Below are 144,179 nucleotides of genomic sequence, written 5' to 3'. Positions count from 1 at the left end.
ATATGACACTCTTCCTCGTTATCATCACAATAGGGGACTCCCTTATTGTTTGAACACTGAAGCCTACTTTGGAAAAGAGACGGATAATGATGAGATTGTGAAAGAATTCCCTCAGCTAAAGGATACTCCTCAACAAAGTAATCTTCTCATAAGTGACACCACTAATGTTAAGATGGATCCTTGCAATGAAGAGAAAGTTATTAAAATTGGAAAATGTTTGGATGGAGAGGAACAAAAACAATATGAAGATTTATTGCATGAATTCCCCGAGATCTTTGCTTGGACATACTCTGACATGCCTGGTATAGATCCTAAGATTGTTACTCATAACATTGTCTTAGTTCCTGATGCTAAGCCCGTGAAACAAAAGATTCAAAAAATGAATCCTAAGGTAGCTTTGCTTGTTAAGGCTGAGATTGAAAAGTTATTGGAGGCTGGATTTATCCACCCTATTGATTATTCCCCATGGATTTCAAATATTGTCACTGTGGCTAAACTAGATAACAAAATAAGAATGTGTACCGACTTTCGGGATCTAAATAAGGCTTCTTTAAAAGATGATTTTCCTCTTCCAAACATTGACATGATAGTTGATTCTACGGCAGGACATGCCTTGTTATCCTTCATGGATGGTTTTTCAGGATACAATCAAATTTTTATTAACCCTCAAGATCAATTCAAAACCGCTTTCACTACTCCTTGGGGTATGTTTTGTTGGATAATGATGCCTTTTGGACTTAAAAATGCCGGTGCAACTTATCAACGAGCGATGACCCTTATCTTTCATGATTATATGCATAAGATTTTAGAGGATTATGTTGATGACATTTTAGCCAAATCCTTTCTTCGCATGGATCATATTAAAATCCTTCGTCAAATCTTTGAAAGGATTCGTAAATATCACATGCGCTTGAATCCCCGAAAATGTGTTTTTGGTGTGGATAGTGGAAAACTATTAGGATTCATAGTTTCGCATCGTGGGATTGAGGTGGAAACTAAGAAAATAGATGCTATTGTCAACATGCCACCTCCTAGAAATGTGTCTCAACTTAAAAGCTTACAAGGAAAGATTCAAGCTATTCATAGGTTTGTATCTCAACTTGTGGATCGTACTTTTCCTTTCACTCAACTTCTCAAAAAGAATATCACTTTTCAATGGAATGAGGATTGTCAGCAAGCATTTGAAGATTTAAAAATGTATTTAACTAATCCTCCTATCCTTCGACCGGCTGAACCTTCTAAGCCTTTCCTTATTTATACGGCTGCATCCTCTCATGCTCTTGCAGCATTATTGGCACAACATGATAAAGATGGTAAAGAATGTCCAGTTTATTACATAAGTCGTACCTTACTAGATTATGAGACCCGATATTCTGCGATAGAAAGACAATGCTTGGCCTTGGTGTTTGTGACTCAGAAATTGAGACATTATCTCTTAAATTCAGAAGTCCACGTCATGGTAAAGTTTGATCCGTTGAAGCATCTTTTCTCTAAAACTGATTTATCAGGACGCCTAGCTAAGTGGGTTATGATGTTAACTGAGTTTGACCTTAAATTTGTTGCACAAAGAGCAATTAAAGGGCAAGCGCTGACCGATCACCTAGCTGAGGCCCCTTCGCCTTTCTCCTTCCCTAACCCTGAGTCTTTTCCTGATGACTTCATTCTTTCTATAGAGAAAGATAAAACTTGGGAGTTATACTTTGATGGCTCTAAGTGTCATACGGGATCGGGGGCAGGTGTTGTTCTGATTTCTCCTACAAAGAAACCCATTCCCTTATCCTATCGTCTAAATTTCCTGTGTACCAATAACATTGCTGAGTATGAGGCTCTTATAGCGGGAATAAAAGCAGCCTTAGCTCTGAACATAAAACACATACATATCTATGGAGATTCGCAATTGATTATAAGACAAGTAACAGGAATATATCAAGCAAAACAAGACAAATTATCACAATATAAAGACCTTGCCATCTCTTTATTACAAAAATTTGATTCTTATACCATGGAACCTGTTCCTCGAAAAGATAATCGACATGCGGATGCAATGGCATGTGTGGCTTCTCTTGTATCTTTAGAGGACCCTGTGATTGATCTTAAATTTGTTATTCACAACCTTATTTCTCCAGCTATTGTAGACGATCCTAGTTTGGTAACATGTTGTGACTTTATAGACTCAGATGAATGGTACTCGCATATCGTAAGATATTTGACTGATGGTACCTTTCTTGATTCTGCTAATAGAAACACTAGGGCTAGAATCCGCAAGTTGTCTACTAGATATATCATTCTTTCTAATGTCCTTTACCGAAGGGGTTATGATGGTCTTCTCCTTCGCTGTCTTAACAAATCAGAAATCCCCATTGCTCTTGAAGAGGCGCATTCAGGTGCCTGTGGGGGACATTTTGGAGGCAAATCCTTGGTTCATAGATTTCTTCATATGGGATACTATTGGCAAACTATGCAGAAGGATTCCTTTTCATTTGTTAAGAAATGTCATCAATGTCAACAACATAATAATCTGATTCATGCTCTTGCCCAAGAACTCCGTTCTCAAGTAGCTTCTTGGCCTTTTTCCGCATGGGGTTTGGATCTTATTGGTAAAATCTCTCCTCCTTCATCTCAAGGACATACCTTCATTATAACCGCAACAGATTACTTTATGAAGTGGGTAGAAGCTATTCCCCTTCGCTCTACCACTGCTGAAGTGATTTGTCAATTTCTTCTAGAAAACATCATTTCTCGATTCGGGATACCTTCTACTATAATCTTAGATAATGGGACATCATTTAAGAACAAGGACGTGAAGAAATTCCTTGAGAAGTATCATATCAAACATCTATTTTCTACACCATACTATCCTCAGTCAAATGGTCAAGCCGAATCATCCAATAAAATAATCGAACAAATTCTTTGCAAAACCGTGAATAAGCATGGTAAGGATTGGAGTAACCAGCTAATCTATGCTCTTTGGGCCTACCAAACGAGTGTACGAATTGCCACGAGAACTACTCCTTATAATCTTGTTTATGGTGCTGATGCTATTATGCCTTTAGAGTTAGAGATTCCATCACTTAGGGTTTCTCTCAAAGGTATAGTAGATGATGACTCTTATAGAGAACAATGACTTCAACAGCTTGAGATGCTTGATGAACAGCGTATAAACTCTCTGGAGCATATTCAAGCGTATCACAAAACTCTACAATGAAGCTATAATGATAAGGTTATTCAACGTTCCTTCTCAATAGGTGACTTAGTCCTCTATGAGAATCAGCGCAATGTGAATGCCTTACCTGCAGAAAAGGGAAAATTCAGTCCTAATTGGCTTGGACCATATATCGTTATTGAGGATTATGGATCAGGTGCTTACAAAATAGTGGATGTAGACGGTACGCCTCTCAAAGAACCTATAAATGCTATGCACTTGCGTAGATATTATGCTTAATTCTTCATTCCTTATTTATCTTCTTTTCAGTTCTTCAACATTGGGTAATATGTTAGTATCTCCTAATTAGAGCAAAATAGAATTAAATGTTATGATGTTTAATCTATATTGCTTCGTTCTTGACAAGCGTGTTTCCTTACTTCATAGTTTGTCTTGAATTCATTTATGTAAGTTGTAAAAGATTTACATTTCCATTATGCTAGCATATTATACAGTGTCTTTATGTGCTAAGTAGAATTGTATCATGTTGTGTTTAAGTTCAAAATTAAATCATGTTAGTTATATGATTCTTAGACTTAATGCATATTTCTTCCCTATCATCAATGTAGTACTTGATTAAATATTTAATTAAGTCACACATGTATCAATTTAATCATGGAGCATTGAGAAATCAATCACATGGAAATTAAATTTTGAACATACATGTACATTTACCAAATGTATTAGATTTAATCAAAGCAAAATATACATTGTTTTAAGCATTAAAGATAACACATTTGAGACAAAAGAGAAGCATGTATATATACATATATATATGTGGATCGTATACAATAATAGGTCACTATACATCCAAAATGTGACCTCTCCTACATCATAAAATCATCTCCTATCCCTAGGACTAGTGGCTGGAGAGTGTCGACTGGACGCTCCCTCCTGATCTGGCCGTGAAGGTGGACCTATGGGTGTGTAGCGCGATACAGACCGTGAGTGACTCCGAGAGGAACTCCTACGATCCCTATCCATAAGGATCGCGCGATAGGTGGTAGCCTCGGCCTGAGCTGCTGCTAGATCTTGCCGCGCCCGCTGAAGGTCCTCTAATAGGACTCTCTCTCTCTCCCTCCATATGTCTACCTAAACTCGGAATGGGGAAAACAAGTCCTCATGCCGACCCGCATTCCCCTGAGGCCTATAGGCAATCTGTGAGGAACTGGGGATCTGTGCTATCGTGGAAATGTCTGTCACTGCCTGCTGAATCAGGGAACGCCACTCGTGCACATTAGCTGTGGCAGTAGAATAGATTTTTGTATTAGTACCATTCTATATCATCAAAACATTAATAATCAATTTAAACCTACTATACCTGGGTCTCCCTCGCGCCAGTAGGGATCATGATATGGTAGCATCTGTGATTGGGATCTACTAGGCTCCCCTCGCTCGACTAATCTGTGCACGATGGGTGTAGGCTGGATGGTACTAGGAATAGGTCTTTGTATCGCCTCATGTTCCCCTTGTTGAGGAATAAGAGGAGGATCCAGAGGTATGGTATCATCCCCTGAATGGTGAGGAGCTGCATCTGACTCCTCCTCATCATCTCTATCCTCATCTGCATCCTCATCTGCATCCTCGTTCTCCTCATCATCAGTTCTATCCTCCTCGTCCTCATCTCTATCTGTATCCTCCTCCTCCTCAGCGCTGGGCTAATCGCCTGTAGGTGGATCAGGATCTCCTGCCTCCTCATGACCCTCTCCCTCCTCTGGCTCCTCTAACCTGGATCCCTGGTCCTCATCTCGGTCTCCATGTCTCCATGGGCCTGGATGGCCTATCGGGTGATCTGGAGGAAAGATAGGACCTGGATATGATCTCATAAACCATGAGACATACCTGCGCTGTGCTCTAGGCTCTGTAGAATAATCAGTGACTACATCCTGATCAGATCCCTCTATATCTGTAGTCTCGATGTCATCTATTGTCGATCTCGCTACTGCTCTAGGTTTGGGAAAGACCCATGAGTGTCGAGTATAGATGGGCACATCGGCTGGGACACACTGCTCTAGCCCGAACTGCCTCCGTACTCGGTCAAAGTAGAAAGGGACTATGATGTGTGAATATCGTCCTTGCAGTAGGCGGTTCCTCTATAAGCATGCTAACTATCTCTCCATCCCATCCCATCTGTGCATCCGCAGGTAAGGTCTCCACACTGTCACCTCGGCTGTCAATCTATCAAAAATCACTCTCCAATATAACAGATCTCCAAATCTCCACTCGCTAGTAAGTGGATAAGAAAACACCCTAGGTTGCTCGCTAGCCATACTCAGCGGAAAGCCAATAGGCCTGGTGCATGTGAAGTGCTCTAAAATCCATACCTGCAGAAGTGTGCATGTCATCAAACTACAACCCTGTCCAAATACATACTCCTCAAGGTCATGATAGAGATGTGCAAGCATACTCCGACCCCAAGCAGACACTCTCCTGTGTCTCTCCATCGCTCTGATGCACCATGTGAGACCCCCATGCATGTGCGTGCCTTGCCCATTAGGGCAGACGGCTAGTGCTATGATGGCGATCATAAGGCATCTCAGAAGGGGTACCTCCCCTGTAGGATGTAAGAGCCAGCCGACCATGATGTGACCTCTCATCTCGCTCGGCATGACTCTCCCTATGCAATATACCTGCTCTCTCTGATGATCCTCCGCTGACTGATTGGTCGCATATGTAACAGTCGCTCCTCTGATAGGAAGACGAAGTATACGGTACACATCCTCGAGTGTAACCGTCAGCTCCCCTACTAGAAGATGAAATGTGCATGTGTTAGGATCCCATCGCTCCATCAATGCCATCAACATCGCAGGATGGAACCGAATGGCTGGCATGAGGATCACATACCATAATCCTACTATTGACAATGTGTCTCTCTCTGCCTGAGTAAGCCGCGGAATCTGATCTCGCAAACTGCGAAGAATATGTCCCGCTGTATGATCTCTCATGTATGGAAGGCCCTGCAACACAAAAACATAACCGTAATCAGTACTCGATCATCAAAATCGCTCATGCAAACTGTCGAACATCGTATGCCAAGCCCTGATTGGGACCATGGCGCCCTGTCAGGGACCATGGTGCCCTGAGGGGACCATGGCGCCCTGTCAGGGACCATGGCACCCTGGGGGGACCAGGGCGCCCCACAGGGACCATGGCACCTTGGGTGGGGCCCAGGTCAGCCTTCAGGGCCTGCAAACGATCACAGAAAAGTCAAAATGCAAAAAATCAAAAGTCAAATGTTCAGTCAACTCACCTCGTCCAGTGGCTCGTCGTCAATCACGGCCTGGCCTAGGTTCTCAACCCTCGTGGGATGCTTCGGTCGTCGTGAAGGCATGATGATGGCTATGTGGGCTCCGCTGCAATGAACAGTACTCAGAATCAACAAAGTGACAAATGCATATGTCTCTTTCAAGGTATATACGTTCATTCCTTTACCTTTACTTTCAAAACCCTAATTTTCCTCTTTCACTGATTTCATCATAACTTGAGTTTGGGAGATGCGATTTTCGAACCGTTTGTTGCGTAGGAATCGTATTTTCATTCCCCTACTCTCAAGATGTTCCAAAAAGTGCTCTGATGAAGCCTTTTCAGTGAACATCCCTCATCAATACTCTCTTACACAATTTGTCGTAAGTAAACATGCTACCCTGTTTCACCTCCCTAATAAGCAAGTCGAAACAGGGGGGGGCATATAGCTACTCAAAAATTTCATCACCTTCCTTAGTAAGCATTAGGTGATTTTGTGATCTAACGTGTGTTTTTTAGGGTGCGGTTCCTAACTGTGTACTGCAGATACCGCTGGGGGCTTCATCCGACAACTTATGGATATATCCTTTTTCAAATAATGTTTACTTTCTGTACTTTAGCTTGCATATGCACGTAGTACTCATATGACCACTAAAGTGGGGGCTAAATGTAACGTCATAAATTGTACGCACTTGCTAAAGTAGTACAATTTAACACCTAGTTTAGCACCCACCTTGGCGCAGTTACATTTTGCATTGCATTTCCCCTTTAGCACTTAATTAATCAAATTAATTAGGTCTAAAGGTTCTATTTCATCATCTTCCACATCACAAAGTCGGGCCCTTTCATTAAAGTGTGCCCCTTTCATTTTATTCCTCCAATACATCACTTAATCAAAAACCCTAATTAGGCCCTATTCTGAGCTTGGGGGCTTGATTTCGGGGGTCAAAACATCTCGAAATCACCTGTAACTTCGGGATTCTCTCTAAAATCATCATATCTGACGGCCCTGAAAATTTGGTGAAAAGTTGTCAGGACCGTGGCGCCCGGAGTGCACACGGTCCCGGACATTTTTCCCGAAATTTTAGGAGCGCGATCTAATCATAAAATAAAGCTTAACCCCAAGAAATTGGCAGGATATTCAATCTCTAGGTCGGCCAAAAGACGAAATTGCGACCTAGGGTTTCATACATAAGAGCTCTCTTTCTTCATTTGAAAGGATTAGATTTTTGTTTCCAGGAACCTCATATGCAGTGAAAGAGCAGATCTTTGAAGACTTCAACATCTTACAACATCCCTCTACCAAGCATTTATCAATTCCATTCATCCATTTAGGGCTTGGAAGACATTGAAGAACAATAGGAGATTACCGACTGAAGATTGGCTTGTACCTCTCCCTTGAGGGTTGGGTATGATTTCATGTTGTTTTCATGTCTTTGCATAAAGCCTCAATATATCCTTCATTCATGCTTTAGATCACTTTGCATCTTGATTTAGAGCATTTACATTATCATTTACAAGCAATTAGGGTTTACTTTCTAGGTTGCTCTAGTTTGCTTTCTTGCATTTTAGGACCTTGCACACACACTAGGTCTGCACACACAATACATTTTACAAAACAACTTGCCTATTCGTGGAGGTGGAAATCACCGAAGCAGGGGTTTGACTAAGGCAAAACCCTATATAGCCGCCCATACACCCTTTTTTAGATATAAGTGTAGGTTTCAGGACTCGGACGACGCCGTAGGATACAGATCGGGAGAGAACAGGTCGAGACATCACTCTGTATCAAATTGCAGAGCAGAAGACTAGGACAGGGGTGCTGGGTGCCCTGGTCCTACCAAGACAGGGGTGCTGGGCGCCCTGGTCCCTAGGACAGAGGCGCTGGGTGCCCTGGTCCTCCGGACAGACAGCTTTCAGACAACTTTCCGACAGTGTTTCAGAGTGCAGAACGACAGTTTCTGGTGCAGTTTTCAGGACAGTGGCGCCTGCGCCCTCGTCCCGCACATTTTTAGTCCGATTTTGACTCTGGGTACACATCTGCATTCTTATTCCATCCTTGTATTTACAGCTATTCATTGATTAATCTCAATTCTGCAATCTTGTTATTAGTTTATACTTGCATTTTGGGATTAGGGTTTGAACTTGTATTACTTGATCTTACAATTTCAACAAGGGAATAGAAACCCTAATAGGTAGCCCGTGGCTCTCTCTTTCACAAAAAGAAGTAGCCAATTGTGTGATACCTCTAGGCTCTTTCATATTCCGTAATGTGTGACAAAAGGTAGGGTTAGGGCATGATAACCTAGTCTCGCTTTTTCCCCCACACAACTATGTGGAAGGTCTGAAACATAATGTGTTGAGTGTGAGTGAAATGTGTGACAAGGGATATAGATTTACTTTTGATTTGAAGGGATGTGAGATTAGAAAGGAAAGAAATGGACAACTTATTGATGAAGACAAAATGATAGATGACAATGTATATAATATTAAGGAATGTTTCAAGTCCCAATGTATGATGGGACAAGTTGATGAGAGTTGGCTATGGCATAGAACACTAGGTCACATCAATTTGATAATATTGTTAAGGTAAGCAAGATAAGGTATGTGAGGCACATACCTCAGATTATCAAACCTGCAGACACCATTTGTGATGAGTGTCAAAGAGGAAAGCTAACTAAAGTAATCTTCAAGAGTAAAGAATACTCAACTACAAGGCCACTTGATCTTGTGCATACTGATTTGTGTGGGCCTACAAGAACAAGAGCCCTAAATGGATAAAGATAGTTTATGTTTCTCATAGATGATTTCTATAGGATGACATTGATCACTTTCCTGGAAGACAAGTCTCAAGCCTATGGAAGATCCAAAATCTTTAGGAAGATGGTTGAGAAGGAAAGTGGATACAAGCTAAAATGTCTGAGATCAGACCATGGAGGTGAGTTTACATCAAATGAATTTGAAGACAATATCCAGCCCCTAGGACACCACAACAAAATGGTGTTGTGGAAAGGATGAACAAAACAATCAAGGAGATGGAAAGGACAATGTTAAATGAAGCTAATATGCCTAATGTTTATTGGAAAGAGGTAGTTCAGACTACTGATATACACTAAATGGAGTACAATTAAGAGTGAATAGAAGAATGACACCTTATGAGTTGTGGTATGATAGCAAAGCATCAGTCAAGTATTTAAAGGTGTTTGGTAGCAAGTGCTTCATCAAAAGAGATGAAGATGGATTAAGAAGTTTTAATTCAAGAAGTGATGGATGAATTTTTTTGGGATACTCTACTCATAGCAAGGCCAACAAGTGTTTCAACAAAAGACTAAATAAGGTAATTGAGACTGTACATGTGAAAGTAGATAAAGATATACATAAAGGAAGACAAAACTAAATTACTCAGACTGAAGATCCATATGTTGAAGATGAAAATCAATATGAGAGTGAACATGAAGAAGAAGCACTTAGAAAATGCCCAAACAGATATGTTCAAAAGAATCACCCTGAGGATCAAACTATTGGAAACAAAAATGATGGTGTACAAACTAGAAGGAAAGATAGGATCATTGAGAAGGTAAATTTCTACCTTATGATAGAGATGGAACCCGAGACATTTGATGAAGCTAGCAAGAGTCAAGATTGGATGAAGGCAATGGAAGAAGAGTTGTAGTAGATAGAAAAAAACAAAACATGGGAATTGGTTCACAAACCTGCTGACAAAAATGTCATTGGGACTAAATGGGTCTATAGGAACAAGATGAATGAAGAAGGCAAAGTAATAAGGAACAAGGCAAGGCTAGTATGCAAGGGATATGCTTAGGTAGAGGGTATAGATTTTGAAGAAACATTTGCACCAGTTGCAAGACTTGAAGTTATAAGGATGTTCTTGGCATTCTCGGCATATAAAGGCTAAAAAGTATATCAAATAGATGTCAAATATGCATTCTTGAATAGAAATCTAGAAGAAGAGTTGTACATAGAGTAACCTGAAGGTTTTCAGCTACATGAAGATTTGAACTATTTGTGCAGATTGAAGAAAGCATTATATGGTCTAAAGAAGGCACCTAGAGCATGGTATTATAGGTTGGATAAGTATCTCTATCAGCAAGGTTTCAGAAAAGGAAATGCTGACAACAATTTATATATCAAGGTAGATGGAGACTACATGATAATAGTAGTGGTATATGTAGATGGCATCATATTTGGAGGCAACAAAGATGTTCTATGAAAAGAATTTCCTGATCTGATGTAGTTAGAGTTTGAAATGCCCATGCTTGAAGAGCTGTCATATTTTCTTGGTCTGTAGATTTCTTAGTCAGATAAAGGAACATTTATATCACATACCAAGTATGCAAAGGACATGTTAAAAAGGTATCAAATGGAGGATAGAAAACCAGTTAGTACCCCCATGGTGACTCTTGGAACTCATTAAATTTGAGTCAAGTTTTGAGGCCCAATTCAAATTTTTGCTTTGCATTTCCAAATGAGTCAGTTTGAATGGCCTAGTTAGAGAGAGGGCAAAATGGAGCTGGTTGATTTTCAAAGGGTAAGGCTTTGGAAACTTGTTGTACACCTTTCATTCAGCCTATACAGTGATGTGAAACTTTCATAATTCAATTTGGATAAGTTTATTAGGTACCAATTTCGAGGGGTGAGCTGAAAGTGCATTTTAGGCACAAATGCAGATTTTATTGAATAGCCTTCTTTGGGTGTTTATATCTTTTTCCCTATTGATCATCATGAATAATTTTAAAATGGATTGGATTTTATGCATAAATGTGAGTGATTTTGCAAATTTTCAAGTCTTAACGAATCCATTTTCTCAATTTTTTAAGATCAATCTGTTTGCAGTTTGTCTGGTTTGACTAGTCCCTATTTCAGCTGGCTAGTCGGAGCCCTATTTTGCACAAGTGTAAAAGTTGCTTCAGTAAGTGTCATGCCAGAATGTTTCTTCCAGGTTAATTCTGGTATAAATGACAAGATATTTTTCAATTTTCAAGCTCCTACTAATCCGTTTAGTCAGTTTTCAAAAGGCTTCATTGAGTCATCGTTTTCAGTGATTTGTACTTTCAGTGTTATCAGTTAAGGTAGCCATTTTCACGAGCATATTATTTGCACCCAGTCAATCTTTTGGTTGAATTGAGAATTCTAAGTTTTAATATGTAATTCAAGGTACCTATGTTTCAAATTTGAGGATCTACGGAGGTCGTTTGGTATTTTTGAGAAAGGCATCATGTGTTGCCAGAACATTGACTTCATCAGGTCCGCAGTGTCGACAAAACTAGATGCTCATTTTCACCAATTAATATCTCTTCACTCAGGACTTGTCTTGAGAAACCGTTTGGTAGAATTCATCCTTGTATATCAAAGTACACACTTGTCAGATGGTGAAGTCCAGAAAGGTTGTTTTGACCACTTTGAAAATTACATCTTCGTGATTAAATGCGAAAATGTGGCTTAATTGCCTGAAGGTTGCAAAATTTAGTCTGATGATCCAAAAATGATGCCGATCATTTCCAGAGGTGTGTTTGAGGTTCTTGAAGCATTCCAAAGATCAGTTGCATGAAAACAAAAATTATTTTAGTCGGACCCACTTTGGGGCCCAACCTGGTTTATGCTCGCGGATTAATTTTATTGGCGACTTGGCTCACTACGAGAATTTCAGAATATCTAAATTTGGGTTTTGATTATGAGACAAGTTATTGAAAGATGATGTGTAGTGACTGTCATGGGAATCATTTGAGGCAAAGATTGGAACTTGAATCCAATGTTTGCAAATTGTAGTTAAGATATTATATACAGCCGAATGGAGAATGTGCAATCAAATGCTTTATGGGCTCGATCCTCATATAGAATGTTGTTTTGTAGAAGTTATTGAGCCAAGCATGAAACAACTTTTGAACTTCGGGGAAGTTATGCTTAAAAATCAGAAGACATCAAAGAATTTATTTGTAATTCTTGACATGTATGATGCAATGTATGATCTTCTGCCAGAGGTTCAATATATATTTCAAGCAAAAGCATCTATGGAATCATTGCCTAGTTTTGAAGACTTAATGTAGAAGATGGGACAAACAACATGCTGCATGGTGTTTGAAGTATAACAGAAAGATGCTATGGTAGATCACGTGGTAATGAAGAAGGCTACCAAGATCACATGGCATGTAAAAAAGAGCAGTGAAAACACAAGTCAAATGCTAGTGGCTAGTATAAAGCCATAACCCTCCCTTTGTACAGTGGATGACAGAAATGGTAGAATCTTCCCCTTTACATGGCTTTGGTAGCAGTAAAAACATTCAAGCAAATGCATATTGGTAGGTTGAATGCCCATCTCCAATGGCACGTGATGATAGGTAAAGGGCATTGATGTTCTCAGCAAATGCAAATCAATGCCATGTCCTCCTTCCCCTGCATAGTGTTCAGCAAGGCATTGAACCCTAGCAACCTTACCTTCTCTTTTGGTTATGTGGGTTTTTTTTTAAAACAACAAAGTGCAATTGCAATGGTGGCATAATGCCAGCCAACTCCTCCCTACTGTGTTTGAGGTGGAGTTTGAAGAAGGGAGCATGTAGAAGCCTCCATGCATAAGGAAACCAACAGGCATAAAGCCTTGGCAGCATTTACCCTCCCCTACGTGGTATGGAAAGGGGCTGAAGAGGACCTCCAAGGCTTCTACGTGGAGATTGGAGAGGGAGCTATAGAATAATTCCAAGGTGGACGTGGTGAGTGAAGAGTCAAACAAAAAAAATTCCAAGCAAATGCAGAAAATCACCATTAAAGCTTAGGCAAAACCTCCAAAATGCAGTCCCAAGCTTAATGTATTATCCCACATTCGCTAGGAAGTTAACTTTTCTAATGTTTATAACCAAAACCTTACACATCTATAATGTCAAAGCTTTAAGGCTTTTGATGGACAGTGCCCATTGGGTGCCCAAGCGGACCCCATGTGCGTGGGTGCAGATCCCAAGGTGACCAAAGGAGGCTGACAGATGGCGACATGTGGACGCCATGTAGGAACGGTTCCCGAGGCAGGTGAAATTTTGTAGAGAAGGAGTGACTTAACGAGCGAGTAGGTTGCAGGAGATTGACGGTCAGCACGATTTCGTTGGGTGGAGATGATCGAGAGTTAAGCTTCACGAAATGGCGAAAGGCGAAATGGTGAAAAGCTTAGTGAGTTAAAGACCCTATAGGTTCGAAAGATCGGATGGATCACGTGACTTCATGAAGGAAAGAAGCTCGCCGATTAAGGTCTGTGAAATGGCAAAAAGCCCAGGCCAAAAATGGAGTGAAAGTGAGGAGTTAAAGATCGAGCAAGTCCACAGAGATCCAATGGCTCGTGTGATTTTGGAGCTCGAAGATGCACGAAACTTACCCATCATGAAATGGTAAAAGCCAGGTGGCAGTGTGACTTGATTGTCCAACAAGCAGGTCCCGTCCCAGTGGCATGTAGGTGGTAGACACATGGCGATGATGTGGTGACGAGCAAGCAGCTTGGTGGCAGACACATGGTGGAGTGATGAGGTGTCATTCCAGATGGCACCCAGTGGACCCCATTGACCAATCAGAGACTGCCATGTGGCAGGGCATCACGGCATAAAAAGAGCCAAAAATCAAAGTTAAATTCAGTTTAATATATAGTTGAAACTATATAAGAAATTTGAAAAATTTAAATGACAGAGCCACATAATGATTAATTCGCCCAGAGGCTTATTTTTGGCCAAAATGGCAAGTATTATATATTGCTGGAAAGCTCTAAAGATGAGAAATGCAATTATGAAGTTGGGTTTAGCAGAAATCAGATATTTCAAGAGTAGTTTCCATGGGAAAGAAGAGGAAACTAAATTCAGTTGGAAAAGAGACACTTGGCAATTTCAGTTGCAAACCTAATTTGTTCCCTCTTCCTTCTTATTCTAATTTTCTTCTCATTGTAAGGGTTCGAGAATTTTGGGGGAAGTGCTCCACTTTTCATGGCTTCCATTTCTGAACTTCTTGACCCAAGTTTGTAAAATTCTTTGGTTTGCTTCAGGGTACAAAGTTTACATTGCAAGATAGCAGATGTTTTCTAATTGCAGATCTTACTTGTGTCAGGCATGAGTAAATTTCCCATAGTATTGTCTCTATGTAGGTATCTCCATTATTATGAAATGAATCCTTAAGGAGGATGAAGTTTGTCAATTTCAAGGAGACTGTGTGATTGTCTATAGGTATCCTTGAATGAAGGTTTTAAACTCTGTAATCAGTCATGAATAATGGAATGTGTCCCAGATCTGATAATTTTGTGAATGGAATTGAGTAATGCATTAATATAAGGTGTTAATGTAGGAATATTGTTTAAGGAAAACCAATTTGTGACTAGGATACACATTTGCAATTCTTTGTGTGACTTTGTTGCCCAATGAATAAGGCACTGGTCTTTGACAGATTTGAGGATGGTTTCAGACATATATTTTAAAAAGAAAATCTATTTCCCTTTATGGTTAGGGGTTGTGTTCTTTCATTCCAAGCTCTATTCATCTTATTGTTTGTATAGGTTTAGCCAATCACTAGTGTTCCCTAACCTGTTGAGCGTTGAAATGATCTATCAGCTTCATTGATACTGTCATGGTGAGTAAATGAGTTTTGATTCAGAGCATCAAAAGAGTGTCCTCCCCTAGGTCTAGAAGAACCTAAAGTGTAGGAGGATCATTAGGATCCTATGTTATGTTGTCCAAGCCCTGAAGTGTTTGATTGATTGAGATTGGCTTTCTCATAGATAGATTTGCAGCTGTTCTTGGGTTAACCAAATTTGGTGAACAACAAAAATGGCAACTCTGCTGTGGAATTGCTGAATAAGAATTGCCTAATTTCATATCCAGCCATTCTGTCCATTGTGTATGCATAGAGTTTTGAAATTGATTTTATGTTAGAAAATATTCCTTATTCTGGATCTACAAAATGATATGTTTTCTCATGTCATATTTTATGAAGGAGTAACAGTAAATTAATGTTCCTGAGTTGTGAGCAAGTTCTTGTAGCTGTATGCAAACTTTTCCCCAATTCCTTATTTGGGTGGCGACTCTGTGGTTCATACTAGTGTTAAATATCTTGGAAGAGTGTTTATTGCAGCGAGATTGAAAGAGTAAATAAAGAATTAAATATGTGTTGAATGGCATTCTGCTGTTCAAAATGTCCTCTATGCAAGAGGTGGCGACTCTGTGATAAAAGACCGTGCTGAAAGTTGAAATTAATCTTCAGATCTACAAGAGTTTACAGCTGCAAAAACCCAGGTATTTTCAGAGGTTTCAAATGCAAAAGATATTTGTTCTGAAAATTTGACCCATTTAGTGAACAACACTAGTCTAGAGGGAAAGAGGAATCACAAAATTAATTTACATATCTATGCTGCTAAAATATCCAGTGTATATATTTTGTTGTAGTATGCAAATTTGAAGAAAGCTTTGTGTCAAGCAGTGTTATTAATAGATTTGAATAATGATAAGTGCTTGAAGTGTTTCATTATTCATCCAAGGTTATATAATCATTTGTGGAAGTAAGGAAGAAATGTGTAGTGAACTTTTTCACCCTCAATCTTATCCACATATGACCATGCCTAGTAAACCAGAACAACCATGTAATAGGAAAAGTTTCAGTATGAAGTATTATGATGCTCTAAACTTTAAAGATATTCCAGGTTACCCAAATCCCATACCCACAAAAATTAGAAAGTATTTGCCAATATTCAGTGGGAAGAAATCAGAATCAACATGTCAACATTTGAAGAGATTTTCAGATTTGATGGGAGAGTTTGAAATTTGTCAAGAAGATGTATGTATGAAGTTGTTTGTTCAGTCACTGAAAGAGAATGCAAGGGATTGGTTCTCTTTTTTGCCGGCAGATTGTATTTCTTCATGGGAAGAATTAGTTTCATATTTCTTAGACCAATTTGAAGAAAAGATGAGTGATTGTGATTTGCTAAAAGAGTTCACTTATATACAAATCAAGGAAGATGAATTGGTACCAACATTTAATATCAGATTTTCACAAGCATTGACTAAAATTTCTAGAAAGTATAAGTTTGATGATAAAGTATTTCTGGATATCTATATGAGTGCATTTGACGAGAAGATGGGTTTCTTATTGAGAAACAAAGAACCCAAAACCTTGTATGAAGCTTTTAACATAGCTAGGGACATTGAAAATAATTTGAAATTTAGGATAGCCAAGAGATTTATGTCTGATGTTGTTTTTTGTCAAAGCTCTTCCAATGGTGAAATACCATTTGAAACTGATCAAAACATTCTGTGTCAAAATATGTCAAGCCCTGTTGTTCCAAGTAGCTATGCTGATATATGTGAATCAATTTTAGATGAGAGTCAGGAACCTTTGTTGTCAATGTCGGTTGTCTCTCACAGTAATGATGGAATGATCAGTAGGAAAGTTTGTGATAATGCTGATAAAGAGATAGATATATGTAAGGGGTATGTACCATTTGATTTGTATGTTGGGTATGCTGATTATGTGACTACAAATTTTCAAGTAAATCATGCATCTCCTAAGGTTAACAATAATGAAAATAATGATGGTGATGACCATCAATCTTTACATGCTGCTGATGTATTTGATGTTGAAATGCCAAGTACTGATGGCTCACCAAATGTAGTTGATTATGCAAGTGAAAATGTGCAATATGATGTAAATCAGATTTTGTTTAAGTCTGATAAATCTGAAAATGAAATTGTGAATGATGCTGATGATATGTTTAGTGCAAGTATACCCAATGATGAATGTGTTTCAGAATGGAGTGGTGCTGCTGATTATGAGGACACTAAGTTCTATTCCTAGCACCTTGAAGGTATATGAATGAACAATGAAGATCAATTTCAGAATGAGAATGATCTTGGCACGAATTCTTCACTTTCTTATGATCAACAAATGAATGCCAGTCATGCAGCTGATGATGGTTATGAGAATTCTTATTTTTCATCTTGTGAAGATGATATAAGAGGAGACCAAGTTATGTACCTCAGTTATGAATCTGAAAATGAAGGTGTTTTCAAAGATAAAAATATATGTGACAATGTTGATAATGTTCAATTTTCAGATTTAAGTGAACTTGTATTTGAATGTTTTCAGAATTTGAAGTACCATGAAGAGGATGTGAATGTTGATAATATGCTTGAACCGGATATGGAGTTCTTTGCCTTTGATACAAATGTCCATGGTGCTGATTTCATTGATGAAAATGATGAAGTTTCCCCTTGTGCGGAAAAAATTTGTAATCTTGATGTAGTTCCAAATAGCAGTAGCATGTGTTGCAAAATATTACTTCATGATGAAGATAAGAGGCATGGGTTGTATGATGACTACTCTAGACCTCAACTGGAAGTGTTTCAGGTGGATGTAAGCTTGAAAGAGAAAGATTTAGTTGAGGATTTGCTTTAGCCAAAGGTATGCATTCTTTTTTCGTGAATTGGATATTGAGAATGCGGAGGTTTTGAGTTTGACAAACAAGGATGGTATGGAGTGTGATCAGCATAGTGAAGTATCACATCCAGTTTGTAACATTTATGTTCCTTGTTTGCATAAATTGGTTAGTAATGTCCCTCATCTTATGAATTTAAATGGTAATAAGACATGTGCTGATGGGAATTATAATGTTGAGATTGAATGCTTTATTTTTGAAGTTTAGCATGATGGTACTCTTACAAATGATAGAATTGATTGGGATAGTGAAGTGTATTGTAGCTTGTGGGAAGGCCTCTATAGTGAGTTGTCTCATGATTTTACTTTTGTGAAGTAATGTGTGACTATAAAGTTCAAAATTAGACAAAAGGCATGTACACTAGCTATTTCAGCAGTATGATGGTAAGGTTTGATTATAATAATTATGCTCAGTTGCTACTGGAAGGTGCCTTTGTTTGGATCATGATATCAAGAGATGAAAATTAGATTTTTGACAGAGGTAAATGTTGAGGAAAGTGGAGCAGTTATAATCAATTGTAAGTATGTTTGTATCTCTTGTACAGTCGCTTTGCTTTTAGTTGTGTGGTTTTAAATAAAGTGCCCTGCTGTTTGGGTAGAATAAGGATGCCATGTTTTTGAGAAGAGAAGAGATGAGAGAATGATCCATTTTTTGGGTGGTCTTCTTAAACATAGATATTTGGATTCTTGTGTTGATCTTGCAATCAACCATCCCCAGTCAGAGCCACTATTGGGACTCATTAAATTTGAGTCAATTTTTGAGGACCATTTCAAATTTTTGCTTTGCATTTCCAAACGAGTCAATTTGAATGGCCTAATTAGAGAGAGGGCAAAATGGAGCCGGTTGATTTTCAAAGGGTAAGGCTTTGGAAACTTGTTGTACACCTTTCATTTGGCTTATGCAGTGATGTGAAACTTTTAGAATTCAATTTGGATAAGTTTATCAGGTACCCATTTCGAGGGGTGAGTTGAAAGTGCATTTTAGGCACAAATGCAAATTTTATTGAATAGCCTACTTTAGGTGTTTATATCTTCTGCCCTGTTGATTGTCATGAAGAATTTGAAAATGGATTGGATTTTATGCATAAATGTGAGTGTGCCTACAAATTTTCAAGTCTTAATGAATCCATTTTCTTAATTTTTGAAGATCAATCTGTTTGCAGTTTGTGTGGTTTGACTAGTCTCTATTTCAACTAGCTAGTCGGAGCCCTGTTTTGCACAAGTGTAAAAGTTGCCTCAGTAAGTGTCATGCCATAATGTTTCTTCCGAGTTAATCTGGTATAAATGACAATATATGTTTTAAGCTCCTACTAATCCGTTTAGTCAATTTTCAAAAGGGTTCATTGAGTCATCGTTTTCAGTGATTCGTACTTTCAGTGCTATATCAGTTAAAGTAGCCATTTTCATGAGCATATTATTTACACGCAGTCAGGCTTTTGGTCAAACTGAGAATTATAAGTTTTAATATGTACTTCAAGGTACCTATGTTTCAAATTTGAGGGTCTACGGAGGTCGTTTGGTATTTTTGAGAAAGGCTTCATGTGTTGCCAGAACATTGACTTCATCAGTTCCGCAGTGTCGACAAAGCCTATTGGTCATTTTCGCCAATTAATATATCTTCACTCGGGACTTGTCTTGAAAAACTGTTTGGTAGAATTCATCCTTGTATATTAGAGTACATGCCTATTAGATGGCGAAGTCCAGAAAGGTGTTTTGACCACTTTGAAAATTACATCTTCGTGATTAAATGTGAAAATGTGGCATAATTGCCCGAAGGTTGCAAAATTCAGCCTGATGATCTGAAAATGACGTCGATCATTTCCAGAGGTGTGTTTGAGCTTCCTGAAGCATTTTGAAGGTTAGTCGCATGAAAACAAATTTTTTTTTAGTCAGACCCACTTTGGGCCCCGACTTGGCTTATGCTCGCGGATTAATTTTATTGGTGACTTGGCTCACTGTGAGAATTTCAGATTATCTAAATTTGGGTTTTGATTATGAGACAACTTATTGAAAGATGAGGTGCAGTAACTATCATGGGAATCATTTGAGGCAAAGATTGGAACTTGAATCCAATGTCTGCAAATTACAGTTAAGATATTATATACAGTCGAATGGAGAATGTGCAATCAAATGCTTTATGAGCTCGATCCTCATATAGAATGTTGTTTTGCAGAAGTTATTGAGCCAAGCATGAAACAACTTTTGAACTTCGGGGAAGTTATGCTTAAAAATCCAAAGACATCAGAGAAGTTATTTGTAATTCTTGACATGTATGACGCAATGTATGATCTTCTGCCAAAGGTTCAACATATATTTCAAGCAAAAGCATCTATGGAATCATTGCCTAGTTTTGAAGACTTAATGTAGAAGATGGGACAATCAACATGCTGCGTGGTGTTTGAAGTATATCAGAAAGTTGCTATGGTAGATTACGTGGTAATGAAGAAGACTACCAAGATCACGTGGCATGTAAAAAAGAGCAGTGAAAACACAAGTCAAATGCTATTGGCTAGTATAAAGCCATAACCCTCCATTTCTATAGTGGGTGACAGAAATGGCAGAATCTTCCCCTTTACATGGCTTTGGTAGTAGTAAAAACATTCAAGCAAATGCATATTGGTAGGTTAAATGCCAATCTCCAATGGCACGTGATGACTGGTAAAGGGCGTTGATGTTCTCAGCAAATGCAAATCAATGCCATGTCCTCCTTCCCCTGCATAGTGTTTACCAAGGCATTGAACACCAACAACCTTACCTTCTCCTTTGGTCACGTGGGTTTTTTTTTTAAAACAACAAAGTGCAATTGCAATGGTGGCGTAATGCCCAGCCAGCTCCTCCCTACTGCGTTTGAGGTGGAGTTTGAAGAAGGGAGCATGTAGAAGCCTCCATGCATAAGGAAACCAGAAGGCATAAAGCCTTGCCAGCATTTACCCTCCCCTACGTGGTATGCAAAGGGGCTGCAGAGGACCTCCAAGGCTTCTACGTGGATATTGGAGAGGGAGTTGTAGAATAATTCCAAGGTGGACATGGTGAGTGAAGAGGAAAACAAAAAAAATTCCAAGCAAATGCAGAAAATCACCATTAAAGCTCAGGCAAAACCTCCAAAAAGCAGTCCCAGGCTTAATGTATTATCCCACATTCACTGGGAAGTGAAATTTTATAATGTTTATAACCAAAACCTTACACATGTATAATGTCAAAGCTTTAAGGCTTTTGGTGGACGGTGCTCATTGGGTGTCCAAGCGGACCCCACGCGCAGATCCCAAGGTGACTGAAGGAGGCTGACAGATGGCGACATGTGGACCCCACATAGGCATGGTTCCTGAGGCGGGTAAAATTTTGTAGAGAAGGAGCGACTTAACGAGTGAGCAGGTTGTAGGAGATCGACGATCGGGGTAATTTCGCTGGGTGGAGATGATCGAGAGTTAAGCTTCACGAAATGGCGAAAGGCAAAACGGCGAAACAGCGAAAAGCTCAGCGAGTTAAAGACCCTACAGGTTTGAAAAGTTGGATGGCTCACATGAGTTCGCGAAGGAAAGAAGCTCACTGGTTAAGGTCTACGAAATGGCGAAAAGCCCAGGCCAAAAATGCAGCGAAAGTGAGGAGTTAAAGATCGAGCAAGTCTATAGAGATCCAATGGCTCGCATGATTTCGGAGCCCGAAGATGCACAAAAGTTACCCATCGAGAAATGGTGAAAGCAAGGTGGCAGTGTGACATGACGGTCCAGCAAGCGAGTCCTGTCCCAGTGGCGCGTAGGTGGCAGGCACATGGTGATGACATGGCGACGAGCAAGCAGTTTGGTGGCAGACACATGGTGGAGTGATGAGGTGTCATCCCAGATGGGGCCCAGTGGACCCCATCGACCAATCAGAGACCGCCACATGGCAGGGCATCAGGGCATAAAAAGAGCCAAAAATCAAAGTTAAATTCAGTTTAATATATAGTTGAAACTATATAAGAAATTTGAAAAATTTAAATGACAGAGCCACATAATGATTAATTCGCCTAGAGGCTTATTTTTGGCCAAAATGGCAAGTATTATATATTGTCGAAAATCTCTCGAGATGAGGAATGCAGTTATGAAGTTGGTTTCAACAAAAATTAGATATTTCAAGAGTAGTTTCCATGGGAAATAAGAGGAAAGTGAATTCCGTTGGAAAAGAGACACTTGGCAATTTTAGTTGCAGACCTAATTTGTTCCCTCTTACTTATTATTCTAATTGTCTTCTCATTGTAAGGGTTCGAGAATTTTGGAGAAAGTGCTCCACTTTTCATGGCTTCCATTTTTGAACTTCTTGACCCAAGTTTGTAAAATTCTTTGGTTTGCTTCGGGGTACAAAGTTTACATTGCAAGATAGTAGATGTTTTCTAATTGCAGATCCTACTTGTGTCAGGCATGAGTAAATTTCCCATAGTATTGTCTTTGTGTATGTATCTCCATTATTATGAAATGAATCCTTAAGGAGGATGAAGTTTGTCAATTTCAAGGAGATTGTGTGATTGTCTATAGGTATCCTTGAATGAATGTTTTAAACTCTGTAATCAGTCATGAATAATGGAATGTGTCCCAGATCTGATAATTCTGTGAGTGGAATTGAGTAATGCATTAATATAAGGTGTTAATGCAAGAATATTGTTTAAGGAAAACCAATTTGTGACTAGGATACACATTTGCAATTCTTTGTGTGACTCTGTTTCCCAATGAACAAGGCACTGGTCTTTGACAGATTTGGGGATGGTTTCAGACATATATTTTAAAAACAAAATCTATTTCCCTTTATGTTTAGGGGTTGTGTTATTTCATTCCAAGCTCTATTTCATCTTACTATTTGTACAGGCTTAGCCAATCTGTAGTGTTCCCTAACCTGTTGAGCTTTGAAATGATCTATCTGCTTCATTGATGTTGTCATGGTGAGTAAATGAGTTTTGATTTAGAGCATCAAAAGGGTGTCCCCCACTAGGTCTAGCAGAACCTGAAGTGTAGGAGGATCATTAGGATCCTATGTTATGATGTCCGAGCCCTGAAGTGTTTCATTGTTTGAGATTGGCTTTCTCATAGACATATTTGCAGGTGCTCTTGGGTTAACCAAATTTGGTGAACAATAGTGACATGATGCAAGTTGAGCAAAGATGATAAGTCACCTAGTGTTGATCAAACCTTGTATAGATGCATGATTGAAAGCTTGTTGTATCTCACAACTTCTAGGGATGATATTGTTCAAGCCGTATGCATGGTTAAAATATTTCAAGTAGCTCCTAAGCAATCACATGTCAATGATGTAAGGAGGATATTCAGGTATTTGTAAGGAACACTTACTTATGGCTTATGGTACCCAAAGAAAGGAGATTTCTCTTTATAAGCCTATACTGATGTTGATTGGGTAGGATGTGTAGATGATAGGAAGAGCACCAATGGTGGAGCTTTCTTCCTTGGAGATAGATTGGTGTCATGGAATAGAAAGAAGCAAGAGTCTATTTCACTATCAACTGCTGAAGTATAGTATATTGTTGCTGCTAGATGTTTCTGATAGGTTTTATGGATGAAATAGATGTTAAAGGATATTTAGGTAGAGTTTTTGGATCCTATTCTCATCATGTGTGACAACTCAAGAGAAATCAATATGTCAAAGAACCCTTTCATGCACTCAAGGACAAAGCACATTGCAATCAAATATTATTTTCTTAGAGAGAAGGTTGTAGAGAAGGAGGTAAGGGTTGAATATGTTCCCACAAGTGTGTAGGTTGCGGATATTTTTACAAAGCCCCTTCTAAAAGACACATTTGAGTATCTAAGATACAAGTTGGGTATTGTCTCATCCTCCTTCTGTACTTAAAGAATCAATTTGAGATCTATGGTTTAGGGGGAGAATATTGTTTCTACACTTACCACCTTGAACCTCATGTATAGTCTCAGGGGGAGATCTGAACTTTTGTAAGAAGTATTGGCACTACTTTTTATATTGTAATAATGGTTCATATAGCTTACAAGCACAGAGGCCAAGAAGTTGTAAAGGAAATTTTTAATGTATTGCAAATTTATCATGACAATAAGAAGGAAACTAAACCGATATGGGTTGAGAAAGAAAAGGACAAGGTAGAATCAAGTTTGACTATGCAGACTGCCTTACATGCTGCAAGAAGAAATCTATGGGTTGTAGATAGTGGTTGTTCCAACCACATGACCAATGATAAAAAGAAAGTTATCAAGCTTGAATATTGGAATGGTGGTTCAGTGATATTTGGAGACAACTCATCCATCAAAATAAAGGGAAAAGGTAATCTAAACATTGATGGAAAACTAAAAGCACATGATGTGTATTATGTGGAAGGCTTGAAGAATAATTTTCTAAGTGTAAGTCAGATGTGTGAAAAAGGTTATAAATTCAACTTTGATTCTATCGACTGTCAAATAAAGAAGGAGAGTATCAGTCAAACTGTAGCTAAAGGCAAGAGGACAGATGGTAATGTATACAATCTGAAAGAATATTTTGAGTCCCAATGCATGTTGGGACAAGTAGATGAAAGCTAGTTGTGGCACAAAAGATTAGGCCACATAAATTTTGATAATCTAGTTGCAGTAAGAAAAAAGGGATGTGTAAGAAATATTCCACCCATCATCAAACTGGTAAGAACATTTTGTGATGAATGTGTTAAAGGAAAGCTAACTAAGGTGAGCTTTAGAACAAAAGAACACAACACCTCAAGACCACTTGAAATTGTACATATAGATCTATATGGGAAGACTATGACAAGAGATCTTGCCGGTGAATGATATTTTATGCTCTTCATTAATGACTATTTCATAATTACATGGGTCACTTTCCTAAAAGATAAATCACAAGCATTTGAAAAATTCAAGATCTTTAGGAAGATAGTGGAGAAGGAAATGTTAGACACAATGTACCACTGAGAGGAGGTGAATCAATGGTTTGAAATTTTTTCTCTTTATCTTTCCTATGTATGTATATTGGTTATCAGATATAACAGAAAGAGAACTTACCGGTTAGACGGGAGACTAACACAAAGGCAATAACACATGAAAGGGACATCACATAACACCAGCATATATGAGGAAAACCCGAGATGGGAAAAACCTCAGTGAGAAATGTTGTGGGATTCTACAACACCAATCTAGCCTCACAATGAATCTTTGATTACAATGTTTAGGGAACCAACCCAAGGAGCACCAACCCCTGATTTAGGGCATCAACCCAAGGAGATACAACCCCTGCACCAAGCTCCAAATTGATGATTATAAAATCATATTTTGATACCAAATTTAACTTCTTGTTACAAAAGAACTTTGTAAATCTCAAGTATGTCTCTCCACCGGTTCACCTATCTATAGATCTATGTCACTTCTATGTTCATCTTTTCTCTTCAACAATCTTACTCTCTACTGCACCTTCACCGATTTAGTCTCTTCTTCTTCTTTGTCATTTCTCTCTCTACCAGTTCTATTCTCTGCTGGTTCGACTCTCTATTAGTTCTATTCTTTGCTGGTTCAGCTCTCTATTGGTTCTCTCTACTACACTAGTGCTCTCCACCGGTACTGCACTATGTTGGTTCTATGCCTACCTTCTCTGCAATCTTCTGCAACTCTTCTCTATCAATTTTATCTCTACTAGTTTACACCTCTTTCAGATTCAATGGCTGACTGTTGGTTGTCTCACTGATGTCAATTGAAACCTTAAAACTGATTCTCTCTCACACTCAGTCTCTCCTCTGATACTCATTAAGTACTTGACTAATTTCTTCTCACATGCAGCAACAGTCTCTCATTCAGCAACAACCTTCATCAATTTTGGCTTGCATATTTATAACCTGGTTTCCCCACCAAAAACTAATTCAAACTTCAGGCGGTTAGGGTTTCTTCATTGACCTTGAGGCAAACCAAATCCAATAATATCTCACAAGATTTGATCACCTTGATTGATGAACTATAACTCATCAATCAATCCCACCATTGTTGTGCCTTCCAGAACACCCTTTCCTCATTTCACAGTCTGTATTTAACCTATCAGTGGATTTCTTGGTCAATCACCAAGAATGGCTTCGCGATATCCTTCACCTTCCTTGAACTACTCAACCAACCTATACTAGATCTCTGTTGTCCATCTGACCTTTAGCTACAAACCTCTATATTACATCTCGTGAATCACGTAGTCGACATAAATGTTGACCTGTCACTAGCTACCTTACCAACTCATACTTCACCGATCATTGCATGCATGATACCTATGTCCTATGTGTCTTTATCATTGACATGCACCTCAGCTAGGTCACCATGTCGGTCACTGACCAACACACAATATAGGTGCTTCATCTACTGGTCTGCAATCAACCTTGCACTCTACTTCTTTTTTGCTGAAACATTCAACCGATCAACACACTTGCAAACCTACCTTATTCACATCCTCATCAGATGGGAGTGTTCTGCATCTACACTTTGTCAGTATTACTGGTGGACATACTTATCAGTAATCACCTTGATGACACCATGTCATCAACCTTCAATGGTTTCCATTAGACGCATTTGCATACCAGTTACACACTCTATCTACAGCTACTTAGCCTTGCCTTCTTCATCATCAGCCCAGACCATATCTCAACCACTTTGTCAAGGTGATAAACCCATCACACTTCAAATTTTTTAGTACCTCATTATGTCTTCTTTGTTAGTCCAGTGCATATCCCTAATTTCATGCACTCGAGGCATCTTTGTGATTCACTGGTATATCTGATGTGAGCCTTCAAACACCTTCCTTTAACTTTGTTGACTTATCTCCAAGGACTAAGATGTATTTCATGCATAATAGGAGATAAGCTCCACTTACCAGTGGTAGTGGATCCTTGTCATCTGCATCCTACCATGCACCAATGTGGCTTCCCTGTTTGAGCAGCACACCTCCAAATAGGCACATGTGATCTGATTGGTGCACATACACTGTCATTTATCTCTTAAAATGGTGAGTGTGTCTTTATCCAGTGGGAGTCCTGCTGATTTGTATCCACACAACTGGTGAGCTGTACATCCTTCTCCTCCAATGTTGATGTGATTTAGGTAAAATTTAACCTCTTAATCACAATCAACAACCCAACATCTTACCCACTCACATATGTCATTATTTACCGATTATTATATCATACTGGTCTCCTGTCCATATCTTCAACACAAGTCAAACACTAACCTGGGTACCTATGACTCCAATGGGCATTGTATTGAATGATATTCTCTCCCTTACCAGTGACCTACTAAGCTAGGTGACATCAAAGTCATCACATCCTATATGTATCAATGACAGTGTTGTACATACAACTTTTATATTCTCATACTGGTTGTCCTTCTATACTAGTTGACATCAATGACAAAACAATGCAAACAATATCCCCCTTTGGCATTAATGTCAACACATGTAGTATCTGACATACTACATATTCTCTCTCCCTCTTTATGTGATCCATGGATTCTCACACATGTAGTATGCAGTATACTACAAAATATTTCTCCCCCTTTGACAACAATGGCAAAGGGCTTTGTCAGGAGTTTCTTTCCTCCTTGTGTCTACGAGACACTGATAGAAATCTTTCTCCCCCTTGTGCTCTATCGGATGCTTCTTCCTCCTTCAACCATCATTTTTTACATCTTCTCAAGTCACAACACTTGATATGGAGGGCTCGACCACCAACTGACACCAATTGTTGAATCAACATACCTACTAGTCAAACTACATCATCACCCTTCTGATACCCTTAATCATGAAATTCTCTTGGGTATTCCTACAACATTTTTTATCATCAGCAATTGAGGCATCTAGTACCTTTACAACTTCAAGCATGTCGGTTCAATATTATGAACCCTTAAACTCCCCCTAAGTCATACATCTCAGGTCCTTAATGTCGGTCAAGTCCGATACCAGGGCTCCAATCATCTCCATATACTATTTGAGCTATACATATGTGATCAATCTAATGATCTATCAGCTCCATTATATCTACCACATCTTATGACATGAACCTGGAAATACACAATGTCATACAATATCATCATCATGTCATAATTTAAACTGGTTAGCCAACATATGTCACAAAAACTGATCGGTTTTCTTCAAAAATTAGTTCATCAATTTTCTCTTTAAAATTTACAAGGTGCACTGCCAATAATGCTTCAACTTTTAACTTTTTATCTAATTCCATTACTGACATTCTCTTAGCTTATAATCTTAGATACAAGTCATTCGGTAGATCATCTACAACTTCAATCAAAACCTTCTTATAGATGTCTAAATGCAAAATGTTACTAGCCTCTACTCTGTCCTTGTCAGAATCTTTGAATGAATGATACAATTTTTTCACATTACTGAGATTACCTTCTTGAGTTATCTCATTTACTAGTTCCTCCAGTGTAAGGGTATCTGATGTCTTAGTTTGTTCTAATTAATTAAAAAAATAGGTTTTCAGGACCTAAAACCTTTAACATAAGTTTTAAGAAAGGACACCAAAAGGATCAGAGCTTAAGAGCCGCATACAAAAAGACTGGTAAAAAAACCAGTGAACAAAAAGGATAGCAAAACTAACAATATCTAATAAACTAAGAAGGCGCTACACATAAATTTTCTTCAACAAGTCCTCCACCTTTGTCACCAGCTCATCGTAAGAAGCCTCGACCACTTTAAGGTCATCTAGATCCTTATTGGGTTTTTTATCCTTCTTTTTGCCTCTGGTGCGGGTTCTGGGGCCTTGAGCTTCCCCCGTTCCTTCCGTTTCTGGGTCAATGTCCAAGATTTCCTTTTCATCATCTAGCTTACTAATGAGAGTGTTGGTGTTGTTGGCTGAAATCCTCAGGATTCTAAGGCTCTATTCAATAATATTCTTCAGGCACTCCTCAATTTTACCAATTTTGCCAATAGTTTCCGTGAGGGTGTGGTCGTTAGTTTTAGCAAGATTCTTTCTTTCCAGCAAATCCTTCTCAATTTTTTCAAACTTGGGGTTGAAAGCATCTCTTATGTCTTTAGCTTTGGCGATGGTGCTTTTTAGGTCCTCTATGAAGTTGGCCATGGTCTTCCCTTCCCCTGTATTGATGGTTTCCAAGATCAAGATTCTGTTACATTGTTTTTTATTTTTGTCCACAACTTTCTTGTAACCATTGATGAGGCACTCCATAGTTTCCATGAAACCTTGCAAACCCTCGGGGGTGGGGGGGGTGGGGTTAGAGGGGGGGTCAACTTTTCCGAGGGTTGTCTTTTTCTCTTTAGGAGTGTGCTTGATGGTTGTGTCAACAACCTTAAGAACCTCTTCCATGGTCTCCTTTTCTAGATTCTGATCATCTTCCAAGGCCTTAAATTTCTTGTGGGCTTCCAGTTCCTTAACAGTCTCCTCTTTCTTCTTGTGCATTTTCCTTTCTTGGGTGTGAGCTTTAGTCTTCTTCTTTAGTCGCCCTTAAGGGTGTTCCTCCTCAGAGTCATCTGAAGTCTCTTCTTCTGAAGAAATGCTAATCAGGGGTCTGCCTTTAGGATTTTTGACCTTAGAGGATGAGGGTCTAGTTTTGATGTGTTTCCTCTTCTTCCCACTTTCATAGTCTGAGACATCCATGTTGTCCTTAGTATCAGTCAAAGGGTCACTTTTAGACTCCTCTTCCTCTAAGAAGGAAGGGTCAGACCCCTCATCCTCAAAATCTGTAGAGGGCTACATCCAAGAAATTTGGTTGGCCTTTAGATGGTCATAGATTAGTACCATAAGGCCTTGGTGCATGGTCGTATCACCCAGTGGGTTCTCTTTGTAGGCCTTGAGGGATGCATTCATCGAATAGAGCAGAAAATAAGGGAATTTAACCTTATCATTGCGCCTAAATTGATTCAGTAGAACAAAGTGATAACCATAAACTTTAGTGAACCTACCATCTAGAGTGATGTACCACATTAAAACAAAGAGGACTTCCCGCCAAGGTTTGGCAAAAGCCCTGGGCGGGTAGTAGGTTTTGCTCAACTTTACCAGTCATTTCTTCTCTTTCTCAATGATTGAGTATCTTTCAATAGCTTCCCTACTGACTTTCCTATCTCTGTAGAAGTTGCACCCTTCTCTTGTGAGGCTCGTAGCTTGAGCAATTAGATCTTCATCGATTTCTACAGTTTGGTCTCCCATTTTCAGCATGCCCTTTTTCTAGTTTTTGCAGAAAAAACTAGTGATAATACCATCATGACCGTGGAGTCTCTCCATGAATTTCGAGAAGCCACCCTTCTATAGAATGTCCCAAATCTCTTCCTTATGTCTCCATTCTTTACAACTACTTGGTTCATATCGCCTCCAATTACCACCCATGTTGTCGCTGCTCAACACCAAATTTTGAACCTTGCAGAGCAGAATAGCTGGTGAGTTTTTCAGAACTATCAAAGTCACCTAGAAAGCATGGGAACTTATGGCATTGGAAATATAATAAATGAGTCTCTCATTATTATAATGACTCGAAGTACTCAAGTCAGTTCTTTTCATAATTATCATGTCCATCAAGTATCTTAGGAGTACTTTTATTACGATCATAGCAAATGATTTGCCTAACATCTCCAGGGAGTCCTTGTTCTCCCATCCACATGGTAATTGCTTCCTTGTTAACCATTGTAGTGGCAGCCCAATTAGCTAAGCTATTGGCCTCCCGGTATATGTAGGATATGTAGATTTTTTTAAAGGTGCTAATTATGTCTCTAGCAGAGATGATGATATTGTTGATCAACCATGAAGGTTTTGAGATCCTCTTAAGACAATTTATAATATTGTTTGAGTCTCCTTCAATCCATAGGTGGGAAAAATTCCATTTCTTTTCTAGGAGGATACCTTGGAGAGAAGCCATTGCTTCAGCTGTATGATTAGTTTGAATTCTAATAGGGACAACAACCATTTCCTTACACATTCCTTTGTCATCTCTTCAAATAGCTCCACAACCTGAAGGACCCATGTTACCTTTGGCAGCACCGTCAAAATTGACTTTAAACCAACAATGGGGGGGGGTTTGCCATTTAACTTCAAGCCTTTTGTTATGAGTGAGATTTGGATTGTCAGTACCCTTCATATTCCACACCCTTAAAATATTTGCTTCCAGTGTATTGTTCAAAAAACAAGGACCCTCAATGATCTCTATATTTTCCTAAATCACCCATTGGATTTTTTGGAACACAATATCCTGATTGAGGGAAATATCCCTGAAGATTCGATTATTTCTTTCTTTCCATAGTCCCCATATGATGTGAGGAAGTGAGAGCTGCCACAAAGATCTCAAAAAAGAATTAGTCCATTTTATGTTCCAAGAGGAAAACAGATCTGTGATGGTGTTGGGAAACACCCAGGCAATGCTAAAACTATCAAGAAATCTTTCCCATATTGAGGCTAAGAAGGGGCAGTGAATGGCAAGGTGGTCCACAAACTCTTCTTCCTAAAGGCATAGAGCACATCTATTAAGGATAGCAAAGTTTTTGCATTTCAGGTATTCAAGGGTCAAGATTTTATTATGGAGAACTGTCAAGAAGAAGAAATTGATCTTGGGGGTTAGGCCTCTAATCCAAACTTTAGACCAGCAGGGATTACCTAAAGGATCAGGGGATAGAACATGATACATAGAGGAAACAGTAAGGACACCTTCTGGATCATGTTTCTAGATTAGGGAGTCAACCTCTTTGTTCAACCAAACCACAGACAAATGAATGTTGAGCTTAGAGAGGCTTGGGTGGATGCTTTCAATATGCTACCATTCATTACCAGTCTAGTACTTAGCTTACACATGAGGGAGAATAAGGGGCCCATTCATTGATTTCTATCAAAGGATTATGAAAAAGCTAGGGATCCTCCCAGAATTTGACTTTCCTACCACTTCCAACTTTCCAGATCACACCTTTAGTTATACTTTCTTTACATTTAGAGGCATAAGTCCATATGTGGGAGACTTTAATACTAATATCCAAATTGATAAAAGAAGAAAGGGAAGAGGACTGAATAGAGTACTTACTTCGCCAAATTTTACACCATTTAGTATCAAGATGAAACATTCTCCAGGCTTGCTTGGACAAAAGAGCTTCATTCAGGGTTCGAATCCTCCTTAGGCTTAGACCGCCATGGCTCTTCGGTTTGCAAACTTGGTCCCAAGCCACCAACGACATTCTTTTCTTGTCCTCAACCCCAAACCAAAGGAATCTTCTTTGGATTTTCTCGATAGCATCAACATACTTAACTAGAATTCTGAAAAGTCTAAGAGCATATATTGGGATACTTAGAAGAGAAGCTTTTAGAAGTTGGAGCTTTCCAACCTAACTTAGGAGGGCTCCTTTCCATCCAGCTAAATTTTTATGGAATTTGTCCACAAGAGAACTCCAGAAGGAGTCAGGAGGAGAAGTGTGCATGGGGAGACCAAGATAATTTTCAGGAAGATCAGCAATCCTACACTCCAGGATTCTATTGATTCTCTGTTGTCTTCTTTCCGGGGTATTGATGGAAAAAACTTCACTTTTATTCCAATTGATAAGCTAACCCGAAGCAGAGGCAAACTTGCAAAGAGTACTCTTTAGAGTTTTAGCTTCAGAAATACTAGATTCCCCCATGATAATAGTATCATTGACAAATTGTTGATGAGAACAAACAAGATCTGCTGAGGAGGGGTGGAGACCCTTAAAGGAGCCTTGCAAAACCAAATTTTCCATACTCCTTCCAAAACATTATGCCATAATAATGAAGAGGATGGGGGAAATAGGATCCCCTTGCCTAAGACCTCTAGAGGATTGGAAAAAAGGAGAAGGTGAACCATTGATAATAACAACATAAGAAGTAGAGGTGATAAGTTGGGTCATGAGATCCAAAACTTTGGGAGAGAAACCAAAAGACATTAGAACCTTCAAGAGGAAAGACCAATCAACCTTGTCATAGGCTTTGGAGAGATCCAGCTTAACGATGAGACCCTGCTTCTTAGCTTTAACAAGAGAGTGGATGTTCTTATGGATAGTAATAATAGAGTCAAGAATTTGATGACTAGGGACAAAACCATTTTGCTGATGGTTAATGAGAGTGGGAAGGACAGAAAGCAATCTGGAAGTAAGAACCTTAGAGATAATCTTATAAAAGGAATTGTAAAGACTAATAGGTCTAAATTTGTCCATTGAGTCAGCACCTTGAGATTTGGGAATGAGAGCCAAAAATGTGCCATTGATTTCTTTCAAAAGTTTCCTAGCCCCAAAAAATTCCTTGACTCCATTGGTAACATCTTTCCCGACAATGTCCTAGAAATCTTGAAAAAAGAACATTGGAAAACCATCCGGACCCAGTGCTTTGTTACCATCAAAGGAGAAGACAACATTTTTTATTTCCTGATTAGAGGAAATGGAAGAAAGGGAGGCATTCTTATGATTGTCAATGAGACAGGGGATGTTAAGAAGAAGAGAAGATTGACCTTCAGCATCCAATCTGTTATCCCTCGTTAGCAGTTCCAAAAAAAACCATTTAGTTTCCTTTCTAATTTCCTCCTCCTTACTAATCTCCCCTTTATCCACCATGAGTTTGGTTACTCTGTTAGATACTTTATGCTTGATAGTCGACATGTGGAAGAATATTGTGTTCCTATCTCCTTCCTTAATCCAGATGCATCTTGATATCTGCTTCCAAAAGGATTCCTCTTTGGCAATAATATCATGATATTTTTTGAGAGTCTCATTTTCACCAGCTATGGATACAGTTCTAAAACCGTCTTTCTGGATTTGAGTTTTTATTTCTTTGAGGTCTTGTTGGACTTTACTTTTGGCCTAAAAAATGTTCCCAAAGAAGGATTTATTCTAGATTCTTATGTTGTCCTTAACACTCTTAAGCTTCTTAACAACTCTATACATGGCAGTTCCCTCAACTTGAATGCTCCCCCACTTCTGGATATTACTTTTGATGTCTGGGTGGAGGGTCCACATTTTTTCAAATCTGAAGGGGAAGTTTCTCCTTCTGTTGATGGAGTCAGCAATAAACGTGATGGGAAAATGATCTGAACCAACCTGAATGTAGGCCGACAGAGAACAGTAATAATGACTAAATCAGTCATTGAAAATGAGGGTCCTATCAAGATGGACTTGGATAAGATCAGTACCAGTTCTCCTACTAGTCCAAGTATAATTACATCCCTAAATTTCCAAGTCATTAAGGGCCTAAGAGTTAATGAAATCCATAAGGGCCAACTTGCTTTCCAGTTGAGGGGGGCTTCCTCCATATTTTTCCTCCTCTCTCAAAGGAGTATTGAAGTCTCCCATAACTAGCTAGCTAAGATTCTTGAAGCTGTCCCTAGCTTGAATAAGTTTTTTCCAAAAGGAATTTTTAGCCTTCAAGGTGTTGGGAGCATAAATGTTGGTGAGGACCCATGAAGTACCATCTTTTAGGTGCTCAAATTTAATACAAGAGAAATTGTTGTCCTGAATGATAACATGCCCTTTAACAGAATTAAGATTCCAAATGGTAGCTATACCGCCTGAAGCACCTTCAGAACTGCCACCATTGACATTTCTGTTTTTGAAAAACTTCAATGAGTCAACTTTTTCTTTACTCATTTTGGTTTCCTGAATTAGAAATATATCAGATTTACTATCCCTTATCATGTTCCTGATAATGTCATGCTTATGGGTGTTATTAAGTCCCCTAATATTCCAAGATATAATCTTCATAGTTACTTACCAATACCTAACTCCTTAAGAGTCTTTTGGGTTCCATCTGCAATGTTCTTGCTGGCCTCCTTGATTGTGACTATGTGATTAGAGGGACGACCTCAAGAGGAAGAGGTATACCCAATGTCCACTTGAGCTATTCTGCTAGATTTCCTTAGAAGAGAAGTCGAGGGAGTAGTTCCTTTCTTATTCCTTTGCTTTGGTATTTTCCACTTAGCGTCTATCTTAGGAGCTGCTACCGGGTTGCTTAGGATTTTGGAAATTTCTTCTTCATTTCCCCAATTAGGGGTTATGGAACCATTTGAATCATTTAAGTCACTGTTAGTTGATTTTGACCTCCAGTCTGAGTCCGAGAGGTTCAGGCCCAAAATTGAAAAATTTTGGGCTTCTTGAATTTCAAGACTAGGCATGAGCATAGAGGAATCAGTCTTTTGTTCTTGGGAGGTAGGGATTTATCCTTCCTCTAGTTGATCATTGTCCTCTTTCATTTCATTTCCTTCACAAGTATCAACCACCACTTCAACTATATCTTTTGGGTAATCAGTCTGATCTTTCTGCGCCCTTGTTTGAGAAGAAATCATAAAGTTGGCAATGGTTGAATCATTTCTCAGAGCTTTCTGGGTTATAGAACTGGAGATAGAGACTAAGGGCACTTCCTTCTTCTCCCCCAAGGGATTAAAACAATTTGAGTTTTCTTCTTTACTTTCTGAGTTTTTAACTTGCCATACCATTTTTTCTGGTACCCTTTGGTTCTCAGAATGGGGCTTAGGCTGGCTGGATTTTGCCTTGGGTTTGATGGGACAAGACTTTTCCCAATGCCCTAATTTTTTACAATGGAACTAGGCAAAGGGAATAGATTCATATTCAATATGTTGCTTCCATGTTCCCAGATTGGAAACTAAAACTATCTGTTCTGGCATATCTGCATCATGGGCTATCCCTACGCAAAATCTAGCATGAGTGAGTCTCCTTTTTGAAGCTGTTACTTGGTCTATAGAAAGCAGTTCACCAAAAGAGTTTGCAATACCAGAGAAGATACTTTCTACCCAATATTCTAGAGGCAAGCCTGGTAGCTTTACCCAAATTGGAACTTGTGTCAAGAGAGAGTCATTCATATTCAGATTCAGTTGCCATTTACGGAGAACCAAGGTTGTCTTTCCTACCAACTAGAGACTTCCACAAAGAATCATGCATTTATCTTCTTTGCAAGAGAAAGAAAAGGATAGAAGGTGTTTGGGTAAGGCTGAAATTTCAACATTACCCTTAAGGGCCCATTTTCTTTTGACATAGGCCCTAACAACTTGAATGTTAGGACGTTGTCCCATAAATTTTCCTACCAAGGAGTTCGACATACTATTTATATTATGATCCAAAACTAGATCTGGGATAGAGATAGAGACTTACCTCCTGAAGGGTCAGATATATTCTTGACAGGAGGAAAAGAGGATTTACCAGTTGGTCTAGATCCAAAGAAGGAAGACCATTTTTTTATTCTTTTTCGCTCTCCCTAAAATTGTCATGTGGGATGGGTCCCCCACTAGTCCCTTCCCCCAAGGGCCCAGAGGAACCCACTATCTTCTTTGGCAGAGTACCACTAGTCTGTTGAATAGCAGCAGCTTTCGAATAGTCTGGAGGCTTATCCTTCTCTCCTATGGGATCAACTACAATCTGGCCGCTCCCATCATTGGAACCAGAGTTCCTGCCTTGCAAATAATTTGAATTTTGAATTCCCCCATTACCACTTACTGCTCCTTCCCCCATTGCCACTTACTTCTCCTTCCTGGTAAATGAAATTTGATGTCTTAGTTTGTTGTTTCTTCTTTGGTGTTAGCATTTTCTTAGGCTCCCTTACAGCCTCCTGCGTCTTGCTTAAATTCCTTGCCTTTTTAGGAGAAGGAGAAGGTACTGGTGAGGGTTTTCTCATCTTCCTCTCTACTTTCTTGAACTCAACTTCTTTTCCACTATCTGTATCCAAAGAAGTGGCAACCGGTGAAACATGAGCTATCGGTTCCAATCCTTCTAGTTCACTAGCAAATATACCACTCAAGTTCATTATATTTTCCTTAACCTCCTTAGCCATCTTGGATGCATCTCTGATAAATTTCTCTCTTCTTTTTCTCTTCTTCTGTATCAAAACAACACTCTCAATGGTCGCAACACTACCAAAATTTCTTTAGATGGTTCCTTAGGTGCATCAAAAAGTGTTTTAGCATATGCTTCAAGAATATTTAGGTCAACTTCATAACCCATTTGTGTTATCCAGATAGTTTTAGGAGTAGCAACTTCCATCCATGTTTCATCTTGTTTGATTACAAAATAAATTTGCTTATCATACTTGTCTATAATACTTTGTGGTATCCTTTTTCTATCTTTCATCTTATTTTGGAATCTTTTGAAGTAGTCTAGTATAATGTTATCATTGTTAGAGCCCATACCGGTGATAGCTTCCAGAATTTGTCTGCCTACTGGGATGGCATACCCAAATTCCTTATGACCAATTTCGGGTATCTCTTTGGTGAAGTAAAGAATCAAACACACAAGTAAATATCTCTTTTTTAGGTTATCTATCAATTCATCCTTAAGCCATTCACAAATATCAATTCTAGCATTGTTTTTGACCATCTCATAGGCACTATGAATACAAAAGTTGAAAACATAATTTAATCTATTTGCATGAGTTACTCTATAGCCAAGTACCATGCTCACATATCTCACATTTGCATCAGTAATGTCATTAACCTTAACAGATTTGTTGTCGAATGTAGCTCCAGTTAGGTCCATAACACCCTTGTTAGCTATCTTCTTTGTTTTGTCAGGCCTACTACCGGTTGAGGGTAAACTAGTAACTGCCTTGATTGCTTCCTTTGAGATTTTAAAAATAGAGTTTAGCCACAAAAACTCTCCATGAACTCTGCTCAGTACAAGATGAACTACCTCCTTCAGAAATTCAGGTATGTTCAGAATTTCAACAAATCCTAGGTCTCTTACAATCTTGTGCTCCAATTTAACCAAACCTTGTTCATCAGTAATAACATCATTGTACATGTTCTTTAAGTCATCAGTCCCTAGATTTTCTATGTTGCAATGAATGTAGATTCTAGGGTCTTCTACAAAAGTGACTCCCTTCAGAATTTTTGAAAAAGCTCCAATAGAATCATCTTGCTTGGAAATTTCAAGGATGATCTTAAACATGGGCCTAGGGTGCTTAATATTTTCTACCACAATAGGGTTTGCAATAAACTTAGGTGTAGAAGATGAAGATTTTCATTTCGAAAGATAAATACCTCCTTCTTGAAATCTTGAATGTCTAAATATACCTTTGCTGCTTCACCTTAGGATGCCTTTGCTCAATTTTGCACTCTCTGAATACTTGGTGGTTTGAAATGAGGGTTTTTCGATGCTTTATAACCAAAAATTTCTTCAAAAACTACATTAAATGCTTGTCGATTAAGTGAAAACTTAACATATCTGCCGGTAAAGAAGAAATGTGTCTTCTTACCATCAACTGAGGGTAGAATACATGATTTTCAACTTGCTACCATACCCCCTAAGGATTATTCCTTAGTTAGATGAAGAATATCCTACTGGTGGAGGGTTACTTTGTTCTACCGGTGCAGAGACAGATTCATCAACTCTCCGATCTCTCTTCTTAATCCTTTGTTTTGAAAATTATTGCTTTATTTCATTTACCTTTTCTTTTCCATTCTCATTAGATCCTTTATTGTTCACCAGTGTAGTCTTGCTTCTACAAAAATTTGCAATACACCCAATCTTGTTACATGCATAACAAGTTACATTATTCCTCTGAATAGATTTTCCATATCCTTGATCGGTTTGTGTTCTGCATTGATTAGATAAATGTCCAAGTCTACCACAAACATAGCATTTCACATTCATTTTGCAAATTTCTAAATTGTGACCAACTTTATTGCATTTGGAACATTGACTGGTGGGTAAGTTTGTATTCTGATTATTTCTAAATCTGCACTGATTTTCACTATGAACAAATTTGTTGCAATTAAAACATTTCCCATTAAATTTATAAGCATTAGGTTGTCTTACCGGTTTTCTATGATCTTGATTATTTTCAGTCCCGAAACATTCTCCATGTTCAAATCCAAGTCCAATTGTATCTCCATCAGGATTTTGTCTTTTTAGCATGTCATCAAGTCTTTCTGAACTTTTCTTGAATTTGTCTTTGTGTTCATTTGCAGTGATCAACTCATTTTCTAGAATGCCAATTTGTCTCCTAAGCTCCTCTTTATCATGTTGCATCTGAATCAGATCTGTCTTTAGCATATCATTCTCATGACAAAGTCTCAGATTTTTATTTGCTTCATCATTAAGTCTCCTAGTCAAGTCATCTTCATTCTTCTTTCTGTCTTCAATATCCTTACATAGCCTCATGGTTAAATTTTACATTTCATTCCTCATGTTAGTGTTCTCTTGTCTCAACTTTTCTGTAATATCATTAAGTTTCCTTTTCATCATCATGTTTTTGCATTTGCTCATGAAGTTCCTTCCTCTTGTTTTTTGCTATAATTGGGTTCTCCTGAAGTCCTTTAATGAATTCCTTAGCAATCCTCAAATCATCTTCAAGTTTGATATTCTTCAGTTTTTCTACACCAAAATATGCAAGAGCTTCTTCCAACTATTTTCTCAAACTCTCCATCAGTACCGATTTCAAAATCTTCCTCAAGTTGTTAGGCTTTTTCAAATAGAGGACTAGGCTCTGATACCAATTGTTAGATGCAATGACAGTCCCAAAGACATTGAGAGGGGGGTGAATCAACATCTAATTGGTTAATATAATATTTGAACTTATTTATAACTTTGCATCTTAAATTAATGTATCAGTAAACAAGCAATAGTGTAGCAAAGAAAAATAATACAGACAACATAAACACACACCATAACATAGGATGTTTTGGCAAGGAAACCCAATGTGGGAAAAACCTTGGTGGGATTTGTAACCCACAATATTTACTCACTGACCAATATTAATAAATATTACTTACAACATGGGCCTGCACATGCAGGAAGGCCAACTACCTAATGCTCATTGCTCAATAGAAGAGTCTCATTACCTACAAAATGGATAATTAAATGCAACACAATGTACTACTCAAAATAGCATCTCTAATGCTTGGTTCAGTATCGGTTTAAGCTCAATTAGATACCTTAACAAAAACCTTGCCGGTGAATTATATTCACTTACATAACCTAACTGCCTTAATACAAAATCCTTTCGCTATCTTCTACATAATATTATTCTATTCCATGCTATTACCTTCTATTACAAAAATAACTTATTAGATCTCATACATATATGAGTCTTTACAATACATCATTTTGGCTTACAAATAATTAATTACATTTACAATACAATTTACATAAATAAAACTTTGTCTCATGTCAGCTTGAGTGCCGGTATACTTCATTGACGGTGTAATCTGGATTCCGGTGAATGTGCCTTTGTTGTTCCTGCCAGTGCCAGTAGATGATGTCTATGTTGCTGATGAACCTATACATATTGTTACCGGTTGGTTGCCATCAATGACAACATCAAGCATTCTCATAGAGTGTGGAATACCAATAGAAACTAGAAGAAGAATTCAGATCTGCTCAAGGATTCATCAAAGCACTTCAAGAAAACCTGATCATGGCACAAAATAAGAGAAAATTATTGTGTGAGAAACTACAAAAATAAGATGATGAAGAAAAAGAAACTCTTAGAGATATTGCAGACAAACCAAGACAACAGAACAGTAACATGAAGAATGTGATGCAAGATATTGTTGGTATTATAGCATAGGAATTCGGAAATCATCACAAACAAATATAAACATAAATCAATTAGCTCAATCACGAAAGCACTCATTGCAATGATCTATCCTAAACAACACTCAATAGAGACATGAAATAAAAACATTCAAAACTAGAAATTAAGCAAACCAAAGATGTGATTTGAATGCTCCTTCATGCGGCTCCATTGTTCTTCTTTCCTCTTCAAATGGTTTGGTTGTGGATGTCACCTACAAGTGCACACACATGATTGAAAGCAAGTAGACAAGATGGTTGACCAAGAGTACTCGAAATGTGATTGATTAGAAATTCGATAGTCTGATTACCAATTAGCTTTGATTGATGAAGATCATCCAATTTATAGAAGAATTGGAGAGATGACAAGATTAGCATGATTCAATTCAAATGGAAATTGCAAATCAATTATGTCAATTATGACAAATTATGACAAATTATGCACTTTCTATGCAAAATTTGTTGATTGATAATTTATGACAAATTATGACAACTTCTATGTCAAAATTGATTGATTGTCAATTATGACAAATTTATGACAAATTGACATGTCATTTCCATGAATTTAGGAGAGAAATAGGAGGAAAATGAAATTAGGAATTAGAAAATTAGAAAATTAGAGAATTAAGAATTTAGGAGTTAAGAAATTGATGAAAATTAGAAATTAGGTAAATTAATTAATAATTTATCATTTATTAATTAATTCACAAAGAGGAATAGTTAGCCAATTAAATGAACATTTAATTGTAATGAGAAGACTTAGGATAAATAAATAATTTATTAATCCTAAAGGAAGAAATGACACACAAGGTTAAATGATTAAATCATAAAACCATAAAAGACGAATTAGCAATGCGAGAATGACAATTAGGTCTTGATTGAAGATAATTGATATCGATCATGATTTTGAATCAATAAATGACCAATGTGATAAATGATTTGATTGATAAATGCGCCAATTGACGAGGAACAATGACTAATTGATCCAAATTGACATAATTGAAAAGAACGATGATTGATGACAAAATAGATTGCAAAACGACAATATTGAAAATGACCACGATCGATGACAAATCGATCGCAAAATGACAAGATCGAACATGACAACGACCGATGACAAATCGATCGTTAAACGACAAGATTGAAAATGATAAGGATTGATGATAAATCGATCGCCAGAGGACAAGATTGACAAGAGGACAATGATCAATGACAAATCGATCGCAAGATTGACAGGAGGACGAAACCCTAATTAGGATTGACGATGTCCAAAATAAGCACACACATTGATGCGATAGGATAAGATCGATTAAAATCATGACTGGAGATTATTGTCGACAAGACCAAATTTGAGAGCGAGATAAATGGAGAATGCAGAATAAGGACTCAATGTTCACAAATGATAAAGACCAAGTGCGTGACACATGAGAAATGTTAATATGACGCAAAAACCTAAAATGAGGCAATGCGCAAATGTTAAAGTATGACTCCACAAGCGTTGACCATTTTTAGGTGTCTACATTTTGCCCCTCTTTGAGACAATGCGATTTTAAGCGTTGTTTCAAAGAACAATAATGAAAATGCCCCAGACAATAATAATGACATATGCATGCCCCCTCGAGGAATTGGCCGGAAACATGCAGAAAAGAGGCCAATTGATCGATAAAATGATAGGATCGAACGGACTGACAATCGGATATCGGATGCATGAAGGACAAGCAATTGAAGATGCAAAAGATCGTGACCAACATAAGATGGAGAGGGTTTACGTCCATCTATGCATTGACAAAGATCTATAAATGAGACCAAGAGAGGGAAAATTGCTCATTTGCACTAGCCAAAGAGGAGAATTTGTTGCTCTGGACAAGGACACTTGCAAATAGATGGTGAACATTCCAATGGCAGAGCACCTTGGAGAACGTGTATGCACATTTAGATGACCGGATGATGCAGGAGCAGCGGTATGGATCTCAAAAACCCATGTTTTCAATTTCATGAATTTTGATTGCTTGCGGGACATTGCGGGGCCCACAGGGGATGCAGAAACTGACTTTTGCACCTTTGTAGGGAAAATCCTGCGCTTGTGTGAGGTCTTCTGCACTTGTGTAGGGTACACAGGCACAGGTTACATGACACAGGCACAGGTTCCTTGACACAGGTGCAATTGTGCATTGGGAACTCAATTTTGGTTCGAAACTGCATGCAAATGATCCGAAAAGGAGGGATAAGGGTAGGATAAGTCAGAATAGATGAAAAACACCCTGATTAGACATGAAAATGAGGAAATGCAACCCGTAGGAGCAAACCCTAAAACTGACAAAATATGCCCCAATTATGATGCAGAGTCGATAGTATCTGTTGATCACACGAGAGAACCAACTTGACTACTTCATGCTACGACACAGACTTAGGAGCACAGAGAGAGATACCTTAGTAGGACTTGGGATATACTATGTCACATTCATGCCCAAGATTAGGGCAAACATAGGACTACTTACTGCATTGGCAGAATGATGGCATTCAGAGACTTCGTCCTTCCATCTGGCGACTGGAGAGGTGACGGTGACACTGGAGGATGTATGGCGTATCCTCCGCATTCCGATTCATGGAGAGATGATAGAGTATGACCCAGTGATAGGGAGAGATGCATTGTACAGATTGTTTGAGTGCGACACAGATGATCTGGATATCGTTGAGAGGGAGATTGGCTGGGAGACTATGGCATCAGAGTATGATCAACGATATGTGGTGATAGCCATGGTGATAGCATGTCTACTAGCAGGAGATAGATGAGGACATGGATTCCCTATTGGATGGGGAAGAGTGCTAGAGTAGATGGTGATAGAGGGGACAGTCTATGCATGGGGACCATGTGTGCTTTCTATGCTATATTTTCAGTTGCATCAGATAGCGTATCAGGGAGTGCAGACTTTGAGCTATGGAGTCACATTGCTGCAGGTATGGGCATTTGAGCACATAGCCATATGTCGACCGATTACAGATAGATAGGTAGTACCACACTGACCATATGTGTACTACTATGGGGGAGCACTAAGACAGGGTCCTTTTGGATACATACTATACTGGTGACATGAGCTAGACCGACTGAGAGAGTTCATATGGAGACCATATCGTGATTGCCCGAGATGGTCAGATGATAGTGATGAGCTACCATATTGTAGACAAGAGAGGTACCTGATTGGGAAACCAGTGAATCACCAGAGAGTGATTGAGTTGTACCTGCCAGAGAGAGTTAGACGACAATTTGGAGAGAGGCAGGATGTACCTAGGAGGACTACACACTTTGCCTGATCTCATAGAGAGACGAGTCAGTGGGGGAGTATGATTTAGCCACACACAGCATATGCGGAGTTCTCACAGCTACAGCAGAGACAGTGGGATTGGAGATTAGATGTGGTGGATGTTGGGATGATAGATGAGTATGATAGATGGTTTGCCCGATGGCGGCCAGTGCCATTGACAGATCCGGATATTCCAGTACCGAGGCGACAGGAGGACTTCCCACTCATAGGAGAGGAGGAGGGAGATGATGAGGATGGAGAGGAGGATGGGGGGATGATGAGGATGGAGATGAGGATGGGGATGACGAGGATGAGCTAGATTCAGGTGAGCATGAGGCATTGTAGGATATACCCATAGAGCCAGAGACAGCTAGGACAGAGGAGATGGAGATGTGTAGGGCTACCATAGCGAGTCAGCAGGATCACATTGCAACATTAGAGAGATAGCAGGATCAATTCAGAGTGGAGATAGTCAGACTCACAGCGGCTTGAGATGCAGCGATTGCTCAGGCATAGCGAGAGGAACAGAGAGTCACTGAGTATATTGGGTCGATTCGGGATGCCAGTGCACGGGAGATGGCACAGATGCTGGTAGAGACCAGAGAGGAGATACGCCATTGGAGGACACTATATGAGAGTGCAGTTCCACCAGAGCAGAGAGCACCTTCATATCGGGCACGATCGAGGATAGAGAGCAGGGTACAGTCTCGGAGGTCATTGAGCAGCATGGGGGTGAGTGGACCTATGAGACCACCACAGCCAGGACTAGGAGGGACATCATCCACAAGACCTTGCAAGGATGAGGAGGACCGAGGGAGCACCCAGTGACAGAGGCACATGCTCCTTAGACAGACAGTAGACATTTTGTAGTTTGACATGTTGTAGTCAGCTTGCGGGCCGTACTTAGGACAGACAGCCCAATTTTTGTACTCCAATATTATTGTGACATATGATATGATATGCATCGATATGATGGGATGAAATGTGTTATTACTGATGTTATTTTCCATGTATGGATGACTTATGCACTGTTTATGTACCATTATGGAACATGTATGGATGCATTTTTTGTTTTTATGTATTTTTGAGACATTGATAATATGAAATGGATAAAATGCTTGATGTGATGCTTGATGTAATGCAAATGTACTAACGAATGAATGCAGGATGCAGCATGTATGGTTGGAAATCGGAGCACTAGACCGGACTGACTGTCCAAACTGACAGAAGAAATGTTAGGAAGAAGAAAATGAGACAGAGGACAGTTAGAGATGAAGAAAAACTTTCTTTCAGTAATGTACTTTGTAGGTGAGAACCTTTATTTAATGTAGCAAAATGGATACGTAGCATCATGGCATTGAAGGCCAGAGCTGAAATGCAACCCTTTTTTGCAAAAGACAGACACATCATAGACAAACAACAATCACAACAAAAAAGAAAGGAACCATGAACCATCCTAGTCACTCTAAATCACTCAGTGACATCATCGAGCAACATAGGAACATGACCGTAGATAAATCAATAAAAAGATAAGATGCACAAATTCCAACAAATCAAACAAACATCTTGATCTTCATTGTTAAAAGTTGAACGTGCTGATAGGACGATCATGCTGTCTGGTTTTAGGACATGTGGTACCCCGTCTAAGACAGGACACAGTCTGGTTTCGAGTATACCACACCCTGTATAAGACCCATGATAGTAGTAACAAGGACAAATGATTTTGAGGTTGATTGATATGACAATTCGGATCAGTATGAATGTCTGGTTTGAGTAAAAAGTTCATCTATTTAAGCGTGATTTCATTAAAGTACGAGTTTAATTGGATGGATGCTCGGTGATTTGTCTTATGCACAAAAGGGATCATTTATTGCAAAATGCTTGTTTTTTGATTGTAATGTTTTGAAAATATTTTTGTTCATTTTTTTCAGGACATTATATGACTTTTTAAGAGTTTCTTCAGGATAGTTTTTCAATATTTTAGATATTTTTTCAGGACATTATTTGATTTTTTTTTTTTGGATTATTTCAGGACATTTTTTTATTTTTATGATCTTTTTTCAGGACATTTTTCAATTTTTTTGGATATTTTTTCTAGGACATTATTTGATTTTTTTTTTTTGGATTATTTCAGGACATTTTTCAATTTTTATGATCTTTTTTCAGGACATTTTTCAATTTTTATGATCTTTTTTCAGGACATTTTAAAATGCAAAAGTTCCAGTGATTGATCATGACAAGGGAAACACACCCAATGCGCATCTGAAGGACATGCATAGACCAGGACCAAAACATATGTACAAGCAACTAGAATATGCAAGACAATGATGTTGACCAATAACAGGCATGGAAGAGAACATTGGGTCAAGACAAAGATAGACATGAGAAACCGGCCGAGAAAAAGCATAGCTGAGAGGTCATGATAGATGACGGAGCAACGATCTCATTTTACACATGGCACCTATTTGCCAGGTTTTCACCAAGGTACTTGCCCCAAGCACCTGTTTGCCAGGTTTTCACTAGAGGGCGAATCATGTTTTTTCTTTACATTTTTGCTTTTTCACTTTTTTTTTGCTTTTTTGATTTTTTTGTATTTTTTCTCTTTTTGATTTTTTTGTATTTTTTCAGGATCATATTTGAAGAAGTACTGATAGAAAATTATGCCCAGTACTTGCGAAGATGCATGCTGTTTATAGGATCAGACAGAGGTTCACCTTCTGGGGTAGCAAGCTGATATGCCCCTGAGCCATATGCTGCAGTTACTATGAAAGGACCAACCCAATTAGGTTCAAATTTACCTTTAATGATGTCAGTAGACTATGCATTCTTAGGGTTTGCCTTTAAAACCAGATCTCCCACTTCAAAGTGTCACCCTTTGACCTTTTTATTATAAGAGCGACGGAGACGGTTTTGATATGCTTGCAAATGTATCAGAGCTGTCTGACGTTTCTCATCTAACATCTCAAGCTGGTGCAGCCGAGAGACTCTGTGTGTCTCATCATCAATCAGATGTTGCAAGGAAACTCGCAAGGAAGGAATCTCCACTTCTAAGGCTAAAATAGCTTCCACACCATACACCAAGGAATAAGGTGTGGCGCCAGTGGGTGTGCGGATAGAAGTGCGATAGGCCCATAGTGCTGGATTCAACTGTACATGCCAATCTCAACCAGCATCATTGACAACCTTCTTCAAGATCTTGATAATGGTTTTATTTGATGCTTTGGCTTGACCATTCCCTTGTGGATAGTATGGATTGGAGAAACGGTGTTGGATATGAAACTTTTCACAGAGTTCTTTAACATCTTTATTCTTGAAAGGATGACCATTATTTGTGACTATGGTAAGGGGAACCCCATACCGGCATATGATATAATTCAGCAAGAATTTTGAAATTTGGACACTTGTGATATAGGTCATGGGGATAGCCTCGATCCATTTTGTAAAATACTCTGTAGCTGTAATGATGAACTTGTGTCCATTTGCAGATGTCGGGTGAATCTTACCAATAAGATCCAATCCCCATTGAGAAAAAGGCCACGGAGATATGACAGAATGAAGCTCTTGGGCTAGTGCATGAATGTAGTTTCCATGAATCTGACATTTGTAGCACTTCTTAACAAAATCATGAACATCTTTTTCTAGAGTGGGCCAATAGTACCTAGCACGAATCAACTTTTTGGCTAAGCTTAGACCATTGAAATGGCCCCCACATATACCATCGTGAACCTCGTGTAAAGCCATTTGTGCTTTGTCAGAATCCAAACACCTGAGGAGGGTATGGTCAAAGGAACGATGGTAAAGGGTGTCGGCGATGATGACATATTTGGCTGTCTGTCGGATAAAGGCTCGGTGTTGGTTAGCGGAAAGGTTGGGTGGTAAGGTTTGGAATTTCAAATATTGATATACATCATTGTACCATGGGGAGTTGGGACCAACAAGAACGCACATCACATCCACTGTCGGAATGTCAAAAGAAGGAACCAGCAATCGTTCAACTAAAAATTCACATTTGTCCATATTGTTTGGCATATTTAACATGGAGGCAATCGTAGCCATTGCATCTGCCGACTTATTTTGCATTCTTGGAACTTGACTAAAATGGATAGCTGTGAACTTGGTCTTGAAGAAATCTACCATATGCTTATAGGTAATAATCTTTTCATCTTTTGTTTCATAGTCATCATTTACTTGTCAGATGACTAATTGAGAATCTCCATAGACTTGCAAATGCTTGATGTTCTAGTGGACTGCTACTCGGAGTCCTATAACTAGTGCTTCATACTCTGCAATGTTATTGGTGCAGTAGAAAGTTATTCTGTAGGACTTTGGAATAGCATCACCTTGAGGGGTGACAAACAAGATGCCAGCTCCAGATCCAAACTTAGTATGGGACCCATCAAAGTATAACTTCCATTCATTAGAGGATGTGAGAGCAAAGACTGATTCATCTAGAAACTCGGTCAACATGGGTCGTTCATCAGAAATAGGAGCCTCTGCAAGTTGATCTGCTATGACTTGTCCTTTTATGGCCTTTCGCTCCATATACTCAATGTCAAATTCACTGAGAATCATGACCCATTTTGCTAGGCGACCCGTCAAAGCTACTTGGCTAAGCAAATATTTTAAGGGATCAATTTTTGCAACCAACAATGTTTGGTGGCTTAGCATATAATGTCGGAGCTTTTGCGTTGCAAATACCACTGCTAAGCATGCCCTTTCAATTGTTGAATAATTTAGCTCATAGCCTACCAGCGTCCGGCTGATATAGTAAATGGCTCGCTCTTTGCCGTTCTCATCTTGTTGGGCCAAGAGAACTCCTAATGCCGTTTTAGTTGTAGAAATATACAATAAAAATGGCTTTCCTTCTATTGGAGGCATTAGAATAGGCGGCAACAACAAATATTCTTTGAGAGCTTGAAAGGTTGATTGACATTGCTCAGTCCATTTTAAAGTGACACCTTAATGCAATAGATGCTGGAATGGATGACATTTGTCAGCCAACTGAGCTATGAAGCGACGAATTGACTAGAGCTTTCCTTGCAAACTTCTTAATTGCCAGAGGTTTGAAGGTGGAGGCATATCCATTATTGCTTTGACTTTGGCAGGGTCGACCTCAATGCCTCGATGAGAAACAATGTATCCTAGTAATTTGCCAGCTGTGACACCAAAGACACACTTCTTTGGATTGAGCCTGAGTTTGTAGGTCTCCATTCGGTCAAAGATCAGGCCCAGGATGGCTAGATGACTATCTCTGGTGACAGATTTGCATAACAAGTCATCAACATAGTCCTCCATCAAAGTGTGCATGAAATCATGAAAAATTGTCGTCATTGCTCTTTGATATGTTGCGCTTACATTTTTAAGACCGAAGGGCATCACATTCCAACAGCAGGTACCCCAAGCACAAGTGAATGCTGTCTTATGTTGATCTTCAGGAGCAATGCGAATTTGGTTATAGTCAGAGAAACCATCCATCAATGAGAGCATCTCATATCCAGCAGTCATTTCCACTATGATGTCTATGTTTGGCAATGGAAAATCATCCTTAGGGCATGCTTTATTGAGATCCCTAAAATCTGTGTAGATTCTGATGCCCCCAGTTACTTTGCTAACTAGTACTAAATTTGAAATCCAGTCTGCATAATCAATGGGTCTGATGAATCCCACATCTAGTAATTTTTTTAGTTCCACTTTGACCAAAAGAGCCACCTGGGGATGCATCTTTCTAAGTTTCTATTTGACAGGTTTGGCATCAGCTTTTAGTGGCAAATGATGAAGAACCAATTCTGGATCGAGGCCAGGCATATCTGCATAGGACCATGCAAAGCTGATCTTCTTCTCAAGAAAGAAATTGACAAAATCTATTTTTTCCTGTTGTGATAGGGAAGCAACAAAATGAATGACCTTAGGGTTGTCAGGTGTACCCAAATTGATTTCCTCAGTCATTTCCACTAGCAATGTTGATTTGTCCTAACTTGATAGGGGTATGTCCACTCTTCCACCTTTGGACACCTCAGAGAGGTTTTCACCTGCAAGTACGTCTTTTATTTTGACTTTTGTATGATTAGAGAGTGCCTTATGGTTTTCACTCAAAGATCTATTCTTTTGTTTTTTTACTATTTCTTTTCTTTTTTCATTTTGATGACTGGAAGAGGGAGTTGACTCCCCAAAATATGCCGTGGAATCTAGGTCAATAGCAAATCCTGCCTTGTGATCACCTTGTGGTATGTCTTCCCATAGTCCAAGGAATTCTGCAATTGCTTCATCATTTTGAAAATAGTCCAATGTGAGTGGTTCTTGTTGGTCAAGCTGGATAAGCTGGGGGTAGATGAGGGGCATGTCATCATCAGTTGTAAGGAGAGAGAGGACTGATATGGTAAAGATATGAACATCTGTGGTGTCGCTATCTGAACTGCTTGTATCGGATTCGGAGCTTGGATCCCAAAATTTCTCTATCCAAGCATGAGGACATGTTTTAGGAAGCAAAGTTATTTTGTGTTTGTCTTCCATAGGCAAATTATCAGGGTCAATGAAAATATTGTCGAGGGCATAGGAGCTAGAAGAAAAAGAACTCCACTCCCATTCATTGGAATCAGTTTCATGATGGGTATCCTCAGGTGTTATGTCATCGTCAGAATCATGCCCTTTTCGACACGTGGGAAATTTGGTAGATGTGGATCCAATTCGCAATGGTACAAAACCTAACCCTAAAGTTGGAGGTCGCCTCTTGGGTATGACAGGTTCTAGCCTTCCATTGTTGTTCAGGCCTAAGCCACTGCAACCATCATATCCTTTCTTTTGCAGCATAGTAAATCCTTTGCCATATCGTTCCACTGGCAATCTGATAGGTGGGGTCTCATTTGGATCTTTATAAAGCCAATCGATGACATCATCATCTATAGTTTCTTTGTCAAGTTCACCCCATCTTGTAAATGTAGTGGGAGGCTGATATTGAATAATGACCTTAGGTTCCTTTTGCAATAAATGTGGTTTGCCATATGATTTTAGAGATATTGGCAAATTCTCGATGAGGAATGTCTGATCCATTGAATATTCTCCACATCCTTGGTCTTGTATCTTCAATTTTCCTTTGACAGCATCTAACAATTGATTAGGATCCACATAGCTATGTGATTTGGCCTCTCTATTGACTGGGACTTGCCGCTGAGGGGTATCCTTTAGAGTAGCACAAAATTGGAATGGATTAGGATCTCCCAGAATTATTATCTCAGTTCCATTGTAAGGATACTTTAAACATTGATGATAGGTGGATGGAACTGCTTTCATTGCATGGATCCATGGATGACCAAGGATCATATTATAAGGGAGATCAAGGTCGAGGACTTGCAGGAAAGTGTTTTATGTCACTGGACCGACTCTGATACGCAATGTAATTATCCCTTTGGATGGGCGCTCAGCATCATCATAGGCTTTAATTGTTATTCTTTTAGAAGCATCAATGTCATTTTCTGTATATCCAAGGCCAATGACCACTCTCAAGGTACAAATATTAAGACCTGCTCCGCCATCTATCAAGACTCGTCGGATTTTGCAGTTATGAACAAAGACTTCAAGGTGTAAAGGATCATTGTGAGGGAGTTTATCAGGTGAGATATCATTGTCAGAAAATGCAACATTTTGGGAAATAGCTAAATGTCCAATCCGGGCTTGAAACTGGTCAACATCAATATCTGTCGGGATAGTGGACTCAATTAAAGCTTTATCCAGGACTGCACGATGCATGGGAGACATTTTTAATAGCTCAAGGATTGATATTTGGGCAGGTGTTTTTGCTAGATGATCCAAAAGATTATACTGGCTTGCAGGAGTTGGTTTGGGAGGAGCTGCAGGAGCTCCTTTTAGGACTATCTTGGATTGACGAGTGGTGACTGCACAAGAAGGATCTTTTCCCTTTATTCTTAGGGTAGAAACATACTCAGTTGATGCGCAAAAATAATTAATGACATTATTATAACCAGAACTTGCATAATTTGTTGTTTGGGCAGAGTTGGAAGAAGACGCTTTACCCTTGTCATGATCAAGCAAAGGAGTTTTGAAAATAGTATGATCAGTGTTAGAGGTCGAATGGGGTGGATCTACCTCAATTACTCCTTGCTCTAATAAATCTTGAATCATGTGTTTCAATTGAAAACATGATGCAGTTTTATGTCCTTTGGACCGATGATACTCACAGTACGCATTATCATTCCACCAATGCGGTTTTACCGCTGTTTCTGTCTTGATATCAGGTAGCTTAATAAATTTTGCTTGTATCAATTATCTCATTACTAATTCAATAGGCTCTCCCAATGGCGTAAATTGTCGAGGAGGCCCATCCCGCGATCGGAAGGGTTTGCACTGCTGGTTTTGTTGTTGGCCTTGTTGTTGATTATATTGTTGAGTATGTTGTTGTTGAGCATGTTGTTGGTATTGCGGCTGTTGAGTAACATTGCTCATTGGTGCTTGATTTTGTTCCATAGTTGACATATTAGGAACACTCAATTTCTTGATCATGAATGGGGGTTGATTTGCATTTACTGCTCTTGCATCAACAACTCCATCATTAGTGACATTCTTGTTCTTATACCAAAATCTGTTTCAATCCCCCAAATAATTGGTGTTGTCATTGTCTTTATTGAGCTTGATAATTCCTTTAGCTACCAGAGCCATTTCAATGCTCATTCCTTTCTTAATGAGTTTCTCTATAGTACTGGGACTTTTCAATTTTAGCTCATACATCATTTCTGGGACCAAATTCTGGATAAACAGATTCACTTGTTGTTCTTCGGGTATATCAAGGGAAGAACGACTATACAAGCTTCACCATCGTTGCAAGAAAGTCACTAATGATTCACCTTGCTTGTGCTTGGTGTTGCATAAGTCTAACATGGTCACATCACTGTCGATGTTGAATGCAAAATGAGATAAAAACTTTTGAGCCAATTCCGACCAAGTTTTTATATTCCTTGGCAGATGTGAATACCAATCCATAGCTTGTCCCGTGAGACTTCGTGCAAATAAGTGCATTAAATAGGTGTCCTCATAGCTTACTTCAGTACATGCCACAAAAAATGCTCGAATATGATCTTTTGGATTACCATTCCCTTTATATTTCTCAAAATTAGGTGCCTCAAAATGCTTAGGGAATGGAGGCATGTATACACTCTTGTCAAAAGGATTAGGACATAAATCTTGATCTGTATACAACTTCTTTGTTCCTTTAGTTTCTAATGCGTCAACTTTTCGTTGCAACTTCTCAAGTTGTTGCGCAATTGTATCATATTTTAGAAGTCCATCATTAATCCCAGTTGGTATCCTTTGTCGATACATCACATTTCCGATCGGTTGTTGATACTCTGAAATGGCCATTTTTGGTGTCTCCAGCATATAAAGTTCTTGGTACATCACTTGTTGTTGCGGTTGTGCTATGCCTTGATATCGACCTTGTTGTTGTGCTTCTTGGAGCCTAGGTTGATATTGCAATTGAGTAGGTTATTGATATTGCATAGGGGCCAATTGCGGTTGTGAAGTAGGATAGCTTATTTGTCTTGGCACATATTGTGGCACATGTTGGTGTTGAGGCTAACAGATCGGAATTTGTTGACTTTGTGCCAATTGTTGTCGTGGTGTATATCCCATCATTTGTAAAAAACTTTGTTTAGGTGCTTTTCGTTGCTTCTCCTTAGGATGGGGTATAGCACTTGCATTAACTTGCTGTGTTGTTTGTCCAATCCATTGTGATGATTGCAAGTTTGCATTAACTTGTAATGGTGTCGAAGGCGCTACAATTTGTTGTCGAATGCGAAATTGTTGTTGTTGCACATTACTTGTTTGCACATTCGATTGTACCTTTTGCATATTACTCAATTGTTGCAACAATTGTTGTTGGTGCAAACCACTATCTGTAGCTCTTTGTGTTGCCATTATCGAAGGATTTGTCGCAATAGTGTTCGGCAAAGATATTGAACTTAACGGGACATAAGAACTTTGTTGCATCGTGGAATTATTTTGGACATTGGTGACATTAGGCATTCCAGTTGTGAAGCTTTCCTGCATCGTAGATTTTGATCCAACTTTATGCATGTAAGGAACCACTTCTTGTTGAGGGACAGCTGTGAATACTTGCGTGTTCATCATTTGATCTTGTGTTATAGGTGTTGTGTTGAATAATGGATTATTTATTGTCTCAAATGGTGACTTTTGAGGAATAGTCACTGTCAAAGCCTTTGAAGCACGTTTACTCATCAATGTAGGTTGAGTTGCTTGTTGTGCATTTTCTTCATTTGGATGCGGGGAGAAACTTAAGAACTCACCACCTTGCTATTCTTGTACATTGATTTGTTCACTTGAAGAGGTCACATTACTCATCATGTTAAGATACTTTTGTGGAAACATCTTAAAGACCTTGTTCAAGAACTTATCCATCTTTTTTGTTATCTTCGGATCTTGAAGGAACATGTCAACATCATCAGAAGCATCAGAATCAGATGAAGAATCTAGTTGGACATTTGGATTCGTTTCTTGTTGGATGCCTTGATCTGAACCAAATCCTTACGAAAGGGTTTGTTCTTCATATAATGTTTGAGTTTGAATGTCATGTTGCAAGTTTGGTTGATTCCAATTGAAAGGCGCACTTCCTCTTGGAGTTGGTGGAACACTCCCATGTCCTAGTTTCATAGGTACAAACACTGGTTCATATAATGGAGGTGGTCCAAGTTGAACCGTTCCATATGGTGGCAGAGATGTGTTTGATGAACCTTCAATTTGTACTGTTTGACTAGTTTGAAACTGTGAATTTGCTATGTTGTCCATGGGTTGATACGTTGGTTCGCCCATCTTTTTAGATTTTGATCTTGTCTCAACAGGCATGTCACTTGTGCAAATGCAATGTTTTTGGAATTTTCAAGGATAATGTATGATATGCAACTAAGTGCAAACTTAAATAGATGAAAATGCAATCTATGTTTTTGGTTGTTTTTGAAGATTTTGACAAACTTTTTGAATGCAAATCTAAGAGAGGGACCCTTAGGAAATTGGAATGATATCTAGACCTCAAAGGACAAAAGGACTTAAGTGACAGAAGGACAAATGACAAATTCTCCCCTATATGCTTGGATACTAAGCTAGGTTTGACCAAATGACATTGATGACAAAAGGACAAAAGGTTTGATAAGGTCTAGACTTCCTAACAATGGCTTAGGGTTGTATCAAAGATCTGGATTACTCAAGTATGACAAAACCTAGTTTCGACACTATATGCAAAGGGACAATTACTATGCAAATGACCCTACTATGTAAGTTTGTATTCTGATTATTTCTAAATCTGCACTGATTTTCTCTATGAACAAATTTGTTGCAATTAAAACATTTCCCATTAAATTTATAAGCATTAGGTTGTCTTACCGATTTTCTATGATCTTGATTATTTTCAGTCCCGAAACATTCTCCATGTTCAAATCCAAGTCCAATTGTATCTCCATCAGGTTTTTGTCTTTTTAGCATGTCATCAAGTCTTTATGAACTTTTCTTGAATTTGTCTTTGTGTTCATTTGCAGTGATCAACTCATTTTCCAGAATGTCAATTTGTCTCCTAAGCTCCTCTTTATCATGTTGCATCTGAATCAGATCTGTCTTTAGCATATCATTCTCATGACAAAGTCTCAGATTTTTATTTGCTTCATCATTAAGTCTCCTAGTCAAGTCATCTTCATTCTTCTTTCTGTCTTCAATATTCTTACATAGCCTCATGGTTAAATTTTACATTTCATTCCTCATGTTAGTGTTCTCTTGTCTCAACTTTTCTGTAATATCATTAAGTTTCCTTTTCATCATCATGTTTTTGCATTTGCTCATGAAGTTCCTTCCTCTTGTTTTTTGCTATAACTGGGTTCTCCTAAAGTCCTTTAATGAATTCCTTAGCAATCCTAAAATCATCTTCAAGTTTGATATTCTTCAGTTTTTCTACACCAAAATATTCAAGAGCTTCTTCCAACTATTTTCTCAAACTCTCCATCAGTACTAATTTCAAAATCTTCCTCAAGTTGTTAGGCTTTTTCAAATAGAGGACCAGGCTTTGATACCAATTGTGAGATGCAATGACAGTCCCAAAGACATTGAGAGGGGGGTGAATCAACATCTAATTGGTTAATATAATATTTGAACTTATTTATAACTTTGCATCTTAAATTAATGTATCAGTAAACAAGCAATAGTGTAGCAAAGAAAAATAATACAGACAACATAAATACACACCATAACATAGGATGTTTTGGCAAGGAAACCCAATGCGGGAAAAACCTTGGTGGGATTTGTAACCCACAATATTTACTCAGTGACCAATATGAATAAATATTAATTACAACATGGGCCTGCACATGCAGGAAGGCCAACTACCTAATGCTCATTGCTCAATAGAAGAGTCTCACTAACTACAAAATGGATAATTAAATGCAACACAATGTACTACTCAAAATAGCATCTCTAATGCTTGGTTCAGTATCGGTTTAAGCTCAATCAGATACCTTAACAAAAACCTTGCCAGTGAATTATATTCACTTACATAACCTAACTGCCTTAATACAAAATCCTTTTGCTATCTTCTACACAATATTATTCTATTCCATGCTATTACCTTCTATTACAAAAATAACTTATTAGATCTCATACATATATGAGTCTTTACAATACATCATTTTGGCTTACAAATAATTAATTACATTTACAATACAATTTACATAAATAAAACTTTGTCTCATGTCAGCTTGAGTGCCGGTATACTTCATTGATGGTGTAATCTGGATTCCGGTGAATGTGGCTTTGTTGTTCCTGCCAGTGCCAGTAGATGATGTCTATGTTGCTGATGAACCTATACATATTGTTACCGGTTGGTTGCCATCAATGACAACATCAACCATTCTCATAGAGTGTGGAATACCAATAGAAACTAGAAGAAGAACTCAGATCTGCTCAAGGATTCATCAAAGCACTTCAAGAAAACCTGATCATGGCACAAAATAAGAGAAAATTATTGTGTGAGCAACTACAAAAATAAGATGATGAAGAAAAAGAAACTCTTAGAGATATTGCAGAGAAATCGAGACAAGAGAACAGTAACATGAAGAATGTGATGCAAGATATTGTTGGTATTGTAGCATAGGAATTCGGAAATCATCACAAACAAATATAAACATAAATCAATTAGCTCAATCACGAAAGCACTCATTGCAATGATCTATCCTAAACAACACTCAATAGAGACATGAAATAAAAACATTCAAAACTAGAAATTAAGCAAACCAAAGATGTGATTTGAATGCTCCTTCATGCGGCTCCATTGTTCTTCTTTCCTCTTCAAATGGTTTGGTTGTGGATCTCACCTACAAGTGCACACACATGATTGAAAGCAAGTAGACAAGATGGTTGATCAAGAGTACTCGAAATGTGATTGATTAGAAATTTGATAGTCTGATTACCAATTAGCTTTGATTGATGAAGATCATCCAATTTATAGAAGAATTGGAGAGATGACAAGATTAGCATGATTCAATTCAAATGGAAATTGCAAATCAATTATGTCAATTATGACAAATTATGACAAATTATGCACTTTCTATGCAAAATTTGTTGATTGATAATTTATGACAAATTATGACAACTTCTATGTCAAAATTGATTGATTGTCAATTATGACAAATTTATGACAAATTGACATGTCATTTCCATGAATTTAGGAGAGAAATAGGAGGAAAATGAAATTAGGAATTAGAAAATTAGGAAATTAGAGAATTAAGAATTTAGGAGTTAAGAAATTGATGAAAATTGGAAATTAGGTAAATTAATTAATAATTTATCATTTATTAATTAATTCACAAAGAGCACTAATTAGCCAATTAAATGAACATTTAATTGTAATGAGAAGACTTAGGATAAATAAACAATTTATTAATCCTAAAGGAAGAAATGATTTACAAGGTTAAATGATTAAATCATAAAACCCTAAAAGACGAATTAGCAATGCGAGAATGACAATTAGGTCTTGATTGAAGATAATTGATATCGATCATGATTTTGAATCGATAAATGACCAATGTGATAAATGATTTGATTGATAAATGCGCCAATTGATGAGGAACAATGACTAATTGATCCAAGTTGACATAATTGAAAAGAACGATGATTGATGACAAAATAGATTGCAAAACGACAATATTGAAAATGACCATGATCGATGACAAATCGATCGCAAAATGACAAGATCAAACATGACAACGACTAATGACAAATCGATCGTTAAACGACAAGATTGAAAATGATAAGGATTGATGATAAATCGATCGCCAGAGGACAAGATTGACAAGAGGACAATGATCAATGACAAATCGATCGCAAGATTGACAGGAGGAAGAAACCCTAATTAGGATTGATGATGTCCAAAATAAGCACAGACATTGATGTGATAGGATAAGATCAATTAAAATCATGACTGGAGATTGTTGTTGACAAGACCAAATTCGAGAGCGAGATAAATGAAGAATGCAGAAGAAGGACTCAATGTTCACAAATGATAAAGACCAAGTGCGTGACATAGGAGAAATGTTAATATGACGCAAAAACCTAAAATGAGGCAATGCGCAAATGTTAAAGTATGACTCCGCAAGCGTTGACCATTTTTAGGTGTCTACAGGTAGTATGGATGAGTTGCATTAGTTTTGTCATTGATGTCAACACTTATCCTTTTGGAGATCTACATTGTTGATTTGGCACTATGGTTATATTGGTATACTGTCACTTTGTGTTCACCAGCAAGTTCGATGAATTATGCACAGTCACCGGTATATTGTTCGTCGACACTGATGCTGACTTGTTATCATCTGGAGATCACTTGATTATGTCGAAGACATGGTTTGGATACTTGGTTTTGGTGTTTTGGTTATTGTTCTAATCGGGTTGACATATTTTATGTTACCGATAGATTGGTTTAGGTTATGGACTGGTATGCATTATATATTCCAGATCAACATGACACATTATGGAGATGATTTATTGATTGAATATTGTTGTAAATGTATTAAACTGACATGATGCATTGCATCAAGACTTATTTGTAATTGATTTTATTGTAACATTCTTAGTAATCCAACCTACACATCTGGTCTTAGGTTTTGTATATATGTAAGATCTCATTTGTGAGATGAGATATGATATGGTATGTAAGGTTATGGTATGGTATTGTAACATGGTATGTGTGAATATTGAAGATCATATGAGAAGACCATAGAGAAGGTTCAAGGAAGGTTTGAAGGTGTTTATCAGAGCTTAACCAGTACTGAATCCAGCATTGGAGATGCTATTTTGAGCAGTACATTATTCTAGGATTTAACCATCCTACTGTAGTTATTGCGACTCCCATTTGAGCAGTGTTCTCTAGATGGTTGGCCTTTCTGCATGTGCAGACCCCATTTGTATACACATACTATCTACAGTAGTATCATCTGATTGTGGGTAAGGTTTGCCACCATGGTTTTTTCCCTTTACAGGGTTTCCATGTCAAAATATTTGTGTTATGTGTTGTGGATGTTGTTTCTCTTTCTGTTTCATGCATTAAGTTTCACCGGTATTGATATTAACTGCTAATTTGTTAACCGACATTAAGTTTGGTTTATCAGTATTAAGTATCAAGTTTAATTGTTATAATTGGGTTGAAATTCATAGACAACTGATTCACCCCCCCCTCTTATTTGCCTTTTGTTTCCTAACAATTGGTATCAGAGCTAATTCCTCTTTTTGTAGAAGCCTAACAGCTTGAGGAGATCCTATGACAACAAACATTTTCAAGAAGGATAGTCCTAAAGTTGATGGAACTAGCTATGGTATATGGAAGATCAGAATAGAGACACATCTAAATTGTATTGGAAGAGATATATGGGAAGTTACAAAGACTAGCTATTTTGGCCCTACTCAGAATCAACCTAATCCACCAACATTGGCTAAAGATCAATAAAATGATTGCAAAGCAAGAGAAGCACTTTTGAGTGCATTAACAGATCAATAAATCATGGGATTATCAGATTGATCTACTACTAAAGCTATTTGGGATAAATGAGAGACTTTGAATGAAGGAGATACCACTGTCAAAATTGCAATACTGGTATGTTACCAGGTCAGGTATGAAAATTTGAAAATGGAAGCAGATGAAAGAATTTATGCTTTTATGGAAAGAGTTAATGAAATTGTTTTAGGAATACAATATTGTGGAAGATCCTTAAGTGAAGATGAAATTGTTTCTAAAGTTCTAAGAGATTTTACACTGGCATACATAATGAAAGTAACTGTTATTAATGAGTTGAGAGCAATTCCTAATACATCAATATCTAGAGATACCTTGGTTGGAAAACTTTCAGCATTTGAGCTTGAGGAATTTGGTCCTGTCGCTACAATTAAGACACATTTAGCCTTCAGAGCATCATTATCTACACAATCATCATCATTATCTGACAAATCTGATTGGAAAGCACTGTATGCAAGAGAACTTGAAGATATTAGAAGGGAAAATGAAGAACTGGAAGAACTTTGTCGTGCCCAACTTTTGGGCACAAAAACGGAACAACAAATTTTTTTTTGACAACATGAACTCGCAACATATCCTACAATTATAATAACTTGATTAGAGATTTGTCTTATCTAGGGTGAAAATAAAATTGTTTACTAAGGTTGGGTTAATTAGCCAACTCGAATGAGCGACTTTATTTGGTGGGGATTAATCAGTGTCACAGATTAGTTAGCTAGCTCAATTACCTTAACTAAGTTGTCGTAAATTGAAACGAGGGTTAAATGGGTTATCTCAATGTATTAAATCATTTCCTACCATAAAATGATAATGTTATAAAATAATTGATGCACGCGTGAATTCATTATTTAAATCCAACCAATAGGGGTTCAAATTTACTATAATGTCATTTGCCCACTAAAACCGACAATAAGCTAAAGCCAATTCTAATTTTCCCTAAACCGACAATAAGCTAAAGCCAATTCTAATTTTGACGATTTAATTTCGATCCGACCAAAATCGGTCTCAAGGGCTTAAGGTTCATAAATTTACAAATTCCTCCTTTTGAATTTCCCATTTACATTATATCCTATTGCCCACAATTAAATTGAGGATGATCTATTGACTAATTAAATAAATTAATTTGATTTAGGGTATAGTTTGCCAAATATACTAACTTTTCGCTTTAATACCCCTTTAAAATTAACTATATTAAAATTTAATTTTTCTAAGGAATTAAAAAAATATATAATAATTCAATTAAAATAACCCTATGTAATAATTAAAACTAAATTTTAAAGCTCCTATTTAAATTTCCCATCCCCAAATTTAAAATTTCCTTAAATAAGAAAATCCTTTCTTTATAAAATGCTAACCCTAATCCGAAATGGGGTTAGGGTTGCATTTCTATTTATCCCCTTTTTTTTTGTTTTTAAATTCTTATCATTTTATGCCCTAACCCGAAATGGGTTAGGGTTTATTAAACCCCCTTTTTTTTTTTTTTAATTCTTATCATTTTATGCCCTAACTCGAAATGGGTTAGGGTTTATTAAACCCCCTTTTTTTTTATTGATTTCGGAGTGTGAGATTGCAGGTATGGCGGAGGGATTGGCGAAGAGGGAAGGGTGGAGAGGTTGGCGCGGTGTTCTCTCGGGTGCCGCTGTGCATACACACAGTGGCGGCAGAGCCGCCCACTGTGTGCACACATAGTGGCGGACGGCATAACCGCCGCCCACTGTGTATACACATAGTGGCGAGCGCCGCTCGCTGTGCATAGCACAATGGCAGCTGCGACCGCTCCACTGTGTTACACACAGTGCGGTGCCCTTCGACGCCACCCACTATGTGTAGCACAATGGCTCGGCTGTGGGCCATCCACTGTGTTATCACACAGTGGTTTGCGGCTCGGTGCCCGCGATTTCCTACATTTTTTTTTTTTTAAATGTTTTAATATTTCATTTTTTTTTTTTTAAGTATACATTTATATATATATATATATATATGTATATATATGTATATATATATATATATGTATATATATAGGTGTGTATTTTTATATATACATATATAAATATATTTCCATATGTATATATTTATATATATATATATATGCATTCACTGCTATGACTAGAATACATACATATACCCCTTTTTTTTTAAGGGTATCCATTGAGTATGATTCAGATGCAAGGGTATATATATATATATATGCCTGATAGGGTTAGGAAGTTTATTTTGAGTTATTTTTAACACAGTAGCATGTAATCTTTTATATATTTTTGTTGTAACAGGAATACACAAGGACAAAATGTGTTTCCTTCTTCTTTTTTTTGTTGCAGGAATAAACACATAAAGGAATTTATATATATATATATCTATATGTATATAAGTGTATATATATTTTCAATATATATATATATACCTATATATTTACAGATATATTCAAATAAATGTTAAGACAATAGGGCTGGAAACCCTTATATTGTTTTGAGATTCTAACATCTAAACATTCTGATCTTAGTCTTTTAACAGCATTATGAATAAATCTTATTTCTCTTTTTCTTTTTTTTTTACAGTCATACATCATGCTTTTACAGCAATGCAAAAATACTAGTTCTTTTTCAACTATGTCTAAACAGAGTTTACAACAATAAAATAGCTGTAATTAACTATGCAAGTAAATAATGAAACCTAATGCATCCCTTCCTTTTTTTTTTCTGTAAATTGCAGAGGATGAACAAGACAACAGACAAGATTTAGATGTAGTCTACAGCAGCATAATAGGCATCAAATTTTTAAGTAAAGATTACATTGCTTACAGATTATTAATTTACAATGGCCCATATATAAAATGGGTGAATAAACTAACCAGTCTTTTCATTCCTAATCTTTATACAGAGGATAAAGGAAGACAACCTAAAGCTCTTTATTTACATATACATTTTTTTTGCTACAAATCATAAAATTACATTTTCTTTTTTCTTTTTTGCATTTAAATAGGGAAACTGTATCTGAATAAAAATCTGCAACCAAACAAATCTGCAACTCCTAGATCTTTTTCCCAGCAACCTGCATATAAAATTTTTAGGACTGTGACCATGGGATGCTCACCTCCCAGCCTAGGCTTACCAGAAGCCACCCCCGAGCTTGGAGAATCAAGACCTAGACGGGGTTACAACCAAGCAATACAACAGGAAAAGGGGAAAAGAAATCAACACAACAGAGACACCCCTCCCAAGCTGAAACTCCATCACAAAATGTGATGCCTTACTAGGGTGGAAGTGGACCAAGTACCCTAGGGGAGAAATCTGCTAAATAGAACTTACAGCCAACTCATGGCACCCATGAAAGCATAACCAAAAAAATCATTCTTAATCCTTGCACCCTTATGACCCCCAAAAAGGCAAGCATGCCATATTTGCTCCCCCTTATGACCCCCAAGTGAAATAACACAAAAGAAAGCAGCAAGGGTCTCATGGACAGACCCTTGAGATCACTCTCAAAATGAGAGCCTCTCACCCTAAGGGCTATTAAGCTCCTTCCACCCCTAAGACCAATCTTTCCTGCCAAGGAGAGGATGGTCTTGAACACTCCCCAAACACATCATTACATAAAACAGAAATAAACAAGAACACATAAATTTTACAATACAACACAAATAAAGAGTTACAGCAATTTCCATTGCAACATTCTATAACAATTTTACATTTACATAAGAGGGGAAAAATAACACCAACCTTGACCTGCCAAAGGAAATCTAAGGGAAAGCTTGATGAAGAGCTGCCCAATCCTCTAATTCTTTTTTGCAAATTCTTTTTTCCCCAAATCTGCTATCCTAAGACTGATTTTCCTCAAAAATTTTCCAAAAATCTCCAAGGATGGAGAGTGGGTGATTAGCTCCCTAAGCTTCCATTCTTAGCCTAAGAAGGCCTCTCTCACTTCTTCCAACCTCTTGGATAGAGTGAGGGATCCCCCATTGGGTTGGTCTTCCCTAGGTCTTACACACTCCCTAACCTAGGTACCTAGAGAAGGGGAATGGAATGGGGAAGAGGGATTACTCCCTTCAAGAAGGTTATCCTACCAAGGAGCGCACTCCTATAGATGGAATTCGTCCATCTTGGGAAAACCACTCTTTTGGGTGGTTAAACAAGTCCTAAGGGGAAGACACATGGCCAATTTTGGCCTTTACCCATAGGTACCCCATGAGGCCTAATAGAAATGCTCTAAAATTGACTCTAGGAGTTGATTTGACCCTTAGAAAGTCCACCTGAAGTTAACCTATAGGTCAACTCTGAGTTGACTTTCCTTGTGGCTTACTAACCTAGATTTCTTGGTTCCTTCAAGGATAATTAGGAGATAAAACAATTAACAAAATTAAAACTCTCCAAAAAGGTGACATGACAAATTGCCAACACAACATACTACATAGGTGTCAAGTGACACTACAATAATTCCACATCACATTACACACATGGCAATTGTCCCTAAAACAATTTAAACAATTCAATGAATACAATTTACACTCATGCAACATTTTACATTTACGAATAAAATACAATACATACAGGGTGTTGTCTCTCCAAATAGACAACCCCTGGTTTTACTAACGCACATAGGCCTAGGCTCGATTCTCCATAATATTTCCATCGTCACATGTATAATCTCCTGCACAACTCAATTTAAACATTAGTACTTCTCAATAGCCTCATATAATATAAAATACATAATCAGAATACAATACATCCATTCTGCAAAGACTTGTCATTATAAAATACGATTTGTCACAAATCAAAGCAATTCATCATAATCCTCAAAATTTGATCCATCTACAAGATATGCAAACATATTTCTAACATTATAACAAATCCTGAAATTCGGATAATAACATACATCATTACAATATTACCCTAATCTGGAATCATATAATATTCTATAATCCACAAGGCATAGAAATGGGGCATCAAATATATATCAATATTACCAAAAATCGTGGGATCATAAAAAAGTTCTATATCCATAGTGTGTCAAAACTAGCATCCAAAATAGTTCTAATATGAAAATAACTAAAGAGATAGGATAGATCGAGGTAGGACCTCACAAACTTGAAGCACTATTTGCAAGGAAAATGCCTAAACGTCCAGTTGGAAGTAAGTATGAAGGTAAGCACCATTTAAATGTTTTAATTGCAATGAAGTTGGTCATATAGCATCTAGATGTCCTAACAGACATGCAATATTGAGAGAGGAAGCTAAAAGAACATATAAGCCTAACCCTAAATATCAGAGATACAAATTTAAGAAGAACAGAGATAAATCTTGTTACTATGTTGATGAAGGAGTTACTGATGATTCTGATGAAGAACCAACATAAAATGGATGGGATTTTGTTGCAATAAAAGAAGATCAACTGACACCTACTATTCCACTGGTAGAGTAGGCCCTAGCAGCTAAAATTGAAGAAAAGGATGAATGGATCATAGATTTTGAATGTTCACATCATATGACTGGTGATAAAAGTAAATTCTTATCTTTTCAGGAATATAGTGGAGGTCTAGTAAGATTTGGCGATGATAAATCTTGTTTAATCAAAGGAAAAGGCACTATATCTTTGGATGGTAAGCACAATATTGACAATGTTTATTATGTTGAAGGTTTGAAGTATAATCTTTTAATTGTTGGTCAATTAGTTGAAAAGGGATTTTAGTTACAATTCAAGAATGGTTAATGCAAAATGATGAACAGAATTGGATTGGAGATTGCAATCGATAATTAGACTAAAGGTAATATCTTTCATTTGAACTAAAGTGATAAGACATGCTTGATTGCACATATTGATGAAAGTTGGTTATTGCATAAGAGACTTTGTTATGTGAATTTTGATTGCATTGTAGAGATTAGTTCAACTAAGGCAATAAGGGATTTACCTAAGATTGTGAAACCTTGTAATCCAATATGCAAGGAATGTCAAATGGGAAAGCAAGTTAGAACAAATTTTAAGAGTATTTCTGAGAAATCCAATAATGTTCTTGATTTAATTCACACTGACTTATGTGGTCCAGCAAGAACAAGAAGTCTATAGGGAGATAGATACCTTATGCTAATTATTGATGATTATTCTAGAATGTGTTGGGTTACTTTTCTCAGGGAGAAATCTAAAGCTTTTGGAAAAATCAAATTATTCAAGGAAATGGTAGAGAATGAAACTGGTAAGAAAATGAAATGTTTGAGATCTGATCAAGGAGGAGAATTTACATCTAAGGAATTTAATACATTCTATGAAGTGAATGGAATCAAAAGATAACTATCAACACCCCGGACACCTCAGCAAAATGGAATTGTTGAAAGGAAGAACAAAACTATTCTGGAAGCTCCTAGAAGCATGATATTGGAAGAAAATCTACCTCATCTGTATTGGAGAGAAGCAGTGAATATAACAATTTACCCTTTAAACAGAGTTCACATCAAAGGTGAAACTGGTAAGACCCCTTATGAACTATGGTTTGGTAATACTCCTACACTTAAATACTTCAGAATATTTGGAAGCAAATGCTATATTAGGAGAGATGATTATGTTGGTAAATTTGATCCTAGAAGTGATGAAGGAATATTTCTTGGTTATTCATCTAAGAGAAAGGCATATAGATGTTTTAATAAAAGATTGCAAAAGATCATTGAAAGTGCTAATGTGAAGATAGATGAACACTTTAGAGGAAATTCAAGGTCTGTAGATTCTGAACCGACAGTTGAGATGATCATAAATGAACCTATATAGAGTGCACCGGTACAAAATGTGGATCTAGTCACATCAGCATCATCAAAGAATTCCACAGTGACTAAAGAACAACAACATGTGAATAAACCTAGGTATGTAAGACTGAATCACTCAAAAAATTAGATAATTGGGAATAAGTATCAAGGTGTTATGATAAGAGGAAGACTGGCAAATGAAGAGGTATGCTTAATTTCTCAAATTGAATTGGCATCTGTTATTAAATCATGTCAAGATGAACATTGGATTAAAGCAATGGAAGATGAATTAGAACAATTTGAAAAGAACAATACATGGACATTAGTTCCTTGGCCTAAAGACAAAAATGTAATTGGAACTAAATGGGTATCAGAAATAAACTTAATGAAGATGGTAAGGTAATCAAGAAAAAAGAAAGATTAGTGTGTAAAGGATATTCACAGAAAGAGGGAATTGATTATAATGAAACCTTTGCACCGGTAGCTAGAATTAAGGTAGTTAGATTATTTCTTGTATTTGCAGTTCATAAGAACTATAAAGTATATCAGATGGATGCAAAATGTGCATTTCTTAATGGTGATCTTGAAGAGGAAGTTTACATTGAACAACCTGATGGATTTTCATTGACAAATGTTAAAGATATGGTTTGTAGATTAAGGAAAGCTTTGTATGGATTGAAGCAAGCTCCTAGAGCTTGGTATGCTTGATTGGACAAATATCTTTTGAAGCTTGGTTACACTAAAGGTAATGCTGACAACAACCTATATTTCAAAGTGAATAATGATTACATCTTGGTTATTGAAGTATTTGTTGATGATATCATTTTTGGAGGAGAAGATGGATTGTGTAAGGACTTTGCTAACAAGATGCAGGAAGAATTTGAAATGTCTATGATTTGGGAGATAAAATTCTTTTTAGGATTGCAGATTTCACAAACTGATAAAGGTATATTCATATGTCAAACAAAATACTTGAAGGAACTACTGAATAAATTTGGTATGGAAAACTCTAAACCGGTAAGTACTCCTATGACTACAACTGATAAATTGACATTGAAGGATGATTCAACTCTTGTTAATCTGACAAGATACAAATATATGATTGGAGATTTACTATATTTGAAACAAACAAGACCTGATATAATGAATGCAATATGTATTGTTTCAAGATTTCAGAGTAATCCTAAAGAAAATCATGAATCAGCAGTAGAAAGGATTTTCCGGTATCTACAAGGCACAACAAATCTTGGTTTATGGTATCCTAAAGATAAAAATTTTGATTCATGTGCATACACCGATGCAAATTGGGTAGGAGATGTAGATGATAGAAAGAGTACCACTGGCGGTGCATTCTTTCTTGGTAGAAGATTGATTTCATGGATAAGCAAGAAGCAGAGTTGTACATCATTATCAATAGCAGAATCAGAATATGTTGCAGCAGCAACTAATTGTACTCAAGTATTATGGATTAAGCAAATGTTGAAGGACATAAAGGTAAAATGCAAAGAACCTATTATCATTTATTGTGATAACTCAACAACAATTGATATATCAAAGAATCTAGTATTTCACTCTAAGACTAAGCATGTTTCTATCAAATATAACTTTCTGAAAGAGAATGTTGAAGCAAAAGAAGTAAGATTGGTTTATGTGAATACTAAAGAGCAGATTGTGGATATCTTTACTAAGCCTTTGCCTATGGAAACCTTTGAATATCTTAGAGAGCAGCTTGGGGTACTACCCTCACTGGAAGAGACTTAGACAATTGAAGTTTGGCATCAAACCAATAGAAACTAACTGGCTACTTCTCAGGGGGAGTAGTTGGTTGTATGTTTTGGTATTTTTTTATTGCTTTGGCATTTTATGTCAAAGGGGGAGAGTGATCTATGGAAAAAAGTTCTTGGGAGAGAGATCTATGAGACATTATTCATTAGGGGAGAGATATATACTCTTTGTATTCTGATTTTGATTTCTGGTATTGATCTATTCTGAAGATTGTTGGTTTTTGGTTTTTGGCATTCTGTTCTCGCACTTAGATGTTTTTCCATCTAGTGTTCCCATCGATGCTAAAGGGGGAGATTGTTAGTATTATGGATGTGTTGCATTAGTTTTGTCATTGATGTCAACACTTATCCTTCTGGAGATCTACATTGTTGATTTGGCACTATGGTTATATTGGTTTACTATTCAACCGACACTTTATGTTCACTAGCAAGTTTAGTGACTTCTGCATAGTCACCAGTATATTGTTCACCGACAAGTTATATGGTTCACTGGCACTGATGATGACTTGTTATCATTTGCAGATCACTTGATTATGTCGAAGACATGGTTTGGATACTTGGTTTTGGTGTTTTGGTTATTGGTCTAATCGGGTTGACATATTTGTTGTTATTGGCAGATTGGTCTAGGTTATGGACCGATATGCATTATCTATTCCAAATCAGCACGACACATTATGGAGATGATTTATTGATTGAATATTTTTGTAAATGTATTGAGCCGACATGATGCATTGCATCAAGAATTATTTGTAATTGATTTTATTGTAATATTCTTAGTGAGCCGACCTACACATTTGGTCTTAGGTTTTGTATATATGTAAGATCTCATTTGTGAGATGAGATATGATATGGTATGTAAGGTTATGGTATGGTATTGTAACATGGTATGTGCGAATATTGAAGATCATATGAGAAAACCATAGAGAAGGTTCAAGGAAGGTTTGAAGGTGTTTATCAGAGCTTAAACGGTACTGAATCTAGCATTGGAGATGCTATTTTGAGTAGTACATTAATCTAGGATTTAATCATCCTACTGTAGTCATTGTGACTCCCATTTGAGCAGTGTGTTCTAGGTAGTTGGCCTTTCTGCATGTGCAGACCCCATTTGTATACACATAATATCTATAGTAGTATCATCTGATTGTGGGTAAGGTTTCCCACCATGTTTTTTCCCCTTACAGGGTTTCCACGTCAAAATATTTGTGTTATGTGTTATGGATGTTGTTTCTCTTTTTGTTTCATGCATTAAGTTTCACCAATATTGATATTAATTGCTAATCTATTAACCGGCATTAAGTATGGTTTACTAGTATTAAGTATCAAGTTTGATTAAGTTATAATTGGGTTGAAATTCATAGACAAATAACTCACCCTCCCCCCTTCTTAGTTGCCTTCTAGTTCCTAATAGATTTAGCCATGAGACTATCTAAGGATATTGAAGATAGAAAGAAGAATCAGGAAGATTTGACTAGGCAACTTAATGAAAGATCAGATGAATCTATAAGGCTTAGTCATGAAAATGATATGCTTAAAATAGAGTTGATTCAGATGCAACATGACAAAGAGGAACTTATGAGACAAGTTAGAACTCTAGAAAGTGAGTTGGTCACTGCAAATGAACACAAAGACAAATTCAAAAAGAGCTCAACCAAGCTTGATAATATGCTGAAAAATCAAAGACCTGAAGGAGATACAGTTGGACTTGGATTTGAACATGGAGAAAGTTATGGAACTGCAAATAATCATGATCACAACAAACCGGTAAGGCAAATCAATGCTTACAAATTCAATGGAAAATATTTTAATTGCAACAAATTTGGTCATAGAGAAAATCAATGTAGATATAGGAATAATCAAAATACAAACTCATTTACCCTTCAATGTTTCAAATGTAATAAATATGGTTATAAGTCAAATAATTGTAGAATGAATGTAAAATACCATGCTTGTGGTAGATTTGGACATCTATCTAATCAATGCAGAACTCAAACCAGGCAAGGTTATGGAAGAACTATTCAAAGAAACAATGTAACTTGTTATGCATGCAACAAAATTGGGCATATTGCAAGATTTTGCAGAAGTAAGAATGTATTGGCAAACAATAAAGGGTCTAATGACAAAGGCAAGGAAAAGGTGCTAAACAAATGGGTCTATTGTTCACCAAAAGTGATAACCCAAGAACACCTACAATTGATCTATGAAGTAGCCAATTCAATCTATGAAGAACCTCAGGGCTTGGACAATATGACAAGGATATGAATCCTTCTACTCTTCAGGCTCTACAAAACCTAGGTAGCTATAACTTTGATGCTTAGAATTAAACCTATTACACACCTATGACAACATCAACTTAAACAAATAGATCTCACCAAGGCTCTAAAACAAGTAGTTTATTGCAGATGAGCTAGATCTACACATAAAACTCAACTATGCTTGAGCATGAGATAGATGAAACATTTCAAAACATAACATAAACTAAAGATATTCTGATTGGATTTTAAATTGGTTTGAGAACCCCCTTAATTGCAAGATCAGTGCCTTATCCAAGGGCAACAGAGTCATACATCAAACTATAAGTGAAATCACTCATTGCAAATCCATCTTCATCATGAAATCTTTCTGCATTAATGCCTTACATAATGCATTACTAAGCTTATCCATAGAAAATATCAGATCCAAAAGCATGAACCCTATTTTATTAATATTTGCTCACAGAGTTTAAAATCTTCCTTGAAGATTACCTACAAACAAGCATTACACTCATAGGCACAACTATTTATGACAAACTTGGTCCTCCTTAAGAATCAAATTTGAATAAAATGAAGATACACTTTAGAGATAAATTCTGTGCAAATTTGTGCATGCCTTACATACACAAGAACCTACAACAAATAACACCTATAGCATGAATCAAACTCTATTCTATGGAAAAGGACATTGCCCTGTAAATTTTGAAAAGAACTCAGAATTGGAAGCCATGAAAATATGGAGCCATTCTCCAACTTTCTGGAACTTTTAGTCAATGCTTGTGAAAACCTAATATTAAATGTTGGTACCAATTCGTCTTCCCTGATTTGTATATAAGTGAACTCTTTCAGAAAATCACAATCACTCACTTTTTCATCAAATTGGTCTATGAAATCTAAAATCAATTCTTCCCATAAGGTAATAGAATTCACTGGCAAAAAAGAGAACCAATCCCTTGCATCCTCTTTCAGTGATTGGATGAATAACTTCATGCACACATCCTCTTGGCAAATTTCAAATTCTCCTATCAAATCTAAAACTCTTTTCACATTTTGACATGCTAATTCTAATTTCTTCCCACTGAATATTGGCAAATAGTTTCTAATTTCTGTGGGTATGGGATTTAGGTAACCCAAAATACCTTCAAAGTTTAGAGCAGCATAATACTTCATACTGAAACTCTTCCTATTACATGGTTGTTCTGGTTTACTAGGCATGGCCATATGTGGAAATACACAAGGCTGAAAAACTTCACTGCTCATTTCTTCCTACTCCCATAAATGATTATACAGTCTTGGATAAAAAACTTCAAGCACATATCCTTATTCAAATCTATTCATTAACATTGCTTGACACAAAGTTTTTCAAAATTTGCATACTACGGAAGATCATATACACTGGATACTTTAGCATCATAGATATGCAAATTAATTTTGTGATTCCTCTTTCCCTCTAGACTAGTGTTGTTCACTAAATGGGAAAACAACATTACACATTCAAATTTTTAGAAGAGATGTCTTGCATTTAAAACCTCTTAAAATACTTGGAGATTTGCAGCTGTAAGACTTGTAGATCTAAAGATTTACTTCACTTTTAGCACAGTCTTTTACATCAGAGTCACCACCTCTTGCACAAAGGATATTTTGAACACCAGAACACCATTCAACACAAGTTTAAATCTCTATTTCCTCCTTCAATCTCGCTGCAATAAACACTCTTCCAGGCTATTTAACACTAGTATGAACCACAAAGTCGCCACCCAATAAGGAATTGGGGAAAAATTCGCACATAGCTGCAAGAACTTCTTACAACTCTCAACAATATAAATTCACTATTACTCCTTCATAAAATATGACATGAAACACATATCATTTTGCTGATCCAGAATAAGGAACACTTTCTAACTCTTAAAATCACTTTCACACTTTGTGCATACATAATGGACATACTGGCTAGATATGAAATTGATAGAACGAAGGATACATTCAACTTCTGACCTTATCAATCAAACATTCAAATCCATTAATTCCCTAGCAAAGTCATCATTTTTACTTGGCAATGAAGCTGCTACTGTTTGCATTTCCTCAAGACTTCAACGCTGCCTCATCCATCATGCATGCTAGGGAAATACTTTAGAACTGCCAATTATATTTGGTTTTGAACTTGTTTTAACCTTTGTCAAAGTCACGCAAGGAAGAGGATTTAATTTCATCTGCTAATAGCATTTGCCTGGAGATTATTTTTTTAAAACCTTTTACATTATGCCCCATTTTCTCTAATGCTAATCCCCTTGTACAAAATTGTATTTTCATAGAAGCTTTCCCTTGGTCAAATAACTTGGCTAATCCAAAGTCAGAGATCTTTTTTTAATTCAAATGCTGATCTAAAAGAATGGTGATTGTTTTGGTATCTGCAGTAGCTACATTTGTGCCAAAATTTTTAGTGATTCAGTAGCCAATGATATCAGAGTTAAAATAATGTTTTATATTCACTTTGCTAGCCATAATCTCCTTGCCAATCTCTAACTGTATTCTCTTCACAATTATTAGAATAACAAACCATCTAGTCTACAACTTTCTCTAGCATCATCATTTGTTAAAAGGGAGATTGCATGCCATGAAATAAGAATAGTTTGCCACAAGAATTAATGCATAAGCATGAGCTAGGTTGGGCCCCATACTCACTGAGGAAACTTTTACACTTATGTGAAACAGGGCTCCGACTAGCTGTCGAAACAGGGACTTGTCAAAACATGCAAACTACAAACGGATTGATCTTCAAAAACTGAGCAAATGGATTCATTAAGACTTGAAACTTTGCAATATAACTCACATTTATGCATACAATTGAATCCATTTTTAAATTCTTCATGAAAATCAACAGGGTAAAAGATGTAAACACCCAAAGAAGGCTACTCAATAAAATCTGCATTTGTGCCTAAAATGCACTTTCAGCTCACCCCTCGAAACGGGTACCTCATAAGCTTATCCAAACTAAATTTTGAAAGCTGCACATCATTGAATAGGACAAATGAAAGGTGTAGAACATGTTTCCTGAGCCTTATCCCATGAAAATCAACTGGCTCCATTTTGCCCTCTTTCTAACTAGGCCATTCAAACTGACTCATTTGGAAATGCAAAGCAAAAATTTGAATTGGGCCTCAAAACTTGACTCAATTTTAATGATTCCCAATAGTGGCTCTGACTGGGGATGGTTGATTGCAAGATCAACACAAGAATCTAGATATCTATGGTTAAGCAGACCACCCAAAAATGGATCATTCTTCTCTTCTGAAAAGCAAAGGGTTTCCTTATTCTACCCAAACAGCAGGGCACTTTATTAAAAACCACACAACTGAAGCAAAGCAACTATATAAGATATACAAACATACTTATAACTGAATATAAGCTGCTCAATCAATCTTAGCATTTACCTCTATCAAAAATTTGATTTTCATCTCTTGATGTCATGATCCAAACAAAGGCACCTTTCAATAACAACTGAGCATAACTTTTATAATCCACCTCCATTGTCTCATTACTGTAACAGCCGGTGTGCATACCTCTGGTCTGATTCTGAACTTTGTAATCACACACTACTTCAACACAAGTAAAAACATGAGACAATTCACCATAGAGGCCTTCCCACAAGATACCATACATTTCACTATCCCAATCAATTCTACCATTTGCAAAGGCATCATCATGCTGAACTTCAAAAATAAAACATTCCTTTTCAACATTGTAATTCCCATCAGCACATACCTTATCATTTAAATCAATAGAATGAGGGACATTACTAATCAACTGATGCAAGCAAGGAACATAAACATTTTGGTTCAGATGTGATACTTCCCTATGCTGATCACACTCTATACTCTCCTTATTTATCAAACTCAGAACTTCCACATTCTCAATATCCCATTCATGGAAAAGAATGCATACCTCTGGCTGAAGAAAATCCTCAGCTAAATCTTCTTCATTTAGACTTACATCCATCTGAAAGACTTCCATTTGGGGTCTGAAATAATCATCACATAACCCATGCCTCTTACCTTCATCATGAAGTAAAATTTTACAACACATGCTACTATTGTTTGGAACTTCATCAGCATTACAAACATGTTCAACACAAGGGAAAACTTCAGCATTTTCATCAATGAAATCAGCACCATGGACATTTGTATCAAAGCAAAGAACTCCAAATCCGGTTCAAGCATACTATCAACATTCACATCGTCTTCATGGTACCTCAAATTCTGAAAGCATTCAAATGTGGGTTCATTTAAATCTGAAAATAGAACATTATCAGCACTGTCACATACATTCTTATCTTCAAAAACACTTTCATTTTCAGATTCATAACTGAGGCACATAACTTGGTCTTCTCTTATATCATCTTCACAAGATGAATAATAAGAATTCTCATAACCATCATCAGCTGCATGACTGGCATTCAATTGTTGATCAAAAGAAAGTGAAACACTTGTGCCAAGATCGTTCTCATTCTAAATTGATCTTCATTGTTCATTTGCATACCTTCAAGGTGTTGGGAATAGAACTCAATGTCCTCATAATCAACAACACCACTCCATTCTGAAACACATTCATCACTAGGTATACTTGCACTTAACACATCATCCGCATCATTCACATTTTCATTTTCAGATTTATCAGACTTAAACAAAATCTGATTTACATCATATTGCACATCTTCACTTGCATAATCAACAACATTTGGTGATCCATCAGTACTTGGCATTTCAACATCAAATACATCAGTAGTATGTAAAGATTGATGGTCATCATTACCATAATTTTCATTATTGTTAACCTTAGGAGATGCATGATTTACTTGATAATTTGCAGTCACATAGTTAGTATAACCGGTATACAAATCAAATGGTACATATCCCTTGTATATATCAATCTTCGTATCAACATTATCACAACATTGCACACTAATCATTCCATCATTACTATGAGGGGCAACCGGCATTAACAATAGAGGATCTTGACTCTCATCTAAATTTGAATCATATGCATTAGCAAAACCATTCAAAACAGTAGAGCTTGATGCACTTAGACAAGGAATGATTGGTTCAATTTCACATGGTATTTCACCATTGAAGGTGCTTTGATAAGAAATTATAGCAGACACAAATCTCTTGGCTATCCCAAATTTCAAATTATTTTCAATGTCTCTAGCTGTGTTAAAAGCTTCATACAAAGTCCTAGGTTCTTTGTTTCTCAATAGGAAACCCATCTTCTTACCAAAAGCACTCATATAAATATCCAGACATACCGTATCATCAAACTTATACTTACTGGAAATTTTAGACAAAGCTTGTGAAAATCTAATAGTAAATGTTGGTACCAATTCATCCCACCGCCCCCTCTTAGTTGCCTTCTGGTTCCTAATAGATTTAGCCATGAGACTATCTAAGGATATTGAAGATAGAAAGAAAAATCAAGAAGATTTGACCAGGCAACTTAATGAAAGACCAGATGAATCTATAAGGCTTAGTCATGAAAATGATATGCTTAAAATAGAGTTGATTCAGATGCAACATGACAAAGAGGAACTTATGAGACAAGTTAGAACTCTAGAAAGTGAGTTGGTCACTGCAAATGAACACAAAGAAAAATTCAAAAAGAGCTCAACCAAGCTTGATGATATGCTGAAAAATCAAAGACCTGAAGGAGATACAGTTGGACTTGGATTTGAACATGGAGAAAGTTCTGGAACTACAAATAATCATGATCATAACAAACTGGTAAGGCAACTCAATGCTTACAAATTCAATGGAAAATATTTTAATTGCAACAAATTTGGTCATAGAGAAAATCAATGTAGATATAGGAATAATCAAACTACAAACTCATTTACCCTTCAATTTTTCAAATGCAATAAATATGGTTATAAGTCAAATAATTGCAGAATGAATGTAAAATGCCATGCTTGTGGTATATTTAGACATCTATATAATCAATGTAGAACTCAAATTGGGCAAGGTTATGGAAAAGCTATTCAAAGAAACAATGTAACTTGTTATGCATGCAACAAAATTGGGCATATTGCAAGATTTTGCAGAAGTAAGAATGTATTAGCAAACAACAGAGGATCTAATGACAAAGGCAAGGAAAAGGTGCTAAACAAATGGGTCAAGAAGATAAATCAAAGAAATGATGAATTTGGCCCTGCACCGATAGAACAAAGCAATCCTACACCAACAGGAAATTCTTCATCTAACTAAGGAATAATCCTTAGGGGTAAGACAACTAATTGAAAATCATGTATTTTTCCCCTTAGATGATGGTAAAGTCACAATCCTTCTTTACCGGCACATATGTTGAGTTACAATAGAAATTCACTAAACCGGTGAAGCATTTAATGCAGTTGTTAGTTAACTTTTTGGCTATAAACATTGAAATTTGTCATTTTGACTCACCAAGCATTCAAGTATTCGAAGAGCACAAAAGTAGAGCACCGACATTCAAGAAGTGAAGCAACAAATATTTTCTAGGGCATCCAAGGTTTTCACTTGCATTTGACAGAAAAAGGTATTTATTTTGTGTCATGGCTTCTTCATCTTTCATTCTTGAATTCATAGAAAACCCTACTATTGTGGAGAATATCAAACATCCTAGGCTAGTTTTTAAGATAATTCCTAAGATAGCTAAGGTGGACGACTTTGCTAGAGCATTTTAAAAAATTCTGAAGGGAGTCACATTCACAGAAGACCCTAGGGCATACATTCACTATAATATTGAAGATTTAGGGTCTGAGGAGATGAAGAACATGTTTATGAAAGTCATCACAAATAAACAAGGTGTAATCAAACTTGAACATAAGATTTGGAAGATTTAGGGTTTGTAGACATCCTTTATATACCTGAATTTAAAGATGAAATTATTAGATATATTCTAAGTAGAGCATGGTGAATTATTATGGCTTGACTCCATCTTCAAAATCACCAGGGAAGCCATTAAAGTTGTTACAGGTTTACCCTCTACCGACACAAGGCCTAAGAAGAAGAAGAAAATTCCAAACAAAGATGTTATGGATCTAACCAGTGCTACATCTAATAATAGATCACTCAGGGTAAGTGACATAAATGATGAAAATGTTAAATATGCTAGCATTGTTATTGGTTACAAGGTTGCACATACAAATAGGTTGAATTTTGTTTCCAGTCTATGCATTAACAATTCTTATGAAATGGTAAAGAGTAAAGAAAAAATTGATCTTTGTGAATGGTTTAAAGATGAATTGATAGATAACTTGGACAAAATCAAGAATGAAGCAAAGGGAAATAATCCCTCGGAGTATTATTGATAAGTGTGACAAATTGATATGCTTTGTTATAAAGAGAGATGAAACATGGATGGAGGTTGTCACACCTAGAACTATTTGGGTAATAGAAATGGGATATGAAGTGGACACCAACATTATAGAAACTTATGACAAGAGACTTCTAGATGCCCCACCGAAACCTACTGAGAAGTTCTTTGGCACTATTGAAACCATAGAGAAAGATGTTGCTATTCAGAAGCAAAGAAAGAAAAGGGATAAAACATTGAAAGATGCTTTAAAATTTGTCAAAAATGTTACCAAGGGAATATTGAAACTTGAATAGTTGAGCGATGTTGCTGCAAGCATAAAAGAAAGAAAATCTGACTAGCAACCGGTAACACATGTTCCCTTGTTGTTACCTCATCCATGACTGACAGTGACAAAGTTGCAGAGTTTAAAAGGGTGGATAGGAAAAAGATAATATCTCCACCGAAACCTGCTCCTACTCCGTCACTTAAGAAGACAAGGACACTTAGGAAGACAGAACATGATGTGAAAGAGCTTAGTGGTCCAAAGAAGAAGATTACACAGAAGGAACCGACACCAAATATATCTGATATACTTTCCCCAATAGATCTCGTTAATGAAATAACTCAAGATGGTAATCCTAGCAATGTCAGTAAGTTTTATCATTCTTTTGATAATTCAGATAAGAACACTATTGAAGAAAGCATAATCTTGTATTTAGATATATTTAAGAAAGGTCATATTGAAGTCATTGATGTTCTCCCCAATGAATTATATCTAAGACTTGAGGCAAAAAGAATGTCCATCATGGAATTGGACAAGAAATTGAAGGTTGAAGCACTGTTGGTTTTTCATCCAGCCAAGTCTAGACAAGAAATAGATGAATTGATAGTAGAGGCTAACAAAACTATTTTTGTAAGTGGTCACCGGAAAGTAAGCCTCATGGTCGGTAGGACAAAGGAAATCATAGATGAGACAACAAACTTCAGGGATCTAAGTAAACCTTTTAACATCCTTTGTCATTGATGTCAAAGGGGGAGTGTATAGTGAGAAAAATGTACTGAGCAAGGCATGGAGAAAAGTGTACAGAAGAAGATGAACAAATCATTTTCTTAGGGGGAGCACTCATAGTTTTTGATTTTTCTCATGAGTGTTACCATCAATGCCAAAGGGGGAGATTGTTGGTATTATGGGTGAATTGTGTTGGCATTATACACTCAGATGAGAAGGATGGATGTTGTCATTGATGGCAACAAGGTTCCACAGGATCAACCACCCATAGACTTCATCTACTCGCACCAATAGATACAGAAAGGCTCATTCCCACCAGCATCTAGTTTACACCGACAAAAGATTATACCGGCATTCCAGGCCGAGTTGACAATAAATATTTTTTATGAGAAATAAATTGTAATATTAAATATAATTGTATGACCAACATGTTGTATTGTAAAGACTCATATATTTATGAGTCCTTGTAGGTCATTTAAAAGGAAGTAAGAAATAATATGAGATAAGATAGAGATATATAAAGGATATGATAGTGAATAGTTGTATATGCATCTTGATGTGTTCATTTTGGAGCGAATAAGAAGTAGAGTAGAGAGAAGACTATTATGTATAAGCAGAATCATTTGACAACATACTGGCTAGGGTTTTGGTAGAGGCAGGAGAAGTTTCAGACAGAGCACAATAATGAACTCATCCAGCATTTTGATGCAAGTTGTAAGAGTTCATTTTTATATTTACATTAGTATGATGTTGTAGTCAGTGAGACTCCACTTTTGTTATTGAGCAATGAGAATTAGGTAGTTGGATTTCTTGCATGTGCAGGCCCCTTATGTACTAGTAATATTTATTCATATGGCCAGTGAGTAAATATTGGTGGTCACAAATCCCACTGAATTTTTTTTCCATATCGGGTTTCCTCACCAAAATATTTGTGAAATGGTGTGCATTGATGTTGATTCCTTTATTTCTCTTTACTACATTATTTTTTTCTTATCAACATATTAATCTCAGTTACGGAATTGTAAATAAGTTTAAAACTTTCATTTACCGGTCAGACATTGATTCACACCCCCTCTCAGTGTCTTTGGGATTAATCAATTATCTAAAAAATTGATTATGTGTTGCATTGATGTTTTGTCATTGATGTCAACACTAGCTATTACCGGAAGACAAATTTACACTGACTAATATGGATGGTTACCGACAGACAAGTTATCGGTATAAGATCTAGTGTTACCGATAGAAGAGATTATCTGGTTGGCACTTCCGGCATGTTCGGATCAGTAAAGTATATTGGATTTCATGTAGTATATGCTCCATAAGCATGTTTTGGTCAGTTGGTATTGGCTTGATAATTGGATTTTTTTTATTATAGGAAAAATAGGTTTTGAAGGGATCCCAAAACCCTTTACAAAAGATCCTTAAAAGATAATAGCATTAAGAAACAAGAAAAGACATTCTGCAAAAAAACCACCATAGTTCTAGGCAAAAACCAACATAAAATCCCAACAAAACCAGTAACATCCAGCCATAATAGAAAAAAGACAAAAGACAAATTACTTAATTTTTTTAAGGGAATTAGCCAAATTTCCTCTAATCCCTTGCAAATCTTTAATACTATCCCTGAGCATAGGGATTTCCTTGGAAGAGGCCAAAGCAGCTTTTTCCATACTTGCCCTAGTCGTTTTTGCTACACCACCAAGAGCACTTTCCACTGCCCCTACGTCAATAGAATCCTCATCAATATCTAGGTCCACAATAGGTTTGGAAGTGTTGGAGCCATCAAGGAACTTGGCAATTTCCTCTATATTCTTAGTCACAGAGGTAAGGATATCCGGAATCATAACCAAAAAGTTTTTCATGGTTATTTTTCCTTCCTCCAATTTACTAATCTGAGCTTCCCGCTTCTCTAATTTTTCCTCCATTCCCTTTTTCCACTGCTCCTGGTTACTTTCAACTTTCTTTCCCTTCTCTTCCTACTACTTATCAATTTTTCTAGATTCTTGATTCTTTCACATGCCCACCTATCAAAACCCATTCGAGCCTCAGACTAGTTTTTGAGTTTATCCAGAATAATCCCATCTCTAGGTTTATCCTGATCCATGCTCATTTCCTCCTTATCCTTCTCCTTCTTAGTTTCCATTTCCCTTTCCTCCTTATTAATCTAATTATCCTGTTCCTCCATTGGGTGGCTGTTAACATTACTAATACTCACACTGTGGGTAGGGCTATTCTGATTAGAAACATTCTCAGCTCCTCCTTCCTCTTCCCCCACTTCCTCTTCTTCTAGCTCTCCTCTTTTTCAGACTCATCGGTCTCCATATCACTTCCATCTTTTCCCATGTCCTCAAAATCAACCTTAGTATCCTTTTGTTTACCCATGTCCTCTTAAATTTTCTCCACAATGGCTTTTTTACCCTTTTTTGCTCTGTGTCAACTCATCCTTGCTAGGCCCACCTTCCTCAATCTTCCTCTTTCCTTTCCCTGGCAACACTGACAACCTCTTGCTTTCCTGGATAGCCATAATCTTGCAATGCTCATAAATGAGCAAAATAAGGTCATAATGAAGCACAGGCAAAGAAGGGTTCTTGCTATGCCTATTCAGAGACAACGACAGAGCCCTGAAAAGGTAATAGGGTAGAGAAATCCTCTTCTCATGTCTAAAGTGATTTAAAAGTGCAAAATGGTATGTGTAGACCCTGGTGAAATGACCCTCCATAGTAATATATTCCATAATTGTATTAAGAACATTGCCCCAAATTTTCTTGATATTAGAAGCATCATAATACCCCTTGTAGCTTTTCCTAATTTTGCTCTCTCCTTCTCTTTACGCAAAAAAAGCTTAACTACATTATTAGACACTTCCAGGTCTCTAAAGAAGTTAAGACCAGAATGGGGCATACCTGTGATCATCAAAATGAGGTCTGCATCCAGCTTCAACCTAACACCATGAATTTTGAAGGAGCCATTTATCCAGTTTTTAGTAACTTTGGTGATCGCTAGGTTTACTCTGCCTTTATCATAGTTGACCAATTTTTCCATGAAATGCATCATGAATCCTTTCTCCAGCTTTGTCCAAACCTTAGGCATCTCCCGCCATCTAGAAATATTATCAGGATCCTCTCTTCTTAGATCTCCCCCATTTTAGAGTTCATTTTACAATTTCTCTTCTTCTGCAACTTCAGAGCTTTCTTCCAAATGACACTTGGATTTTTGAAAATGCACACCCACAAAGCATGTGGAAAATTAATATTCTTGTTTAGGACTCTTCTCTTCTGACGTGCCATCATCACCTTACTAAAAATTTGAAGATTAATCATTAATACTTCCAAGATTAACTTGTGATCCATCTTTCCCCATAAATCTGTCCTTTATAATGAGTTCTTTAATATTAAAATCAATGTTAGCTTCCCCATTCCATATACTTTGAGCTTCAGAAATTATGCCAAGGTTCGCTAGACCATCCGCTATGACATTTTGTTCCCTGAAAGCATGTTCAATAATAATTGATTTAAAGCTTGAAATAATTTCTCTAGCTTTAAAAATAATATTTTCTATAATCCATGAAGGCTCAATTTCTCCCTCAAGGCATTTAATAATGTTAAGTGAGTCTCCCTCCAACCATAGATTATCATGATTGAGATTTTTTTCTATAATCAAAGTATTCAAAGCAGTTGAGGCTTCAACATAATGACTAGTTTGGTTACCCAAAGGGCCACCAACAACCACAAGGCAACTTCCAGCAAAATTCCTAACAATGCCCCCATAACTAGCTTTCCTAGGATTTCCCTTAGAAGCCCCATCAAAGTTGGCCTTAATCCATCCTTGTGAAGGAAAGCACCAAAAAAGACCATCCCTACCCTTATCCTTATTATTTATGTTATTGGAGAGGTTCCAACTTTCATTAAAGTCTTATTTAGTAGCTAAACCATTATCAATTCCATATAAACATTCAAAGATCCCTCTATAGATTTTATCCACCACCACTTTAGGGTTCGCACTTTTATCCCTAAAAATATTGTTGTTGCGCTCCTCCCAGATGTTCCATATGACAATAGGGAGAGTTAGTTTCCAAAGATCAACATTCTTAGAATTGGAACTAGGGCAATACCATTGCTGCCAAAACTCTTCCAGAGAGTTCAGGAAAACCCAGCTCAACTTCCACCTACTAAAAATAATATTCCAAATTTCTAGACTAAATATACACTAGTAGAGGATATGACAAGAAGATTCCTCCTCCCTACAACAAAGAGATCACCTGTTAGGAAAAACAAATCCATGCTTATGGAGATTAACAAATCCATGCTTATGGAGATTATCAAGAGTTAGCACCTTATTTTGGATAAAAATCCAAAAGAAGATATTAATTTTGGGCGTCAACTTCTTTATCCACACTTTAGCCCATAAAGGGATCTCTTCTAGAACTTTGTTATGGATAGAAACCACTGAAGACACAAAATATTTCCCATCATAAGTTTCCCTCCAAATCAAACAATCCTCAGATTTGTCCATAAATATTTTAGAAGAAAGAAAGATCTCTAAAAATTTTAATCCGAGACAAAGCTGGCTAAACTCAATCCACTTCCCATTTCTCTAATAGTCTCTAATAAAGACTCCATACCTACTTTTGAACCAGTCCTTCCATTCCTTAAGAATGGGGATTTCCTCCAGCGGTTTATCTGTTAGCCATCTATCTTCCTAGAATCTAATAATTCTCCCATTCCCTAATTTCCACTTTCTTCCAGTTGTAGCCCAAGCTTTAGCCATTTGAACTACATTCCAAATTGCAGAGCCTTCCATAAAAAAAGAATTTTCCATAAATTCTTCCGTAGCATGTAAAGCTATTTCTTTTTCCAAATTAGTTTCCATTCCCTTTCCTCCCCTTTCATTCTCCAAATTTGTTTAGCTAACAAGGCATTATTCATAGTTATAATGTTCCTTAATCCCAAACCCCCATAAGCCTTAGGAGTACAAATATTAGTCCATGCAATAAGGGGGATTCTATTTTTATCTTCCACTCCCAACCATAAGATATTTTTTTGAATTCTTTCAATGGCCTCAACAAACTTCCCGGGGATTTTGAACAGACTAAGGGCATAGATAGGAAAATTTTGAAGGGTAGCTTTAAGAAATGTCACCTTACCCACTTGGCTAAGGAGGGATCCTTTCCATCCAGCTAGTTTGGAATTGAATCTATCAACCAGCTTCATCTAGAAATTCTCTAAAGGCTTTAAGCACAGAGGGAGACCCAGATAAGTTGAAGGGAACTCAACAATTTTACTGTTGGCATATGATGAACCGGCATGATTGATATGATGATAATGTATGTTGTCATTGATGTCAATAAGTGCAAGTGAACTGGTATGCAGATTGGAAGAAGTTGGTGAGCTGGGATGAAGAGATGCAGTGAAACGGTGTCAAGGTTTCACTGAGTGTGACTACCGGTTGGTATTCTCAGTTCTAGGGTTTCTAGTTTGGCAATCTCACTTGTGTGATGCACCCAATGACATTTTGTGATGGGTTAGTTCAGATATGAAGATGAGATCGTCATGCCATGTCATCTTTGTGCACATGAAGGATTTCCTTAAGGATCTTGCATGTGAAGATCGACTGCATTAAATATCTACCTCGAGAATGAACATTCTTCTTAGCGGTATGAGAAGAAAGTGTGATGAGTTACTGATTTCTAGGTGTAGTGAAGAATGGATGATGCAGATTGTCTTGTGATCTGTTTGAAATTGTATTGCTTTGTGCAAAGTGTTTGGATGGTTAGGATTGGACCGCTTGTATTGTAAACCTAAAAATCTTAGGGTTTAGGGTTTATGATACTAACCTAATTGTTGTCTATAAGGTCGATTATGTTTGTTATTTTGAGTTGTTCAAAAATTTTGTGTGTGTATCCGAGTGATGAGATACTTGCCAGACCAGTAAGAGAAAACTACAGAGTGTGATTGCAGTGTAGAGGAACTGAAAAGGATTTGCCCTAGCATATAGTGTTGTTATCAGATCAAAGCTTTACCTGTTGTCTTCTAACCATTTCAATAGAAGGAAAATCCCTTTTCCGAGTAGCTTTAACATGCTTACTATAAATCCTCTAACCAGGTGACTCAAGCTCATTGAGTTCTTTAAATCCTCTAGCAAGGTAACCTTTAACAGGGTATATAGCCAACCTTAACTGAGTGATCTTTAACAGGACTAGTTCCTAGTAGAACCTTATTGTAAAGTCTTTAACCAGACTAGGCTCCTAATAGAGCGAGCTTCAAAAGAGTTCAAAAACAAGCTTGTGGGTATTCATCCCCACCGTGGTTTTTCCTATTTAGGTTTCCACGTGAAAAATCTGTGTGTCATGAGTTGTGCATTTTTCATGTAATGATTAAGTATTCTTTGTTTAAGTGATTATGCATGCAGAGCTAATGGTTTGTTAGGCCCAATATGGAAAGCTAATGTACTAAGAGGGGAGGGGTGAATTAGTACTTCAAATCCTTTACTTAACAATAACTTTACTGTTATGCATAAACTGAATAGTGCAGTAACATAATATAATGCTAAAACAAATAGATAACAATCATACATGATTCACTCCATAACACATATATTTTGGTTATGCAGAAACTCTTGGTTAGAGAGAAAAACTATTGTGGGGATGGCACTCACAACTTCACTACTACAATAATAAAGCTTGCTCAGTTAGAGCTACATTTTTAGCTATTTCTGATAGCTTACCGTGTTAGGAGTATCAAGATCTATTAGATCTACCTTGCTAAAGGATTTTACAACACTTAATCTAAATGTTGCACCTGGTTAGAGGATTTACAATTTATAGACTTGATTAGAGTCTTTTACCCTATTAAAAGGTTTCTCTTACAACTTCCAAATATTATAATAAACTCATTACAAATATCTGCAACTTTACATCTGGAATGTTATAGCAGATTCTATGTGCTCAGAATAAGATTACCTTGCTTATAGCATACCTTGGTAACCCATATAGTAACTCGGTAAACCCTTCTGTTTACTCTATTCTTTGAGTATTCTCTGAAATCCTTCTCGGTGACCTCTCTGTCTTTGTAACAGTCATAACACTTAGTTCTTTCACATGTCTTGCTTCATATATTTCTTTTTCTTCCTTTCTGTCATGCTACATGTATATTTCTATTCTTAATCCATGTTGTATACATAGATCTCTTATGTCGGTGCTCCATTCATTGCTTTGATCTTACAAACATGTTTTATCAAATGAATAACCATGCAAAATATTTCATTGGTTAGATGACCTCAAAATCATACACAATCTTTAAGTACAATTTCCAATGTGATAATGGTTCTATGTTCCTTGATCTTGTAACATGTTTCCATATGTATGTCTAGGTTCAATGAATCTGGTAACTCGATGTGTCATCTTTGCTACTCGGTAGACATAGAATGATACTCGGTAGACAACTTGGTGCATACTAAGCTCTTGACTACTTTCTTCTATAACCGACTAGACTATGCATACCGACTGAATATTTCGGTAGAGATAACTGACTAGAGTATATAGAATAACTTTGAACGTAAAACTAATGGAAACTTGATAAGTAGTAACAATCTCCCCTTTTGACATTAGTTGAGATGTTTGACAAAAACTGCTTTCAAAGATATAACTCAAAAATCTATATACTTGCAAAATTTGACTATACTGACAGTATATACATTAGTCAATAAAATAATATATCCAGATATACTCCCCTTATCAATATACTGTACAAAACTCTGATTTTGTATGCTCAGTGATTTTATACTATTTTGTTCACTACTCGGTTCACTGCTCTTGGATACTCTTCTTACACTGCTTGGTATACTCCCTCTGTATATTACACTCCTTTTGTTTGACACTATACTTTGATGCTTTGAATACTATATCACTCCCTCTTTTTGACAAACATCAAAATTTAGTTACCATTCGGTGGTGGCAGTTGGTCAAAAATGGATTTGTACTTTGTCTGTGCTTCAGTGAGAGAAACAGAGAGGGCATCCTTTACACTGTCCATTAAAGAATTCTACACTTGAATACCAGCCAATAATGATATTAAGCCATCTAAAGTGCTTCCCTCTTGTGTAGTAGATAAGTATGTGGCTCGATTGATCTGTTCTTGGATGGATGAAAGATGAGGAAGGAATAATGTCTGAAGTGTCATTATGTCCATCTTGATCTTGTGTTCTTCATTTCTTAGGTCCAATTGTTGAGCCATGAGCTGTTGTAACTTTGTATAGAAATTCTGAACTAAATTGGGCTCTGTGGTCAACTTATTTGAGAGATCAGTGATCTCTTTCTCAATTGCTTCTATTTTATTTTTGATGTCTTTAATGAATAAAGAAAATGTACAGAGTTTTTGAAATAAATAAAGAATGTGCTTGAGTTGAGGGGTCAACTCAGCAATAAATTTGACAAGTTTGACTTTGCCAATAGCTATAGCTTTCTATACCTCTTCTATCATTTTTGTAGTGAGCTCTTTGTCTTTTAGCTTGCTCAAGTATTTGGATGCATCTACTCCAGATGTCTCTATCTTGGTTAGGAGTTCATCCAGTTGAATGTGGATGGCTGCATCTTTGGTTATTGTAGCTTCAGGTAGCATATCTGTTAAGAGTTCTTTCACCTTCTAAAGTACTTTATTTTTCTTTTGAATAGCAATTTGTTTTTCCCGTTTGACCTTTTCTTTGCATAGTTCATCGAAATCAATGAGTGCTTGCCCCTTTAATTTGGATATATCAACATTGGGCAACACTATTGGTTTTGACAAATTGACTTTGAAACTATGCTTTTTCACCTTCTTTTCTTTTCCTTTCACTAATTGAACTAAGACAATGGCTTGTGAGGCTTGATGACCCTCGGTAGGTTGCTCAGTAGAGGCAACACTTTGGTCGGTTTCTTTAGCCTCTGTAGTGTCCTTTGGTGTCTCGATACTTGGTGTCTCATTTGCAACATTTTCAATGCTAGAAGGATCCTGAGACATCTATTCTTGAGTAGTACCTTCTCCTACTATAGACTTGAGACCTTCAGTGCCTTTATCTGTATCCTGAGGGGTTTCGGTTGAGATAGGTTGATTGACCGGTGGATAAGGCTGAACTTGTTCCAAGATTGATTCACTGGATAAAAGTTTTGCATATGCATTGCCTTCTATCATTTCTTGTTCAAGTGCCTCTGTATCCATGATATCTTCATCTATTTGAATGGTGTTAGCAGGGTCTTGCTCAGTAACATCAAGATCTTGCTCGGTGACATCAACTATTTCAACTTCACCTTGTTCACCGACATCCTTGTTTCTAAAGATTTCCTGCCACTTTTCTTTTGTTTCATTTTCCACTTCAATATACATCCCATTCATTAGTTTCAAGGCTTTTTGTTTGACAAGGAACTTTGTGTGATAGGTTGTCAGATGTTCTTTTATTTCAGCTATTGACATGTCAGGAAAGAGATGTACCAGACTTCTTTCTCCACTAGCTTGGGTGGAATCTGGTACCTGTTATGCATTTTCTCTTGAAACTTACTAAAGTAATCATCCATAATATCATTAAAATTATCACTTAGCTTCTTGATGAAGTCATTAATCTGATGGGTGATTGGTTGGTGTAGTTCCCAAACAAATTTACCGACTGATAGAAAGAATTTTTCAAAATAGAAAAACATGCATACAAGTAGTGATCCAAACTTTAGTGTATTAGTCGAGTTATTCTTCTTCGGCTTCCTGATGGTGTTCATATTTTCGAACAGGTTTTTCAGCAACACCTCACATAGATCAATTTTCATTCCCTTTTTCAGAATTTTGTATGCTAGGTCTACTGCTACACAGGGTACACTATTTTCCCTTGTTGATTGGAAGAAATAGTAACCTATTACTCTAATGGAAAATTTTAGTTTTGCATGAGTGACATTGTTCAATTTTAGTCCTTTGCAGTCTGATTCCACTCTGGTTAAACTGATCAATTCCTTCTATGATATCATCTTTTGAGCTCGGGCATGATCATAAATAGGGTAACTGGTAATCAGATGAATGATTTCCTTGGTAATCTTAAACGGTTGCTCTTCTAGCCACATGAAATCATTGTGAACTCTGCTCAAAACAAACTTGACCCACTAGGGTTTGAACACACGGTGATAGGTTAGGGCTTCAGTTAATCCCTTGATCTTAATGTGCTCATACTTTCTATCCATTTTACCATCGGTGCATAATTCATCATATGTGTCTTTGATTTCAACATGTCTGAGTTCTTCAACATGACATTTGGTGAAGAATCTCACATCCTCGACTAATAACACTCTATCTGGGATGAGTGAAAATGTGGTTTTGTCATCCAGTTCAGATGCAACTTTGGGAGTTAACGAGTATTTTAGTGAGGGCTTTTCAACATTCTTAACAATGATGGGATCTTGGATCTTAGGTGCCATTTGTAGATTTCAGATAAAAGCTAATAAAAGATCCTTAGGGTTTGAGGATTTTCAAATGATAGACGCTTCACACTTAGAAGATAGTAACAACTTGATAAGATCTATAAACCAGCTTAACAATGCATTGAGATTAATGTAAATACCTTGAGTTTTTCTTTGTAGAAGGTTTGATCGCCTTGGATTCACTTTGCTCTACTCTCTCAAAAACTTGGTAAGTGAAAATGACCGCGTGAATGCTTTAAGTACATAATATACCTTATCAGGCTCCATGCGGGTTAGGTCAAAAACATTAAATGCACTCGGTTCTACTAAAATTTCTTTCCTTTTTTTTGCACTTTAACTGAGTAACCAAACTTCCTTCATTTACTGACTTGATAGGTTTCTTGTATTCACTGACTTGATAGGTTTCCTGTATAGTGCTCCAAAAGACTTTGATAGAATTTCAAACTTACTACTACATCTTAATTATGCAGATTTTGAATTAAGTACATAATAAAATAGGAACTATTAAGATTTAACCTTGAGAGAATGCAGTCCCTTCATACCTTTACCGATTAATTTGGAATAGGAGCACCTAACTCGGTAAGTAAGGTGCTTTCTTCATTTGACACAATTTCCTTCTTTTTCCAAATCATCTTTAATTTTTTTTTATTTCCTCAGTGTCTTTTCTAGGTTGATCTTTGCAATCTCTAGCCAAGTGTCCTACTTTGTGAAAATGAAAACATGCCATACTAGGATTTCTCCATGATCTTTGGTTGTTCATCCCAAACCTTATAAAGCAGTTGACACTTATATGTCCATATCTTCCACAACATTCACACCATATCCTTGTATTGTAATCCCATGGTACTGCAGCATATTGTTAGTTAAGATCTCTGTGGGTTCGGTAGCTTCCAGTGTTTGCTTGGTGTGCACACGACATATAGTTCTTTTGCTTAAACCAACACTTCTCGGTACTATGTCCATATCTATTGCAGTTTTTACAAAACCCTTTGAATTTTGCCTTTTGATAATTGTTAATAGACTTTGTCCTACATTGATTAGATGTGTGACCATATTTATTGCAATTGTAACAATAACCATTGGACTTAGTGACATTTGGCTGCTTACCTTTTCTGATTTGGCACATGTTGGCAGTGTGACCTTGATTTCCATAGTAGTTGCAAATAGGCTTCTTTCTTTTGATGTTCTTCTTGATTCCAGCTTGCTTTGATGATTCTCCTCTCTCGGTAGTATGGATTCCCTTCTCGGTAGAGTCTTTTCCTTTGTAACCGAGTCCTGCATCTTTGTCAGGTCTTCTTGTATTCAGTTGCTCATCCAACATCTTTGATGCTTCATAAATTTTTTTCATTGTTTCTTTGGATTTCATCTTTGTTTCAAGTTCATTGGTCAACCTTGATACTTCAAGTCTCAATGCTTGATTCTCATCATCTTTCAGATTTGCCTCATGATGTGCATAACCTAGTTGATCTGACAGGTTTTGTTGAATTCTAGTCATCCTTATGATTTCATCATTCTTATTAGATACTAAGGCTTCAAGTTGTTGTTTCTCTCTTTCTAGATCTCTTACTTTATCCTCGGCTATCCTCAATGCATCAAGATTTTCAGTCATCTGTGTGCTGAAATGTTCTTGTTGTCTTTTCATTGCTTTTAGTTGATCAGCCAGTGCTTTGTTATTTTCTTTCAATACTCCAATCATTTCTTCATTCTCTTCAGATATACTATTCTCACATGATGTCTCAATTTGTTCCACTAACTCTTGAGAGTCCTGCAAATCATCAGATAATCTTCTTCTCACTTTCAGAGATTTTTGCATTTGCCTTTGCATGTTTGCAATTACCTGATTAGCATGATCCAGTTCTTCTTGCAGATACACAATCCTCCGAGATTGTTTATAGCCTTCCATTGATAAGATCTTTCTCTTTAGGCAGTTAAACCCTTTTCCAAGATTGAAGCTCTGATACCAATTGTTAGGCCCAAAATGGAAAGCTAATGTACTAAGAGGGGAGGGGTGAATCAATACTTCAAATCCTTTACTTAACAATAACTTTACTATTATGCATAAACTGAATAGTGCAGTAACATAATATAATGCTAAAACAAATAGATAACAATCATACATGATTCACTCCATAACACATATATTTTGGTTACGCAGAAACCCTTGGTTAGAGAGAAAAACTGCGATGGGGATGGCACCCACATCTTCACTACTACAATAATAAAGGTTGCTCGGTTAGGGCTACATGTTTAGCTATTTATGATAGCTTACCCTATTAGGAGTATCAAGATCTATTAGATCTACCTTGCTAAAGGATTTTACAACACTTAATCTAAATGTTGCACCTGGTTAGAGGCTTTACAATTTATAGACTTGATTAGAGTCTTTTACCCTATTAAAGGTTTCTCTTACAACTTCAAAATATTACAATAAACTCATTACAAATATCTGCAACTTTACATCTGGAATGTTATAGCAGATTCTATGTGCTCAGAATAAGATTACCTTTCTTATAGCATACCTTGGTAACCCATATAGTAACTCAATAAACCCTTATGTTTACTCTGTTTTTTGACTGTTCTCTAAAATCCTTCTCGGTGACCTCTGTGTCTCTATAACAATCATACCACTTAGTGCTTTCACATGTCTTACTTCATATATTTCTTTTTCTTCCTTTTTGTCATGCTACATGTATATTTCTATTCTTAATCCATGTTGTATAAATAGATCTCTTATGTCAGTGATCCATTCATTGCTTCGATCTTACAAACATGTTTTATCAAATGAATAACCATGAAAAATATTTCATTGGTTAGATGACCTCAAAATCATACACAATCTTTAAGTGCAATTTCCAATGTGATAACGGTTCTATGTTCCTTGATCTTGTAACATGTTTCCATATCTATGTCCAGGTTGAATGAATCTAGTTACATGTTTCACTCGGTGTATATCAACTCGGTGTGTCATATTTGCTGCTTGGTAGACATGGAATGATACTCGATAGATAGCTTGGTGCATACTGAGCTCTTGACTACTTTCTTCTATAATCGACTGGACTGTGCATACTGACTGAATATTTCGGTAGAGATAACCTACTAGAGTATATAGAATAACTTTGAACATAAAACTAATGGCAACTTGATAAGCAGTAACATGGTTATTGTATTGTTGACACACCACATGCATATATTTATGGGTGAAGTATATGTCAAGTATTAAATGTATTTGAAGTGTTTAGACTTACTGGTCTATGTTGTCTGAAGTCTTACTGTGTTTAGCTGGTAATGCCATGGTTAAGTTCAGTAATAAATACAACCAGTTAGTGTTGTTTTAGCTTGATAAGTTGTTAGAAAGTGTGTGTCTATACGGATTCAATCTCCGCCCGTCTCAATACTAGTTAGGGTATCTGTTGTTCATCATTATTCATCAATTGGTATAAGAGAAACTCCAGGTCCTCGGTGATATAAGCTTAACCGCTTGAGGTAAAAGATGCTTCCTTAATGATGAAGAGGGAAGGTCCTAAGTTCAATAGAGATAACTTCAAAATATGGAAGGATAGAATGAATATCTATATCAAGAGTTTGGGTGCTCAACACTAGATCTATATTGAGAATGTCTATGTAATTCCCACTAGCACTTTAACTGATGATCAAAAAAGAGAGATTCAAGAAAATGGGCAAGTCATGGAAGCCCTTATTAGCAGTTTGTCTGATATTGAGTTCATTGATGTACAAGATAAGGACACTCCTAAAGATGTATGGGACACATTGGAAACTATTTATGGCATTGATGAGCATGTAAAGCAAGCTAAGGAAGAGAGCCTTAGAGGAAAATTTGAAGACATGAGGATGGTTGAAGGTAAAACTATTTAGCAATATGGCATAAGAATCAAGACTGTTGTTGGAGATATCAAGAGCACTGGTGGAACAATTGATGATGCCACCATTGTCAGTAAAGTCTTGAGATCACTATTACCAATCTATGCAATCAGAGTTGTTGCTATTCAGGAACTAAGGTTTATTGACAAAACCAAGGTATCGTTAGACTCTATCATTGCGAAGTTAACTGCATATGAGTTGAATAGCTATGATGGCAGTGTTTAGAAAACTGAGTAAGCTTTTAGAGCATCTGTTGCACCAACCAGAAAAGGAAAAGAAGCAAGTACCAATTATGAATCCATGCAAAGAAGAGGTATGGATGATGAAGAGATTATGATGGAGTTTGAAGCTCTTCTTGCCAAGAGACTTCCAAAAGGTACTGGAAAATACATAGGTAAGCTTCCTTTAAAATGTTTTTCCTACAATAAGATAGGAAATATAGCTATTAACTATCCTAACAATGAGAATAAGGATAAATCAGAGAGGTTTAGAAAGTATAAAGGAGGAAATAGAAGAAATTTTCTTGTTGCAGTGGATGAAGGTGTTACTGATGAAGAATCTAAGGATGAAGAGAATGAGGACATAATGTTTGTAGCTATAAAGGAAGAAGTGTCTGACAAGAAAGAACTTGTCTCTCGCATTGACAAATCTAATGAGTGGATTATTGATAGTGGTTGTTCTCACCACATGACTGGTGATTGGAGAAATTTTCTATCTCTAGAAGAATATGATGGAGGTGTTGTCAGATTTGGCAATGATGCACCATGCTTGGTAAAAGGAAAAGGATTCATCTCACTAAATGGAAAGAGAAGTGTGGATGATGTCTACTAGGTAGAAGGTTTTAAGCATAACCTATAGATTGTTTCTTAGCTAAATGATAAAGGACTCATTCTGGAGTTCAAACGTGGAGTCTATAGTATAATTGGAAAAAGTGGTGAGCTTATTGCCACCGGTAAGAAGACTAGAGGTAACTTGTTTCAGTTGAATGCCAAGATAAGTTGGTGTCTGATGGTGAAGTTTGATGACAGTTGGATATGGCATAGGAGACTTTGTCATATGAACTTTGATAATATTGTAAAGGCTAGTAAGATCAAGGCAGTAAGAGGATTGCCTTTGCTAAACAAACCAGAGAATTCTTTGTGCAGAGAATGTCAACTTGGGAATGTCTTCCTCAACTTTGAAAGGTCAGTCTTTTTCAGCAGAAACATTACTTGATCTTGTGCATACAGATTTGTGTGGTCCTTTGAAAACTAGAAGTATTCAAGGAGATGGGTATTTCATGATTCTTATTGATGACTTCTCAAGAATGATGTGGGTCACATTCTTGAAAGACAAGTCTGAGGCATTTGGAAAGTTCAAAGCCTTTAGAGAATTGGTAGAGAAGGAAAGTGGTCAAAAGATAAAATTCCTAAGAACTGATCAAGGAGGTGAATTCACTTCTGATGAATTCAACAAGTACTGTGAAGATAGTGGTATCAAGAGGCAGTTGTCTACCCCTAGGACACCACAACATAATGGCATAGCAGAAAGGAATAACAGGACTGTAGTTGAAGTGGCTAGAACAATGTTGATCCAAGAAAATGTTGCTCAGACTTTTTGGAGAGAAACAGTGAGCACTGCAGTCTATACTATGATCTGGGTACTCATCAAGAAAGGTAGAGTGAAAACCCATTATGAGTATTGGACTGGGAAAAATCCCACTGTGAGTTATTTTAAAGTGTTTTTTAGTAAGTGTTATATCAAGAGAGGTGAGCATCTAAGCAACTTTGATGCTAAAAGTTATGAAGGAATATTTCTAGGATATTCCACTAAGAGAAAAGCTCTCAAGTGCTACAGCAATAGAATACAAAAAATTGTTGAGAGTATCAACATCAGGGTTGATGAATCCTCTGAGGATCTTGAGGAAACCTACAACGAAGAAGTGGAAGATGAACTGGCTATAGCCTTTTGGGAACTAGTTAAGAAAGAAATAAGTAAAGATCTCAGTGTTTCTATATTGGTAGAAGTTGCAGTAGGTGAAGAAGAAGTAAGTGAAGAAGAAGAGGAAAAGCTAGTAGAACCAGCTAGAGTCATTCTTAGGTATATGAAACTACATCATGATCCAAAGAAAATCATAGGAGACAAAGATGCATGGATACTCACAAGAAGAAAGGTAAAAGAAAACTCTTGCATGATTTCTAAATTGGATCCTAAGACTTCCAAAGAAGCACTTACAGATGAAGACAGGATTAAGGCAATGGAAGAGGAGCTAGACCAGATAGAAAAGAATGAAACATGGTCCTTGGTACCTAGACCAGAACACAAGAATGTCATAGGTACCAAATATTTTCAAGAATCTGGTATTGCATGCTAGAACTAAGCACATTGAGCTTAATTATCACTTCTTGAGAGAAAAAATTCAGAATAAGGAGGTTGTACTAGAACATGTTTCCATTAAGGAGCGGCTAGCAAATATATTCACTAAGCCCTTACCAAAGACTACATTTACCTATTTGAGAGGTGAATTAGGGGTTCTTCCCCTTCATGAAGTCAACTAAAGTTGTGTTCTCTACATCAGTCAAGTACTGCAGTGTCAAATCTTTTAGGATTGATGTGTTGAAGGATGCTACTCCATAGGGAGAGTAGCATAGTGGAGAATAGAAGCTTGTGCCTCCACTTTGGCATTGTTGTCAAAGGGGGAGAAGATATCTGATGTATGGGGAGAAGATATTTGATGACGTAGAATACACTAGTCTATGATGTCTATAGTTGCAATGCTACACTAAGTATTACCATCAATGCCGAAGGGGGAGATTGTTGGCATATGATGAACCGACATGATTGATATGATGATAATGTATGTTGTCATTGATGTCAATAAGTGCAAGTGAACCGGTATGCAGATTGGAAGAAGCTGGTGAACTGGGACGAAGAGATGTACTGAACCAGTGTCGAGGTTTCACTGAGTGTGACTACCAGTTGGTAGTCTCAGCTCTAGGGTTTCCAGTTTGGCAATCTTGCTTGTGAGATGCAACCTATGACATTTTGTGATGAGTTAGCTAAGAGATGAATATGAGATCGTGATGCCATGTCAACTTTGTGCATGTGAATGATTTCCCTAAGGATCTTGCATGTGAAGATCGACTGCAATAAATATCTACCTCGAGAATGAACATTCTTCTTAGCGGTATGAGAAGAAAGCGTGATGAGTTACTGATTTCAATGTGTGGCGAAGAATAGATGATGCAGATTGTCTTGTGATCTGTTTGAAATTGTATTGCTCTATGCAAAGTGTTTTGACGATCAAGATTGGACCGCTTATATTGTAAACCTAAAAAGCTTAGGGTTTAGGGTTTATGCTACTGACCTAATTGTTGTCTATAAGGTCGATGATGTTTGTTATTGTGAGTTGTTGGAAAATGTTGTGTGTGTATCCAAGTGATGAGATACTTGCCAGACTAGTAAGAGAAAAATGCAGAGTGTGATTGCAGTGTAGAGGAACTAAAAAGGATCTGCCTTAGCATATAGTGCTATTATCAAATCAAAGATTTACCTATTGTCTTCTAACCATTTCAACAAAAGGAAAATCCCTTTGCTGGGTAACTTTAATAGGCTTACTGTAAATCCTCTAACTAGGTGACTCAAGTTCATTGAGCTCTTTAAATCCTCTAGCAAGGTAACCTTTAACAGGGTTTCAACCTTTAACAAGGTATATAGCCATCCCTTAACCGGGTGATCCTTAACAGGACCGACTCCTAGTAGAACCTTATTTTAAAGTCTTTAACTGGACTAGGCTCCTAACAGAACGAGCTTCAAAAGAGTTCAAAAATAAGCTTGTAGGCATTCATCCCCACCATGGTTTTTCCCATTTGGGTTTTGACGTGAAAAATTTGTGTATCATGAGTTGTACACTTTTCTTGTGATGATTAAGTATTCTTTGTTTAAGTGATTATGCATGCAGAGCTAATGGTTATGGTATTGTTGACATACCAAATGCATATATTTATGGGTGAAGTAGATATCAAGTATTAAATGTATTTGATATGTTCAGACTTACTGGTCTATGTTGTCTGAAGTCTTACTGTGTTTAACCGATAATGCCATGGTTAAGTTCAATAATGAAGACAACCGGTTAGTGTTGTTTTAGCTTGATAAGTTGTTAGAAAGTTTTTGTTTGTACTGATTCACCCCCCCTCTCAGTACCAGTTAGGGTATCTATTGTTCATCATTATTCATCACTTACATGCAAGGATTCTTTCGATCCTTCTTTGTGTATCCACTGGGGCATTGATGAAGAACAAAGAACTTTTATCCCAATTTATTTTTTGATGAGAAGCAGCTTCATAGGAATCCATAACACTCTTCATGTTTCTTGTTTCCCTTATGGTAGCTTCTCCCATAGTGATAGAATCATCAACAAACTATTCATGAGTATAGGTTAGGTTGGAAGATGAAGGTTTAAGGCCTTTGAGTTTCCCTTCTTCCACACTTCTCATAATAAATCTACCCAAACTTTAAGCCAGAATAGTAAACAAGATAGGAGAGATGGGATCCCCCTATCTTAGGCCTCTAGAAATTTTGAAGAAATTGGAAGGGGATCCATTAATAATAACAACAGAGGTTGAAGTTCCAGTCAACTGAGAACAAAGCTGAATCACCTTTTCCCCAAACCCAAAAGCTTTCATAATTCTAAAAAGGAATTGCCAATTCACTCTGTCATATGCCTTGGACATGTCCAACTTAAGAAAACAACCCTATTTTTTGGTAGCAGTTAAAGAATGAATATTCTCATGAATAGAAATGATAGAATCCAAAATCTATCTGCCAGGGACAAAACCATTCTACTGAGCCGAAATAATGCAGGGGAGAATATCCAGCATTCTAGAAGTAAGAACCTTAGATATAATCTTGTAAATAGAATTACAAAGACTGATAGGTCTGAACTTATTGAGAGCGTCAACTCTAGAGATCTTAGGAATAAGAATCATAAAGGTAGCATTGAGTTCTTTTAGAAGCTGCCTTGAACCAAAGAATTCTTTAACTCCATTACAAATATCAATCTCCACAATATGCCAAAAATTTTGGAAGAAGAACATAGGGAATCCATTTGGACCAGGAGACTTGTCTCCAAGAAAGGAAAACACAACCTTTTTGATTTATTGATTCAAAGGGATCCGAGAAAGATTTTTGTTGTCATTCTGATTTAAAATGGAAGGGATAACTTGAGCTAGAAGGTCTTGATTTCTGATATCTAGAACATCCTCACCTCCCAAAAGATTACTAAAGAAATACTTAGCTTCCTTTCTTATTTCATATTCATCTAACAAAATCCCCCTATTGTAGGATAAACTGGAAATCTTGTTGGCTGCCCTATGCTTAAGAGAAGTCATGTGAAAAAACTAGGTGTTTTTATCACCTTCCTTCAAATACAACGCTCTTGATCTTTGTCTCCAAAAAGTTTCTTCATTAGAGATAATTTCATGGTATTTGGACAGTAGCCCATTTTCAACATTCCTCAAATCCTCAGAAAGCCCTTCCTCTTGAATTTTATCTTGAACTTCTTTAATATTAGTCTTAATATGAGCTTTCATTTTAAAGATATCTCCAAAAGTCTCTCTGTTCCAAATTTTAATTTTGGCTTTGATGATATTAAGCTTTTTGGCCACTCTAAATAAGGCAGTTCCCTCAACCTCTGAATTCCATGATTCAACAACACAAAATTCCAAATATAGGTGGGACAACCAAGCTTTTTCAAATCTAAAAGGAAAATTTTTCTTTGCAAAAGTTGAATTGGCAGTGAAAGAAATAGGGAAATGATCAGAACCAATCTTAATGATAGATGCCAAAGAAAAATTATACTTAGAAAGCCAATTGGGAGAAATTAGGGATCTATCCAACCTAACTTGAATAAGATCAAAACCAGTTCTTCTATTGGTCCAAGTGTAATTAATCCCTTGGAGATCCACATCCATCAAAGCTTGATCATTAATAAAATCCATTAGGTCTTGTCTTCCCTCCAACTGGAAAGGAAGGCCTCCCATCTTTTCATCCTCTTTTAAAGGGGTATTGAAATCTCCCATAATTATCCAACTTTTATCAGCAAAACTTAGTCTATCTTCAGCCAGGCTCCTCCAAAATTTAGTTCTTCCAACTTTAGAATTAGGTGTATAGATATTAGTGATAACCCATACAAAGTTATCCTTAATATGCTCAAGAAAAACTGAGGTCCTATTAATCCCTGAATCAATTTCCTTACCTATAATAGTATTCTAATTCCAAAATATAGTTGTACCTCCAGAGGCACCCTCCGAACTTTTTCCAATAACCCCATTACTTTTGAAAATTCTAATCCTTTCCACTTCATCCTTACACATCTTAGTTTCCTGAATAGGGACTACATCGGGTTTATGATCTCTTACAATATTACGCAACACATCCTACTTATGGGGGGTGTTCAACCCTCTAATATTCCATGAAATTATCTTCACACTTTAACCAGGGATAAGGCTTACTCAATGGAGCTCTGTGTTTCATCAGCTCAGTTCTTCCAACTTTCATGTTCCCTCTGATTCTTTAGAGAGGGTCTCCCTTGCTTTTTGTTATGACTTCCAACATCTGCCACCTTCTTATTCTTACTTCTGGTTGAAATACCTTTGTTGGGTCCTCCATTATTTGACTTGCCTTCTTTAATACCGACAATCCTAAGATTTCCCTCAAGAGCCACTGTTTCCAAACTTTTAGAAGGAGTTTTACATTGGGAGTTTAGGATAATATTTATAGTCTTCTTAGGACTTCCATTGGTTATTAACAACAAAGGCACAGTATCTAAAATATTACAGTCCTGCGCTTCATTAAAGTCTTCCTCATTTTCCTTATTATTAGATCAAGCTAAAGCATCATCATAGGAAAACTCATCAACTTTACCCTGGATGATAGGACCAACCTTCAAATCCTCTGATTCAAACTTTTGAACATTTTCTTTGTTCCCATACTCTTCCTCCTTGTTACTTTCTTTTGACTATTAGAACAAGCACAAACTGATTTTTCATTTTTATTATTCACACCCTTCTTTTTCTCATTTTCCATCTCCATCACTTCCTTCTTAGGGACAACCTCTGAGGGTGGATCATCATTCTTCCCTTTCATTTTCCATTTCTACTTCAAGTTGCTATCATTTTTACCATTCTTACCCTTCTTAAGCAAACAAGATTTCACCCAATGACCCAAATTTTTACAATGAAAACAAACAAACAGGAGAGATTTATATTCAATCAATTGGGTCCATTTCCCCAATTTGGACAAAAATTCAATAAATTGAGGCATATCCATCATTTGATTAACATTAACACAAATATGAGCAAAAACCAACCTATATTTAGCTGCAATCATTGGGTTGATCGATAGAAGTTCACCAAATGATCCAAGAATCCCTTTGAAGACCTCCTCATTCTAGAACTCCAATGGAAGGCCAGGAAGATGCGTCCACATAGGCTCCGACACAAAAAAGGAATAATTGAAAGGGAGGTTAGGATCCCATTTTTATAAAGCCAAGGTTGACTTGCCAAACATCCACGACCCTTCACAGAGCACTTTATTCATATCTTCTTCATTGTTAAAAGAAAAGGAAAAACAACCCCTAGGAAAAGCTGCCACATCCACTTGACCTTTGAGAACCCATTTTCTCCTTATAAAGTTCCTTACAACATCTATGTTAGGTCTAAACCCAACAAACTGTCCAACCAAGGTCATAGCTAAGCCAGACATAGTGAAATCAACCATCTTATCTGGTACAGATATAATTGGATGTTATCATACACACTGGTAAACCCTTACCAACACTGGTTTAAGGCTTTACTGACAGAGCTTTCATTGAAGAATCATGATAGGATGTACAATTGGTATTAGTGCAGCTTCTTCAAGGATTTCAAGATGCTAAAGATGTTCATTGATCATACTTAAATTGTTTCAAGACATTGCTTTGTCGTGGTGGACCCAAAATAGGTCTGGTACCTGTCTAGGTTAGGGACTGGTATCATACTACCATTTACTCTACATGTTACCTGGATGATTCAAGATGTTTTATGGATCTATTATTATTGTTAAGCCGACATGGCATATCATTGTAATAAGGAATGATATTATTGCAATATATTTAGGTGGCTAACCTAATTGGTTTAGGCCTTAGGGTTTGTATAAATAAGAGTTAGAAACTCTTTGTAAAGTATCATGGTTATTGAAAAAGGTCATGGTCAAGGAAATTAATGTGTGAATGTTGTAATATCATCAGGCAGAGGATTTGATCGATCATTGGTGATCAGATTGGTTTTAGAAGAGGATTTAGTCCTCGGGTATTGAGCTTAACCGGGACTATAATCAGGCATAGTAGATGTTATTTCCAGCAGTTCACTCTATTGGATTGTCATCCATTTATCTTGAGAAGGTTGTAGCCTCTTTGTAGTTAGTGAGACTCTTTTGTAATGAGTAGTATGCTCTAGGTAGTGTGCCTTCTTGCAAGTGCAGGCCCCTCATTGTAACACATACTTTCTATAGAAGTATCATCTGACTGTGGGTAGGATTCCCACCATGGTTTTTCCCTTTTCAGGTTTTCCACATAGAAATCATGGTGTTATGTGGTATGGTTGCTTTGCAATGATTATCTGGTTAGTTGTTAAGTTGTATTGTTTATCGGTATCTGTTTCTACTGGCATCCATTTGTGCTTTATTGGTACTTAATCTATTTAAGGTTATATTGTGGATTAAAAGTTATAATCTATTAACAACTGATTCACCCCCCCTCTCTCAGTTGTTCATTGGTTATCCTAACAAGATAAATATCTCCATCAGTAAGGTTTCAAAAAAGGAAATGCTAGCAACAATTTATATATCAAGGTAGATGGAGACTACATGATAATAGTAGTGGTATATGTAGATGGCATCATCTTTGGAGGCAACAAAGATGTTCTATGTAAAGAATTTGTCGATCAGATGCAATTAGAGTTTAAAATGCCCATGCTTGGAGAGCTGTGATATTTTCTTGGTTTGTATATTTCTTAGTCAGATAAAGGAACATTTATATCACAAACCAAGTATGCAAAGGACATGTTAAAAATGTCTCAAATGGAGGATATCAAACCAGTTAGTACCCCCATGGTGACATGATGCAAGTTGAGCAAATATGATAAGTCACCTAGTGTTGATTAGACCTTGTATAGATCCATGATTGAAAGCCTGTTGTATCGCACAACTTCTAGGCATGATATTGTTCAAGCCGTGTGCATGGTTGCAAGATTTCAAGTAGCTCATAAGTAATCACATGTCAATGATGCAAGGAGGATATTCAAGTATTTGCAAGGAACACTTACTTATGGCTTATGGTATCCAAAGAAAGGAGATTTCTCTTTGCAAGCCTATACTAATACTGATTGGGTGGGATGTGTAGATGATAGGAAGAGCATCAGTGATGGAGATTTCTTCCTTGGAGATAGATTGGTGTCATGGAATAGAAAGAAGCAAGAGTCTATTTCACTATCAACTGCTGAAGCAGAGTATATTGTTGTTGCCACATGTTTCTCATAGGTTTTATGGATGAAATGGACCTTAAAGGAAATTCAAGGAGAGTTTTTGGATCCTATTCTTATCATGTGTGACAAATCAAGTGAAATCAATATATCAAATAACCCCGTCATGCACTCAAGGACAAAGAACATTGCCATCAAATATCATTTCCTTAGAGAGAAGGTTGCAGAGAAGGAGGTGAAGGTTGAATATGTTCCCATGGGTAAGCAAGTTGCACATATTTTTACAAAGCCCCTTCTAAAAGACAAATTTGAGTATCTAAGATTGATGCAGAGCCAGACAACAAATTAGGTGAAAACCTTCTCTCACCCACAACTACTATGTCCAAAATAAGTTCTTTTGTTTGTTCAAGGTGTGAACAACACAGCTACCAGATACTCAACTCACACAAAAATTTGTGTGACTGGAGCCAAAAAACCTTCTCCCACCTACAACTAATATGTCTTAAACAAGTTCTTTTGTTTGTTTGAGGTATGAACAACACACCTACCAAATACTCAACTCACACAAGAATTTGTATGACTGGATCCAGAAAACCTTCTCTCACCCACAACTACTATGTCCAAAACAAGTTCTTTTGTTTTTTCATGGTGTGAAAAAAACACATACCAAATACTAAACTCACACAACAATTTGTGTGACCAGAGCCATACCGGTTTAGTATCTTCTGGTACCGGTATGATGAAAACACTCTACCCTTGTGTGAATAGAAGACAATCTTTTGGTATCGATGGGATGGAAACCTATTAGATTTTGTCTATTGGTGGTCCAACCAACACAAAACACCCATAAGATCTAGCTATGAGATGTGTTAGGGAATACTTGTCTCACAACTGTCCTATTGTATAGTAGCCCTATCGGTAGCCTAGTAGCCCTACCGGTTGAGTTCTCCAAACAAAACTTAACAAAATTCCAAAGGAAAATAAAAACTAAAGGTATATTCAGATACCCTTTATCTAGTTACAAAATTCCACAAAGGCTTAGACTCTAGCCACAAGTTGAAAGGTCTATACCCTTACTGTCCTTCCAAATCTAATTAAGCTAATTAGCCTTAATTTACAAAGAAAGTGTCCCTTCTATTAGTCCCCCAACTAAACCAACACTTCCTCAAGGTTGGGTAAGGTGTCAAACCACCAAATCTAAGGTTTCAAGACTTTATCCCATCTTCCTTATCTTTTGTAAGTGATTTCCAGTTCTACAGTTCAGGCGGTCACATAAAGATGCCCACCTAGGGTCAATTCAATCTCTTCGGGCTTGGAGCCTTCTTGCAAACCAATGCCAAAATATTATGAAACAATATCCATTTCAAAATTTTACCCATAGGTTGTTTTTTCCTCTGGTGAAAATATCATATTAAGGGCATCTTTACAGTGAAACTTTAGGTGTTAGTGGGGTTTGTGACCAGTCTGGATTGATTTGGATGGATCCCTACAACTCAATTGTTACAAAACCTCAAACTTGATTCAAATGAAAGGTAAGAGACTTCCATAACTCATCCAATTGATTTTAGAAATCCATCAATCCCTACTAATTAGAAATGAACATAAAAAACATAGAATTTGAGAAAACTTTGAGTATATTATATTGCTTCAAACTGCAAAAATCATCAATTTTCATCAACTTCAACAACTACACCAACAACAACCTGGAATCAATCCAAGTGGGAATAATATATCCTCCCTAATGTTTTCCAACCATTTTTCAAACTTTGGAACTTTTGAAGGATTAGTTATCCCTTTTTACAACATTTTGCAAAGACAACAAAAGTTGTCAACTTGAACTTTTCAAATTTGGCAACTCCAAGGTGTATTCAACCTACTCCAAGGATTGGTCTAATGTTTCTAAGACCAATATTTATTTTCCTGATTCATTCCTAGAGCCCTACTGACCCACATGGTCATTTATCCATGGTGGCTTATAAAATGCAAACATGATAATGCCTTACATCAATTGGGTCTTATTAACTCACAAAACTGTCAACCTATTACAGATGATAAGTTTTACCTCATGGGTGATATTAGGATCTTTTAGAATTCATTTATGTTTTCATTTGTGTCTTTGGTTTCTCCTACACCATACTTCTCTGGGTGATTGAATCTCAAGTCCACTTGAGATGAGTTCCTACAATGTAGTCCCATGTTTCTTCATCTTTTCTTCATCCATCCATACTGCATCTACCTCAGGGAGTACTTTCCACTTCACAAGATATTGTTTGTAGAGCTTATTCCTAGTTTTGTTCACAATTTTTTTGTCCAATATCCTTTCAAGTTTTAGTGGCCCTTGACTTAGAAAGTCTTTCAGTATGTCTGCAACACCCTCCTCAAGAAATGCACCATCTTCCTGCACTATACCTTTGAATGGTATCAGATCTACAACATTAAAGGTTGGGGATATACCTATATCTGAAGGTAATTGGATTTCATATGAATTGTTCCCAAACTTCCTGAGCATTGGACAAGGTCCAACCTTTCTCATCATGAGCTTTGTGTGTTTCCCTTTTGGAAATCTCTCCTTTTTTAGATTTACCCATACCATGTCTCCAACTTGGAACTGCACATCTCTCTTTCTTTTGTTAGCCTTCTCCTTGTACTTCTTTGTACTTCTTTGCAATTGCATCGTGACTTGGTCATAGATCTCCTTTATCCCTTTAGCAAATTCTTCTCCACAAGCACTGATATGTTTAGTTGAGGGTAGATTTCTCAATTCGAGTACGCCTCTTAGATTCAGTCCATAGACAATTTGGAAAGGGCTCCTTCTAGTACTCCTATTGATAGAATCATTATAGGCATATTCTTCTTGGGAGATGATGGAATCCCACTTTTCACCATGATTTTTGGTGAGGCACCTTAACAAATTTTTGAGTGACCTATTGACCACTTCTGTTTGGCCATCTATTTGGGGATGATAAGCTAAACTAAAAGACAAGTTTGTGCCTAACTTCCTCCATAAAGTCCTCCAAAAATTTCCCACAAATTTCACATCTCTGTCTGACACAATGTTCAAGGGTAAACCATGTAATCTCACAACTTCATTAAAGAAAAGGTTTGCAACATATATAGCATAATGTATGCTCTTGCATGGCAAAAAATGTGCCATCTTGCTAAACCTGTCAACAACCACAAAAACACTATCAAAACCTTTTTGAGTTCTTGGCAAACCCATCACAAAATCCATGCTCACACTTTCTCAAGGTCTTGAAGGAATGGGCAATGGCTGGTATAGTCTTGTGTTTGTTGTTGTCCCTTTGGCCTTTTGACACACCATACATGAATCCACAAATTTTCTAACATCTATCTACAATTTAGGCCAATGATAAAATCTTCTCACCAACTCAAGAGTTTTGTCTAATCCAAAGTGTCCCCCCATACAACCACTATGCTTCTCCTTAATTATGTTATCCCTCATTGAACATTTAGTAATGCATAACTAGCATTCTTTGAAAAGAAGACCATCTTGAATCAAATAATCAGAATACTCTAAATGATACTGGATACCAAACTCAGTGCATACCTTGTAGATGTCTTTGAAATCTTCATTTGTAGCATACATACCCTTGAGGAAATCAACTCCTACACTCTCCAACTAGATTTTTGAAACTATTAGTGCCCTCCTACTAAGAGCATCTGCAACTCTATTTGAGATACCTTTCTTGTGTTTGATTATAAAGGTGTAGGCCTAAATGGACTCAACCCACTTCATATGCCTATGGCTCAATTTATCCTGACTATTTATGAAGCTTAGTGCCTAATTATCTATATACACAACAAAATATTTGGGACACAAATAATGCCTCCACTTCTTTAGTGCCTGAACTAATGCATACATCTCCAAAACATAGGAAGAATATTTCTTTTTAGCATCATTCAATTTTTTACTAAAAAATGCAATTGGCCTATCTTCTTGACTAAGTACTGCACCTATTTCCAAATGACTTGCATCACATTCAATCTGAAAGATTTTGTCAAAATTAGGTAAGGTAAGACCCGGTTGTTGTGATACCTTTCTCTTAAACATTTCAAATACTTCATCTGCCTCCTTGGTCCATAAAAATTTGCACTTTTTTCCATCCCTAATGGTCTCTAACATGGGAGCACAAATCTGGCTAAAATTCCTGATAAACTTCCTATAAAAGATAGCTAGGCCATGAAAACTCCTTACATCACCATTCTCACATGGCCATGAAAAATTCTTACATCACCAATTATTCTAGGAGTTGGCCATGTGAGAATGGCATTCACTTTATTAGCATCCATTTTCAGATTTCCTGTAGAAATCACAAACCCAAGGTAAGTTAGCTCTTCTTGCAAAAAAACACACTTTTCCATGTTTATTATTAGTTTCTCTTCATTCAACCTTCTCAAGATTATATCCAAATGTTTTAGGTGCTCCTCCTTTGCCTTGCTAAACACTAGGATGTCATCTAGATATGCTATGACAAACTTACCAATGAACTCCTTCAAAACCTCATTCATGAGTCTCATGAAAGTGCTAGGGGAATTTGACAACATAAATGGCATCACCCTCCATTCATACAATCCTTCATTTATTTTAAAATAAGTTTTTCATTCATCACCGGCTCTAATCCTTATTTGGTGACAACCACTTTTTAAATCAATCTTAGAATAATACCTTGCACCTCCTAAACAATCAAGAAAATCTTATATTCTAGGCATAGAGAATCTATACCTGATAGTTATCTTGTTAATGGCTCAGGAATCAGTATATAATATCCATGTTCCCTCCTTCTTTGGTTCTAAGACAACTAAGATTGCACAAGGGCTCAAGCTCTTCCCTATCAAACCTTTATCAAGCAACTCTTAGATCTGCCTTGCAACTTCCTCATTTTGTTGTGGAGTCATTTTGTAGGTTGGCTTGTTTGGTAAGGTGACATCGGGAATGAAATCGATGCAATATATTATCTCCCTTATTGGTGGTAGGGTTCTTGGAAACTCTTCTATAACTATGTCCTTGTATTTTCTCAACATTTCCTCCACCTCCTCAGGGATCGCCACCCTTTTCTTTTATACCTTGCCATCTGAAATGGGCTCTTCTTCTTACCTTGGTACTGACATCACTACAAAACAAGGTGTTCCCTCTTCCTTGATTGCCTTGAGGAACTCTTTTCCTTCCATGATCATGATCTTGGCCTCCTTCTCCTTCTGATCCTCACTGTTATTAGGCAGGGGTATCAATTCATTCACCTTTTCATCTTTGGTGATGGAGTATGTGTTCTTGTGTCCATCATGACGGGCCTTGAGGTCATATTGCCTCGGTCTCCCAAAAAGAAGATGACAGGCATCCATCTCAACAATATCAAACCAAATTTTGTCTTTCTATGCTCCTATCTGAAATTCAATACATGATTTCTCTTCTACCAAGGTCTGTTTTCCTTAGTAAGCCAAGAAACTTTATATGGAAATGGATGAGGAATTCTTCTGAATTTAATTTTCTCTACCATTTCTAAGGATACTAAATTCTCATTTGAAATTGAATCTATTATAACCTTACATATGTTGTCTCCTATTTTGCATGTAGTCCATAAGAGTGTCTTCCTTTATGGAGGTTCAGTATTGCTTGGTACCTTCAACAATGTTCTCCTCATCATCAAGGCATCTCCTCTCTCTAGAAGTCCATAAGAATTAGGTGAATTGGCACTCTGACAATCAGTGTCTTGAACCAAATGTGTTCTCCTCTCTCCTTGGGAGCTTGATCTGGTCTTCTCAGGGAGCTTAGTTGTGGTATGACCTACTTGATTGTATTTGTAGCATCTAAAAGGATCTGAGATTCTTCCACCAAATCTACCTCTAGGGTTGGGTCTTCTTCCTCTGAAGCCCCCTCTTGTGTTACCATCTCCATGAAAACTTTCTTGATTATCCTCTCCTTGTGACCTAGGAATCTGTCCTCTACCATTCATAGGGCCTTTGCCTCTGAAGTTTCTTCCCCCTCTACCTTTGTTATACTATTCATTATTTCTCTCTAGCTTCTCCTCTTCTTTTAGTGCTAGTTGAAAGCAATTGTTCATTATCTCTGGTGCTAGTATGTTGATCTCATCTTGGATACTAAATTTTAATCCACTAAGATATCTTGCCACTTTCTCTGGTTCCTCCTCATGGTGTTTGGTCCTTAGACTCAACCTATGGAACTCCTTGATATATGTACTCACATCAAGGTCTTTTTTCCTCAAACCTTGCAACTTCTTGTAGACTTGGACTTCATAGTCTACCTAGATGAATTGTGCCTTCACTTTCACCAACATTATATCCCATGAGGTTATCATACCTCTACCTTCCTTCACCATATCACCTTGGAGGTAATTCCACCAAGTGAGCACTACTCCTTTCATCTTGCACTTAGCAAAGATAACCTTCTTATTCTTAGGGGTCTCTTTGCATTCAAAATGGTTGTTCAATGCCTCAATCCAATCCATAACTTCTTCTGCATTCATTTTCCCACTAAACATAGGAATGCCATCTTTACCTAATGAGGATTCTCTTCCAATGGACTTTAGGACCTCAACAAATTCTCTCTGATCTGTAGGTAACTCGACTTCCTTCCTTGGGGTCTCTTCTTCTCCCCCTTGTCCTTCTTCATCAGAGTCACATTTACCCTTCTTTCCTTTTCCTTTGGCCTTCTCTAACTCCCTCACTCTATTTTCAAACATCTCTTCAAAAAACTTCTTGATGGAATCTTGAGACATACTCTTAGGAGGCATGTTGCTAGTCTCTCCCTCACTTCCTTCCATGGACATACACCACAAATAACTTTCCCCAAGCGATCCAACTCGCGCTCTGATACCAATATGATGTAGAACCAAGCAACAAACTAGGTGAAAACTTCTCTCACCCAGAACTACTATGTCTAAAAAAAGTTCTTTTGTTTGTTCAAGGTGTGAACAACACACCTAGAAAATACTCAACTCATACAAAAATTTGTGTGACTAGAGCCATACCGGTTTAGTAGCTTCCAGTATCGGTATGATGAAAAAACTCTACCCTTGTGTGAATGGCAGACAATATTTCCATACCCATGGGACAAAAACCTATTGGATTTTGTCTATTGGTGGTGCAACCAACACAAAACACCCATAAGATTTGGTTATCAGATGTGTTAGGGAATACTTGTCTCGCAACTATCTTATTGTCTAGTAGCCCTACCAGTTGAGTTCTCTAAATACAACTTAACAAAATTCCAAAGTAAAAGAAAAACTAAAGGTATATTTAGATACCTTTTATCTAGTTACACAATTCCCCAAAGGATTAGACTCTACCCACAAGTTAAAAGGTATGTACCCTTACTGTCCTTCCAGACCTAATTAAGACAATTAGGACTAATTTACAAAGCAAGTACCCATTGTATTAGTCCCCTGACTAAACCAACACTTTTGCAAGGTGAAGTAAGGTGTCAAACCACTAAATCCAAGGTTTCAATACTTGATCCCATCTTCTTTCTCTTTTGCAAGTGATTTCGACTTCTATAGTTCAAGCAATCACATAGAGATGCCCACCTAGGGTCAATTCAATCTCTTCGGGCTTGGAGCCTCCTTGCAAACCAACACCAAAATCCTATGAAACAATGGCCCTTCTAATATTTTTCCCATAGGTTTTTTGGTCCTCTGGTGAAAATGTCAAATTAAGGGCATCTTTACAGTGAAATCCTAGGTGTTGAAAGGGTTTTGTGACTAGTTTGGTTAGATTTGGATGGATCCCTACAACCCAATTGTTATAAAACCTCAAAATTGATTCACAAAAAAAGAATAGAATTTTAGAAAACTCCAAGTATATTGTATTGCTCCAAACTCCAAAACATCATCAATTTTCATCAACTTCAACAACTACACCAATGAAAACCTAGAATGAATCCAAGTGGGCATAATATAGCCTCCTTAATGGTTTCCAACCATTTTTAAAACTTTGGAACTGTTGGAGGATTAGTTATCCCTTTTTACAACATTTTGCAATGACAACAAAAGTTGTCAACTTGCACTTTTTAAATTTGGCAACTCCAAGGTGTATTCAACCTATTCCAAGGATTGTTCTGATGTTTTTAAGACCAATATTTATTTGCCTAACTCATGCCTAGACTCCTACTAACCCACATGATCATTTATCCATGGTGGCTTATAAAATACAACCATAACAATGCCTTAAATCAATTGGGTCTTATTGACTCACAAAACTATCGACCTATTACAGATGATCATTTTCACCTCATGGGTGATATTAGGCTCTTTTAGAATTCATTTATGTCTTTGGGTGTTCCTAAACCAAAGATACAAGCTGGGTATGGTCTCATCCTCCTTCTACACTTAAAGAATTAATTTGAGATCTATGGTTCAGGGGGAGCATATTGTTTCTACACTTACCACTGTGAACCTAATGTATAATCTCAGGAGGAGATCTGAATTTTTGTAAGCAGTATTGGCACTTCTTTTTATATTGTAATTGTCATTATGGACTTCATGTAAAGCCTTCTTAGATTCTTCTTGTTCAAGACATCTTAAGAGAGTACCATCTAGACCTCATTTATACAGGGTATCCACGACGAGAGTATAATGAGAGGATTGGCGAATAAAATTTCTCTTTTGATTTTTTGATAAGTCAAGAGGTAAGATGTTATCTTTCAAGTATGTGTAAGTTTGGCCATAGTGGGAGGAATCATTTCCAATGAGTTGACAAATGGTTTGGGAATCAGGACAATTATAGGTGGGATGAAACAACTCTTCAACCAGGAATTCATAACGCTCTTGATTTTCCTGTGTCTGCAATAGAGAAGCAAGTGTAGCCATGGCGTCTACTGCTTTGTTGTCATTTCTGGGGATCTGTTCAAAAGTTATTTCTACAAAGTACTTCTTGATATCATCCACCATCTTTTTGTAAGGCATGAGTTTTTCATCTTTTGTTTGATAGTCATCATTGATTTGATTAATGACAAGTTGGGAGTCTCCAAAGACTTGAAGTTGTTTAATATTCCATTCTACAGCCATTTTGATAAATAGAATGCCTATTTCTGATTTTTGTTGTGTTCCTTTAGTGATTCTTGCTCTTGATCCATGTTGTGTTCCATTATTGATGCTTGCTCTTGATCCATGATGTATTCCATTATTGATGCTTGCTCTTGGACTGATATTCGGGTGATGTATTGTAAGATATGGATCGAACCCTGGAACATCTGTATATGACCAGGTAAAGGTGATTTGCCATTTTTTGAATGGTTCAAAATATTTCTGCTTTATTGGTTCTAATAAAGAGGTTGCTGCTGGATGTAGATCAGTTGTGCTAATGATAGTTGCCTTTGTTGGTGCTATTATGATAGATAACTTCTTTTGATAAACTTTAGGTAAGGTGTCAAATCTCCCATCTTCCGGTGCCTCAAGGAGGTTTTCACCATTAGATATGTCCTTTATTTTTACTTTTTCCCAGTCTAATGTTTCTAGTAAATGGTTTTCGACATTAGACCTGATATTGTTTTCTTGATTTTCAATTTTGCAACTAGGAGATTTGACATCCATTTGACTTGAAGATACGTTAGCGGAATCCCTAGTGAAAGTTGTTGCGGGTTTTATTTCCTCAAGATATAAGGATATAGCATGGTCAATAGGTAAGGTATCAATAGTAGTATGTCCTTCATTTTCCTAGTCCATAGGTTTGGGATAGCTTAAGGATAAAGGATCTTCAGGTTGAATAGTTTCAAAGATATTAGGGGTCATGATAGAGATGTCAGGGATTTCAGTATGTATGTCGATATCTAGAATGATACTCTCATCAGAATGACCTTGTATAAGAAAAGCCTGATTGTCTTCGGTTAAGTCCATGTCAGTTGAATGTGATTCTAATTCAAGTAGGCTAGTTCCTAACATTTGTTCTGCATACATGTGAACTACATCGACTACTATATCTGCTTCTTCATCCCTCTCCATTTGAAGTTGGTCTTGTTTGTTTTTCCATGATATCAAATATTCTTCATTCCCTTGATCTTTTAGTTGCATTTGTTCTTCCATGTTTGACAAAATTGATGCAAATGATTGTTCCTTGGATGGTGAGCTTGAAGATGCTGCCTCTTTGTTATGTAGAACAATGACCTCTAGAGCTGATTTCTAATTATTACAACATTGCACTGGATTTGAGTCTGCTAATATTGTGATTTCATATCCATTGTATGGAAATTTTAAGCACTGATGACCTATTGATGGTATAGTTTGTATATCCTAAATCCATGGTCCTCCCAAGAGTATGTTGTATGGTAGGTCCAAGTCTAAAATTTGGCATGTTGTGTCTTTTTGTAGAGGTCCCACTTTGATTGGTAGTATCACAATTCCTTTGGAGTAATGTTCTTCTTCACCAGATGTTTTGAATTTTATCCTTTTCTAGGGATCAGCTGCATCTTTTGAATATCCTAGACCACAAACAAGATTCATAGAGAAAATGTTCAAGCTAGCTCCCCCATCTATTAGGACACATTTAACAAGCGTTCTATGAATGAGGACTTCAATTTGCAAGGAAGCACTATGGGGATGTTGCAATGAATCAATGCTTGGATATGAAGGAGATGAGCTTTGAATAAGATCCTTTGAAATAGGCTTGATGACAATTATGGATATCCCTTGGGAAACTTCAGCTTTGGATGCATTATTTGGCAAGGATACTATGGAAGGTTCTTGTAAGCTTTCAAGAGGTGTAGGAATAGATGCCTTTGGAGAGTCAATTTGCTTATGGATGGATGGATCATTGTTAGACATAGGTGCACGACTTTGATCTTCTTTAGCCAAATCCTTTAGGGATCTCTTTAAGAGGTGCACAAAAGAGCCACCTTTCTTTTGAGGTGTGTTTGAATCCTTGTTAGGTTTTAACATAGTTGGATTTTGATTTTGAACTTGTTTGATTGCTTTGATATGTTGACTTGTTATTTCTTCTTGTGTTTTTCTTTGGTATGTCATGTCAATATGTTTTTCAGCTATTTCAAATGTTTCAGCGATCTTATGTCTCTGCTCTCTTGTTAAAATGGGCATTGTGTTTGATATTGTGCTAAGATTTGATTGTTTAAAGATTGTTTTGGTAAATGATCAATAGTCAATTTCAAGGCCATAAAGTGATATGACACTAAAAGATGATTCAAGTGTTTAAAAGTTTGCAAGTTTTTCGATCTTCGGTTTAGGAGTGCAATGGTGATGATTTGATAAGAACCAAGTCTAGTAGAAAAGATATATCCTATGATGTGGGACAAGGTTATCCTAACCAAACGTTTCAGTTTCGTGATAAAGGATGATTGATCCTGATGAGAAACTATGTTTGAGTGATCAGTTTATCAAAGAGGGTGATAATGCACTTTGAGATGTTTAGATCTTGAACTTGTTGGGGGTAAGCACTTGAAAATCTTGAGGTGTATATTTTCTAAAGTCTGATTTTGACGAGTGATAACTTGACCAAGCAAACCAAGCAGACAATTTAAGCATAGATTGATAGATAACAGGTGTTTATGCTTACTGCAAATTGATCAAGCAAAAATGATAAGTCTAAAATAGGCATGTAAGACATAGTTCTGGACTAACAAATGCAGAGTTTCGTACGACATAAGATTTAGCTTAGGACGACAAGAGATACCAAACAGAACAATAGACTAGTGACTTCATGTGAACATCAATTTTTTGTATGACATAGAACCTTGACTCGTACAATAGAAGATCCAGCAATACGACAAAGACTCCTGACTCGTATGATGGGTATTTGAATAGTGATAAAAATTGTTTGCTTGTTTGAGTTTGGATCATTGAATTTTGATGTTTTACCCTGGTTTTCCAGTTTTAAGTGTCTGATTTTTCAATTTTAGGGATGAATACACAGCAAACACATGATGTGATACATGACTCTCAATCAAGCTAAACCCTAAGGAAGTTGGTTGAGAATGAAAACCTTTGCTTGCTAACTTAGGTACACACCCAATAGCTAATCAGAATACGACTACTGAGTCTCACGCAATGGATTCTCAACATCATATTATCCGACTCTAAATGCTAATGGGGGCATCATTATACCATAATTTACCATGATGACCTGAGCACTTCTTTCTTGGATTTTGAGATTGCATCTTGAACTCTTGGAGACCTTTCCAGTGAGGTAAATGGCTTGTAATTTTGAGTCCCGAGAAGAAAGTTATGCCTATCTGAAGTTAGGATAAAAATTTCATATAATTTTTCTGAAAATTTCATAGTTTGGATCACTAATGCTAATCTTGTTATGTCTATGAGATGTTTGCAGCCTAACTCTTCTCTTGTAGATTCACTTGTCAAAGACAAATTCAAAACACAATCAATGACTACTAATGGATCTATTTTGTAGGTTGCCTAAGGATTCAACAAAAACTTTGTGTATTCTTTAAGATATTTAGGCATACTTCAATTTGGGCTTAAAGAAATGAACTATCATGTCTTATGTTCTTGTGATGATAGGAGAGTATGCTCTCACCTTCCTTAGGTGATAAAAAAGCTAGACTCATCTTTTTGCTTTCAATATTGCATACCTTTAGCAGGCCTATCACAATGGGAAAAAGTAATCACCCTATGAGAACGACCCAAGTGAGTACAGCTGGACCTGAGCATTCCAACTCACTATAATAAATAGGTCTCTGATGATTAAAGTCTCAAAGGATGGGATTATTTGAGTTTTATAAATTCCAGTATACTGATGCCCCCTCAGGAGATCAATTGAGCTAATTGATCTTTGGAGTTTTTGCGAGATTGATATCCTGATAGATTGATTTGATTTCTACAACTTTTGTTTAATGAAAGTGTGAGTTCTTTGATTATCTTGATTGCCTAGATCGATAAGATTGAAAAATATTTATTGACTTGATTCAGTTTGGTTTCAGGAAGGATTCATCCTATATAAGACAACGATGATCAAAGTGTCTGGTTTTAGGAAGGATTCATCTTGTATAAGACATGATTAGAATGTCTGGTTTTAGGAAGGATACATCCTGTATAAGACGTGATAAAACGTCTAGTTTCAGGAAGGATACATCCTATATAAGACGTGATAGAATTGATAAGGATGATTAGATAAAGAACTGACAGTTTGTTGATATCAGTTGCAGAAATTTTTGGATATGTTGATGTTGATGCATTTGAGGGAGATAGCATAAGATTTGAAAGAGACGAGTTATTTTGATTCCGTATACACTTTTGATGATACTTTGTTGATTCCTATGATAGATTTAACCTTGGATAAAAGGAGCTTTTGGGATCCATGCAAGAATGAAATGCAAGCTAGAATGCAAATGAAATGCAATGGAATGCAAAGCTATGACCGGACCAGTCACTGGATTATTTTGCGTTTTTGTCATCATTGAGCTTTTGAAATGTGGGAAGTAAGTGCAAACATCGATGGTATAATTAAACCATGATGACCTAAGCACTTCTTTCCTAGATTTTGATATAGCAAGTTAACACAAGCATCGAGGTATAATTGAAATGAGATGACCTGAGTGTTGTCTGCATAAAACAGGCAGTATTAATCATTTCAATATGCAAATCAGAAATGTCTTCAATGATATTCCGATGATCATGTCCCAAGACAAATTTGCACATATTCGTGATTAATTTTCAAATAGCAGACAAGAAAAATATCATGTTTCTTCCTTGTTCCTCTAGTCAATGACATCCCAGAGTCACTCAGAAATCATCATAGCGAAAAGCAATATAGAAAAGTTGAACAATCATGTTACAATCAATCATTCAAAAAAATATTATCCACTGAAAAGTGTGTGATGTGCTTAGATTGATTTTGTGATAGCTTGATAGTTGATAGTATGATCTTGTGTTCAATGTTGGATGTGTCTCAGTTTTCACTTGGTAAGAGTTGTCTAACTGTTTGGTCTACTTGTTTGATTAAGCTCAAAATTGATCAAAAGTTTGCCCCCAGCTAGGTGTAGAATTTTGCCCCAAGCCTAGAAACAAAGTCGTTATGATATATCCAATGATCCAAACCATGGTAAGAAGCTACTTGGGATGTCTGCGTATGTATAAAGGCTTCATGATGATCAGCGCTAATAGAAGAATGAATGCAAGCGGAAAAATTCATGAACTAATAGATGGAAGAGCCAGTTGACAGATAGCACCTGTTTGCCAGGTTTTCACCATCTATTTTTATTGCACTTTTTCTAATATTTGATTTTTTTTAATTTTTTTATTTTTTACTTTTTAGGATTTTTCTCATTTTTCCGTGTTTTTGATTTTTCTTGATTTTTCACTATTTTTGATTTTTCTGATTTTTCAGACATAGAACCTCTTCAGGTGCATGCTATTCATAGGTTCCTCGAGTTGATCTCCATCCTGTGTTGATAGCTGATATGCTCCTGATCCAAATACTGTTGTGACCACAAATGGACCTAACCAGTTTGGTTCAAATTTGCCTTTATTTTCTCGATCTACCTGGTTGCGTGGATTTTCTTTTAGCACTAGTTCTCCCACTTGAAAGATTCTTGGTTTAACCTTATGATTATAGCTCTGACACATTCTTTGATGATATACCTTTAGATGATCAAAGGCATTTTTTCTGCGTTCATGGATTAGTTCTAACTCTTGCAGTCTAGATACTCTTTGTTCTTCATCTGGGATGAGTCCTTTTAGTGATATACGTAGAGAAGGTATCTCTCCTTCGATTGGTAATATGGCTTCTAATCCATATACAAGAGAGAAAGGTGTGGCACCTATCAGTGTGCGGATACTGGTGCGGTAGGCCCATAGAGCAAGATTCAGTTGAATATGTCAATCTTTCCCAGCATCATTCACTGTCTTTTTAAGAATTTTTAGGATAGTTTTGTTAGATGCTTCTGCCTGCCCATTTCCTTGTGGATAATATGGTGTGGAGAATTTGTGCTAGATTTTGAACTTCTCACATAGCTCTTGTATATCTTGATTCTTGAATGGTCACCCATTATCAGTGATAATGGTCATTGGTATTCCATAGCGACAAATGATGTAGTTCAAGATAAATGCAACAATTTGTTTTCCTGTGATATTGATGAGAGGTGCATCTTCAATCCATTTTGTAAAATATTCAGTAGCTACTAGGATGAATTTATGTCCATTAGATGAGGAAGGATTTATCTTTCCTACTAGATCAAGTCCCCATTGATAAAAAGGCCAAGATGTTGCTAAAGCATGTAGTTCTTGTGCTGGTGCATGGATCAAATTCCCATGGATTTGACATTGTTTGCATGTTCTTTCTATCTTAAAAGAATCTCGTTCCATAGCTGGCCAATAGTAGCCCAAGCGTATGAGTTTCTTCGAAAGGGTAAGACGTATAGCAATCAAGAGATGGGGCATCCTATCAAATCAATACCATCATCAAAATGAGATTATTCTTTGAATCAATGCATCATGACACCTTGCTTCAAAGAGGGGAAAAATGTATACACCTAAAAATGGTCTGAAGATAATTAATTAAATAAGCAATTATTTAATTAATCTCTCCTCCCCAATTTAATTGAATTCACTAAGCAATTTGATTAAATCTCTTATTCATTTACTTATTAATAAATCTAAGGATTTATTAAATAGGTTCATTTCATTTCACCCCTTTAATTAATTAATTCAAATTAATTAATTCCCTCCACCAAAATCATTTCTTCCAACTCCTAATTAATTAAAACAAATCATTTATGAGTTGTTGAAACTAATTAGTCATTTTCCTAATATTTGAATTTCTAAATTCAAATTCTCCTAACTTCTACCACTCCTAAACCTAACCATTCCTAAACCTAACCCATTCTACCTACCACCTTGTCCCCTTTCATCCAACATCTTCTAGAACCTTTGTGACACTTGTCACTAAGTGTTCCCTTTAATCCAACTCCCTTTGCCAACTTCCTCCAATTTAACCATTGATATCTTCAGATCAATCTCAACCGTTGATTCATGCCAACTCACCCCTAGCCTTGGGAAATCCTATAAATAGACCTCATTTTGGAGCAATAAGGGTCCCAATTTGATTTCATCATTTGCATTGTTATTATAGGCATCTAGCCTATAGTTTATCATTCTTAGCAATGTTATCATGCTCAATTTAGCTTAAATCTTAGCTTAATCATGCTAGGATAATCAATCAGTCATATAGCTTAATCATGCCATTCCTGCTAGATCATGCATTTTTAGCATTCAAATTCTCCATCTAAGTGTAGTCAAGTCACTGGAATTTGCATACTAAGATCTGAGAGCAAAATTCATACTCGCATTTACTAGGAGGCAATAAGTCGATTAGCTATGGTTTTGTGTTTCATTGATTATATCTTCTAACCATTTCTTGTAATGATTTATTGAGTGCATTGTGGTTGTAGGTACAGGTACACTTCATAGAGCACAACAGTAATAATTGTTCATCTAGCTTACAAACACAGAGGTCAAGAAGTTGTAAAGGAAATTTCTAATGTATTGCAGATGTGTCATGATTGAAATTGAAAGTTTTATTTATTGTTATAGAACATCAAAGATGAAGTTTATGTACATGATGCAGAGCATCATGAAAAACCAACCAAGAACCCCAAATCAACCATGGAGTCCCAATCCTAGGGTGCTCAATGACCCAAAATAATCATTAATATTTAACCTTGATATGCTTGAGGCATCTAAAATGATTACTATCAACCAACCAATCCAATATCAAATATTTCATATCATTTATAACTATTTAAACATTATTCAAGACCCAAACAATACATTATATTGTCCCAACTAATGACAGTCTGATAGACCCATAATCTATTATTAATAACTTTCAAACTCGAATAATAGTTTGAAGATCCCTTTGGTGAGGCTGTAGAAAACTAGGTTTCAAAAACTATAGCCACAATTGAGAAAAATCCAATAATGGAGTTAAGAGTTATGGTCTCTACACTGAGACCGTTTTGACTGTTACAAAAAAAACAAGAAATTTGCATTCCCAATCCTCGTAGGGCATCAAATATCTCATAAAATACTTAATCAATCACATTGAAACTAAATTAATTTGAAAGATAATTCAACCCTTTAGAAAACACCAAAATTACAACAATTTCCAATGGTGCAATCAAAAGATTTTAGTGAAACTCTCCACAAACCCCAATTTGGAGGGTTTTTTGACAGTTTTCACCAAAACTTGCATAACTTGATTCAAAGTGATTGAAATTAAATGAAACCAAAGGGAAAAATATGTTAAATCATGTCATTATCATATAAAATATATTTCTAATGGAGACAAATTATTTTTCATAAAGAAAAATGTGAATGATCAGACTGCAATACCCACAAAACAATGTGGAGTATGTAAAAACTTCAAATGTTATTCATTTCCTTCCTCCAATCATACACACCCCCATTGGATTCGACCAAATGATAGATTTTATAACCTCCACACATCCATATGGTGGTTACAACTGCCCAAGACCAATTGCTTCCTTGGTTTACAACTTTTAGAACATGGTTTGTTGGTTGACAACACTTTACATCATTGACAACTTTCACATTTTAGAAAAAATGACTTCTAAACTTCACTTAGACACTTTGAACACCTTGTAATGGACTCAAATCAACCTTTTACATCATTTTTACCCTTTCATGACTCTTTTACACAAGATTGACCTCCTTGACCATATTAGGACCCAAATACTCAACTTGAGCAACTTGTTACAAATGAGTGACATTGCCTTACAAAATGACTCATCATGCCTTGAATTACATCCAAATGACCTTAAAGACAATCATAGACTCAAAACATTATGAAATTACTCATGACATGACTATTGACAAGGTGCTCCTACGACAGTACATTTGCTAGTTAGCTGCAACACCCTTTCCCATTGTTGTCAAATGGGGAGAAATGGTGCCTTCATGCAGGAGGAGAACTAGTCTGTGAATGTTTCTGCAAGTGTGTTGACATCAATTCCAAAGGGGGAGATTGTTGGCATTATTTTAGTTCATGTCAATCAATGTTATAGGGATATCAAGAGGTTACAAAGAAGCAAGTAGCAAGTAATGTGCATAACACACAGGTTATGCTATACAACTACACAAATGTTGTAGATTGCAGACATAGATGGGTTATAGAGTACAAGTCAGCATTGGTGCTGATCTATTTATGTCACATTGTGCATTGGACCAATTGGGTTTGATTCATAAGGGACTAAAGATTCAAATATGTTGATTCATGCTAGCTCAACTAGTGTGGTGGCTCAACTTGATGGCCTATGTCCCTCTTCAAACTATTGCATTTGATGAGTATGGTCGAGTTATATTTGAGTGGTCCCCATCCATTTAGGTGTACATATATGTACAAATGGTTTTATAGTGGCATGCTCATGCTGAGAGTGTTTTTGTGGGTCCCATAGTGTGTTCATGAGCAGGGAAGTGAGTGTACAACATAACTCCTATGTAAAGGAAATAGTGTTTCCATTATCCTGCAGCATGATAGTTGGGTGTAAAATTTTGTGTGGGATAAGAGTTTAATTGAATTTGAAGACCTCCCAGTATCCCACGTCATGATATACAAGGTTCTTTAACCTTTTGGAATAAGAAGATCAAAGAAGGTCAAAGGGCAGAGAGATGTTCTCTTATCCCACAATGTCAAACGTGACTAACAAAAGTCATGCGAGATAAGGAACTAAAGGTAAGTTGGTGGCTTCGCTTATCTCACATGGAATATGATGCACACCAAGTGTCATGTGGGATAACAAGTGAAGAATGAAAAAACCCTTATCCCGTGAGGGTTTACAACAATGATAAAGTTGTTGTGGGATAAGAACATAAAGGAAATAAAAGAGTTTCCTTATCCCGTGCATCTCCACGGGGATAAGGAAAGGGCTAAGGGACAAGGGGAGGATTTTCTAGGTGATAGACATATCTTATCCCATGGGGGAAAAAAAAATTGAGGAATGTAACATAGTACAAAGGAAAATCTTTGTGAGCATGGATAAGGCGTATCCCGTGAGGTGAAACTGGGTCAAGGAATGCACTGCGGGACAAGGAGAAGAGAAAGCGAAGATTAAAAATGGGATAAACCTTATCCCATGTAGATTAAAAGACTATGCAAATAAGGTATGGGCTAACAAAGGAATATGTATATAACACGAAGATCAGCCACTATATGAAGAGCCCTATTGTCCACCTAGGCATTAACCATGTTTGACTCGACAACATGGAATGTATGGAGCAAGTCAAATATCATTTTTTCATGTTGATAGATGTCGAGGCTTATTTGGCAGCTAACTAACATTGACCAGGTGATGTGGATGCAAAAAATGAAGAAAAGTGGTCCCCAAGTGGTCAACAATGAGATCTAATATGCAGAGATTTAATGAGGTGGTTGACGATCTCTTCAGAATAGATCAACAAAGGATGAAAGAAATGTTAATGGCAAACCTATTGCAGTCTTTTTATGGGTGCGAGATGATCAATAGTAGTTGGATCAGATTTGCTAGACAGATCAAGTTTGCTAAAAATAGCAACCTTGTGCAGAAGGTGAATAGTACATAGACCAAAAAGAATAAAACAAAGTAGGGTCATTCAATGTGGTGGTTGATTCAAGGAGGGAAACTCAATCTATTGTAGTATGTATCCTTGAAGAGAAGATTGAGATTATTAAACTTAGAAATCTACATACAAAATGACTTGAAGACATAATGTGAGCAGCTAGTCAAAGATCATTCTAAATACAGAGAATAAAATCTTGTTGGATATAGAGAACTGACTGTAGGTAGAGGCAAGTTAACATGATTCAATATTGGTGGGTGTAGCTAATGAGCCAGTGATTAAGGTAGAAACAAAGATATCTTCACTAGTTGAGATAGAGTTTTGTGTGTTGTAGAGTGGTGTTGTTGTTGCGGTGAAGTTTAGAGAGATTGCTATTGTTGAGAAAAAGACAAAGTGTGTTGCTTCCAAGAGAAAAACAAAGTAAGAACAAAGTATTCAGAAGTGTAATGCAGTAGAAAAATTTGACAATCAAAGGAAGGAGGAGAAATAGAAGATAAACATTCAACAGGCAGAGAAAGTCATTCTTATAATATGAGAAACTTGGAAGTGTTACAAAACTCATTTGTAACAAGGCTTTATCATTGTATTGTAAACTTGAATAATCATTGTAGTTCTCTGAGTGGGTGCTCAGAGAAGGGGTAGGTGCTCCTTTTAGTAGGTTCTCATAAAACTAGGTTTTGGTGCTTCTTGAGTTGATGCTCAGAATATTAGGGGTTGGCACTCCTTGGGTTGGTGCCCTAAAACATATTGTAAACCTTTTTGTTTTACTATGAGGCTAGATTGGAGTAGTAGACTCCATCAACTATTCTCATCGAGGTTTTTCCCACATTGGGTTTTCCTCGTAACATCTAGTGTTATGTGATGTTCTCTTGTGTGTGTGTTCTCAATTAATTCACAACAGCAATATTAGCACACATAGTTTAAAGTTTAAAAAATACACTGACTCACCCCTCCCTCTCATTGTCCATTTGTGTTCTTAAGGAACATCTAAATTGCTTTCATTCTTTCAACCAAGGCATAAGTCTCATCAAATTCAATTCCTTCAATCTAAGTGTATCCCCCTTATTCCTTACAACCTTTCCATCTTCATTCATCTTGTTTTGGAAAATCCTTTTAGTTACAATCACATTCTTGTCTTCCAATCTTCTAACCAATTATCATGTCTAGTTTTTCTCAATATAATCTAGTTCCACTTTCATTGCCTTCATCCAATTCTAATCATTATAAGCTTTTTCTATTGTCCTTGTTCCAGTTTCAGATAACAAACACAACAAGACCTGTTCTTATGCTTCTTTTCTTCTTGTGATAACTCCTTTGCTCTTATCTCTGATGATTTGTTCTTTTGAGTGATTCTTTCTGACATACCTTGGTGTCTTGGATGTAGATGTCGGAGCATCTTGATCATTCTTTTCTTCATTCATGCTTTCTTCTTTCTTTTTCTTTTCTCCAGACTCATCTGATTTATATCCTAATTCTATCTCTAAATCCGTTAAATTATTCTCATCAAATCTACATGCACTTTGAAAAATATTATTCAATCTTTTGTTGAAACATCAATATGTTTTGGTCTCTGTTGAATAACCCAGGAATATGTCTTCATCTGCTCTAATGTCAAACTTTCCAAGATTATCCCCATCTCTCTAGATATAGCACTTCCTTCTAGAAACTTTGAAATATTTTACTATCAGAGTTCTGTTGGCATTATGGATGAATTGATTATGTGTTGCATTGATGTCAACACTAGTTGTTATGGTTAGTTACCCATAGAAGATCTAGTGTTACAGGTAGAAGAGACTATTTGTTGGACACTTTCAGAATGTTTGGATCAATGGAGTATGTTTGATTTTATGTGTTACATGTTTAGTTATTGTTGTTTTGGTCTAAAGCCGACATGACATATCATTGTAATATGGATTTATGTAATGATCTTATTGTAATATCTTTTAGATGGCTAACCTAATTGGTTTAGGCCTTAGGGTTGGTATAAAATGATGTAAGATCTCATTGTAGATCATTGGGATTATGTGTCATGGTCTTGGAATGAAATGTCATATGCAAAGGAGATTTGGTGGATCATAGGTGATTGAATTGGGATTAAGGAAGAGGTCAAAGGCCTTCGGTATTGAGCTTAATCAAACTATAATCAAGCATGGTAGATGCTATCTCTTGTAGTTCATTACTCTAGATTGTTGTCTATTTATCTTGAGGTGGTTTTAACCTCTCTATAGTCAGTGAGACTCTTTTGTAATGAGAAATATGCTCTAGGCAGTGTGCCTTCTTGCATGTGCAGGCCCCTCATTGTATCACATACTTTCTGCAGAAGTGTCATCTGACTATGGGTAGGCTTCGCACTGTAGTTTTTCCCTTTTCAGATTTTCCATGTACTAATCATGGTTTTATGTGGTATGGTTGCTTTGCATTGATTATCTGTTTAATTTTTAAGTTGTATTGTTTACCGGTATCTATTCCTACTGGCATATATTTCTGCTTTACCAGTACTTAATCTAGTTTAAGGTTATTAAGTGGATTAAATGATATAATCTGTTAACAACTGATTCAACCTCCCCCCCCTCTCATTTGTTCACTAGTTATCCTAACAATTGGTATCAGAGCTTTGGTCCTCTTTTGTAGAAGCTTAATCGCTTGAGATAGATCCTATGGCAATTTTTTTTCAGAAGAGACTCATCTTAGATGTCTTGGAAAGGATATTTGGGAGATCACTAAGAAAGGATACACACCTTATGATCCAACATCTGGCAATCCTGCTCCTGCAGACTTGGATAAAAATATTGAAAATGATTGCAGAGCTAGAGAAGCCCTCTTGTGTGCACTTACTGATTAGCAGATGATGGGATTGACTGATAAATCACAGACTAAGGTTATGTGGGATAAATTGCAAACTCTGAATGAAGGTGATCCTGCTATCAAAATTGATAAACTTGATGGTTACCAAGTAAGAAATAAAAACTTGAAGATGGAAGATAATGAAAGAATTGTCGTGTTTATGGAAAGAGTAAATGAGATTGTTATGGGAATTCAATGTTGTGGAGGATCTCTAAGTGAAGATGAAATAGATTTCAAAGTCTTGAGATCCCTTCCACCATCTTACAAGATGAATTCAACAATAATTAATGAGTTGAGAACAATGGCAAACACTTCAGTTAACAAAGAAATTCTAGTTGGGAAATTATTTGCATTTGATCTTGAAGAATTTGGACCTTCAGGAGCTACAAAATTTGAACCTACTTTTCACGCATCATCATCATCATCTACTAGAAAAAGTGATTGGAAAGCCTTATATGCAAAAGAATTGGAAGATATGAGGAAAGAAGATGAAGAATTTGAGCAACTTGAAGCCTTATTTGCTAGAAGAGTACCTAAAGGACTGGCAGGAAGTAAGTATGAAGAAAAAGCACCTTTTAAATATTTTGCATGTAATAAGATTGGTAATTTTGTATCTAGATGTTCTAAAAAGGATGCAAGATTTGAGGAAAGAATTAAGAAATCATTTAAGCCTAACCAGAACAGATATAGATTCAATAAAAGTAAACAATTCTACATAGCAGATGAGGAAGGAGTAAGTGATGACTCTGGGGATGAACCAATAGAAGACTCTGCTAGTGGATCCAACAATGGAAAGGAATAGGTGTTCTATACTTTAAAGGAAGATGAACCGCGGCCGGCTATCATGATGAAGAAAAGGCCCTGGCAGAAAAAGTTGAAGATAAAATAAAAATTTTGTCCCTACAAGAATACAATGGCAGTCAAGTCAGATTTGGAGATGACAAAGCATGTATGATCAAAGGTAGAGGTACTATTTCTCTGGATGGTAAGAATAATATTGATAATGTCAATTATGTAGAAGGTTTAAAGAATAATCTTTTAAGTGTTGGCCAATTGGTGGACAAGGGTTTGCAACTTCAGTTTAAAGATAGAAAATGCAAAATCATTAACAAGACTAGTTTGGAGATTGCAACCGGTACTCAGACTGGAGGTAACATCTTTCACTTGAACACTAGTAATAAGACATGTTTGATTGATCATATTGATGAGAGTTGGATATGGCATAAGAGGTTGTCTCATGTTAATTTTGATTGTATTGTTAAGATCATTTCAACTAAGGCAGTTAGAGATATACCTAAGATTATGAAGCCTCATAATTCAGTATGTAAGGAATGTCAATTGGGAAAGAAAGTTAGAGCTTCTTTTAAGAGAATACATGATAAATCTAATGATATTCTTGATTTGATTGACACTAACTTATGTGGTCCAACAAGGACTAGAAGATTTCAAGGTGATAGGTATTTCATGTTTATTATTGATGACTATTCTAGGATGATGTGGGTGACTTTTCTAAGGGAGAAATTTGAAGCCTTTGAGAAATTCAAGATCTTTAAGGAAAAGGTTGAAATAGAAATTGGATTAAAAATCAAATGTCTAAGATTAGATCACGGTAGTGAGTTCACTTCTCATGAATTTAACAGTTATTGTGAGACAAATGGAACTAGGAGACAATTATTTGCACCTTGGACTCCTCAGTAGAATGGAGTAGTGGAAAGAAAGAACATAATAATTTTGGATGCAACAAGATCTATGATGATGGAAGTCAAATTGCCTCACATCTACTGCAGAGAAGCAGTGAGTACAATAGTCTAAACTTTCAACAGAGTTCACATCAAAGGTGAAATCGGTAAGACCCCTTATGAATTATGGTTTGGACATACACCTACTATTAAATATTTTAGAATTTTTGGAAGTAAATGCTATATCAAAAGAGCTGATTCAATTAGAAAGTTTGATCCTAGATGTGATGAAGGAATATTTATTGGTTATTCAATTCAAAGGAAAGAATATAGATGTTATAAAAAATTATTGCAGAAAATTGTGGAGAGTGCTAATGTGAAAGTGGATGAGAAGTATAAAAATCAATCTATATTATATGACAGGGAACCAATAGTAGAAATGATCATAATTGAATTGACAATGCCTCAACCGAAACAGGAAACTAAAACAATTACACCAACACAATCAAAAAATTAAACTGTGACTGGTGATCAGAGTAGTGAACCTAAAAGTTAGAACACACCAAGGTATGTAAGGTTAAATCATTATGAAGATCAAATCATTGGAGATAGGAACAAGGGAGTTATGACAAGAAGAAGACTGACAAATGAAGAGGTATGTCTTATTTCTCAAATTAAACCAACATCTATTATTGAAGCTTGTAAGGATAAACATTGGTTAAAGGCTATGGAAGATGAATTAGATAAGATAGAGAAAAATGAGACTTGGACTTTAGTTCCTCGGCCTAAAAATAAGAATGTTATTGGAACTAAATGGGTTTTTATGAATAAACTAAATGAGGATGGTCAAGTTGTAAGAAAAAAAGCTAGATTGGTTTGTAAAGGATATTCTCAAATGGAAGGAATTGATTATGGTGAGATATTTGCACCTCTAGCTATAATTGAAGTTGTTAGACTATTTCTTGTCTATGCAACTTATAAGAATTATTTGGTTTATCAAATGGATGTTAAATGTGCATTTTTGAATGGTGAACTTAAGGAAGAAGTATACATTGAGAAACCTGATGAATTTTCACTAACAGATGATAAAGATATGGTTTGCAGATTGAAGAAAGATTTATATGGATTGAAACAAGCTCCCCGAGCTTGGTATGCAAGGTTGGATAAATATCATTTGAAGCTTGGTTTTACTAAAGGCAGTGCTGGTAGTAATTTATATTATAAAATTATTGATGATAATATTCTGATTATTGAATTATTTGTTGATGATATAATTTTTGGAGGAGAAGATAAATTGTGCATGAAATTTGCTAACAACATGAAAAATGAATTTGAAATGTCCATGATTGGTGAGATGAGATATTTCTTAGGTTTACAGATTACTCAAACTAACAAAGACATTTTTATTTTTCAAACTAAGTATTTGAGGGAATTGTTGAAGAAGTTAGGTATGGATTTTTCCAAACCGGTAAGTACTCCTATGGTGAAAAGTGAGAAATTATCTATCACGAATACTTCTACACCGGTAAATATGACAAGGTATAAGTCTATGATTGGCGGCTTGTTATATTTAAGTCAAACTAGACCAGATATTATGAATGCAGTAATTATTGTTTCTAGATATCAAAGTAATTCTAAAGAAAATCATGAATGCACAATAAAAAGGATATTCCGGTATTTGCAAGGAACAACAAAATATGGCTTATGGTATTCTAAAAATGATGATTTCACTTTATGTGCATATACTGATTCAAATTGGGCAAGAGATAATGATGACAGGAAGAGCACTTCTGGTGGAGCTTTCTTTCTTGGAAATAAACTAGTTTCATGGATCAACAAAAAATAGTCATGCATTTATTTATCTATTGAAAAAGCTGAGTATGTTGCAGCAACAACTAATTGCACTCAAGTCTTGTGGATGAAGCAAATGTTGAAGGATATCAAGGTAAATTATAGTGAACCAGTAGTTATCTATTGTGATAACTCTACAGCTATTGACATGTCTAAGAATCCAGTATTTCACTCTAAGACTAAGCATATATCAATAAAGTATAACTTTATAAAGGACAATGTAGAAGGAAAGGAAGTCAAATTGGTTTATGTGAACACTAAAGAACAAATTGAAGATATATTCACTAAACCATTGTCTAAGGAATCATTTGAGTATTTGAGAGACACGTTAAGGGTTTCTGCCCCTCCGACAAAGACTTGATTGATGCACTTTGTCATCAATCCTACATGCATTATTATAGATATTGATGTCATGGAAATGGGGACAAGGCAACAACAAATTTCAATGTTAATAAGTTAGTTTCAACCATAAAAACAAAACAAAGAACTAAAAACCATTCCAAACATATCAAAAGAGATTTCAAAAAGCATGAAAGAAGTTTAACAAAATAAAAGAAAGGAGAAGAGCCTCCCTAAGATGCTTCCATGATGCCTTTTGATGCTTCTCCCTTGTTTCTCCCCTCTCCAAGTCCCAAATGAGTGTAGCTCTCAGCTTTTAGCACTAGCCATGGATGCCATATGAAGATTCAAGATGGTTGAATATGATAAGCAAATGCTATGCAAGTGTAGATAGTGATGCTATGAAAACGCTCTATGCTAATACCAGTATAACAACAATACTCTAATGCTTCCTCCTTTGCTTGAGGAGAAGGGCTCTATTTATAGAAGAAATGGGGAAATGAAGGGTTAAGATTGAGCAATCTTAACAAGGGTTAGGATTGAAAGATATTCAATCCATGTGAGACTTTCAACCCAATCCCATGTTGACAAGTGTCACCATGAGGAGGCTTGAGAGGAGAGATAAGGAGCATTAAATTCTTGAGGGGACATGATGGTTACCCTAGTCAAAGAAATAAATGCTTTGAAGAGACACATGGGTTACATGAGGGTTAAGTTAGGGGTCAAAGTCCTTAACCATGGGTAAAAGTGGAATTAACCATTAATGGTCATGTAAGAGCCATAAGTGGTTTGGAAGACTTTAGAGGTTAATTTGTTGAACACACAAATCATTAATTGCTTTTCAAAGACTTTGGAGTCTTTGAGAAGTGACTCCAATTTGCTTAGGAATGTGACAATATTTAGGGGATGGATTAGGTTAATTAGGAAAGGTTTAGAAGAATCTAGAAGGGGTTTAGGCATGCAAGTGGATTTTGTAGGAAAATGCAAGTGGGAGGAATTTTGGTATTTTCAATTAAAATAAAATCATTTATTTCAATTAAATGGTGTAATTTGCATTTGGGTAAATATTCAAATAAATATTAATTTATTTAAATGAGAAAAAGGAAGATAAAGCATTAAATGCTTGAAGACTTTAAGGGAAACCATTAAAGGTTTGAGAAGACTCTAGAAGGAAGCCATTAAATTTGAAGACTTTAAGGGAAACCATTAAAGTCTTACGAAGACTTTAAGGGAAGCCATTAAGTTTGAAGACTTTAAGGGAAACCATTAAAGGTTTGAGAAGACTCTAGAAGGAAGCCATTAAGTTTGAAGACTTTAAGGGAAACCATTAAAGGTTTCAAGTGGGTGAGGATAAATAGGATTTTAAATAAATAATTTATTTAAAATAGTTGTGCAACTTGCATTTGTAGGAAAATACAAGTGGGTGGAGGATAAAGGTGATTTAAATAAATGTTAATTTATTTAAATGTGAGAGGTGGGATTTTGGGGGATTTAAATAAATATTAATTTATTTAAATGTGAGAGAATATTTAATTAAATAAATATGATTTATTTATTTAATTAATGGTCTGAATTCGTTAAGTGAATTAAATCAAATAAATTGAATAATTTATTTAATTAATAGGAGAAGAGGGTTAAGATGAATTAATTAAATATATTAATTTAATTAATTATTAATTGATGGTTAAATAATCAAATAAATATTAAATATTCATTTAATTAAGTGGATAGATTTATGTGACTACAAATACTATTCATTCTAGCACTGATGAGTGGTGCTACTACTCAGGGGGAGTAGTCAACTTTAAGATTCAGGGAATTACATTCTTGCTTTGATATTTGTGTCAGATTTATGGGATTGATGTCAAAAGGGGAGAGATAGTGATGTGAAAAATAATTTCAGAAAATAATTTCAGAACTTTACAAGGATATCATTCACATGAGGAGAGATTGATATTCAGGAGATTGTTGGTTGTCTTCCACAAGGGGAGACTTGTTTGGTATTTTTTTGGTACTTAGATGTTATTTACATCTAGTGTTGTCATCAATGCCAAAGGGGGAGATTGTTGGCATTATGGATGAAATGATTATGTGTCGCATTGATATTTTGTCATTGATGTCAACACTAGTTGTTATGGTTGGTTACTCGTAGACAAATTTTGGTTACCTGTAGAAGATCTAGTGTTATCGGTAGAAGAGACTATCTGTTGGACACTTCTGACATGTTTGGATCAATGGAGTATGTTTGATTTTATATGTTACATGTTACTTGAGAATTTTTTGGTTAGATAGTATTGACTTGGTGATCGGATGCTATCATACACTCTTGTAAACCCTTACCGACATTGGTTTAAGGTTTTATCGGTAGAGCTTTTACTGAGGAATCTTGACAGGATGCATAAGTGGTGTTGGTGCGGCTTCTACATGGATTTTAGGATGCTGAAGATGTTCTTTGATCATGCTTCAAACAACTTGGAGACATTTCTTTAGCACGGTAGACCCATAATAGGTATGGTGCCTATCTAGGTTATGGACCGGTATCATGTTAACGTGTACTCTACACATTATCGGGATGTTTCAAGATGTTCTATGGATTGGTTATTGTTGTTTTGGTCTTAAGATGACATGTCATATCATTGTAATATGAATTTATGTAATGATCTTACTGTTATATCTTTTAGATGGCTGACCTAATTGGTTTAGACCTTAGGGTTGGTATAAAATGATGTAAGATCTCATTGTAGATCATGGGGATTATGTGTCGTGGTCTTGGAATGAAATATCATATGAGGAGGAGATTTGGTGGATCATAGGTGATTGAATTGGGATTAAGGAAGAGGTCAAAGGCCTCCAGTATTGAGCTTAACCAGGACTGTAATCAGGCATGGTAGATGCTATATCTAGCAGTTCATTACTTTGGATTGTTGTCCATTTATATTGAGGTATTTTTAACCTCTCTATAGTTAGTGAGACTCTTTTATAATGAGTAGTAAGCTCTAGGCAACATGCCTTCCTACATGCGCAGGCCCCTCATTGTATCACATACTTTCTGCAAAAGTATCATCTGACTGTTGGTAGGCTTCCCACTGTGGTCTTTCCATTTCTAGGTTTTCCACATACTAATCATGGTGTTATGTAGTATGGTTTCTTTGCATTGATTATCTGTTTAATTATTAAGTTGTATTGTTTACCAGTATCTATTCCTACCGGCATTTGTTTCTTCTTTACTGGTACTTAATCTAGTTTAAGGTTATTAAGTGGATTAAATGATATAATATGTTAACAACTGATTCACCCCCCCCCTCAGTTTTTCACCGGTTATCCTAACAAGTTTTGGCATACCATAGTTGATACAGAATTCGGTTAAGTGTGTATATTGTTGTATGAATTGCTTTTTTCCAATAAACTTCCAGTAACTCTGCATCTTTTATCATGGTTTTGGATACTTCTTGTATAGTCCAATTCATTCTTTCAACTACACTATTTTGCTGAGGTGTCTGAGGAGAAAATTGTTGGATATTGTTGGTTATTGCTATTGCTAGGATATGTTGTTGTCATTGTGATCAACAAGAGTACCACTAAGTGGGGGGTGAATCAATGGTTCCTAAACTTCTTGACTTTCAAAGCATCTTTAGAATATCAGTTAATCACTTAAGCACTAAACAATCAAACTGGTAAAGAAGGAAAGAAAAAGAGATCAATCACACAAATGCAACTCACAACACTAGATGTACAAGGAAACCCATTGTGGAAAAAACCTCGGTGAGAAAAGCTACTAGAGACTACTACTCCAATCCAGCCTCATAGGTAAAACACTGAATTACAAAGATTTAGGGCACCAACTAAAGGAGCACCAACCCCTTATGTTTTAAGGCACCAACCCAAGGAGCACCAACCCCTGCACCAAGCTCCAACTTGGTGATGTATATTGAAATACAATTTAGATACAGTTAAGGCTTCTTGTTGCAAATGAATTATGTAACTCTTGATTAAATATTCTACTGTTGGTTAACATTCTTTTCTCCTCCACTAAATCTCACACTACCAGTTGTGAGATTACTCTCTCTAATTCTTGGCCTTTGTTATATCTCTCTCTCTCTATCACTATCTCACAACAGATTATGTCATAGTTGGATGTTGCCTGCTCTACCACACCTTGTCGGTTTAGCTTAACTATGAAACTACAATTATACCAGTACTCAATCACTACCGGTTGAACCCTCTCACCGGTTTGCATGCTCACTTACTCTGCAACTTTCTTTGAATAAGTTCTAAGGCTAACGATTCTTCTTTGCACTTAATCTCTCATTTCTCTTCTTCTTCTCTGCAACATCATCTTCCTCTGTCTTGAGCTCTTCTCTTTATCCAATGGTTTTCTACCAAAAATAAATTCAAATCCGGAGCGGTTAGGGTTTCCTTTTCCTGACACAATCTGCATGAGATCTGATCTAGTCTATCATGGGTACATCACCTGTACTCCAGGGATGCATTTTTTCATGTTTCCCATTACCCAATGTATACTTGCTAAATATAGCAATCATGAATAATATTTCCTACTTTGAAATCTGTCAACTCATAAGACACTCAGTTGTTTCCTTTTCAAGGTCTTCATGGATCGGATTTCCTTTACATTGATCCAGGCACCAACTACTCCCTGATCTTCCTCGAGCCACATTAGTCAGTTACAATCCCAGGATTTGTGGTTGTTTCATTTATGTCAACTAGCAATTTCACCAACCCATGTTGATGGTATCTTTACAAACTTCTACATATTTGCCACCTTGGCTCCACCTGGCATCACCATGTTCAATCACTCAGCTCACCAACACATAGTTGGTTCATACTTGAACATTTAGAAAACTCATACTGGTACACGCCTTTATTGGTGAGACCTTCTTCTGCTAACTGACATTACATACTATATCGGTAACACATCTGCTAGGTCCTGGAGACAACTAAGAGGGGTGGGTTGAATCAATTGTCAAATAAATTCAAACTAAAAACAACTTAACCAACTTAATGCTTAATACCAGTAAACCAGTCAAGTATGTCGGTAGATAGTTTTAATAGTTAATTGCTATACCGGTAAAGATTAGTGTATGAAACATAAACACAAAGTCATCCACAACACATAACACCAATATTTGTATGTGTAAACCCTATAAGGGGAAAAACCACAGTGGGAAACCTTACCCACAATCAGATGATACTACTACAGATAGTAAGTGTACATAAATGGGGTCTGCACATGCAAAAAGGCCAACCGCCTAGATCTCACTACACAATCACAAAATGGGAGTCACACTAACTAAAGTTGGATGGTTAAATCCAATAAGAATGTACTGCACAAAATAGCATCTTCACATATTGGATTTAGTACTGGTGTAATGCTGATATGCTTTCACAAAAAACTAGCTTCACCTTCAAATGATGTCTGCATGTATAGCTCTGCTTATTCTCGCATATACCTTCACACTATCCTTTTTCGCATTCCACATTTGATCTTGTAAATAAGATCTTACATTTATACCATAACCTAAGACCAATTTTAGTAGGTCGACTCTATAAGATATTGCAATAAATTTTTTTTACAAACAATATAATATCCAATGCAATAACCGATTGAACATGTCGACTTAATGGATTTACAAAAATAATTAATCATCTCCATAGCATGCCATGCTGATCTGGAAAAGATAAACCTTCCTGTGTAACCCTAGACCTATTTGCCGGTAACAACAAATATGCAAATATGATTATACCAATAAACAAAACTCCAGGACAAGATGTCCAAACAATGTCTTCGACATTACCAAGTGTTTTCCATATCATTCCAAGTGTCGGTGATCATTATATCTTGTCGGTGTAATTAGATACTGGTGACTGTGCATGAGTCACTTGCTTGTCGATGAATGTTGCTGATTCTCCAAAGTGCCAGAGTTGATAAGAGTTTAGTAGGTGTTGACATCAATGACAAAACCATACCAAAATACCAACAATCTCCCCCTTTGGTATTGATGGCAACACAAGATGGAAAAACCATCAAAGTGCCAAAACAGAAATACCAAATACCAAAAACTAACAATCTCCAAAAAGGATCATAACCAGAAATCAAAATACAGATACAGAGAGTGATAATCTCTCCTAAACAACAATCTCTCCCCCTGGGAGAAAAATGTGTCTTCCTTGTGTTTTTCAAAGTTTTTCCATACCAAGCTCTCCCCCTTTGACATCAAATACCAAAGTTACAACAAAAACCAAGTTCATATACAAAATACCACTTTATTCAATATACCAACTACTCCCCCTGAGAAGTAGATTCTCATCAAGAACTGGAATAAAAGATTTCTCTGTTAATTATGTCAATTGATATCAATCATCAACTGTATAATCTCTACCGGTGGGGGTATGACCCCAAGCTAATCTCTAAGATATTCAAAAGTCTCTTTAGGTAGAGGTTTAGTAAAGATATCTACAATTTGCTCTTTACTATTCATATAAACCAGTTTTATTTCCTTTGCTTCAACTTTCTCCCTTAGAAAATTCAGTTTGATAGAAACATGTTTGGTTTTAGAATGTATTACCGGATTCTTAGATATATCAATTACTGCAGTGTTATCACAATAGATAGTAATAGGTTCCTTGCATTTTACCTTTATGTCTTTCAACATTTGCTTAAGCCATAGTACCTGTGTACAGTTACTTGCTGCTGCAACATATTCTGATTCTGTTGTTGATAAAGATGTACAACTCTATTTCTTACTTAACCAAGAAACTAATTTGTTTCCAAGAAAGAATGCTCCACCGGTGGTGCTTTTTCTATCATCCACATCTCCTGCCCAATTTGCGTCTGTGTATGCACATAGTTCAAAGTTTTCATCTTTGGGGTACCATAATCCAAGATTTATAGTGCCTTGTAAGTACTAGAAAATCCTTTTTATTGTTGATTCATGATTTTCTCTAGGATTACTTTGAAATCTTGAAACAATACATACTGCATTCATAATATCAAGTCTGGTTTGTGTCAAATATAGTAAACCTCCTATCATAAATTTGTATCTAGTTGGATTAACATGTGTAGATTCATCCCTTTGTGATAATTTGTCATTTGTTGTCATAGGTGTGCTTACCAGTTTAGAGTTCTCCATCCCAAATTTCTTTAGTAACTCTTTTAAGTACTTGGATTGACTCAAGAATATACCTTTATCAGTCTATGAAATCTGCAATCCTAAAAAGAATTTTATTTCACCAATCATAGACATTTCAAATTCTTGTTGCATTTTAATAGAAAATTCCTTACATAATCCATCTTCTCCTCCAAAGATTATATCATCAACAAATACTTCTATAATCAAGATGTCATCATTAGTTATTTTATAATATAAATTATTGTCTGCATTTCCTTTAGAAAAACCAATCTTCAAAATATACTTATCCAATCTTGCATACCAAGCTCTTGGAGCTTGTTTTAATCCATACAGAGCTTTTCTTAACTTGCAAACCATATCATTGTCATCTGTCAAAGAAAATCCATCAGGTTGTTCAATGTAGACTTCCTCTTCAAGATCTCCATTCAAAAATGCACATTTAATATCCATTTGATAAACTTTGTAGTTCTTGTGTGCTGCAAAAGCCAAAAATAATCTCACTGCCTCAATTCTAGCTACCCGCACAAAGGTTTCATTGTAATCAACTCCTTCCTTTTGACAATATCCCTTACACACTAGTCTTGCTTTATTTCTGACAACCTTTCCTGTTAGGCCCAATATGGAAAGCTAATGTACTGAGAGGGGAGGGGTGAATCAGTACTTCAAATCCTTTTACCAACAATATCTTTACTGTTATGCATAAACCAAAAACTGTTGTAACATAACATAAAGCTAAAACAAATAAGTAACAATCATACATGATTCACTCCATAACACATATATTTTGGTTACACAGAAACTCTTGGTTAGAGAGAAAAACTATAGTGGGGATGGCACCCACAACTTCACTACTGCAATAATAAAGAGTGCTCGGTTAGAGCTACATATTTAGCTATTTCTAATAGCTTACCTTGTTAGGAGTAACAAGATCTATTAGATCTACCTTGCTAAAGGATTTTACAACATTTAATATAAATGATGCACCTGGTTAGAGGCTTTACAATTTATAGACTTGATTAGAGTCTTTTACCCTGTTAAAGGTTTCTCTTACAACTTCAAAATATTACAATAAGACTTTACAAATACCTACAACTTTACATCTAAAATGCTATAGCAGATTCTATGTGCTTAAAATAAGATTACCTTGCCTATAACATACCTCGGTAACTCATAAAGTTACTCGGTAAACCCTTCTGTTTACTCTATTCTTTGACTGTTCTCTAAAAACCTTCTCGGTGCCCTTTGTGTCTCTGTAACAGTCATAATACTCTATGATTTCTCATGTATCACATAAGTCTTGCTTCATACACATATGCACACACATTTCTCTCATTCACATATATCTCTAACCCTAAATTCATGCTGTATAAATAGATTTCTTATGTCGGTGATCTGATTCATTGCTTCGATCTTACAAACATGATTTCTCGAATGAATAACCATGTAAAATATTTCATTGGTTAGATGACCTCAAAATTATACAAAATCTATATGTGCAATTTCCAATGTGATAACGGTTCTATGTGCCTCGATCTTGTAACACGTTTTCATATGTGTGTCCAGGTTCAATGAATCTGGTAACATGTTTCACTCAGTGTATATCAACTTGGTGTATTATCTTTACTACTTGGTAGACAGCTCAGTGTATACTAGGCTTTGTGACTATTTTCCTTCTGTAACTGACTAGACTGTTCATACCGACTAAATATTTCGGTAGTAGTAACTGACTAGAGTATATAGAATGACTTTGGATATAAAACTAATGGCAATTTGATAAGTAGTAACATTTCCATCTTCATTAAGTTTGTTTCTGAATACCCATTTGGTTTCTATCACATTCTTATCTTTAGGCCGAGGAACTAATGTCCAAGTGTTATTTTTTCTCAATTTGTTCTAATTCTTCTTCCATAGCTTTAATCCAAAATTTATCTTCACATGCCTCATTAACAGATGATGGTTCAATTTGAGAAATAAGACATACCTCTTCATTTTCTAATCTTCCTCTTGTCATAACTCTTTTAAACTTGTTTCCAATTATCTGATCTTCATAACGATTCAGTCTTACATACCGGGGTGTCTTTGTTTGCTATTGTTCCTCAATTACTATGGAATCTATTGGCATTTGGCATTATAACAGACAATAAGAGATTGTTGGCATTTCAATAAGGATATTGAGTAGGTTGTTGATGATTATGGATGAAACTGATCAAGGATGTTTATTGTCTTAATATTATTATTTTGTCATTGATGTCAAGAAATTAATTTTCTAATTCAGTATGATGTTGCCATATCTTGAGAAGTATGATTTGATGAGTATAAAGATGTCGGTAAAAGACACAGAAAGAATATGATGAATAAGGTATTCAATGGGCAACTATTACTGAGTCAGACAATAATGAGATCATGATGTTTAGATTATTGTAACATCATACATATGTTGTAAATTGTAAGGTTAATACTATACTATGTTACCAAGCAAAGAACCTAGTCGGTAAACCCTAAGGTTATCGCTATCAGTTAATGAAGGCAGAATGTCTACCGAGTGAAGTTTAGTATTTACCGAGTTGCAACCAAGTAATAACAGAATGCATTAAATAATTACATGCATTATTTAATGAAGGAAGCTGATGAGCTGGCTATGATTAAATGATTGGTATGCCGTGAATGAAGTTTGTTAAAGAATCTATGGCAAAGGAAAATTGGCAGGAAGATCTACAGCTCAAATTGAACCACATTACCCTAGCATAAGTTCTAAGAAATGTATACAAGTTCCAAGGCAGGGTAAAACATTTTCAGATCGAAGGATACATTGAACCTGGTCTAAGTTTGAAGATTTGATGCCTATGATTGATCATGGGAAATGTGATCAAGGAGATTAAGCGGTTGGCGAATTGTTTATAAATAGGGAACTGTTGATAAACAATGTATGCAGCCAACTGTATGCATAGCGATGCTAAATAGTGATTACCGAGCATAGAAGCTTGAAGACCTATTTTGAATAATAGAGTATAGAGCCCAGTAGATGGACAAGATTAGTTCTATGTCTATATTGTATTAAGCAAATATGAATCTACTTTAGCATTTTAGATGTGAAGTTGCAGATAGATTTTTATTACTGTTATTTTGTGAAGTGACAGAAAATCTCTTAACTGAGTGGACTTAACAGTCTTATTTGTAAAACCCTCTAGCAAGGTGACATTCTGATTGAGTGTTTGAAATCCTTTAACAAGGTCACTTCTAACAAGGTGAAGATCCTAATAGATCTGAGGGAAATCCCTTAACCGGGTCACATCTAGCAATGTGTTTGTAATCTTTAATAGGATTTGCTTTTAACCGAGCATACTCTAGAAGAGTATATTTCTTAGTGGGTCCTAAATCCCACAGTGATTTTTTGCTATTTGGGTTTCCACATTAAATCTAGTGTTATGAGTGTTATGATGTTCATATGCTTTTAAGTTTGCATGTTTAGCAGTTTTGGTTATATTACTGAAATATATGTTATCGAGGTTGAATCTGATGTTTTTATGGAAGATTAAGTTTGTATGATTCACCCCGGCCCCTCTCATCTTGTTGGCTATTGGATCTGTACTTACATTAAGTATCAGAACTATCAATTAGTATCAGAGCTTTGGAATCCGGAAGAAAAGTTTAAAGGTATTTGAGGCAAAGATCCAAAGACGTATAAGAGGGATGCACCGAAGCTGAACAAGTCAAGTTTCTCTACATGGCAGAAAAGGATGAAGCTGCACCTATCAGGAGTTGGAGAATATGTTGTATATTATCTAGAGAAATATTTCATCACACTGAGCACCTATCCATTGACAATGGAAGAAATAAAGGCAAAGCAAGAACATATCCAAGCAATGATTGAAATAACATTTGCATTGACCGATTCAGAGTTTAATGATCTAGAAGGCTGCAATAATGTAAAGGCAATGTGGGACAAGCTCATATCTATGTATGGAGGAGATGAACATGTTCAAAGAGAAAAAGTGGATAGTCTAAGAGGACAATTTGAATATATGAGGATGAATGAAGGTGAAATCATAACCCAGTACAATACAAGACTAAAGGAGATTGTCAATCAAATCAAAGGAGCAGGTGGAACTATTGAAGAAAAGGATATAACAAGTAAGTTTTTAAGAACCCTTCTACTGGCTTATGCAATCCAAGTCTCTGCAATCAATGAATTGAGGTTTGTACCTAATATGCTAGTTTCTTTAGATGCTACTATTGGTAAGCTACATACATTTGAGTTAAGTAACTTTGATAACAGTGGGTCATTGGTAAATAAAGTTGAATTTGCATTTAGTTCCTTTCATCTTGATGAATCTAATGATTACAATAAAGGAAAGTATAAGTACTTTGAAGGAGATCATAGTGGAGAAAGTGAAAGATTTCGCAAGAACATGGAGGAAGTACACAAATTGTATGAAGAAATTAGAAAGCAAGAAGAATTTGAAGCACTATTTGCCAGAAGGTTACCGAGAGGCAAAGGTAAGTATAAAAGAAAACTACCTTTGAAATGTTTCAATTGTGATAAGATAGGACATATGGTTTCTAACTATCTTGACAAAGATTCTATTGAAAAGAGAGATTACCGAGATGATAGACAGATAGACAATCATTACAGAGGACACCAAGACTTCAGAAGAAAAGATAAAAAGACATGCCTAATAGCCGATGAGGAATCCAATGATGATAAATCAAATGAAACTGATACAGAGGAAGTAGTTTATGTGGCTATCAAAGATGGATCATATGAAGAAAGGTATGAAGAAAAAGCCCTAATATCTCACATAAATACTAGTGATTCTTGGATCATAGATAGTGGATGCTCACATCACATGACAGGTGATAAACACAAGTTTGTTATGTTAGAAGACTATGATGGAGGCTATGTAAGATTTGGTAATGATGCACCATGTCCAATAAGAGGTAAAGGATCCATAACACTTCTTGATAATGTAAGATGCAATGATGTTTATTGGGTTGAAGGTTTGAAATACAATTTGTTGAGTGTAGCACAACTAAACAATACAGGATACCAAATAGAATTTCAGAAAGGAATTGTCAAAGTTCATGACAAGCATGGAAAGTTAGCTGCTATCGGGACACAAACAAAAGGTAATACATTTCATCTTGACTCAACTTAGAATAAGTGTTTATATGAAAAGATAGATGATACCTGGTTATGTCATAAAAGGTTTTGTCATGTAAATCTTGATAATTTGATCAAAATAAGCAAGAAGCACCGAGTAAGAGGTCTATCGAGTCTTGAAAAACCTAAGAATGCTATGTGTCGAGGATGCCAGATGGGTAAAATGACAAGATCAAGCTTTACAAGTACGTCTTACACTTGTAAGGGAATTTTAGCTCTTCTGCACACTAATCTTTGTGGTCCTATGAAAGTTCAAAGTTATTATGGTGATAAATATTTCATATTATTTGTTGATGATTACTCAAGGATGATGTCAGTAATGTTTTTAAAAGAAAAGTCAGAGGCATTTCAAATGCTTAAATGGTACAAGGCAAGAGTTGAAAATGAAAGAGGATGACAACTGAAATGTCTTAGATCAGATAGAGGAGGAGAGTTCACATCTGATGAGTTCAACTTATTCTGCAATGATCATGGTATAAAAAGACAAGTCTCTGCACCGAGAACTCCACAACAAAATGGAATTGTTGAGAGAAGAAACAGATCTATTGTGGATTGTGCCAGAACCCTGATGATTGAAAAGAAAGTGCCACAAACATTTTGGAGAGAAGCAATAAGCATAGCAGTTTACACCCTGAACTGAGTACAACTGAAGAAAGGTACTTTAAAGACACCTTATGAAATCTAGTATGACAAGAAACCTAATGTAAGTTATTTCAAAATCTTTGGAAGTAGATGTTATGTACACAAGGATGATAGAAATGTCAAGTTTGATCAGAAAAGTGAAGAAGGAACATTTCCTAGTTATTCTTCTAGAAGTAAAGCATTTAAATGTCTGATCAAATCATCTAACAAAATAGTAGAAAGTGCAAATGTGAAAATTGATGAATTTACAGAAAGAAATGATGAAGTAAATTCCAAGGAACCAGAAGATTATGATGAATTTGTCTATGTTCAACTGACAAGTCTTACCGAGAGAACTGTTGAAGGAAATGAAGAGAATATCCAATTACCGAGTGATGAAGAAGATCATACAGAACCTACCAAGCCTGTATTAGCCAAGTATGTCAGAAGACATCATGCACCAAGTCAGATTATAGGAGATAAGGATGATCTAGTGATGACAAGGAACAAACTGAGACATAACACATGTCTGATATCTGAATTTGAACCGAGAATAGTGAAAGAGGCATTTAACAGTGAAGATTGGATAAATGCTATGACAAAAGAGATTGATCAAATCAAGAAGAATGACACATGGACACTAATCCCAAGAGTGAAGGACAAAAATGTAATCGGTACAAAGTGGATTTTTAGAAACAAGCTGAATGAAAAAGGAGAGGTCATTCGAAATAAAGCAAGACTAGTTTACAAAGGTTATGCCCAAGAAGAAGGAATTGATTATGGTGAGACTTTTGCACCTGTGGCTAGACTTGAAGGAGTAAGAATATTGTTGGCATATGCTGCTTACAAGAATTTCAAGGTATATCAAATGGATGTCAAATCTGCATTTCTGAATGGAGTATTAGAAGAAGAAGTTTTTATTGAACAACCTGAAGGATTTGTTGAAGACAAGAATAAAGATCAGGTATGTAAATTGAACAAAGCTTTATATGGCCTGAAACAAGCACCTAGAGCATGGTATGAAAGATTGCACTCTTATTTAATCAAGATTGGTTTTATAAGAACAAGCGAAAACAACAATATTTACATGAAGAATGATGAAAATGGAATACTGATCTCAACCATATTTGTTGATGATATTATATTTTGTGGAAATGACTCTTTATGTAAGAACTTTGGAAATGAAATCAGTAAAGAATTTGAGATGTCATTAATTGGTGAGATAAAGTATTTTATAGGTTTACAAATACTGCAAATGAAAAATGAGATTTTCATTACTCAATCCAAGTACATAAAGGAAATCTTGAAGAAATTTGGAATGGAGGATTCAAAACCAGTAAGTACTCCTATGACTACCAACTGTAAACTATCAAAGAATGATGAATCTACATCTATTGATGAGACACTTTACCGATCCATAATTGGAAAGCTACAATATGTTGTTCACAGCAGGCCAGACATAGCACATGCAGTAGGTATAGTTGCAAGATTCTCTGCAGATTCTAAAGAAACACACATGATAGCAATCAAGAGAATTTTCAGATACTTGAAAGGCACTAAAGATTATTGCTTAGTATATCAGAAAAGAAATGATTTTGATTTAAAAGTTTATACTGATGCTGATTGGGTAGGAAACATTGATGATAGGAAAAGCACAAGTGGAGGAGTTTTCTTTTTAGGAGAAAGACTAGTGAGTTGGCTTAACAAGAAACAAGGATGTGTTTTACAGTCAACAGTAGAAGGTGAATACGTTGCTGCAGCACTAAATTGTACCAACATAGCATGGATCAAACAAATGTTGGAAGGTATAAATGAGAAAGTTACCAAGCCAGTAACTATATTCTATGACAATACTAGTGCCATTAACATTTCAAAGAATCTTGTTATGCACTCTAAGACAAAGCACATCTCTATCAAATATCATTATCTTAGAGAAGAAGCTCAAGAGAAGAAAGTTGTGTTGGAGTATGTTAGCACAAAGGAACAAATAGCAAATATCTTCACCAAGCCACTGCTAAGGGACACATTTGAGTATCTCAAAAGTAAGTTAGGGTTCCTACCCCTATCTTCTATTCACTGATCGAGTTCGGTGAAAACATCAATTCGATGACTCTATAGAATATCTTTTAGGAGTTGATGCGGATTTACACATATTAGGATGTTTTCTAAAGGTGTGCAGGAAACTATGCAGGAAACAATACAGGGAACAATACAGGGAACAGGAATTGAAGACATAAATGCTCTTATCAAGACTAAGTTGACACATAACAGCAAGGAATCACTTCATATAGGAAGAAATTATGTTTTATTTCTTTAGTTTT

The sequence above is a fragment of the Cryptomeria japonica genome, chromosome 2 (genome assembly GCF_030272615.1).
Source record: "Cryptomeria japonica chromosome 2, Sugi_1.0, whole genome shotgun sequence".
In the NCBI taxonomy this organism is placed as follows: domain Eukaryota; kingdom Viridiplantae; phylum Streptophyta; class Pinopsida; order Cupressales; family Cupressaceae; genus Cryptomeria; species Cryptomeria japonica.
This window is presented reverse-complemented; position numbering follows the sequence as displayed.